The 128,760-nt window shown below is 41.9% G+C and overlaps 3 protein-coding genes and 1 long non-coding RNA gene across 6 annotated transcripts; all 4 read left to right on the top strand.

The window, feature by feature from the left end:
- Positions 1-32,637: 32,637 nt before the first annotated feature.
- PABPC1 (poly(A) binding protein cytoplasmic 1) lies at positions 32,638-46,365 on the top strand. Of its 3 annotated transcripts, none has more exons than XM_083360545.1 (15): positions 32,638-33,363; positions 38,573-38,766; positions 38,864-38,979; positions 39,474-39,604; positions 41,741-41,835; positions 42,067-42,204; positions 42,285-42,380; positions 42,715-42,987; positions 43,230-43,320; positions 43,709-43,822; positions 44,147-44,301; positions 44,490-44,574; positions 45,274-45,404; positions 45,504-45,597; positions 45,932-46,365. In XM_083360545.1, the coding sequence occupies exons 1-14, from the start codon at positions 33,171-33,173 to the stop codon at positions 45,594-45,596; spliced, it is 1,905 nt and encodes a 634-aa protein (XP_083216671.1). In that variant the 5' UTR covers positions 32,638-33,170; the 3' UTR covers position 45,597; positions 45,932-46,365. The 3 variants fall into 3 exon arrangements, with proteins under 3 accessions (XP_083216671.1, XP_083216670.1, XP_083216669.1); XM_083360544.1 differs by having other exon boundaries at positions 39,474-39,613; positions 43,712-43,822; XM_083360543.1 differs by having other exon boundaries at positions 39,474-39,613.
- Positions 46,366-55,829: 9,464 nt separating this feature from the next.
- Positions 55,830-83,230, top strand: SNX31 (sorting nexin 31). The gene is made up of 14 exons (XM_083358558.1): positions 55,830-55,956; positions 57,672-57,746; positions 60,601-60,715; positions 61,323-61,387; positions 66,715-66,825; positions 67,600-67,690; positions 68,504-68,591; positions 69,499-69,568; positions 69,756-69,848; positions 74,272-74,475; positions 77,309-77,407; positions 78,276-78,353; positions 80,833-80,889; positions 82,112-83,230. Exons 1-14 carry the CDS (start codon positions 55,891-55,893, stop codon positions 82,208-82,210), a joined length of 1,311 nt encoding a protein of 436 aa, XP_083214684.1. The 5' UTR covers positions 55,830-55,890; the 3' UTR covers positions 82,211-83,230.
- A 4,391-nt stretch (positions 83,231-87,621) lies between these two features.
- On the top strand, positions 87,622-92,120 carry LOC310637599. Its single transcript, XR_014491958.1, has 3 exons — positions 87,622-87,940; positions 89,448-89,588; positions 92,050-92,120. It is a non-coding gene; the product is annotated as an uncharacterized lncRNA (long non-coding RNA).
- A 2,392-nt stretch (positions 92,121-94,512) lies between these two features.
- On the top strand, positions 94,513-106,772 carry ANKRD46 (ankyrin repeat domain 46). The gene is made up of 3 exons (XM_083358100.1): positions 94,513-94,836; positions 99,563-99,721; positions 106,540-106,772. Exons 1-3 carry the CDS (start codon positions 94,526-94,528, stop codon positions 106,754-106,756), a joined length of 687 nt encoding a protein of 228 aa, XP_083214226.1. The 5' UTR covers positions 94,513-94,525; the 3' UTR covers positions 106,757-106,772.
- The last annotated feature ends 21,988 nt before the right edge of the window (positions 106,773-128,760 follow it).

Genomic DNA, 128,760 nt, shown 5'->3' with positions numbered 1-128,760 from the left:
GATGGTAGAGGACAGGAAGGCCTGGAGGAACGTTGTCCATAGGGTCGCGATGGGTCAGACACGACTTCGCAACTAACAACAAAGTAAATCATGTGCCAAGCCCTTGCTTGTAGAAAATTGATAGATGTCTAGTTATGCTGCAGATGAGTTCACTGGGTATTGGCTATAAAATAAAGCATGTTATTTCTCAACTGCCATTATCTCATAAGCAAACTCCTTGAGAGATATCATTAATGAAGGCCAATGCAAGGCATTATTTATCAGATATGCTTCCCAATGGATTACTGTCTACCAGGATATTTCAGTTCCCACTGGGAGGCATTGTTGCCATGGTAGAGAGCATGTGCAAAATTTTTCTGTTTTATCAAATTAGTCATTGCAATGAATGGTGAAATCCCAAATATATAATTCACCAAGATAAAAAATCAAAGTCGGACAATTCCAGTTGTATATGAATTATGATAAATATAAAAAAGAATTTATATGTAATGTTAGCATTTTTATCATCTCAATATACCTCTGGTGGTAGTTGCATGTAAAATATTTTATGTTTTCTGATCCCTCATTCATAAGCTTTTTATTTTATGGTCTGAGCTCTCTCCCATTCACTATTTTAGAAAGCAAGCAGCAAAGATTAATTCCTCTTCACGAAATGGCTGAAATTGGGGTTTTATCAATTCAGAGAAAATTTCCTTCTGTGGAAATTACCTTGTGCATTTCCCATGCACACATTGGTCTGGAAACGGCAAAAAGGAAGATCTGAAGAATAGAAATGCAGGCCCGACATAAAGATTATCTCAATATCTCAGGTACAAAGTCATCTGATACCTTTTCTTATGAAACATATAAGATGTTCTATATATACAATTGGCAAATTAAAAGCAAAACTTTGCTTTCTGTGCCTTCATTAGAGATTTAGTAGTATGGCTGTAATTCCAATGTACTGCAGTTTTTCCAGCAGTAGTGGAAGATAAGGTTATCCTTCAAATGTTGCAGAAAAGCCAATAAGACACTCCCCCCGCCCCTTGCATATCCCTTTCTTTTCAGCTTGAAAGCTTTTTGCTGACCAAGAAGGGGAAAAAACCCGTTCCTGCCTTCTTAGGTCCACAGAAGGGGTGGGTGATGGTTTCCTTCCTCTTAACTATAAAATACTCCTTGTAGCTTGTCTCCTTCTAAAATCTCATTCTGAGAGTGGAAGGATAATATTGAAGGTCTTCGGAAGATTTCAAACTAATAGAATAAAAAGCATGTTGAGGCAAGCCATACATGGCATCTTTGCTAATTTACTTAAAAATCAACACAATTTATCTGACTAGTTTACAAAACTAAATTTGTAATGTTTCTCTACGGGCAAAATCCAAATGGGTAAATTCAACATCAGAGAGCTTATCAATTTGAGCAATATTTTGCTCCCTGCGGACTGATTTTGGCACTGTTGGCACCTGTTCATATTGAAAATGTATGAGGAAGGCTTCTGAAGCTCAATGAACTGCAAGCACGAAATGATACAACTGTAGATGACATGAATTTGTCCTATGTTTTCAGGCTGCCTTTCTTATGGCTAGGATGAAGTTAGATTTTGGGGAGTAGGGGAGGCAGAAGGAGTTACAGTTCTCACAAATGCCAAGAATCTCCTAAAATGCTTAAAATACCCAACGGGAGGTTAGGAAGATTTTTCTTTGCACTTGTTTTTCTTCATGAATAAGAAATGACTCAGATGGATTCTGGAAGCAATGTGGTATCCTTTGGGATTCATAGTCTTACTTCTAATAATTTGTTCTCTTATAGCAAGCATTATAAGTTTACAGTGGCAGTCTTCCTCCTCCTGAATGTAGATGTTAGTAGAAAAGTCTTGACTTCAGAAATGTTCTCAATTTTTTCCTTTGTGTTCTTCATTGTGCCAAAAGAAAAATATAGAATGAAGTGCTATATTATAGACCTCCAATTCTCAAAATTGTTTTCTCTGAATTCTTTAGTTGCTCAGAAGTATTTTCAATGCATTGCTACTTTCCCAGTTTTGTGCTCAAGGTAAAGCAACTCCAGCTGAAATCTACACCCTTACCTCTCCTTCAAGAATCTCTTACCATGTTTGAATGTTTATCAGATCTCCAGTGGAACACTGCTACCAAACTATATTATATTTCTGTGTCACACTTCACCCAGTTCCTTCATACTATCAATTGACCTGCTGCTTCAGAAGACAGCACTGTCAAAGGAACAGTAGCAACTTCATTGTATTACCTGATGAACTTCCTTCCACTGTTACTCAGTACCAGACAACAGATTATGTAATTGACATTAACTCCCATGAATGGGGGATTTAATCTCAACCTTTAAAGAAATACTGTTATATGTCAATATTGGATCACTCATTCTGCAGCTGGAAGTACCATAAAAAGTCAGAGATTATTGGCTAAAATTTACTTATTGGATGTATATCCTGGCCCAAACTTACTCAGCTAGTTTTCATGGCTAGGGTGGAACTTGCCATTTTGTCAGTTTCTAAATCATTTAGCACATACCAAAGTAGTTCTTGCATGTAAACTGTAAGGAGCTGGTAGCTCTATATGCAAAGGAGAAGCAGGCCTAGAGCATCCATTAGTTGAAAGTTATCTCCAAATCTTTTCTTTCTGGGAGTGTTTCCAATATGCCATTGTTTGAAACTAGGTTATCGCTATTCACACTTCTGTCTCCGTGCATATCATTTATCTTTTAAATACATTTTTTCAACTGAGGAATGGAGGAAAGCCTGCTTCCTATTGCATTAAAGCATATTCAGAGGATTCTGATCATCAGCTAAACAGACTGGGTAATGAATTTTCCACTAAGAAGTATACAGTGCAAAACATTTAGAACAGGGGTGTCAAACTCCCGGCCTACGGGCCGGATGCATCATCTGGAAGCCACACCCATCCCGTTGCCAGCAAGGGCAAAACTGTCCCGATATGTTGTGTGACGTCATGTGACATCACGGGTTTGAGATGTCCTATTTAGAATTATAAGAGAGGAATGATTTATCAGCTCAGTAATCAAATCCATTTCCGTCTCACTTATGTTTTTTACTCTTACTGTATTTCTAAAGTTCTGTAGAAGATTAGAACTTTTTTTTAAGAGGGAGGTAATTCTAATGGCTTCACACAGCTCTTATAATGTGTGAGTTTACTTTTGAGAATTGCCTTCCTTCTCCCAATCAGTGTGAATCTTTTTTTTTTGTTACATGCTTCTGAGTAATAGCTTCTGGAAAGAAGAGGATTACTCCCCTGTAGTGATCCAGATCTTGTGCCAGCTCTACAAATAAGATATAAGAGACTCACAAAAGACTTGCAAGATTAGAACAAAAGAAAAACATAGTCATTTCATTCACTGAAGTTATTTTGGGACAGGGAGCTAAAATAATCAAAGCAAAGGTCCTGTTGACAGGTGGAAGAAGAGTTAAATACATCTGCAGCTGGATATGATGTAATTTGTTAAACTGAAAAAGATTATTTGCCAATTGAGCTCTATAAACTCAAGGGGGAAAAGAACATGACGGGCATTAAAGTACAAATTTTGACTTGATGAAGACACCTCAGTCAATTAGTCTGTAGGCAAGTACTCAGTACTGTAGGCAAATTATGAAGAGGCATTTTAAAAAGGAGTATGTCCTCTTTTCATCCTAACAAAATTATACTTGTCTTTCAAATCAATGTTCCATAGCTAGAAGTGGGCTGTTTTATAAATGATAAGTGACATATGTGGTTCCCAAATTCTGGGCCACCTGTGAGGTGTTTGCAACCGGTCCGTGGAAATGGGCAAGCATGCGTCCCACTTGCACAAGTAGTGTGCGAGTACATGCCCACGGACTCCATTTGCATGTACACTGCTTGTGCAAATGGAACTGCACACGCACGCTTTCCAGCCACTCACATACAGCATCCTCTCTCACCTCCCTCTCCCTCCCCCCCCCCCCGTCTGCAAGACTGGAAAGGTTGGGGAACCCTGGTCTATAACATTTTCTTCATTCACATGGAATTCTTTGTTGTATTATAGGCAGATCAGAAATAGTTGATAGAATTCAAGAACTAATAAGGATACAAATTTCTCTGCAGTTTCCTTTATTGTTCCACGCCTGTAGACAGAAATCTTGCCAAACAAGCCACCATCTGCATCCGTATAGCTAGGGAGGAGCCTTAACTAACCACACACACACACACACACACACACACACACACATCAACTAAGTCTCTGCCCTCTGGAATTCAGCCTCTCCCTCCTGGGAACCCATACTATATTCTTCCAGAGTTACGGAGTGCCTCAGGGTTCAGTCTCCCCTTACTATTAACATCTACAAGAAATGTAATTCAATGTTTAGGAAATAAGGTGTAATCAATATGCAGATGATTCCCACTTTTATATCTTCACCCTGCTAAGCAAGAGATAACAGAAGTCCTGACTTGGCAGCTAGTCTAGAAAGGATTAAACAGGCATACGCTGAATTCTACCAAACCAAGAGAGTAGCTGTTAATTTGGAAGCTGACTAAGGATTGTCCATTTTTGACTCTGATCGGAACAGTGCTTCTTTCCCAGATGGAGCTAGCTGGGATGCAGTCAGCCTGGGCTTACGGGTCCTATTTGAACAGCAGGTGGAGGCCATAACCACAAGGGCCTTTTCATAATTACATCTTTTGAGCCAGCTGCAGCCTCCCTTGCATCAGGAGACCTTCCTTTCAATTATTCATACTTTCGTTAAACTAGTGGCTGGATTATAGCAATGCACAGAAGGCTGAACTACCCTTGAAGTTCTCTGGAATTTTCAGCTAGCACACCAAGAGTCGTCATGTAACATTTCTTCCATGAGTGTTGCTGCAGCGATGACCAATTAGAATCTTATCTTATCAAAATAACTCAAGTAAGGGTTAAAGAAATGAGAATTTTAATAGTACAATAGTGGCCAAAATTGTGGAAACCTTTTGCGAAAAGTGTATTTTTGAGGTTTGATGGCTAATAACACCACTTTATTTTTGGAGTAATGCCATAAAATTATATACCAATGGAAAGATAATTTAATCAAGAATGTAATGTGACAAAGTTTGTTCAATTATCTGTACTGTATTCTATGAAAAGCTATAGCCAAATAACCAGAAAAAGGAAGCACAGCTTGTTTAGGTTGATATCAGGTAGCTTTCCTTCATCTGATTGTAGCCAATGAGCATGAGTGTTTAGAGAGCCAATCAGGTGTCCTCTTGTTTTGGCAATGAGCCAATCAGATCACAGGATTCAGTTATTGATGTCATATATTGAAGCTGAGAGGAGGACATTTGTCAGTGTTCTATCATTTAGTGAACTTGTAAAACGTAATAAAATTAAAGTAATGGTACAAAGAGTTGACTGATTGCCCAGAAAGCGATATAAAATAGTATTAAGTGAACAAGGCTACAGTTATAAAGAAATTAGAAGAAAAATTGGTGGAAACTTAACCAAAGGTGGCATTTCTACTGTACACCTTTCCCAAAAGGTTTCCACAATTTTGGCCACTACTATATATAGCAAGGGTCCCCAACCTTGGCAAATTTAAGACCTATGGACTTCAACTCCCAGAATTCCACAGCCAGCATAGGTCTTAAAGTTGGGGACCCCTGCTATGTAGGTATTATTTAGGGGGACAATATATTGAAGTTGGTGTACAATTCTAAAAAGGTTATGAATATTTTGGTTCCCATTCAGAACTTTAGTCAGGGCTCAGGTATTAGTAAAATTAAATTCACTGTTTAGCTCAGGAGAGCACAACTCTATGGCAACCAGCTGAGGGCTAGAAAACATATGACTAGAAAAATGATGATAGCACAGGATCTTTGGGGCCTCTTTTTCTAAATATTAAGTTGTAAGGCGGGGTTTGTTAACCTTAGCAGTCTTAAAAAGATGTGGACTTCAATTCCCAGCATTCCCCAACCAGCATACTGGCTGGGGATTTCTGGGATTTAAAGTCCAGCTTTAAGATCTAAGAGCAGAGAGATTTCCTTTCTCTCTTGTAATGGAAAGAATCTTTCAGAAACGTTGAAACCTCTAGAGCAGGGGTGTCAAACTTGCTGTGTCACGTGGTGTGTCGCGACGTATTGTGACTTCCCCTTGCTGGAGTTGGGGTGGGCACGGCTTCCACGTGATGCATCCGGCCCACAAGCCGGGAGTTTGACACCCCTGCTCTAGCACCTCTAGAGATGCAGACTTCAACTCCCAGAATTCCCCATGCCCAGCATGCTGGGTGGAGAATTCTGGGACTTGAAGTCCACATGCTTTTAAAGTTGCCAAGGTTGAGAAACAGTTATAAGAATGAGAGCAAGAGTAAGGAATCTCCAGGAAGCAAATCACTCATTTCCTGCCTTAAAAACCTCCCTAACCCCTCCAAAGGCCTAAAACCACACAGGCAAAACAAAGAGACCAATTTGAAGAGGCAGAAAAGTAATATTGAATATAAGAGGCTTCTGAGATGCAGACAGCCTCCTTGCAGTAATTTTAAGTAGGAAAGGAATGGTTATGAGGAAAGCCCTTATTTCTCTTCCTAATCTCCTGTCTACATCAGACAATTACCAAGTTATTAAAACTGTTCCAGAAAACATTTTCCTTAAAAGAGGCAATGGGGAGGAGGGCAGGGTGGGAGAGCAGGGGCTTTGTATCTCATTCTGAATGTTGCCTACTTCAAATCTGCTGAATTTCAGCTGTTGGAAAGGAATCTGACTGTTATTCAACCCTTGGTCCCCATACTGTGTCTGAACTATCGGCATTTCCATTTCTGTGCACTGATGTATGTGCTGCACCCTGCTCCCATCTGCAGCAACTTCCCCACTCCCAAATTTTCAAAGCCTGGCACATTTTTAGGCACATGGATCTCATTAAAGAAAATAAACAGGAGTCTGAAAAATAAGATTCTAACCACCTCCACCCTTCTTGCTTAAGGGAAATCCAGAAGGAAAAAACAGGAAATTGTCCATGTTACACCAATATATCTCCAAACAGCCTCAGTTTTGCCGCAAAGCCAAGATACTATTTCTAGAAAAAGCACAGATATATTCAGCTATATAACTGCTTCCTGCCTTCTCCTTTTCTTAACATCTAACAATATTTTAAGCCTAGTAGGAGATCATCCTTATCCATTGTGGTCCTTCTCTTCCATCTCTGCATAACCCAAGTTAACTGCTCTGGTGCAAGGACTAACTTAAACATCCAGCAAACAAAAGTATCATGGTCCAGAGTGGCAGAACATATTGCACATTTCAGTGTGACTGGCAAAAAAACGATTTTTGAATGCTTGTTTAAAGCAATGTTTCTCAATCTTGGCAACTTTAAGATGGTGAATTTTAAAAGTTGCACCGTGCTGGCTGGGAAATTCTGGGGATTGAAATCCACACATCTTAAAAGTTGCCAAGATTGAGAAACACTGGTGTAAGTTTTTTTTTTTTAACCTACAGCTTTAATGCAGGGAAGTTGTAGGGCAAGGGTGTCAAACTTGCAACATCATGTGACGTGAAACCAGTTTCTGCAATGAGAGTTTTTGGGTGGAAACGAAGTAAACAACAGTTTCTGGGGAAAAAATGTTATAAATTGTAGTCACATAACGTTGTTAGCTGCGAAGTCTGTCCGACCCATCGCGACCCTATGGACAACGTTCCTCCAGGCCTTCCTGTCCTCTACAATCTTCTGGAGTCCATTTAAGCTCACGCCTACTGCTTCAGTGACTTCATCCAGCCACCTCATTCTCTGTCGTCCCCTTCTTCTATTGCCCTCAATCTTTCCCAGCATTAAGCTCTTCTCCAGTGAGTCCTTCCTTCTCATTAGGTGGCCAAAGTATTTGAGTTTTAGCTTCAGGATCTGGCCTTCTAAAGAGCAGTCAGTGTTGATCTCTAGGACTGACCAGTTTGATCGCCTTGCAGTCCAAGGGACTCGCAGGAGTCTTTTCCAGCACCACAGTTCAAAGGCCTCAATTCTTTGGCAGTCAGCCTTTCTTATGGTCCAACTTTCACTGCCATACATTGCAACTGGGAAGACCATAGCCTTGACTATACGCACTTTTGTTGACAGGGTAATGTCTCTGCTTTTTAGTGTGCTGTCTAGATTTGCCATGGCTTTCCTCCCCAGGAGCAAGCATCTTTTAATTTCTTGGCTACAGTCCCCGTCTGCAGTGATCTTGGAGCCCAGGAAAATAAAATCTGTCACTACCTCCATTTCTTCCCCATCTATTTGGCAGGAAATGAGAGGGCCGGATGCCATGATCTTGGTTTTCTTAATGTTAAGTTTCAACCCAACTTTTGCACTCTGACTGTCAGAACTTTGAATCCAGGTCATGAGTATCTTTTGGGGTGGGTCCATCGTAACTTCTAAATGTTACTAAATGACTGGTCATAAGTTGGGGGCTACCTGTACTTTGTCCAACAGTATTAAACAGAGTTTAATAAGTAGTTAATAAGTTAATAAATAGGTTGTGGAGCTTTGGCACAGAATCAGCAAGGATGCCCTAGCATATGTTTGTATATCAACAATTTGAAATTGAATATCAACAGTCAATTTCTTTTCAATGTGATTCTATGAAGTGGGAAAATAGGAATCGTAATTTTAATATTTAGAAAAAGAAAAAGCCACCTCTGAAGTTTGTATGGAAACCTTCCTCTGAACTGCATGGTTGTCCAAATTGCAGTTCCTTGATGATAAAATTAAAGTGCCTTGCATACACCTGTTGATGTTTCTTTTCTATTTCCCTTTTAGCCCAGGCATAGCACCACAAGAATTGTTCTGGTTACTGATAATAGCTTGGCAGCTACGATACATAGCTCTGTCTTCATATCCAAAGTACATTTCTCCTCTCATCCATTTTGGAAAGCAGCAGCAGTAACTGTCAACTTAATAGCATTTGTGATGCAATCAACTCAGTGTGAGCTAAGGCATTACGGGGCGAAGGGGGGTGGGGGTACATCCCAAGCAGAGTTTAGAACTCAAGTACAGGAACTAAGGAAGTATCTTTTGTCTGTCTGACAGTACAAAAATGGAGATTGCAGCAGGCCATCATACTCAGCCATGAGGCTGCCTCCAGCTTGGTGAGTCATCACTTGGGTTGGCGTAGTTCACATCTACAATTCTTGGAAGAGTTTTCTCTCATACCGTAGCAGAAGCCATAAACTGTTCTAAAAGTTTTCTAACTATTGTGAATGAATTTCTAAAGTATGGTAAGCCATGTTTTACATAATCATAGCTTAACATGCTCTGTGAATCCAGCCATTATAATTTAGTTAATAAACCATAGTTATGCAACCTAAACTAAATACAGCTATTATATTTGTCTTTTTAAAGTAAATTTTATATTGCCACAAGTGTGAGACTTCTGACATCTTCTGCATCCATGGTAAAAGATAAAACTGGTAAAAAGAACAGATTGAAAGCAATCAAAAGCATACCAATATACCATGTAAAACCAAAACAAAAGAAAAATCTTTCACAAGAAGACATTAACACTGAAGGTTTTTAAGAAGAGATTGGGCAACCATTTGTCAGAAGTGATATAGGGTTTCCTGCTTGAGCAGGGGGTCGGACTAGAAGACCTCCAAGGTCCCATCCAACTCTGTTGTTCTGTCCTGTTCTAATGTCTTAATTACATTTAAAAAGCCCACAGGGAGCCCTCCATTACTCTGCAAGTGTTGAAGCCAGGGGTCTTTAGGGCTCACAACCTGCGCTTTCTATTGTGGCTAGAAATCCATAGCTCGCCTGTCGTGCACGCAACATTTGGTGCCAGATATCAAGCAGGCTTCTGTATTCCACAACAGCATCACTTTTCTATTAGTTTTTCAGGATAGCCCCAGATGCAAGGATGAGGTTTTTTCTTTAATTTCTTCTGTTAGTCAAAAAGATAGGGATGGGACTAGCCCAATTATGCATCATGAGCAGTCAATAAAGTTACTTGGTCACTGACCAGTGTAAGTTATTTAAAAGAGTAAAACAAAAACAGTATGAAACAAACAAATGCCTCACAAGACTATTGTCAAGCCAGCTGGGAGATACTGATGTGACCAAAATTTTCAAGTCAATTTCATAGTGCTTATAAATTTACACATCTTTTTTTGTATAGAAGCATAGCATTTTATCCATTACATGGGGTGAGAAAGCAAAAGGACAGGGGTGTCCACAAGTGGAGGAGGGGAAATAAATAAAGGGGCAGCTGTAACCATAAAGTCAAAAAAATCCCACTTTTTAAATATGTGTCACAAGGCTTTGCTCATATGGTCAGGGAAACTATTTTGACCCTTGATCCATGGGCAACCTTGCCCAAAGGATTCAATAGTCTTCTGAGGACTGTTCAAAGAGAGGTCTTTCAAAAATGCTAGTTTCATTTTATCTCACTCTGAGCCTTCATTCACAAACATTGTTTCTCATGCAGTCACAATTTCAAAGTATGTCTTGTGTATATGCATGGCAGGGTGGAGGACCAGAGGCAGGATTTCAGAATAAAAACTTTGGCCTTGGATATTTGCCTGCAACAAATCCTCAACTGCTGAGAAGCAAAAGCGTGTGAGTGAGTCTGTGAAACTCCTACGATTATTTGCAGCTCTACTGGAGGCAAGATCTGTTGGATGAAACGCAGAACTGAGCTTGAAGTATGACAGCTATGAAATTTCTGGAAAAGACATGGAGCCTTGGGACAAAAAAGATGCTCTCTGAATCAGCTTTTGATCTACCATTAGCATGTCTTTTTCAGAGGCAGAGAGAAATGCATGCATAGTTTTTAAAGTAATTGAGAGACAGTTGCAATGCAGCTAAGTGGGGGGGGGGTAGAGGAGAGAGAGAGAGAGAACAATAGCTTTGCACAGTTGAACAGTGATGCTATTATCTCATAAGCACAATGCAGGCAGAGGCAAAATTATAAATAGTAGCAGTGTAATGCTGGGAGTTGCTATTTGGCAGTGCTGCCAGCAGCCACTTCTCTCTGGCTACAAATGCTGTGGAAAGGGTTGGGATCATCAGAGAGATGGGAAATGTGGATCAGCCACTTGATTCTTGACCCAGAGTGATGTCCTCGGATACAATGTATTATATCTAAAAGAAGTATCTGATGCTTATTATGTAATAACAACAGGAACATTTGAGGATATTGCTTTTCAAGAAAGTGTACACAAAACAGGGCCAGCAGGTATCATGAGAAGAATTAGCAACACATATGTTTTGAGTTAGCCTTACCAATCTGGTGGCCCTACTATTATAATAGATCAGCTCCCATAATTCCCAGCCTGCATGGGTGGAAAGCAGCAATTTTTTAAATTACCACCCTGAAAAAAAAGCTTTTAACTTATCTGTGCTCCAGCACCCAGGCACTCACATTTCTTTCATTGTTCTTTGTACTGTTACCATTGCACAGATTTTTTAACTTTTTACTGCTTTTCCAACCAATCTGAAAAATCAGAGAAACAGTAGGAAACAGCAGCAACCATTAAAAATGAAGTATATGAATACATGAAGATGAGATTAACACAATGACGTTTAGATCCTCTTCTAACTGTTCACTCATATACATGACATCACTATGATTCCAAACAAAACAGGTATCTCATATGAAGAGGGCTCATCACATCAGTGGGAGATGTGCACTATTATGAAAACCTTAGCTCATATTAAGGAGACATGGCTTGTTTCTTCTCTGGGGTATAATCCACAAGGAAGCATCAAGTGGATGCTGGTCCTCCAGGGCAGACTTGGGAGATATGTAAAGAGAGAGAATTCATTCTTCCATCAATTTCTGCTTCAGTGGTGGACCAAACACTCTGGAGGAGAATCTCCAGTCACACCATGTCAGCCATCCCAGGTAAACCAGCTAAGAAACACAACTAGATGAGCTAATTCCACTTTATTGTAAAACCACATTAACAGAATCTTCTAAGTCTGAAGGTGCAGATATCCTACCATCACTTTTAAGAGCCTGACCGACTAGGGCAGATCCTTCCTAAATTTCTTCCTCTCTTTATTTGCATAATTTTATTACTTTTTAAATTTATCAAATTTTAAATACTACATTTTAAAACAGAAATATAAAAATTAACAGAAAGTAAGAAAAAGAAAAATAATGAGAATGCAAAAGAAAAAAAAAGCCAAGACAGAAAAAGAATGACTTTCAACTTCTCTTACAGCAGATATAAATAAAACTTACATTAAGATTTTGCTGTACAGTTACAACAAAACATCCATTTTTTAAATAATCTATTAATATTAGTAGTCAGCTGTTAAGCCTTTGGGGGCTCCTTTCTCTCTTGTCTGATTGCTTCCTAGGCAGCATTTCTTTCCTTCATCCCCCAAAGCTATATACACATTCCATTACAGAAAACTACTCAAGTAAATAAAAAACCCTTTCTTAGGAGTATGAACTCTTCAGAGAATATGTAACCATATGAGACATCTTTGTTTTTGGGGGCCTGATACTCGTTATATTAATTGTCAAAGTATTGATATTGCATTGTTAAATGTGTATGATAAGTTATGTCTTTGTGGGATAGGGTTGCTTTATACAAGAAAGCTAGATAATTGTTGATGTCAGCTGGACAAGATATTGCTCTTTCTTGCTTCCAGCTAATCACGAAAGAAAAACAAGTTAGTCCAAAAATTTATGTTCTCTCTTTTTCACTCTGCGAAACCAAAGTCATAACTCTAGCTCAGCTTGTTGACCCTGTACTGCAACAGGCCGTGCATCTGCTCTATTTACCAAGGCAGATGGAAGAGAAATCACACACAAGCTTACAATCATGCATAATCGTTTTCAAAGAAGCTGGAACAACAATTCCAGAATTTCCAGCCAGCTCAGTTAAATGCAACCTTGACTAGTACTCTTGAGCCTAGTAATGCTCATATATCCAGAGGGGAGGGCAGAGATTGGGAACATCCCTTTGCTAAGCAGATAGAAATGCTGCAGGCAATATCTTTTGAAGAAAAATACCTGAGACATGCAACAGACTCTATTCCTACCACATGCTTAAGTGGTTCATATGTGGGGGTTGTAAGGTGGGGACAGGTTGTACATTGTGGGAACACTGAGGGGTCAATTGCCCTGGTCAACTAGCCCTAATGTGGGTTAGATGTAGCTGCAAATTTTGTCTTGCATAGGGTTAATCTAAACCCCAAATTTCACCACTATCCCATCCCCCATTTTGTTAACATAATCTTTCAAGAAAAAGAGCAGTTGAAAAAAGGAAAGCTCTCCATTATACCATCACCTCAAGTGAAAACATTTCATAAATACAGATTCTTTGCAACAATCAGGCCATGACTACTGCTGCCTGTCCAAACTATTGGGGAAAGGTTAAAAGTCTTTTTGGTGTAAGGGGTCCAGCCCAGGTCCTTTCTAAGAGTCTGGGGCAGGGATCTCATTTTCCTAAACCAGGAACATTTGGCCCAGTTAATATGGTTGGATGCTGGTAGTAATGAGATTTGTAAGAGAGTTAGGGGCTGACTGAGATAAGCATGTGGTGAGAATGGTGTCAGAGCCACATGGAATATTGTGACTCCAGTTGTTGTTGTTGTTAGTTGCAAAGTCGTGTCTGACCCATCATGACCCCATGGACAACGTTCCTCCAGGCCTTCCTGTCCTCTACCATCTTCTGGAGTCCATTTAAGCTCACGCCTACTGCTTCAGTGACTCCATCCATCCACCTCATTCTCTGTTGTCCCGTTCTTCTATTGCCCTCAATCTTTCCCAGCATTAGGCTCTTCTCCAGTGAGTCCTTCCTTCTCATTAGGTGGCCAAAGTATTTGAGTTTCCAAAGTATTTGACTCCAGAGGAGTGAACAATTGAGCAGTGTGGTGGCCTACTGGTGAAGATGCTCACCTCCCTCTCGGAAGGTTGAAACCTAGATAGCAGTAGATGTTTCTCTCTCAGGGCCCAGAGTGAAAATATCTGCTGCGAACTCTATGTAGGTGTCAGGAAGGGCATCCAACCAGTAAACACTCAGCTCCATTCAGTCCCACAACTCTACCCTGAATTAAGATATTACAGGGTCGTACAAAGGGGAAAAAGAGAGAGAAGCAGGGAATCAGCTGCTTCTTAGATGTTTTGTTCCCAAATTGTCCAAGATTTGCATGTGCTGCCTGGAATTTATGGGAGATATCATTCAAAAGTTCTGGAGAGCCAGAAAAAGTGTCCCCTTGCTCTCAAACATAGAGAAAGCCAAGTTGGGTATGAAGATGGGTGGTGATCTGGGGATCAGTCACTTTCTCTCAAATCTCACCTGCATCACCAGTTGCTTTGTTTTTGGATTCTTTGGCAAAAACTCAAGTACAAACACTGTTTGATGTTGGGATTTTGATTGTCAATATTTCATTTCTTCATCAATATGGGCCAAGGAATTAGAAAATAATCTTCAAGGATGAAGAAAAATAGTTATTTGGGAACTTTGCTCCAATGTCTTCCTAGAATAAATTCCATTCTTGAAATGTTAATTGTATAGAGTGTTTCTCAACCTCAACAACTTTAAGATGGGAGGAGATTAGTTCCCAGAAATCCCCAGCTATGGTGTAGATAACAATACAACCAGCTTTAGCTCAAGATGGAAGAATAAATTTTTGACAGAGAAATCAAGAAAATTAGCCCCCAGGAAATAGCTTGGTGTCTGTCTGTAAAGATTTTTTTTAAAAAAAATGTAGCTGAAAAACTCTGGACCTTTTAACAAGAGCATCCACTTGAGAGAAAACTGATGCGTATCCATGAAGTGCGTCATCTACCAAGCTTGAAAAAAAAAGCCAGATTCTTAACACTTCTTAATGATTAGCCGGTGGCTTCAATTCCCACTTGGAAACAATCCAAGGGTTCTGCTCATCTCTAGAATTGTATGCATGCAAAATAGGAAAGCCCTTGCATTTATACCAATCTGCTTAATGGCCAAAGTATTATTTGGTGAATAATGCAGCTCTTGCTCATCCTCCTCTGATCTACAGGAGAATAGTCTCAGAATTCAAGGAATGACAACATTTTGTTTTGCAGCATTTCTTCTTTGTATTCCCCAGCTTTAATTAGAGCAGTGCCCTCTTGCGGAAGAGAAATCGAAATGCAACATCAACAGCGTGCCTGAATTGAGGGAGGGGCTTTGTTTCTAATATTCCCATATTTTCCCATTAGAAATATTGCATGACAGCTAGGGAGGACAAGCAATGTGCAAACTGGAATATTATCATTTCAGAAAGGCAGAATTAGTGTATCTCAGATCTCTCGGCTGTGAAATATTCCTGGCTGCAATGTAAGCCCCGATCTTCATTCAAGAGTACAGACTGTAGTATATTCCACTATGTACAAGGTAGTATACATAGTGTCCCCCCTTCTTCTCCCTACCCCCAACAACCCTGTGAGATAGGTTGGGCTGAAAGATTATGATTGCAATGGTTGTATGAATTTTTGTAGCTCAGATATGGTGGTCTGGCACAGAAAAGGATGGTCAAAGTGTTTTTGGAAAGTAAGGAAAAATATGTTTTTAAAAAATGGAAATAACAACGTAATTATGTCCTCTTAAGCAGTGTTTCATGATTTGCCATACTATGCCATATTGTGAATAGATTGCTGGCCATTTGGGGACACAACTTTGTAGCGCTAAATGTATCCACTACCTCAAAGGTAGTTATCTGTGCTTTGAGGTCTCCAGTGTTGAATTCACAGATCATCTGGTTCTTGTCCATAATGAGCATATTATTAGTTATCACTAAGCCATGTATCACCATTTTAAAAATTGCAGTCCTGCCTCCAGGCTAACAGCTATAAAAAACTACAAGGGGAGGAAAAGCAAAGTCAACCCCTTATTTTTTTTTTTGTTGTTTCTGGCAGAAGCAATGAAAGTAACTTCTCCATCTGCCATATCTCTCAGAGCAGAGGACTGCAAAACCGGGTGTCAGATACCCATTTTACTGTTCAGGCAGATAAACAGATCAGAAGCTGTTAATGTTTCGAAGGTCAGTCTCAGCCATTTGAAATGAACCTGAAAATAAATTGGTAGCCACCAATTTAGGCATGCAGTAATAATGCCATTTAATCTGCTATTCCAGATAACAACATAATGGGCACATTCTGAACCAAGGGCTCTTGTCTGTAAAGGCAGCCCTTTTTAGTTTACATCAGAGCAGATCAATCTGTTTGGGATTAATTGCTAAACAGAAAGTTCTGATGGCATTTTTTTTGTTTAAAAATCAAGGGAGGATTGGAGGTAAGAAGGAGAAAAAAACCACTTCAGAAATCTAAATCCAAAATGGTACAGGACTCAGAACTCAAGTTAATTAGAATTAGATCACACAACGTGGCATGTTTTCTACCAAAATAATCCTCATAGGCAGACAGACAGACACACAAAGTTTCTATCATTTCTGTAATTTCTATTTCTATCATTGACCAATAAACCCTATATGTTAAAAAATGTTTTTCCACTTGGAATGACACCACATGTTTACTACAACATGGAAAGGATGTAAACCAAGGGTATCAAATGGTGACCTGCGGGCCGCATGCGTCACATGCAGCCCATGTCCACCCTGGTTCTGCAAAGGCAAAAAAAGTATATCACAATATGTCACGTGACATGATCAAGATTGACACCCACGATGTAAACTTACAGTAATTATAGTGTTCATAATGTTAATAATTCCAGCTATTCAGTATCATGCTACAATAACTTCTGTAACGTTGCATGATTATAGCAAACATCCAGATACTTTTGTCTCCTACAAAAAAATGACATGTCTACCTCCTTGTGAACACATTGAGCAGCCTTGTATTGTCTCTGCTGGTCCATCCAGCTCAGCATAGTCGTCTTTTACTAATCAGATCTTACCAGATCTGATTTTCTCTTTCTCAGCTTTAAAATTATTACACTAAACCTGAGCCTGAGTTCTCCTGCATGCAAATATTATATTAAAAAGGATGAAAAGCAAAATGTATTAAAATTAGGGATTTTGCCAATAGTTTGTAAAGTATTATAGTAAATTAAAAATAATTTAAATTCTCTGCTGGGTATCTCATCTCATATTTGAGGTTTCACCAGGTATTTCCTTCTCTTGGTTAAGCATGGGTTTCACACAACAACTACCCAACCTACTAATTGTCTGAAGGATAGAATATTTTTCATGTGATTGAACTGAAAAATAGAAAATGGAGAAGAATGCTTCAGTTCTTATTCCTTCCACCCAATGGCTGGCGCAAGGGCATGTGTTTATTCCAACATCTGCATTTTGTTGCAGAGACAATATCATGTCCTTCCCTTCATGTAGACATCTCATTACATGTATCCACTCCAGTGCTCGCCCAGTCCTCTGCAACAAATCTGGAATGAGTAGGGAGAAGTTAGGATGTAGAAATGGCGATTGGCTCAAACTCAGTATGTTTCTATGGATGCAAATGCCGTTTGTAAAAAAAAAAAACTCTTGCAATATGACATAGAAGCAAGCCTTTATTTTAAAATGAGAGTGCCTGAATACACATTGTGACTTTCTGGCCCCCTTCCCACGGCCCATTTTACTGGGATGACTGCAGGTAGGGTGGTAGTACTTTGCAGGAACACCAAGGATTTGTTAATGTATCAGTTAATCTATCAGAAGTGGTTCCAAAGATGTGAGATTGCATTGCGCCAAATTCAACTAATTCCTTGGTTGCAAAATCTAGCCAAATCCTCCATTTGCCCTCCAAGAAAAAGCCTGGGTATTACAAAACTCATTGTCAGGGACTGGCTGTTCAGAACACATTCCCCAAAACTGCTCAGGTCTAGCCACATCTACTGCTACCCGCTCCATCCAAAAGGGAGGGCTTGTCAGCATTCTCCTGACTGAAGCCATGTGGGGAAGTCAACCTGGGACGTTTGGGGTTGCTCTTTGGTTTTTTTATACAGAAGGGATGGGACCTGTTTCCACCCAGCATCCTTCTGCTCCCATTCCCATCCTTAACTCCCCTCCCTTTCACGTGCCATAGAAACAGGCCAAAGATGACCCAAAGGAAAGACTGAGGATTAGGGATGGGAATGGCATTCCTCCAGAGGTTCTCTCTTCCCAAAACAATTTATAACTCCCTGAAGACCAATAACATGACACCATTGAATTTCAGTAATAATCTATTTTGGGGGATTTTGATATTTAGGTTACCCAACTTTGCTTTTAGACACCACAGTGGCAACCTAGTTCACCCTACTTTTTTCAAGGAAACTGCTGTGTTGTTTACATACAGCACTTGCAGCAATATCATTCCTGCTAAACAAGGGCTTGAAATAAATTACTGTATCTCTGTAAGCATACAGGGAGGCTCCAAATATGAGGGAGACTTTACATTATTGTGCTTTCTGTTCCTGTTTATGGGAATGACCTTATAAACCTGGTGGATTTGTCTGGAAGCAGCAGTGCCATGTGGACTATGGTCTCTTAGAGTCACCATTTAAATGTTTGCCTGCTTGGAGCGACAACATATTGGGCTGCCCTGAGCCCAATGGTAAGGAAAGGTAATGGAGAGCACCCATTGGCCATAAGTCAAGGATTTGCTTTTTTCTTAACATATAGAATAAATATTTCCATTCATGCAATTAACACCAAAACTAAGTGGTCCCTTTTATTTTCCCTAGTCAGGAACTGCCATTTCTGCTTCATTGGTTGCAGAATTGTATATGTTTCATTCTGGTATGGCAGGTTTTCGTGGTATTATTTCTTCTTTCTGCTTTTATACTGTGTTATAAAGCAATTGGGCTATATAACATCTATTCAGGAAGTGAAGTAGAAATTTTACTTTATTGCAAAAACACTTCCTTATAACCTTCCTCAATTAGCTGAGCAATCAGAAAAACACACCCCAGACCGTTTTACATCAGCATGAGAAATTGTGATCACCTATGGACAGAAAAAACGGTGTGGGGGGGAGATCTTGTCCTTTAGAATCCCTTTTAAACTGGAACTGGGAATGCTTTAAAGATCACCTCGGAACAAAACTGACTGAGCCAGAGAGCACTATCAGTTAAAAGAAATGGGCACTCCCTTATGAAAGCTTCAAGCTCCTCTTTTATCTTATTGACACACAACAAGGGCTTGCCAGCTTACACAATAATGTATGAGGATGTGGTGCAACCTAACGAGGGCTTGAAAGTGGGAGGGAAAATGGTAGAAGAAATGTTTCGTCTGTGACACTCAATAATCTCTATTTTACAACTGGTGCGAAACTGCAGACTTCACGGATGAAATATGTGGTTTAATTAGGAGATTTGCTGGTTTTCACTCATCTTCTTGCCTGGGGAAAAGTTCTGTAGAACTGAAAAACTTGCAGGTTCTTTATTCTGCTCAGTACCTGACAGAGGTATGATCTAGTTATGGATCTAGTGCTCTCCAAATGGGTTTAACCAATTCTCATAACCCTTATTTATGCAATATATCGGATGTCTTAATATTCAGAGACTCTAACATGCTTACTATCTTGCTCACATAATAACAAATTATACACAAGACTTCTAAATCTTTGTTGATGAGGAGCCTGACTTCTGTCTGAGAAACACTGATTGAAGAGACCAAAAGTAAAAGGTAAAGGTAAAGGTTCCCCTGCACATGCGTGCTAGTCGTTTCCGACTCTAGGGGCCGGTGCTCATCTCCATTTCAAAGCTAAAGAGCCAGCGCTTGTCCGAGGACGTCTCCGTGGTCATGTGGCCGGCATGACTAGACGCCAAAGGCGCATGGAACGCTGTTACCTTCCCACTGTAGTGGTCCCTATTTTTCTACTTGCATTTTTACGTGCTTTCGAACTGCTAGGTTGGCAGAAGCTGGGATGAATAACAGGTGCTCACTCTGCTACGCGGCACTCGGGATTTGACCCGCCAAACTGCCGACCTTCTGATCGACAAGCTCAGCGTCCTAACCCACTAAGCCACCGTGTCCCTTGAAGAGACACAAAGGAAAGGGCTTTTCAGACTGCATCTAGGTTTCTATGAGTCACAAGGCCATCTTAATGGGGTGGATTTTAACAGGGCAATTAAAGAGGAATGAACAAACCTGATGGTGATATATTTTGTGGGAGGTATATTCTATGTGCTTAGTTTTCAATAAGCTTTTACCACGTGGTGCCTTTATGCTCTATGAACGTCTGACCTTTAAAAACAAGCCTTGAGAATGGCAATTGCCTGGAGTATTGGGGGGGGGGGGAATACTGACAACTATGATCCATCTCTGTCAGCAGCTCTCAAATTCCAAGCCATCAGCTGAAGGTGCTGAGGTTGAAAGAAATTTACCCATCTTTTAATCACTGAGCAATGGAGACAGGACAATAAGCTTTTTGCTTTCCAATAGTTAGTAAATTGTCTTTTAGTGCTTAAGGAGGCAGAGCCCTTCCTTAAAAGATGCTGTAGAGCAGCGTTTGTCAAACTTGGTAACTTTAAGATGTGTTGACTTCAGCATGTTGGCTGGGAAGTTCTGGGAGTTGAAATCCACTCATCTTAAGGTTGCCAGGTTTGACAAACACTGGCTGTAGGAGATCTTGGTTGCATCGTATTATTGCCAAGCATTGTTAAAAGAAGCAATTAAGGACTTTTACAGGCAATAGTTACATTATGAATATAAAAAATAAGAGAGGTTCCAGGAAGCATTCCTAGAGATTGAAATATTTATTCACAGGTTATTCAGTGCAACTACTTCATGATGAATCACTCTGTGATAGAAAATTTAAGTGGCCAGCCTATTGGAAATTTCAAACGACAAATCTATCATCTCAAGACTGAGGTGATCTGTCAGTTAACCATTTTTGGCTTTCAGTTCCTCTGCTGGAAGAACAGTGCTGATATGGGTGAGATAAATCAACTGTGGCCACAATGGATTTAATTACCATTTGATTAATTGTACACTGTACAGTGGGGGAGGGGGTGCGATTGCTCAGCAGTTAGGACATGGGTATCAAACTCACGATGTCACGTGATGTGTCATGACATATTGCAACTTTTTTCCCCATTGTCAGCAATGGGGTGGGCGTGGTTTTGGCATGATGCATCAAGCCCGCGGGCCAGCAGTTTGACACTCCTGAATTAGGACGCTGAGCTTGTCAGCTGGAAAGCTGGAAAGCTGACAGCCTAGGTTCGAGACCGAGTGCTGCACAATGGGGCAAGCTCCCATTCCTACCTCAGCTCCTGCCCACCTAGCAGTTTGAAAGCATGAAAATGCGAGTAGATAAATAGGAACCACTTTGGTGGGAACATAACAGCATTCAGTGTTTTGCTGCATGCTTTGCGCTGCAGTGTGTTGTCATGCTGGCCACATGAACGTGGAAACATTTTCGGACAACACTGGCTCCCTCAACTAAGAAATGAAGATGAGCACCTACCCCTAGACTAAAACCCAATTGGATAGGGAAAATCTTTACCTTTATCTTATACTGCACATTCCTACAGTATAAATTTCACATTGCTGTTGGTAAGGTAAATTGCTTCCAGCATAAGACATACTGTATAGTAGGACAGAACAAAATCTTCTTTAAATATTCTCCATGTGAAATACAAAAGTATGAGGTAACTATCCAGAGCAACATCAACATGTTGCTTTGATGAACAGCACAAAATGTTCAAATAATGTATTTTCTTTTCCCACATCTTGATCTATGGTGCAAGTTTAATAGAGAAGCTAACAAAACTATTAGACCTTTGAAGATGACAGAAAGTGGTTATGGTAGCCCACTGTACTTGGACTTCTTTCAGAACTATTATGAATTGTGATAATGAGAAGTCTGCAGGATATAACATTTAAATTAGATCCACTGCTGAGCACACCGAATAGCTTGCGGAAAAAGCAAATTCTGTAGAATCTTCAAAGATATGTAAGAGAGACATCCATTTGGTTTGTTAGGTTTTAGATTAAAAACTAGGGTACTTGCATGGAAAGTAAAACCGTAGCTGTCTTGCATTCAGCTAGAAGTTAGGAAGGAATCTAGAAGGCTTCTGATAGCAGAACTATCAGAGTTTTAAAAATAGCCAGTTATATGGCAACAATAACACTCACATATTTGATTGGCTTATGATTACTGAAAAAGAAATAGAAACTATGTGAAACCACTACAAGCAGCAATAGTAAATATTTATTCTATAATGAAGTTGCTTCTGTAGTTGCTTTTTACAACATAAACTTTTAGATAATGAGACCCAATGTTCTTTTTCTTCATAAAGTTTATAAAATGCAGTGTAATTTAATTGGACTATGGAAGTAATTATTTGCAAAAAGTGAAGATCAAATCTCAACAGGAGAGTTATTCATTTATAACTTTTGTTTTAAGGCTGACTAAAATCAACAATCAGCAAGATGAGATAAAGGTTATAGTAGCCAAAGGACAGTCATCTTCTTTTATTAGATCTGTAACCCATAAAAAAGGCAGCACTTTGTCCTACTGCAATCACAAGCATAGAAACAGGCAGAATTTGTCACACATACTGGATGTTTTCAACTAGTGAAATACAGAAAGCCCAAGAACAATTTTTTTTAGCTATAGTTACTCATGTAAATTAAATGATCTAATTTTTAGATATGCTGGGAATTGGAATTTAGAAATGGGTCACATTTAAATGTACACCTTTATATGTGCTGGAATTATTTTGCAGGCAAATTGAACAGTTTCTGTATCCAATCTGAAATCATTCTCATGATGCTTGAACTCTGTTTTCAGATTTGAATCCTCCATAATTATATTCCAGTTTCCATTACAAAGGATTAGGGTTCAATGGAGAGCGAAAAAGCAAGTCCAACAAGCAGGAATTTATGGTGTGGGTGCAAGGAACAGGAGGCCCAGACAAGTTAAGGTAGGCTAAAATCCGCTAATGTTCACCACAGATGGTGCATATCTCAGGTCCTTGATGATGAAATGACATGGCAAAGATTGCTGAAATGAATGGTAGCCTCTCCCAATCTACATTTAGGACAGATCGGCTTGCTTGAGTTACCTGCTGTACCTTTCTGCCTCTGTGGAATTTCTTACAGAATCATATAATAGGCAGGCATTCTATACTGCAGCGTTCAATCATCCTTTTGTATGATGGCACTCCACAGGTGGGTTATGATACAATCTCCATCATCTCCCAGGACAATTGTTGGCTGAGAATGGCAGGAATTGCATTGGTGTGGGGAAATCAAACAGCTCCTTTGTTTCAGTCGTAGAATTCTGAGACAATTACCAAACGGAACAGGAAAGACTCAGATGGCTTATTCATCAAATGTGGTTTTTAATTCTGTTCTTCATAAATCTGAAATATGCTGTATTCTATATTAAGTGGCAGCAGCTCATAAAGTCAACCACAGTATACCTGTTAGACCCATTTCACATTTCTGTTATATATTCTAATTATTGAATGACCCATACACAATGCCATCCTATGACTGGAAAAAAGTTCTCTAAACCTCAGATTAAACTACCAGCAAATCCTGCTTTTAAAGGAGATATTCAGGGTTAATTTAGGTATGAAGTGTACTCTATCACCACAGTATTTTGTTTTCTTAGAGTGACTTTGATATCGACTTGCATTGCTCTTTCCATCTAGAGACTTGACATCTGGATTGGTTCCTCTGTTTGAGAAATCAAGATTTCTGTCAAAAATTCAACCCTGCTTGATGATACTTCTCCAACTAATCTCCCACTTTACCTTTATCTTCAGCCACTTGGGTTATGTCTTGACCTAAATACAGGAGCTTGCTATTTTAGAACTCTAGAAATAACAGGCTTATGTTCAAATATTCCACATGCAGAAGGCCATTTTCTGTGCACTGCAGACCAGGCATTTGCCCAAATTCTCTCCTGTGAGTTCTTTGTAAGCAGGATCGGACCAATCAGCAGATTTTTTTAAAAAGGGTTTTTAAAAAGAGTTAAAGCTCCTTTTAGAAACAGGAATCTTAATTGCATTTGAGTTCATCATGATTTATTGCACAGACATTAGTGACAGATGCATACATATGATACATATGCATATACATAAATTTGAATAGACATTTATAATACAATGCAGATGATTCTAGTTCCCATCACCACCAAACCTGTGCTAATGGGTTATTACATGGATGATGTCTCCTAGTGAAGCCTTTATAAAGATTTCAGATTTCCAGTCACTTCTATCAGAAGACTTGGAGAAAATGGAACAGGGTTTTGTCACTGCAAATCGCCTCTATATTGCTACCTCATTTCTGAGTCACATACAGTATGTACTTTCCTTCTAATAAATTTTACTAATCAGAGTTCCTAGAAATTTGTTCTTTGCATTGTTTCCTATCCAGGTCACTAATACTAAATGGTTTCTTACTATTAGTAATGGGGGGAATGGGCTCTAACTGTGGAAAATGAAAAAAGTGATAGTGGGGAGTCTCCTTTAAAGTGTAGGAGACCATCCTAACAAGAAAGCTTCTTATAGAAATGCCTTTCAAATTATAGCTGCAGAATCTCTGCAAAGTGCACACACACACACACACACACACACACACACACACTGTTAGTTTTGCAGAACAGAAGGAGCAGAGCTGGCAAGAACATTTAAAGAAGATGCCTTCCTCACCCCTCCCCTTCCCCCCCATCTTCTCACCTTTGAACACCACTTGAAATATTTGAATTATGACCCACTTCCAAGAATTGTTTTGACAGACTGTTTGAATGATCTCAGGAATTTGCTTATGTACTTGTTCTCCAAAGCAAATTCCAATGTTAGGTTGGCTCCCATTTGTTCTGTCTCATTGGCCTAGAATTCCCATTTTTGACCTTATTTGCAGCCAAGGATTACACTTTCATTTTTAAGTTGCAATTGCTCCTTTAGAAATCAGAGTTTCTAAAAGAACTTCTCCACAGGGCCAGCACCCAACATACTCATTTCTAGTTTCCAAATCTAGCTAAAAACAGCAACAAGCATGTTATTTTATTTCAGTTAATTTTACAGAGTGTGAATTGCTGGTTGCCATGGAATTAGCAGAGTCTATGGGGATCTGAGGTTTGCTAAGATGTTAAAAGTTTGAAAATTCTATGTTTAATAGTACACAATGTTGATGGAGAAAAAGCATGTACTACATTGATGATGTTCAACACATCTAAAAGAAACTTGTTTGAACGTGTGACAGAAGTTCTAATTTGTGTGTTAATATTCATTTAGTGTCCAATTATACCTACTCCAATTCTAGATGTAGGCAAAGAATGATTGGTAAGAAAAAAGGGAGAACAAGGGGGAACACAAGCTGAATAAGAAGTCAATCAATCACGTATTTATTTTGGTCAGCATAATGAAATAGGATAGAAAGGATAATTTTTAAAAAGCTTAAAAAATATGAAAACAAAATTTTATATATACCTGGCAGAAGAGATATCTTGATCATCCTTCCAATGTCGGTAAAACGAGGACCCAGATAGTTGGGGGCAATATACTGACTCTGTAAACTGCTTAGAGACGGCTGTAAAGCACTGTGAAGCGGTATATAAGTCTAAGTGCTATTGTTATTGCTATCATGAATAAGAGGCGAGAGTATGTTGCCCACTTGGACACATTAACCATTTTTCTTTAACCAGATGTACCAGCTATTATTTTTACATATTTCACATTTTCCTGATCTTAGAGAAATGAACAATTTCTCCAGTTGGATTTCCTTTATAACAGCGGCCCCCAACCTTTTGGGCACCAAGGACCGGTTCTATGGAAAATGTTTTTTTCACGGAACAGAGGGGCATGGTTTGGCATGCTGCCTGCATCCCGCAGATGGGATTTCGCTTGTGTGCGCATTCTGGTTGTTGGCATGCTGCGGCTCGGTGCCAATTTACAGACCGGGGGTTGGGGACCCCTGCTTTAGAAGGAAAGAGCACTAGAAGCTAATGGTATCTAAAAAAAAATCTATTTATTATATAGAAACAAATGCACTGGGAATCAGTTGAAGCAAACACTCCAACAGGTACAAATCTGATTCCTCAATTGAAGTATATCCTTGGAAGACCACATAGGAGCTGTGGCCAAGGGGGCCTTCACTCGGGTTCGACTGGTGCGCCAACTACGACCTTATCTGGACCTGGATGCCTTACGTACAGTCACCCATGCACTTGTGACCTCCCGCCTTGACTACTGTAACGCTCTCTATATGGGGCTGCCCTTGAGAGCCACTCGGAAGCTTCAACTGGTGCAGAGTGCAGCTGCACAAACACTTTTGGGGGCCTCCCGATACTCCCATATCACACCTCTCCTCCGTGAGCTGCACTGGCTGCTGGTTGCCTTCCGAGTGAAATTCAAGGTGCTAACAATGACATACAAAGCCCTACATAGCATGGGTCCGGATTACCTACGGGAGCACCTTCTGCCAACGTCAACACCCCTCCGTCCTGTGCGCTCCCACAGAGAGGGCCTCCTCAGGGTGCCACCGCTCAAAGAATGCCGCCTGGTGGCCCCCAGGGGGAGGGCATTCTCAGTGGGTGCGCCAACCCTCTGGAACTGCTTGCCTACTGAAATCCGGATGGCCCCCGACCTTCGCACCTTCCGGCGCGACTTAAAAACTTACGGTACCTGTTCCAGCAGTCCGGCCTGGCCTGATAGCTCTTGGGGTTTCATTTGTTTTTACTATCGTTTTTTACTATTGTTTAACTGTATACCTACATTACTCTGTACACCGCCCCGAGTCCCTCGGGAGAAGGGCGGTATATAAAGACAAACAAACAAACAAACAAACAAATAAATAAATAAATAAATAAATAAATAAATATTCTGTACTATCACCTTGTTTCCAAAAAGACAACCCACAGATCTATAAAGAAGCAAAGAAAAGGTTTTCCCCCTCTCTATGATATGTTCTATTATAAAAGATAAACAGCTTGGTGTGGTGGTGAAAGGGCTGGATCAGAAACAGTGAAGCTGTAAATTGTAGTCCTCCTTAGGCAGAGAAGCTGGCTGGATGCCTTTGGGCCAGTCATTCCCTCAGCCCAACCGACTTCACAGATTTGTTATAGAGAAAATAGGAAGTGGTACATAACGAGTACTGCTTTGAGTGATATCAAATAAAGAGGGAATAATAATAATAATAATTTAATTTCTATACCGCCCTTCTCCCGAAGGACTCAGGGCGGTGTACAGGGCAATAAATACAATAAAAATACAATGTACAAAAGTTAAGAAAAAATTAAATAATAGCCCAATTACAATAAAAATTAATAAAATTAATATTAAAATACCCCAAACCCATCAGACCAGCCCGGCTTGTTCAAATAAGTAAGTTTTTAGGTCACGGCGGAAGAAGCGAAGGTCAGGAGCCATCCGGAGCTCAACCGGTAAATGGTTCCAAAGGTCTGGCGCGCCCACAGAGAACGCCCTCCCCGTGGGGGTCGCCAGTTGACACTCTGACCGATGGCACCCTGAGGAGGCCCTCTCTGTGGGAGCACACTGGACGAAGGGAAGTTGATGCCGGCAGCAGGTGCTCCCGTAAGTAATCCGGACCCATGCCATTTAGGGCTTTATAGGTCATTACCAGCACCTTGAATCTCACCTGGAGGGCAACCGGAAGCCAATGCAGCTCGTGGAGTAGAGGTGTTACATGGGAGTATCGGGAAACCCCCACCACCACTTGCGCGACCGCATTCTGCACCAGCTGAAGCCTCCGAGTAGTCCTCAAGTGCAGCCCCATGTAGAGAGCATTGCAGTAATCTAAACAAGAGGTCACGAGCGCAGTAGTCTAAACGAGAGGTCACGGATACAAGTGTAACAAATAATAAGTGGCCTCTAAGGAACAGAGCCAAAACCAAAACCCAATAAATAATTAGCAGAACTGGTTATGTACCCCAGTTAAAAATAATTAGCAGTAGAACAGAAACAACAAAGTTACCATGGTGTGTCATCATGTATCAGTTGGAGAGTATTTGCTGTAGCAGCTTGAATTTCCTGGTTGAGTCCCTAGAGCTTCTACTGCTAGCAGGTTCACTGTCTCCATGTACATAAGGCAATCAATTTTTGCTGAATGCTGCAGGGAAAGCTGACCAAGCTGGACTCAGTCACTTGCTGAGTCTAAGGAAGCTTCGTCAAATATTCCACAAGGGTATTTACCCATTTTTGCATGCCGAAACACCCAAATTCAGTCCTTGGAAGAAATGGTAAGTTACTGTAAATGAAAGCCTCTCAACAAAATGCTGAGTAAACACGCTAAATTAGACAGTTTATTTATTTATAAAATTTATTGGCCACCCATCTTACCATAGGGTAACTCTGGGAGGCTTACAGTTACATCTTAGTTAAAACAAAAATGTTAAAATCAAACCTTAAAACCAAACCCAATTATTCTGACCTAATGATTTTCTATATTCCATTCTAAATGTTGCTGGCCTAATCTCTCATTTGGATCTTTCTGTATTGTTTCACTGTAGTATCTTTAACAGCATCCAATTTGTGATGTATCTGGTGCTGTTACTGACCTTTTGTCAGCAATAGAGTACCTACTAGTGTTATTTTTGTATTATTTTAAGATAGGCCATACTATTGTTGAAAGAAAAATCTTCATCAGGGTCCAGTACAAGCTGGGAATAAACAAAATGGAGACTGCTTCAGAAAGAAGGTTGTAGTTTATTGCAGAGGAGAGCCAGACAGAAAGATGGCTCTGGGAAAGCTGACTACATGGAGTAGGGAGTGGTGGGTTTTTATACCTTGAGCTTTCGTTTGGAGTTGTTCCTGTGGCATGAACTTTGACCTGAATCTGAGTGTGTATTTCTGGAACTTTGATGGCGGGTTAATCCTATTATGTCCCAAAGGTCATATCCTGCTTCCCTGGGGCTGTGGTGATGACTGTTGGATTTTTTGGTGTGAGGAATTGTTGATTCTAGGGATCGTTGTCTTTCTAATCCAAGCTTCCTGACTCCAATCTTTCTGACAAGATTATCACATCTGCATTTCCGCAGACCTGGTTTCTGTTTGGGGCAGAGAGATTTTGGGGTGGGGGGGTGTTGGTTTCTGCCTTTAAGATCCTTTTGGGAAATATATTCTGCCTTTTTAAATATTTCCCAAAATATTTCTTTCTCTGGATTCTTTCCACACTATTTATATTCAGATTGAAACAGTCTCATCATTAGTTTAAGTATACAAATCATATCACATAATCCTTGATATAAAAAAATGGAAGTGCTGAGGTATAGGGACTCATACACAGTTAAAAAAAATACCAATCAGCAAAAGAATAACAATTAATAAAAGCTATTGCACCAAAGGTGGTTAAAGCAACCAGAAATTATCAGTCAAGAGAGACTCCTGACTTAGTGCTTGAGGGTAAACATCTTCAGAGACTTTTGGAGGTAAGAGCTGAAATTATCTGCCAGCAGTTTATCCCATGAATTTACCAATAAACTAGCCTAGGTGTTTGCATGTTTCTTTTATTGGCCTCATAAAAAAACTGAGCAATTACATTGGTTACTAAACCCTAACCAAGAGGAAAAGAAATTCAAAATATTTGTGGCCACCACATTATCTAGAATAAAATTGCACTGGTGGTTTCTTGGTCTTTCAGCTGCCGTAAGAGTCTTCATTGTTTTTGCAAGAAAAGTTCCTTGTGCTTGTTCCTCCAAAAATTGTGCCTACATATCTCAAGTTGTTGCATTTCAGACTAGAGGCTAATTATGGTTAAAGATTTCTTAACTGACGTGAAGGATTCTCTCCGTGTATGAATGTCATTATTTTCTTTATATGCTGTCAAAAAACTCTGTGAGCAATTTAACATGCTCCCTGCCCTATAAACTCCAGGGACAGACAGACAGACAGGCAGACAGGCTGAGATATCAGAGATTCCCAATGTGGTAAAGCATTGTTGTGCACATTACAGAAAAAAAGGAAAACATAATTAGCAAAAGAAATTAAAAGCAAGATATAAAAAACAAAATCTAGCTAAATCTAGGGCTTCCCTACATATACCATTTGCATGATGAAGACATGCCAACGTGAAAAGATCCCATCCTATTATCATCCTGTTCCCAAGTACCATTTTTTCTCTTAACACAACTCTTTAGGGTGCTAAGAGGAACAGAGGCTTTTAGAGGTCAGCAGTTTCCTGAACTTCATCATATTGTTAGGACTGACTCTCCCGTCCGGTTCTTCTGCTCTGAATGTTCGTGACCATTTTGGCTTGGGCTGCAACTCCAAATTTAAACCCAATGTTGGCTGGGAATTCTGGGAGTTGAAATCCAGAAATCTTAAATTTGCCAAGTTTGAAAAATGCATATTTATGCTGTGTAACTGTTCAAGACATATATGAACTTACATTTATATCTAGTAATTGGAAGAATGCTTTGGGTTTTTTTTTACCTAAAAACAAAGGGAAAGATAGGGAAGTTAATTAGTTAAATGCACCTGGAAAGATGTTAATATTTGACAGGAACAGTCCCTACCCTACCAGGATTTTGAAAGGCCCTGAAGTTGGGGATCTTTACCCAGGCCTTTGGCAAGTACAAATTTTCTTCCTTTCCCTTGTTCCCATCCATGTTTGTTTCTTTGCCTTCGTTTCTTTGTTTTGTTTCTTGCATTTTTAAATGTTTTTAACAATTTGTAAAGTGCCTAGCACTGCTGGGAGTCAGGCGGCGTACACATTTAATAAATCATGAGTGAATTATAATTGAAAGTGTATGCAAGTAAAATAAGCAACATTTGAGAAGTGCCATGCAACTTTCTGCAGGGCGGCAGTAGGATGGACTAGATTTGCCTTCTCCAGCAGAACACTGAGAAAAGCATGAATGTGAGAAAGTAAATTTATTAAGAGAAAGTGCATAATAAAGTGAACAGACTTGAACAATTTATAGATTTTCCTCAATTTACCATCCTAATTACGACTTGAATTTCTGTTCCAAAGCGTTGCAGTGTAAAACATGATATCGCATGTCTTTTTAAGAAGAGATTGGACAGCCATTTGTCTGTAATGGTATAGGGGTTCCTGCCTGAGCAAGGGGTTGGACTAGATGACCTCCAAGGTCCCTTCCAACTTTACTATTATGATTATGATTAATGCATCGTTTAGCAATGGCAATTCCAGCATTCCCCAGTCGTTAGATAGGGGCCTACACCAATGGCGCTGATCCCTCCCAGCCTTAGCCCCAAGCCCAAGCCTTGGTTCTTTCAAGGTAAGGGGTTGCCTCCTCCCCTTCAACTTCCCTCAACTCTGTATGCTGCCCCCTCATTTCTACCCTTTTCACTGCTCTGCACCCTGCTTTGCAGTGGCAAGAAGCCTGCAATGGCATGGGTAGATGACCTTGTGGACTGAGGGAAAGAGATACTGCCTAGGGAAGGATCACACAAGTGAGGGAGGAGGCCACAGTGAAAGTAAGGATTAAATATGTCAAGAAAAACAGAAAAAGCACTTCAGTGCAGTGAGATCCTTAGTATCTACATGATAGAATAAAGTAAGATAAGTCTAGAATAAATGGGCACTGGATTGAAGGCAAATGTGAATAACGGGCATGAAAGAAGTGTGCTGGGATTTGAGAATACAAATATCATTAAATCAAAAAGGGAAATATATGACACATAAACATGCTAAGGGGAAAACACATGAAGGGTACGTTGATAGAGTTGATGAAATTCTCAAGAAAGAACAGTGACAATGTTAAAGAACAAAAGATAATGTATGAAATATTGGTATAATCCAATTATTTTTTCTTTCACCTCCTGCCTTTTTTTTTTTGCTCACTTCTGTTCATTGTCTCACTTTATATAACACCACTTCACTCCGAAAGGCATATATACGTATGGATGTATGTCAATTTTATAGGAACTTATCAGTGAGAACCAGTTTGGTGTAGTGGTTTAAGCCGGTATCAGTTTGGGAAGCAAGCGACCAAGAGCTCTAGGCCAACTTTGGCATCAAGCCAGCTGGATGACCTTGGGCCAGTCACTTTCTATCAGCCCTAGGAAGGAGGAAATGGCAAACCACTTCTGAAAAATCTTGCCAAGAAATGTGCAGGGGCTTGTCCAGGAAATTTCTGGAAATCCGATACAACTGAACGGAAGAATAAAATAATTTTATCAGGAAACTCTTTTAACAGTATATAAATCAGGGGTCTTCAAACTTGGCCCTTTTATGACTTGTGGACTTCAACTCCCAGAATTCCTCAGCCAGGCTGAGGAATTCTGGGAGTTGAAGTCCACAAGTCATAAAAGGGCCAAGTTTGAAGACCCCTGATATAAATCAACTCAGTTCAATGATTTTGGTAAAAAAAAATCCTTCACATTTTGTCTTCACGGCCGTCTGTTTAACTGTAATTCGCCTTCAACCTGAATTGCAGCGCTTTGGAACGCATAAACAGAATTAGGCTTTCTTATCCAAACTTTGCATTAACGCTGCTTTTCCCGAAAAGGAAGACTATGACGGGTATGCCGTTACACAAGTGAGCGGAAAGCGCATGCGTTTCTCGGGTTACTTCTCGACAGCCCTTTTGGTAACACCCTCCTTCCTTGGTCATAGGTCTGGTCGTAGAACTGAAAAAAAACAACCAACTGCTCATGCGCCCTCGGGTGCCCAAATTTGGGCACCTGCGTCTCCTCCTAAAGAGAGACGTGCTACCTAAGCGCTACGCGCTGTCGCCCCGCCCCTTTCTTCGTGCTCTTTTCCCATTCCCCCAGCCCCTTGAGGCGACGCATGCGCACAGAGGCTTCTCAGTGCGTGGCGTGCTGTACGGTGGAGGCGGCTGGGGGCGGGGCGGCTATATATAGTGCGTGGCCGGGGCGGTGGCCTCCCCCTTGTCCCCCGGCCGATGACGGTGCTGCGTGCACAGTGTGTGTGCTCCGGCCTTCCCCGGACACACCAGCTCTGCCGCACCATTTACTACTAGAAGAAAAAAAAAACCTTTAAAAATCCAAAAAAAATATTAAAATCCGAAAAAATATTTTAAAAAAATCCTCGCCTTTACTACCCGTCCCCACCTGCAACCGGCCGGTTTGGTATAAAATAACCCGGTGAAGCGAAGCGAAGTCCCGGACCCGGCTTAGCCGAGAGGAGACCCGCCCAAACCACCTCCATCCACGCAGCAGCAGGAAGAAGACCCGCCAACAGCGGTAGCAACAGCAGCAGGAGGACCACCCGCTCCTCCACCCGCCAGCAGCTCCGAGCGCTCGAGCGAGCCGCCAACCGCCGCCAACCGCCGCCGCGGAGCCGTTGAGTTCAGAACCCCTCCGGCCCGTCGCGGCCTCCTCGGCGCTCGCGAATCTACCCAGCCGCCTCTTCCCCCTCCCCGTCCCCCCGCCAGCATGAACCCCAGCGCTCCCAGCTACCCGATGGCCTCGCTCTACGTGGGCGACCTGCACCCCGATGTCACCGAGGCTATGCTCTACGAGAAGTTCAGCCCCGCCGGGCCCATCCTCTCCATCCGCGTCTGCAGGGACATGATCACCCGGCGCTCGCTCGGCTACGCCTATGTCAACTTCCAGCAGCCCGCCGACGGTGAGGAAGCGGGGAAGGTCGCGGCGGGCGGAGGGGGGGCGCTAGAGGAAGGGGGTCTCGTCCCCCCCCCCACGCGGGCGTTCCCGGGATCCACTTTTCCGAGCGAGCACATGGGAAAGGAGGAGGACGGGAGCGGCAGAGCAAGGGACACGTGGGGACGAGACAGCCGGGTTTCGGGCTCCGGCGTGGGAAGGCCAGAGCGCTTGTTGGGAGGGCTCTGGCCCACGGCTGCCGCTTCCTTCCTTCCTTCCTTTCTTTCGCCGTCCCCATGCGGGCTGCCGCTTAGTCTTCTCGGCGAGCGCGTCCATTTTAACAGTCAGCGCGGTGTCCCCGTCTCGGGCCTATCCCTTCCCGCGCCTGCCTCGTCTGGAATTCCCCGCGCTCGGGGAGAGCAGGCAGGGGGAGAAAGGACGGCGAGGGAGGCCCGCGCGCCATGCCCCTACTTGGGCTTCCGTTAGAGGGAATCGGTCACGCCGTTTGCGAGAAAGGCGTTGCGGGGAAGGGAAGGGGGGAGGGGAGATTTGCCAGCCCTCGTGGCAGGACACCGAAAGCGAAGGGTGAGGCCTGGCCGTCGAAAGGCCTTTTTTTCGGCCCTTCACTTCCGCGAAGGCTTAACGCAGACTTTTCGGGATCACGAGGCGGGGCCTTAAAATGTCCCCCGCCAGGGCGTGTCGGCCGCTCGCTTCCGCCGGCGAAGGCGCTGAGACGAGAGCGCGGATGAATGGCAGCTGGGCGGAAATTCCAGTTTTAATTATAAGTTTGAAAAGAAGTGGAGGAGGAAGAAGAAGAAGGCGGAAGCCAGGCCCTGAACTGAAACTAATATAGGCCGTGTTTAATTTAATTTATCCTCCTAATGGAGTACTTTTGAGCCCCTTGGCTCCGGAAAGCAACGATGAGCCCGATTCCGTATATTCAAAAAGTAAACGTGTGCCATCTTTTAAACACTTAAAAAGTCTTTTTGGTCCACGTCTAATGGAACATTTTCTTGATTATTGCATTTGAAGCCTTAACTGGTTTTTGTTCAGTTGGCATAAATCAGGGGTCTTCAAACTTGGTCCTTTTATGACTTGTGGACTTCAACTCCCAGAATTCCTCAGCCAGCTTTGCTGGCTGAGGAATTCTGGGAGTTGAAGTCAACAAGTCATAAAAGGGCCAAGTTTGAAGACCCCTGGCATAAAGCGTCTCAAACGTTTTGGCCTCGTGATATATATTAAAGTGTAAGATAGCATTGTTTTCTTCCGGAGTTCCATAGCTTACTGTCTTGAGTGACCAGAAATTGAGAAGAACTCCTCTGACTTGCCACTGGAGGATATCTAAGGGAAGCCTGCTGTAGCTAGACTTTATATTGATGGATAGGGGATGGGTGAACTATTGTCAAATGAAAGGCACCAGGAATTAGATTTTGTTCCTAAATCTTCAAAGTGATTTTGTTTTCTACTTCAAGAGTAGTTAGCATACTCAAGCAATAAATATCTATTAGGCTAAAAAGTATGAATTTTTAAAATTCATATACGCACCTTAATATGTTCTTATATTTTCCATGGTACTTGAAATGACCAATGAAGAATAAATGAAATAAAAAAATTGTTTCTTGATTTATTTTGGATTTAGTACACCTTATTTCTTGTGATATAGTTATACACAATGTATTAAGGAAAAATAAATCACATTACAAATCGGTAAGTCATCATGGAAAACTGGTTTCCAATTTATAGTGTCTAGCAAAATGGGAGGCGCTGTTTTTTAGTCCTGTAAGCCTGGATTGTCCAAGCATGGGAGGAGTATATTGAAGCACAGATTGTGTATGAATTCAGTCAGCAAATAACAGTCTGTTCATTGAGGGATTGCCCAGAAATAGGATTATTTCTAAAGATCCATTTCTCAAAAAGTATTAAGATTTTTTTCCAGCTAGCTTCAGTATTTTGCCCACATGTCTTCTCAGATGAGGATTTATTTATTCCAGAAAATAATGGCTGTGTTGAGACATCACAGTAAGCTGGAATTCAGAATTCTTTAGAATTCTAGCCTGTGTATGAATGAACAATATTTTGGTATATGCTACAAATTACTTCATTCTTTTTAAATTATCTAAATAAACCTGAATGTCCAGAGTTTTGGTTAAATTAAGTAAACCCTTAGAGCAGGGGTGTCAAACTCAATTTCACTGAGGGCCGCATCAGCATTGTGGTTGCCCTCAAGGGGGCCAGGTGGGTGTGGCCTGGGTGGGCTTGGCCTACTGGGTGGGCGTGGCTAGAGTGCGTATGGCCTACTGGGTGGGCGTGGCCAGCTCTACATCGTTCACATCAAGGGTGCCTATGGGGGCCTGAGCAGGAGTGGGACAGATCTGAGGGTCTCTGGCAGAAGGAGCGTCTCTGGGCCAGGGCCAAGGCAGTGGGGGCCGTTCCCTCACTGTTTTCAGGATGGCTTCGCGGGCCACATGAAACCACTTTGCGGGCCGGATCCGGCCCCCGGGCCTTGTGTTTGACATGTCTGCTCTACTGAATTGGTAACTCCCACTGTATGTGCTCTGTCTTGAAAGCAGCAGGTGGAGCTGTTGTTTCAGAATTGCGTTCTTTGAAGAAAAAAACAAAAAACCCTGAGGTAGCACATTTAACTAGCACTCCATGTTCAGGTTAAGATTAAAAAGCTCTCAAGTTCCTGTTGCAGGCCAGTAATTAAAAATATGGGGCCATTGCCTTACCTTGCTCTCCTGTTTTCCATCAGAGGGTCCATCAGAGTCTGGCCACATTTCCTAAAGTGCTCCTTGCTGACTCTATTGTTGCCATTTGTGTTGCTGCACTCTGCATTGTTTCTGAAAGGGCAATAGATCTTATGAACACTTTTTATTCATGGTTGCCTGGTTAAGCTTTTTAGCTGCTGATATTCAGTGGGTTAGGACGCTGAGCTTGTTGATCAGAAGGTCGGCAGTTTCGTGGGTCGAATCCCGAGTGCCGCATAACAAGAGTGAGCACCTGTTACTCGTCCCAGCTTCTGCCAACCTAGCAGTTCAAAAGCACGTAAAAATGCAAGTAGAAAAATAGAGACCACTATGGTGGGAAGGTAACAGCGTTCTGTAGGCCTTTGGCATCGAGTCATGCCAGCCACATGACCACGGAGACGTCCTCAGACAAGTGCTGGCTCTTCGGCTTTGAAACGGAGATGAGCACCGGCCCCTAGAGTTGGAAACGACTAGCACGCATGTGCGGGGGAACCTTTACCTTTACCTTATTGACTAGTTGTATCTTTAGCCAATCTAGCTGTACAAAATTTGGGATGATAGAAATAGTAGTGGATAAGAAAATACTTATTTATATGTTTAATTTTAGCAAATTCTAACACTGTTATGTACTATGTCTTGCGAGATGTAATAGTGTATAAATGGATACAGAATGCAAGAGCTGAGCATCATTCCTGTGGGTTGTTTCTCTGTTTCTGATAGACAGTTTCTAGATGCTACTGTATAACGAAACAATTCATAGACTACTGGGAAATGGGGAAAGTGTTTCCAGTTATTTCTCATGCTACATTGTTCTGTAATGAGCATGGGTGGGTAGCAAGATGCATTCATTTTTGAACTTGAGGTAATGCTTTGAAATTTTAGTCCCATTGACTCTCATTCCATCCCCCTTTTCTTATTGGCTAACATATACTTTCTGGTTCATTGGGCAAGGTTTGTTTCTTGTTTATAAGTTTATAGTTTTATCATACGTTCAACCCTAACCATAACAAAAAAAGAAGAAAGTGTACAAAAGAGGAAAAAGTGGTCAATTAAATTTAATATTTAACATATAGGATCCATCCTGGCTGAGTGCTGAAAGAAAAGGAAAAAAGGCAATAATTTCTCCCCTTTTACTATAAACACAATGTGTTTGTGTGTGTATAAGTAAATAAAAAAGCAGCCAACAGGTTGAGCCAAACATTACACTAATCTTCAAATCCCTCTGTTAACCATCTATTATATTTAGCATGTAGAAGGTCCACAAATGGTTGGTTTCCAGTCTCTTATATAACTGTCTAGCCCATTATCTCTAATCAAAGCAGTTAATTTCACCATTTCTGCTAATTCAGTCATTTTCAAAATCCATTCTTCAACAGTCGACATCTCTAAATCTTTGCAGTTGTCACCAGGTGAAGGAATAGCACCCCAAATTGTTTTTCATTGACTTGTCTGTCATACCTAAAAGAAAAGCTTCAGGTTTCATTAATATTTGTATCTTAAATATTTTTTTTTGCATTGTTAATGTTTATCCAGTATGTTTTTACATATTTACAAGACCACCACATATGATAAAATGAACCTGGATTTTGACTACATTTCCAGCACTTATTAGAAATCCCTCTATACATTTTCGCTAGTCTATCTGGGGTCAAGTACCAATGATACATCATTTTATAAAAGTTTTCCCCCAAAATATAAGGTAAATTTTAGTCCCTTCGTCCATACATTCTCCCATTTATCTAGTGTTATACCCCCCAAAATTTACCCATTTTACCATACACTCTTACATATTCATCTTCTAGATTCATCTTGAGTAGCATTTTATATAGTTTAGAAATAAACTCAAAAGTTTATTGAGTTGTGGATGAAATAGGAATTTGAAGACATCTTTAGCAAAGGTGAACTTTAAAAATCAGTTTTACCAGTTTCCTTCATTTACTAGAAAACAGCGCTTTTATACTATGGCAAAATAGGATTTATTTTACATTAGTTTGGAAATGTCATAGTGTGATTCCAGTTTTTTATTTCCTAAGCAGAAAATCTATCATACTTCAAGAAATCTTTTAGTTGTTTTGCTTATGAGTAGAAATTTCTTTATTAGTAGCAAGCTAATAACTGCAGAATGATCTTCCATCTGTTAAAAAATGCTTGTGGCGCAGGTTGGTTTTATACTTATTGCAACTTGTAGTAGAACAGTATAATATATTCATTAACCACGTAATTTTTTTTTAAATGTCAAGGTTAGGTGAATATTACTAGCTGATTTTTTAAAGTTTAAAATATAATTTTGTTAGTATAAAATTTTGTACTTCCACTTTCAAATGTGTAGCTTGCATCTACTAAACTCAACTTTTTCTTTGACACTTCCACAATTTTCAGATGAATGAGTAGTCTAACCATTCTTTGGAGTTCAGGAAGCAAACAATAAAGTTGAAGTTATAAACAATGACATTATTCTATTAGGATTAAAATAATGCTTTTGTTTTACAGCTGAACGAGCTTTAGATACCATGAATTTTGATGTCATTAAAGGCAAGCCAGTTCGTATCATGTGGTCTCAGCGTGATCCATCTCTTCGAAAAAGTGGTGTTGGCAACATTTTCATTAAAAACCTGGATAAATCAATTGATAATAAAGCTTTGTATGATACATTTTCAGCTTTTGGAAACATCCTCTCTTGTAAGGTGAGTGGAAAGAAAGCAAAAAATGGGGAAATGCTGCAGATTGGAACTAATATGATTAGATTCAGTTGATCTCACAAACATTCCAATACTTTCACAGGTTGTATGTGATGAGAATGGATCCAAAGGCTATGGGTTTGTACATTTTGAAACACAAGAAGCTGCAGAAAGAGCTATTGAAAAAATGAATGGAATGCTGCTTAATGATCGTAAAGTGTGAGTACAAAAGTATTTTTCTTCGAGCTTTTAAAAGTTAAACCATGTTTACAAAAATCCATTTTACAGAAATCTACATTAGACACTTGTTCCAATGTTGGCTTACATTATTAGAAATATATATTCAGGAAAAAACAAAGAGGGACATCTTATGTATTTCATAGGAACTGTGAGAGACATAATATGTCACAATCAGGAGGAGTCATACCACACTTGCTGTGTTTCCCTGTATGGGAAAGTACAGCGGGGTAATATAATTGCTCCATTCTGAGCAGTCTGTTGTAAGACAATAGACTAGAGAAGCTTAGTATTCTGCTGTTTCCCTGAACGTATAACTGCAGTGTGCTATGGCAGCTGCTCGCATGCAGGGAAATGACACAACATATGGGTGAGCACCTCAGATATTGACCATAAAGAGTATTCCTTTAGACACAGTCATGTAGTGAGCATTTCAAAATATCTAAGTAGCTTCTTGTCTTGTCTTTTAAAACTAGATTTGTTGGAAGGTTTAAATCACGCAAAGAACGGGAAGCAGAGCTTGGAGCTCGTGCTAAGGAATTCACTAATGTTTACATCAAGAATTTTGGAGAAGACATGGATGATGAGAGACTGAAAGAACTCTTTGGCAAGTTTGGTAATGTCTTGAGCTTTTCATGTATATAAAAAAGAGAAGAGTTGGTATATTACTATAATATTTCTGCCCAACTGCAACTCCCTAATGTTAGCTTTTATTTAATAGATTTGTATGCTGCCTATCTCATCTAGAGGTAACTCTGGACGGCTTACAAACATTAACAACTAGTAAACATGATGATAAAACAATAAATGATAATGATGATTGAGAACATCCTGTAATACAGCATCACAGTCTGGTTTGGAAGCATCACTGCTTCAGACAGGAAGGCGGTGCAGAGAGTGGTGAGGATGGCCGAAAAGATCATTGGCAGGTTCCTCCCTCCCATCCAGGACAGCATAGCACAGAAGCGTTGTTTGAACAGGGTCCATAAGATTATCTGGGACACTATTCATCCTCTTCACAACCTGTTTTCCTTGTTACCCTCTGGGAGGAGGCTTCATGGTATCCGTAGCAGAACATCTAGATTCAGCCATAGTTCCATTCCATACAGCATTAACCTTGTGAACTCAGGCTTCCTCCTTCCGTTATATATTCAAGATGGACAGTATTTAATATTTTATTATGTATATGTAGGGGTGATGGTAGAGGACAGGAAGGCCTGGAGGAACGTTGTCCATAGGGTCGCGATGGGTCGGACACGACTTCGCAGCTAACAACAAAGGGGTGTGGGTCTGTACATATGTTGTATATAGTATGTTTTAGGTGTGTGTTGTATATGTGTTTTACTTTGAGAACAGGCAACTAAATTTCATTTTTGATGTGTGCCATTGTGCCCACAGTAAAATGACAATAAAGATCATCTTATCTTATAATTTATAATTGAAAGATGGAAAAGGGAGCACGAAGTACATGGGAGAGGTGGATTCTTGTCTTAATCCAATAGCTACCTCTAGAGGGTGTACTCCCTTTGGGGCCCAAGCCCAATTGACTGATCTAGGTCTTCAGGCCTTACAGAAGGTCAGGGGGTGCGGGTGCGGATTCACCTTGGCAGGTACGATATTCCAAAGGGCAGGAGTCAGGGCAGGGTGAGACTGTTTCTCCTATGCCATGGAGGTGATAACCAACACCTTAAATTGTATTCACAAGAAAACTAGCAGCCAATGCAACTCAAAACAGTGGTGTAACATGGAATAACCTAAGGGCCCCAAGAACTGCCCACACCACTGCATTCTGCACCACTTGTACCTTCCGAATATACGTCACGGGTAGCCTCATGTAGAATGCATTGCAATAGTCCAGCTTTTAACTGGAGTTAGCAAGAACTGAAATAGTAATATTCTATATGCATATGAATTAAAGAATGATTTTGTGGCTACTGGTTTTAATTCATTTCTTTTATTTATATTCTGTATTGCCATTCCACTAAAGACAATTGATGAAAGACTGAGAACAGTAAAAAGAATAAAGTACCATAATTACTCCAGCATACCATATATACTCGCAGCTAAGCTAATCCATATTTTTCATGGTATTTTTGTCAAAAACTCAAGTATCTTCTTATGGATCGGCTTATACTTGTGTATATACAATGTGTTTAGTTATGGCACCTATAATTCTCAGATTATCCACAAGTATATAAATCTATGTCAAAATATCACTAGTATTTGCTGTCATAAACAGTAGAAATACAGCTATAAAGACAGGTCCAGAGTGATTGGAAGTCTTGATTAGTTCAAATGTGTTAAAATTGTACTTAATGAACACTTGCCTTCAGAGGCACCCAGAATTGTTTACCCACAGATTTACACCCTTTTTCTGACTTAACTCTTTTAAAATATAAATGCCTGATGTGCTATATTAAATAGCCACATTAAATAGTGCTTTTAACATTGGACACAATATATAAGCAGTACAGTCTTCCCCAACTATACCACTGTTGTCCTGGCTGGGGATGCTTGGAGTTTAATTGAACCCATAGATAGGGGAAGGGCTTTCCAGCATAAAAATATGTTCAATCCATAATACCAGTAGTAATTTTCTTACAGTTACTGTAATAGACAAAATGGGTTTGTTGATCTTTCTGATGCTCTCCCATCTGGGAGAATCTTTATAAACTATGGGATAGATTTTCTCTAAACCTAGGTGGATGGCAAATATACGTAACAAATTTTGTATGCTTTATAGGGCCTGCCTTGAGTGTGAAAGTTATGACCGATGAAAGTGGAAAATCCAAAGGCTTTGGTTTTGTCAGTTTTGAAAGACATGAGGATGCCCAAAAAGTAAGCCTGCATATGATTTTGTGTTAGCTATGGAATATTTTATGGCTAATTTAATTTTGGGATTTTTCTTGGTTTTGTTGATACACATTACACTATGTTAAGTCTTGTCTGTGCTTTTATGCAGTATTGATTTTATATTATCAAATTTGCTGTAAGAATTCTTTATGCTTTGAGTATAATACATTGTATATTCAGTTAATAGCAGTTTAAAGTATATTTTTATTTATAAAGGCTGTAGATGAGATGAATGGAAAGGAACTCAATGGGAAGCAAATATATGTTGGTCGAGCTCAGAAAAAAGTTGAAAGACAAACAGAACTTAAACGCAAATTTGAACAAATGAAGCAGGATAGGATTACAAGATACCAGGTGAAATTTCACTTTGATAATTACATTTTTGCTGAATTTTTACCTTTACAGGTTATGACATTCTTTTTTCTCTCCCCAAGGGTGTAAATCTATATGTGAAAAATTTAGATGATGGAATTGATGATGAACGTCTGCGCAAAGAATTTTCACCATTTGGCACAATAACTAGTGCAAAGGTATTACAGATAAAATGTTGATTGGAAAATTGTTTACTTCTCATGTTATCAGTCCAGTCAGTAGGCTACATGGAAGAACAGCATAGTTCAAGTGTAGCCATCTGTACTAGCTGGGGGTTTAGTCCGTCTGTCGGCTGTTGCCCTGGAAAATAAAGTGCTTCTAGACCGCAGCGGAAGTCTCTCGTTCCTGTGTTCGGCACTCTGCCCTGCTTGCTGCAGGATGAGTTTTGACACCGTCATTGGTAGAAGTGCAAATGGTACATTCTATACAGATGTACAGTGTGATGCTGTGCTCATACACAGTGTTTTTAAGCTTGTGTGTTTCTTTTGATAGGTCATGATGGAAGGAGGCCGCAGTAAAGGATTTGGATTTGTTTGCTTTTCTTCACCGGAAGAAGCAACCAAAGCAGTTACAGAAATGAATGGTAGAATTGTGGCCACCAAACCACTATATGTGGCTTTAGCTCAACGTAAAGAGGAACGCCAGGCTCACCTCACCAACCAATATATGCAGAGAATGGCAAGTGTGAGAGCAGTGCCCAATCCTGTCATCAACCCTTACCAGCCAGCACCTCCTTCAGGTTATTTCATGGCAGCTATCCCTCAGGTATGGTTCGAACCTCTCCCTATTAAGCTTAAATTCATTAAATCAACCAATCTATCTAGATATATGATGGCTATTAATATCGTTTATCTCTACTGCTTTAGAAAGCCTTCAGAACTTTTACATGGAATAGTCCAGCAATTAAGTTTAAATGGAATAATGCTTAATTTCATAATGCTGCAGCTTTGTGAATCCTGGCTTTGAGTGAAAGGCAGAATATAAATCAACTCTTTTGTCCTCAACAGACACAAAACCGTGCAGCCTACTATCCTACTAGCCAGATTACTCAACTTAGACCAAGTCCTCGCTGGACTGCTCAGGGTGCCAGACCTCATCGTAAGTGGCTTGGTTTTCTTACAGAATTTATTTGTATTTGTTGAATTTAGATACTGCCCATCTCACAGAGTGTTTCTGGCGGTGTGCAATTAAAACACAAAACCCTAAAGACTATAAAAATATAATCAGTAAAAGAGCTGGATGAAAGCACGAACAGAATAAGCTAAAAGGAGTGAGGAGGGTCATCAAGGTGCCAACTACCCTCTGGGTTGCATGCTGCTCAGTGAGTTCTATGCAAGTTGGCCAGGTCTTCAAACTCTTTCGAAAGGCTTGGAGAGCAGGGGCCCAGTCACCTGTGGAGGGAGAGAATTCCAGAGGGTGGGAGCCACAGCAAAGAAATGTGGGCTTTTATTAATTTCTAAAATACATACTTAAACTATCTTAAAAGCAGCTTTCCAGAATATGCCAGGTGCCATCCGCCCTACAGCTCCCAGACCACCATTTAGTACGATGAGGCCAGCTTCGTCACAAGTTACACGAGTCATGTCAACACAGCGTGTTGGTGAGTTCTGAAGGGGGTTTTTTTTACTTTAATTTTTAAACAACACAGGGCAAGTTGGAAGCATTGGCAGTAAGGATAGAAAAATACTAAGTATAGTGAGTGGTGTACCTAGTTTTCTTTAATTCCTCTTTTTGTAATTTATGTTTGTCAGTTATGTACTCTTAATTACATCAGGATAATTGGTTAAATATATGCAGTTCAGTTGCACTTTCAGGTTTGAATGTCATATACTTTAAAAACCCTTAAGCAAAAATTGGGCAAGCCGACCCTCCATAGTACAGTTGAAAAGTGTTCTCTGTTAGCTTGAAATCCTTTTCTTTTCAGCAAACACATCAACACAGACCATGGGTCCACGTCCAGCAGCAGCAGCTGCTGCAGCCACTCCAGCCGTACGCACTGTTTCACAGTATAAGTATGCTGCGGGTGTTCGCAATCCTCAGCAGCATCTTAACACCCAGCCGCAGGTTGCTATGCAGCAGGTAAGCATGAAAACTATGGAACAACCTTAAAAGTTTTACTCTACTGAATTGTTTGCCATTCTGATGCAGCGTTCTGCTCTTTGTGGTATTCATATCTGAATGAGAGTAATGCAAATTTAATCAGTATATTATTTGATGTAAAATTATCAAATAAATTAGTTAACTCATTCAATGTTCTGAAATTCTAGCCTGCTGTCCATGTACAAGGTCAGGAACCATTGACTGCTTCCATGTTGGCTTCTGCCCCTCCACAAGAACAAAAGCAGATGTTGGGTAAGTTGCTAGTTAAGCAAATGTGAACGTGAGGAGACTGGGAAAGCAGGTTTTGGTGTGTCACGTTGAGGGCATGGAAAGAAAGCTACAGCAATATATTTGAACTGAGTACAGAAGGAAGATAACTACAGGTGGCACTACCTATTTATCAGTACTCCTGTCCACTTGCATAAAGCATTCCAAGCACTTAACGCAGTGTTTAAATGCAAGGAGTGAAACTACATTTCTGTAAGCAGAAGTTTTCTATATGCAGGCATGCACTTCGAAGTCGGTCCTCATGTCCAAGAAGATGTGCCATGCATCCCTTATGACATTCTTTTTAAAACTTTGTTGACATTATTTAAATTTTCACTTACTACAGGTTAACCCAGCTGAAAGTTATATAGAGGAAAGAGAAGGTGCAAGTTTCAGATGGAAGAAGCTACTTTCAGAGTTGTAGGATAAGGGAGGATTTCAAGAGAAGAATTTCTTAATAATTCAAATCATTTTATTGATAATGGCATTAGCTGTTCAAAATTGCAATCTTTAAGATCCCATTGTTATGAGCACTTTTAAGTTTATTCTCTTAACTAGCTTGTTGTGCCAAAAGAAAAAACTATTTTTGTAGTAGTGGAATAGAAATAATTAAGTAGTTCTGTTTAGGATAGATACACAGATAATGCAGTCTTGTAAAGTCACAAATTGTGAATTATTTTCTAGGAGAACGTTTGTTCCCTCTTATCCAAGCCATGCACCCTACTTTGGCGGGTAAAATAACTGGTATGTTGCTAGAAATTGACAACTCTGAACTTCTTCACATGCTTGAGTCTCCTGAATCTCTTCGTTCGAAGGTAGGGAGAATCTTCAGTTAGTGTTGGTTTTCTTTTTGGAATCCAGCCTATTTTACTTTTTAACAGAAATAGTAGTAATCCAGTTTTCCTGTTAACTAGGTTGATGAAGCTGTAGCCGTACTGCAAGCCCATCAAGCTAAAGAAGCTGCTCAAAAAGCAGTTAACAATCCAGCAGGAGTTCCAAGTGTCTAATGTAAGTATTCATGAGAATAGGCTTCATATGTGAAATAAAAGGGGTTGCATTTCATTGCAGGCATTCATCTAACTTCCAGTCATTGTTAATGGAAATATTTAACTAATATTGCTAGATGCCTTTCTGCTTGTATAATTTTTGTTCATAAAATGAGATGGTAGCCAATGAGCTTTGCAGTTCTCCCATCACATGTTTGCTTAGTGGCCATTTCGCTTTCAGTTTAAGGAACAGATTTATTAAGCAGGTGTAGAATGCTTTTGAGACTCAGAAATAATGCACTAACAGTGAAAATGGGCCTCAAAATAATTTATTTATTATGTTTTTTTTATTACAGAAGACCCAGGACTACGTATTATTATATCGCTTCACCGCAGGAAAAATATCTAAACATGGAAAAACTACTAAATATTGAGAAAAACATTGCAAAATATAAAATAAATAAAAAAAGGAAAGGAAACTTTGAAGCTTATGTACACAACAAATGCCAGGACTAGCAAAACCCCTAGTCCTAGATTACCTATTGATTTAAAATCCAAAAAAATAGCAAAAGTTAAAAAACAAATTAATGTTTTATAAACCCGGGGAAAAGAATTTTCAGCACACTACAAAAAATTTAAAGCATTCCTTTCTTTAATTTTGTAATTTACTGTGGAAAAGCTCAGAATATCACTACTGTTGTAGTTAGCAGTAAGGATTGATAACTGAGCAAAGAACCATAATTTGGATTATACAATTCTTGCTTTAATAAAAATTCCTTAAACATTGGCATTTTGAATTTCCTTTTTCTTCTAATGATCTGAATCGAATTTATGAAGTCCTGTACTAGAAGTTCAGATAAATTTATATTATGCTATTAACAGGTTGATTGTAAATTTAAAAATGGACTATAAGCAGCTAGTTTTATTCTTAATACTGAATTTTGAAAAAAATATTCAGGTTATTAACTAAAACTGAATGGATACTTTCAGATTAATTTCAGTAATACAATTATTAGGGGTACAGTAAAATATTATATAAATAGGTTTAAATTAATCCCTCATTGCTATTTTAAAAAGCTATTACATTTGGGAATTGGAATAGAGTGGTGTTCATAATGACAGCAGACCTGATAGAACATATAGGTGAATTAATGCAGATACTTACAATGGCACAGCCTGAAATAAATGAGGTAACATTGAAATGTTTGTAAAGAGTAAGAGAGTGGATTGAACTGGTTCTTTTTGCAAATATTTCCCCATTGTTGCGTGGGTTTAACAAGCTGGGATTAGTTGTTTTGGTACTCATTTGGAGCATCAAGCTATGCTATCCTGTCTTTTTAGTTAGGATAAATGGTTTTTATTAGATAATCTGTTCTGTACCAGCCTGCTACCGGCCCTGTAGAAAAGGCAGGGACAACCCCTTTTACAAGAAGGCAAGAGGCTGGAATTAAGCCTGCCAAATTTATGGACACAAAAGCAAACAGAACAAGACACGAACCATGAAACAGGAGCTATTCAAGTGGTTGCCTTCAGCAAACCAGCCCTCCCACGCATTCCCCTTTTATACAGTTCAGGGCGTGGCTTCTCTCTGCCTCCTTCCGAGGTGCCCTATTGCCTTCCTCTGTTTACTCCTGATTGACTGCCTCCTGCGTCGGGCGTCCTTGAACAGGGCCAGCTTTGGGTCATCTTCATCCACGCTGTCAGGCTCACACAGCTGGGTCTGCATCGTGACCAGGTGGGAGGGGCCTGGCTGAGGGCTCTCATCAGCAACTTCTCCAACCCCCTCAGCAACCTCTCCAACACCCTCCTCCTCCTCTGAATATCCGACCCAAATGCCGAACCCACAGGCTGACCCTGAATCACAACATAATCTGCCTTGCAGAATGACATTAAGACTCTGAATTCTTATGGAAAGGGACACTTTTTTAGGTTAGGCAGTAGACTTGTAGGTAGCACCTCTTTTTGCTACTTATGGTATATACGTGTATGCCACCAGGTGGTGGTGTAACCTTGAAAATATTTGAGGAATAAGTTGTTATATAAATAATCAAGTGGGATCCATTCTACGATGGTGGCTATGTGACCAGCTCATTTCCATTTTTTTTTACTCTTGATATCATATACTTTTGTTCATTCTCTGTGTGCATATCTATTTTGTCTTGTAATGCCGAGCATGTATCTTTCCATGGCTGTTTGTGCCACTCTTAGCTTTTGTATTGATTGTGAGGTTAGTATCCATGTTTCACTGGCATATGTTAGAGCAGGTAGCATACACTGATCGAAAACTTCTCTAGGCATAGGGGAAGGTTCTTGAAAATTATGCTTAGCTTGCCAAATGCCTGCCAGCCACATTTAACATGCTGTTGAATTTCCTTTATTGTATTACCTTCCATTGATACCTGTTGGCCAAGATATATGTACCGGTATATCCCACTTGATAAAAGGTGTCTGTGAAAGAGACCTAAAAAAAAAGATTCTTTGACATCGGCAAGTATTGCAGGCTAAAATGATAATAAAAATAATAGGTATTAGTTTATAACTGACCAATCAAATCTTAAGTTGTGCAATTTTAGCATATTGTACAAACTTGTAGCCTTGAAAAGACAAGATTCCTACCTGGACAAGGAGGAGAGTAAGAATAGCTTGCATTCTTGATGTGCTTTGGATTGGCTGAACTCATCCAAAGCTTGTGATGACACTAATTGCAAAGCATGGAGCGGAAGAATAACTGACATCTTACCAATACTTACATATTCTGTAATGTGTTAGGAAGACTGGCAGTAAGATGATAAATCTTTCGAACTATTTTCCACTGTTTTGAGCATAACACTTCATTATAAGAATTCATTGTTTCTCCAAGCTTCTTTCTAGGGTCAAATTTTCCAGGCTGTGACAATGGTGGGATTGGAGTCAGGAAAGTAACTTTAAAAATTGGAAGACGGATTAAAATGTGTATAGAAATCTAGAGAGATCAGTTCCTAAACTTCCAGCTCTGGCACCCCTACCAGGACATTCCCTGTTACTATCACTGCAGGAGCTTTCAAACTGACTTGAAGTTCTGATTGCAATCGTGTTTAGGAAAAAAAAGATTTGCAAGAAAGTGCACTGAGTATCTAAAAGCAGCATTTCTTTTCACAAATGACTAGGTTGCCACAAGCTTCTGTCGCTGGAGTCTGCAAAATAGGCCACTAAGTGGTTTCATTAATCTCCAAGAGGATAATGCTCTTCCAAGAAAGAATATTTTCATGTATTTGGCATACAAGCTCAAGATCCCAGGTCAATTGACTCTTGCTTTGCATTGGATTGCTGACCATGACATTGTTTGTCATGGAGCCTCTGTTTTAATCAAGTTCCAAGTGCTACCACACCCCTTTGCTACTTCATCATGTTCTAGTCACTCCAAACAGCTTATCCTGATTAATGCTGTTATTGACCGTACCTATTGTCAGTCCCATTTTCAATTATACTATACTGGCTATCTTGCAAGCACTAAGCTGCATCTCTTAGAAAGTTTGCCAAAAGAATAAGCTCATGCAAATTCTTATTTTTTAAAAAAGATTAACAGTATAGCAAGACACACTTAAATACTTTGCTGAAAAATAGCAAGCTTTAGCCAGAGTTTAAAGATAAGCCAAGCATGAATCTCCACCTTGGGTAAACTGGCTTTCAGCCACAAAGGTTATGGACACAGTTGGGAATTTGAAAAAGGAAAATGCAGTGTTTCTTGAGGATAATAATAGAACATGATCTTAAGGTGAACTCCATATTAAAATTTGAGCCAGTAACTTAGTATCAAATAATTTGATGACTCAAGAATGAAATCACTCTTAAACAGAAAAATCCATATCACTTTACTGTCTGCATTGCAAATTTATCTGAAGCCCACTACCTGAGCCCCAGGGTACACAAACACTATATGGTTGAAAACGCTTGATCTGCTCAATGTTGCTGTGTGTTGTCAGTGTTGCTCAGTATTGACAACTACTTTATCTTCTAATCATTAGAAGAAAAAATATTGCAGTGTTCCTGAGGCTATTTAGTGTCTGCTAAGCTTGTAAGCCGCCCTGAGTCTTCGGAGAAGGGCGGGATATAAATGTAATAAAAATAAAATAAATAAAAATAAAAAATAAAGTACCATTTTCATAAAATGGAAAACTAGCACTGATGTTGTTACCTACTTTGGTAGCGAAATTTCTGCGAGAAAACAAGCTCGGAGAGCACCAAGGACCCACAGGGGAAAATTTCTCAAGCTATTTAGGAAGATCAAAAACTGGAAAATACAGGAGCTAGAGGTATTATGTAAAAGATGAAAGCAAAGAGGCCAGTGAACACCCTACTTTAATCCCTTTCTGAGTTGGGATACAATTTAAGTTACCTCAATGCATTTTATTTGGAATCTTAACTCACATATGGAGCATGTGGTATATATCAATGTTTTAAGCCACAAACGTTTCCCTACAAGATTTTTCTATAATCAACAGTCACTAATAAAGTTGTCAAATGTTATTTACAGAGTGCTCTGGATTTACTTTTTTTTTTAAAGCCATAACGGTAATACCTGGACCATAGATTCTCCTGTTCTAAAGCTTGCACATTCCTCAGCCAGAAGCTCCCAGCCAATCTTGAAGTTTCCAACACAGCTATCTAGCATCTAATTTACAGTGATCAGGAGTTTACTGGTTGGTAATTTACTAAATGAAACAGGATAATAGCCATAGCCCACTTACTAGGAACATCGAAGTGGTAAGCTTTATGATCTCTTGTAAGAGCAAAAAACTAGGCAAAACCTTCCTGAATCCTTTCCTTCTTTAATAGAGTTTGTTTATTAAATACCACCATCTAATTAAGTCTGTTTAGTGACCAATGTCTTCTATATGAGCAAGATGTTGAACTTACTAATTTTAAAGGTGAAAGATCTTTTTACCCAATCAAATGCTCCATGAAATCAGAAAGAAATCTCATATGCTCTCCCAGTGTCAATCCACTTTCTTCCTTTGCTGGGTCTTTCTGTGGTACTCAAAAATAGTTGCCATTTACTTCACCTCACTAGCCCTTCAAGGTAGCCCAGCCAAGTACCTCAGTAAATACTAGTTCTTCATTTATTGTAAATCACATTAACAGAATCTTGCAAGTTGGAAAGTATTCCTCTCCTTTTATTCTGAAAAACTAGGGAAGGTCTGCTTCCCATGTCTCCTTGGCTTCCATGGACTGAAGATACCTTTTGCATTATGGTTGTCTAGTTTGTGACTGCTATCTCCAAGTTCATTCCCACATACCATTACATTTTTTCTTCAAAGGTTTATCTTTCAACCATTACAGCTTTTTCCAATAGAATATTACACAGTCTTTTTCATAATTGCTTATAAAGTGGTTCTTCAAAGGACCTTAGAAACTGTTTTTACCTCTGGCTACTTCCTAGACTAGAGCATTCTTTCTACTTTAATATTAAAGTATTTGAAACATTAACTGCAATTGATCTTTGCTGGTTGAAAATGAAAATATGTTTTTTATTAGTAACTTCTGATGAATGAGTGAACCTTTTTGAAGATCCGCCTTACGTTGTGTTCCACCGGGATAAAATAGTGCTTTTATCTCACTTCCAGTTTCTTCTGAAAATTGTCCCTTCTTTTAATATAAACCAGGAAAGTCTTACCTTTTTTCCTTTCTGATCAGTCTCAAAAAATTCTTCACACTCCCTACAGAAATAGCAGGCTTTGACTCTTTTTTCCTGGCAGAGCTTGTTCTTTCTAATAAATGTCTACTGCTTTGTTATGGACACCTGAAGTGTGGTTTAATAATCTTTCACAATTGATAGCATGCTTGGTTATTATTACTATCTTCTTGACATAACAACAACAATATAATGATGATGATGATGATGATGATGATGATGATGGAAGGGACCTTAGATGGATGAAACATGTAACAGTGATACCCATTGTCATCGGAGCACTGGGAACTATGTCCAAAAACTTAGTTTTTTTTTGCAGCTTTCTGCAAAACTTTCTGCAAAAACTTTCTGCAAAAACTCCAGCAAAGCTACAAAAAACTGCGCTACTCGGAACATCTTACATTTTAAGGAGATACCTGGTTGATACCTAGGATGCTGGCGGCAACCTGTGTCAGCCATTAGTGCCAGTCAATTTGAGTGTTCAGTTGACTGAGTTTCATGTTTTATGAATAAAAGTTTTATAATAATAATGGAAGGGACCTTGGATGTCATCTACTCCAACTCCAGTGTTGGAGCATTCACCGCTTCTGGAGGCAGGTTGTTCCACTGATTAATTGTTCTAACTGTCAGGAAGTTTTTCTTTAGTTCTAGGTTGCTTCTCTCCTTGATTAGTTTCTATCTGTTGCTTCTTGTACTGCCTTCGGGTGCTTTGGAGAATAGCTTGACTCCCTCTTCTTTGTGGCAGCCCCTAAGATATTGGAACACTGCTATCGTGTCTCCCCTTGTCCTTCTCTTCATTAAACTACACATACCCAATTCCAGCAACCGTTCCTTATATGTTTTATCCTCCAGTCCTCTAATCATCTTTGTTGCTCTTCTCTGTCCTCTTTCTAGAGTATCAACATCTTTTTACAACATGGTGACTAAAACATGAGATGTACATAAATCAAAGGCAGAGAACAAAATGCCATAACTGGTTCTTCAAGTGGTCATTTGTTAATTCACACAAACCTCCCATTTTTCTGTACAAGCAATCTATCCATCATGCTAGTTTCTCTGTTGGTCTCAAGAAACTGAGGTAGATCACTGAGGGAGCCTGGGGCCAGCTAAGAATAATCCTATTTCAGAAATCAGAAATTTCAAGGCAAAGCACCAGGCTATCGTCAGTCTGAAAAGGTAAATCATAATATCATAATCTATGTTACACCCTGATTTAAGATGCAAGACTGAAAGAAAGATAGATGTTGAAGAAACAACTAAGACCTATTGGAGAAGAATAAAACATGATACCTGAAAGGGTTTTGCATTGTTATATACATGCAGTTGGATTTATTTGGTAAGAATTTAAGTTCTTACATAAGATTTTTTGTTGTTCAGTTTTGTATCAGTCAAACGTTCTTTTTAGTAGGAGAAGAAAAGGAAATGATATTTTACTTTTCTCCTCCATGACCCACCATTCTTGTTCTACAGTTCAGCTAATGATATATGAATACGAGCAGCATTTTAATTCCCCTTCATTTGCTAGTTTATCTCATTTAAAGTAGGCACTTATTAGAGTACTGCTTAAGAAGGCCCTTCTGGATTCCTCAAACTTAGGTAATTTGCAATGCAGGCCAGTTTCCAATTTTTCATGGTTAGGCAAGAAAGTTAACAAGGTGGTCAGCTTCATACTGTCATAAATAATTAGATTATGTAGACCAAGTATGTCAAATCTTTTGGCTTGCCTAGGCTGCATCCTAGATCCATGTTTTTCAAATTTTGAGCTGCGTGAACTCCCAGAATTCCCCAGCTGGCATATTCAATGGGGAATTCTGGGATTGTCCCAGCTCTTTCTGCAGCCTATGGTATTATTGTCCAAGTATCTTTCTGGAGTGCTTGGCAGGTTTCACAACTGGGGGCTCTTCTTTGCAATTCTTTATGTTGAGATGGTAGATGGAGATGGTGTTGCTAGCAACTAGTCCACAAAGTGGCAGCTGTTATATGAAGTCTCTCAAGTAACTATTTTGCCCCTGAATGTTTTTAAAATATACATAAAACTCTTCTGAGAGAACATCAGGAGATAGGTTTTATGGTATTCATATCTTTTTCTTTGTGACAGTGTCATCAGGCAATGTTAAAGCTCCCTGAATACCTGCTTTATAGACCACTGGATTGGATGAAAGAAAATAAATCAAAACAAGATGTAAACCCTTGTTGTGAAAGGACATAAAACTAGGTCAGTGTTAGATCTGCCTTTTATGAATGAGGGCATACACATCTTTCTTTTGTCTTTTAATCTCTGTTGTGAAAGACCTGTGCTGCAAACCATCCTGCTGCTTTTTATGTTGTACTCAATAACAAGTACCAGGCTATTAACCCACTTACATTGTGATTCTGGTTCCTTTTTGTTCTATACTTCCAGACCACTGAATTATATGTAAAGAATGCTTTTGTGGTGTTCTTGTATTCTCTTGTAGATTGTGCATAAACAGACATCAGCTAAGATGAAGGTCTAGGATATAATCCTAGCTACTGTTAGTTCTCTCAGTGGCCTCCACTGCCATCAGTCATATTAACCTTCTGGCCCTATTTTGAGAACCGGGAGCCAAAGGGCCTCTTCTACATAGTTCTAATTCTTCCTGAGTAGATAGTATTTACTAGAGAACTGCTGCTGCTCAAAAGGCTCAGAGGGTTTAATACAGGGGCTGAGGAATTCTGGGAGTTGAAGTCCACAAGTCATAAAAGGGTCAAGTTTGAAGACCCCTGGTTTAATATGACCAATGAAAGTCACTGGAGGCCATTGTCAGATTGGGATACAACGTCATCAGTATATTAGTGACACTCAATAATACATCACCACTCTGGGCTGACCTGTAGTTAAAGTCCCAACTCAGGATGTAGAGGCTGTTACAGAACTGGAATGGGAAGAAACAAGCTGGGATTGAATCTTGCAAGTATGTTATTTATTCAGAAAACATCTAGCAATTCTCCTGTTCCATATGTCTCCATATGGGGAGGCAGTTTTTCCAAAGAAGCAGGTTTGCAGTGCGAGCATTCCTCCTTTAACAGGCATTTGAAGCTATGGTTAGGGGGATTTTTTCCCCAGTGCAGTTGTTTCTTGTTGTAGCCCCCTTCTGAAACATATTGCCTGGGCAATGATTATCCATACTATGCCCTTAGTATCTCCCACATCAGCTACCGCAATGCATTTTACCTGGGTCTGCTTTAAAGAATACTCTGAAGCCGGCACTGATGGAGAATGCATCAGCCTGTCTGGCTGGCAGGTGAGAGTTACTCCTTTCACAGAAAATCAGTGTTACAGATGCTACCTTGACTTTCAGTAGCTTCTCTGTAAAATTCAGAGCACTGCTTATGACCTATGAAGTTCTCTTTAGGAGTCCTTAAAGAGGGCCCGTGATACTGCAAGGGCACACGATCTCTTAACACAAAGCCAGATTATTATAGATTGACTTTCATCAGCACAAAATCGCCACTTAAACGATTGCGGCGAGGCAAGCCTTTGAATAAAATCTGAGATTTTATGAACTTAATGAAAGGTGGCCCTGGGACCACCAATCTTCACTTGTATGATAATTCGTTATTTTAGGAAATACAGGCTTTGCAAGAGCATAGCTCGGAGTCACCATAAACACAGGAGGGTTGTTCTTAGCAGCTGCCCTTAAACATAATTGCAGTGTATGCCTCCCAGCATACACAAAGGACAGCACAGCAAGAGGCTGATGGTGCAGATCAGCAGAGGGGCTGGACAGCTCCCGGCGATGACTGCTCACTCAGGATAAGCCTAATGACTTAAGCTGTTGACAGCCGCAGGCATGGTCAGCCTGGTGGGAAGCCAGGATCTACACCAGGGGTCTTCAAACCTGGCCCTTTTATGACTTGTGGACTTCAACTCCCAGAATTCCTCAGCCAGCTTGCTGGCTGAGGAATTCTGGGAGTTGAAGTCCACAAGTCATAAAAGGGCCAAGTTTGAAGACCCCTGATCTACACCCATTGTCACCTGCACTGGCAGGAAGCCCAGGTTTGAACTGATTGGATGCCATCCACCTGGGCAGGTACAAATAGACGCCAGGCTTCCCTGTTCCCCCAGTTCGTTTCTGTTCAGAATAAACTCATCTTTACCCCAGCTCCGTGTCTGTCTCTATGCGAAGCACGCGACTTTACAATAATCATCGAAGGCAAAGCGATTTCGCTCTGTCTGACCCATTAGCTTAGTACAGCGTTTCCCAACCTTAGGAACTTGAAGATGCGTGGACTTCAACTCCCAGAATTCCCCAGCCAGCATAGCTGGCTGGGGAATTCTGGGAGTTGAAGTCCACGCATCTTCAAGTTCCTAAGGTTGGGAAACGCTGGCTTAGTAGTCGAAGCTCCATCGAAGCTCCGTCGCGACTCGGGGCCGCCGCTGACGCTCCTCCTCCTTCGCTAGCGCGTTAAGCGAGGCGACCCGGCGCTCCGCGGAGTCACCTCCACCTGCCGCCGCTCCGCCTCGCTCCTCGCCTGCCCGGGGAGGGGTGTGTGTGTGTGTGTGTGTGTAGGCAACCGCGCCCCTCCTCCGTCACGTGTGGAGCAAACAAATCCTACCGCGGCCGCCCTGCTCCACCTCCTCGGCCCGGCCAGACGGCTCTCCTCCGGGCGGGCGGCAGCGCCATGAAGATGCACTTCAGCATCCCTCTCTCCGAAGAGCTGCTGGAGAAGTTTGGCGGCCGCTACGTGGTGGAGTAGCTTCCCTTGAACGGGGAGTCAGGGAGGGAGGCAGGGAAGGAAGGGTGGATCCCGACACGAGGGGAGGCGGGAAGGGCGAACTAACCCGGCAGCGCCAGACCTTGCCAGGTGCTCCGGCGCCAGCCAGGCTCTGCTCCTCGGGCGCTCCGCGGTCGATGCCCCCGCGGGCGGCGGGAACTGTGCCCTCGGCCTCCCCCCCCCCCAGCTGCCGAGAGCCCTTGTCGGGAAAAGGCGGAGGGAAGCGGAGTGCGGCGGGCGGGGAGGGACGGAGCGAGGCAGGGGGGCTGGCATCGGCAGGTGGATTTGATGGCCGACGATCCCGTGGAAATTGGGTTGGGTGGCTGGGTGGGTGGCTGGGTCGGAGGATCAACAGTTAGTTGGGCAGCGGCTGGCGGCCTGGAAGGGATTAAGACAGTCGCGGCCATCCGGAGAGTCAGCGCGCCCCACCCATCCCTGCAGCCCCGACAGGAAAGGAAGAAAGGAGAGCAAAGATGGTTCTGTGAGGCGGGAGCGCAGCCAGTGCCCGCGCCAAGGGCGGGCTGGGCGGCGTGGGAGCGTGGTTGCCGGGGGTAAAGACTTCCCTGAGCGGGAGAGCAGGGCTGGCGGGCTGGCCTGGAGGCGCGTTTCTGCGCCTGAGAGGAGAAGCGTCTGTGAGGGGCTTGAGAGGAAGGGAGGAAAGGGGAGACCAGAAAGAGCGGGGTGGGTGGGTGGAGAAAGGAAGGATAGTTTTGATTTGGTTTGACTTGCAACTTCACCAACTTGGCTGAGGAAATAACACGTAGAAACAAGTTTGTGACAGAAATTGGAAGGAACGCTCAAATAGGTACTAAAAATCACAACGGAAGTGTGGGAACAAAAAGAAAAAAAAAAGACAAGTGTTCTTGTGCTGCGCTTGTAACACTCCTTTCAGGTGATCTGTGAAAATTCACAAGCTTCCTTTTAATTTCCTTGACTGGGTGGGATATATTTTAACATTGATTTCTTTAGAATATTCCAGACTGAAGTAATGGATATCTTTTCTGGAATAGAACTACCGGTGGTCCCGCGTTTCTCAATCTTGGCAACTTAAAATATTGGGTGGGGAATTCTGGGAATTGAAGTCTGCCTGTCTTAAAAGTCATTGAAGTTGAGAAAGTCTGACCTAGTCTGAAGATCCAGTCCTCCTGAATTAAAAGATGGTCAAGCTGTACCAAATCTGTGCGCAAAGGTATTCATGGTGTGTGTGTGTGTGTGTATGAAATGTCAAGATGATAGCCACAATGATGCAATCAAAACTCCACTCTTTTGTTCACACCTAGTGTGGTTATGGCTGCCACTAAACTTGGGGCATGCCATGGCAGTGGCGTAGCGTGGGGGGTGCAGGGGGGGTTGGCCGCACCGGGCGCAACATCTGGGGGGCGCACTCGCACTCGCAGCTTTCTGCCCCTGCCTGGCTCACTCACTCTCTCTCACTGCAGTGCTGGCTGTGCGAATCCGATCTGAGCCGCCGGGTCGCCGCCCACTGTGGAGGGGTGTGTGCAAATTACTTGCCTTGCCCCGGGTGCTGACAACCCACCCTACGCCACTGTGCCAGGGTCACTTTTGGCCCACAGGAATGAGGTTCCTCTTTCTTGGCCAGTAAGAATGCAAGGTTGAACACGACTGATAGCAAGTGGTGAGTTCTGTTAACAATCTTGAAAGGATTTATTTAGTCACTGTATTTTCAGCTGTATTCTGTATATCTGGAGGGCTTCCTTTTCTGCAAGTTACGTTACAGTCAGTTGCACCGCTGGAATGAACAGGTAAGATGAAGAATTCATTCCCTTTTTTCCTCATCCAACCACTATTCTTGGGGTTTTTTTTAAATTGTCTGTCACCCACAAGAGGGATGGTGCTTTTATAACATTGATGATTGGTTTGTTTGCCTAGGCCCTAGGGTCATTGACACAGTTCAGGCTTAAATTTTGCAGCATGTTTGACATCTTTCTAGCTTTGTCCATAAAAGAAATGTTTACACATTAGCAGTTTATTGCTGCATGAAACTTTGTGTGTGTGCAGGGACATACACACATCAGTAGAGGCTCTCCGCTTTGCCTTTGGATAATATTCCCTTAGAGTATTTTCAGACCTGGGGCTTTCCATGAAAGAAGTGAGGACCATACATATCAAAGCTATGTTCAGAAAACAGGTCTTTAGTGTAAATAATACCAGTGTTATTGAACCTTTAATTATTCCAATGAAATTATGGAAGTAAGAATATCAGCTAGAGCAGGGGTGTCAAACTCAATTTCATTGAGGGCCGCATCAGCACTGCGGTTGCCCTCGGGGGTGGGTGGGTATGGCCAGGGTGGGCGTGGCCTACTGGGTGGGCGTGGCTAGAGTGTGTATGGCCTACTGGGTGGGCATGGCCAGCTCTACATTGTTCGCATCAAGGGTGCCTATGGGGGCCTGGGCAGGAGTGGGACAGATCTGAGGGTCTCTGGCAGAAGGAGGGTCTCAGGGCCAAGGCAGAGGGGGCTGTTCCCTCACTGTTTCCAGGATGGCTTCGCGGGCCACATGAAACCACTTCGCGGGCCGGATCTGGCCCCCGGGCCTTGTGTTTGACATGTCTGAGCTAGAGAAAGAAAAGTTTCTTTGTCCTTTCACCAAATTGTGTATCTGTGAAGCAGATCAAAAAAGTCAAAATTGCAGTTGTAAGAATGCAATGAAAGACCCATTTTCTTTTCATACAGTGAGCTACATGTAAAAAGGGCCCAGATTTCAGTTGTATGTTAATGGCCAATTTCTTGACTTTCTTGAACTTCTCCACTAGAGAATCTCTTAAAATTGAACAATTGTGCAAGGGAAAGAGAGAGAGAAGAATAAAGTGATATTATTCAATAAGTACACACAGTACTGATAGAGAATAACAGAGAATAACAGAGTTGGAAGGGACCTTGGAGGTCTTCTTGTCCAACCACCTGCTCAAGCAGCAAACTCTAAACCATTCCAGACAAGTGACTGTCCCGTCTCTTCTTAAAAGCTTCCAGTGATGGAGCACCTACAACTTCTGGAGGCAAGTCCTTCCACTGGTTAATTGCTCTCACTGTTAGGATTTTTTTTCTTAATTCTACAGTAGATTTTGCTTCTCTCCTTGATTAGTTTCCATTCATTGTTTCTTGTTTTGCTTTCTGGTGCTTTAGAAAATAGGTTGACACCCCCCCTCCTCTTTCTGGCAGCCCTTGAAATATGGGAACACTACTTAAACCACTACATGCATATAAGAACCATAGCAATATGGGTTTGCTCCAAAATTATTATTTTCCTAATAGAAAATAGTTTTACCTTTTTGTTTTACCTTTTGGTAAGTTTTAATTGCTGTATCTCATCCTGATAGTATTTGTTATTCTTTTTATAAACTGAGACTTTTCTTAAATCTTGCACTCAGTTTGATTTTATTCTGCCCAATTTAGGTTTCCAAAAATATCTATATACAGTATATTTTTATGTTGCCTATGTATAGTGTCACAAATAGTGATTTTTCTTTTATATAACTAATTATCTGCTGCATCATTGAAATATTTTATATCAGCAGATGATGTTTTCACAACATCAAATAGGTAGTGTCATTGAAAGCATTATAAACCTACTGGCCTCTCTTGCCAGGACATCAGATCAGATCTTAAAGACTTTAGAATTGTAACAGCCACTATGTAGGACAGACAGGTAGAAGACTAGCAAAGCACATCGATGTACACCAATTAGCAGTTAAGACACAATTAAAACTCCATAAATTCACAACACATGAACAGACAAAACCATAGTTTCCAATTGGAATCTGTAAAATTCAAGCTAAATCCAAAGTCCTGAGGAATTCTTGGAAACTTGACACGACAAAATCAATCATCAGTAGACACATAGAGAGAAGCTACTTTTGTACAATATTCAAGAGCAATAAAACTAAAAAGGAAACAGACCAGAACACATTCTCTCCAGCAATCAACACCCAGAGAATTAAAGGCAGGGATTAATGCCAAACAATCTATCAGAAAAAGAATACCCTAATCAAGTTAAAAAGAATACCCTAATCAAGGTATTACTCGTCCCAGCTTCTGCCAACCTAGCAGTTCGAAAGCATGTAAAAATGCAAGTAGAAAAATAGGGACCACTACAGTGGGAAGGTAACAGCGTTCTCTGCGCCTTTGGTGTTTAGTCATGCTGGCCACATGACCACAGAGACATCCTCGGACAAGCGCTGGCTCTTCGGCTTTGAAACGGAGATGAGCACCGGCCCCTAGAGTTGGAAACGACTAGCACGCATGTGCGGGGGAACCTTTACCTTTACCTTTAATCAAGGAATTAAGATGCCCACACCAACAGTCAGACCAAGCTGTAACCAGAGAGCAAATTCCACACTGATGTTGTTACCTAGTTGGGTAATGACTAGGTAATGACTCTACAAACAAGCAACCTAGTTTAGAGAGTATCAAGGACTGCACAATTCAACACTGAGTTGCATATATTCTCTTCTATCGGTAACATAAGAACAGGCCAATTCAGCTGTGTTATGAATGCCAATATCCTTGGGATATTGGGAATTTATTAATGCCCATCTTCAATAAATATTTGATGTTTGCTAACAGATTAGTACCATTTAAAGATTATTTATCTTTTCAGCTAAGACGAGTCTTTGGAAAAGGAATGCCTTCGTTTCCTCCAAAATTTTACCTTGCAATGACAAAGTCAATGGCTGATGAAAGGAGAACGCAGCTAGAACAATATCTACAGAATGGTATACCGAATACTACTTTGGGCAACTGATTTTTAATGAGCATTCAAGCAAATACTGAATTGTGCATGCTATGATTTCATAAACCTAGAAAGGGGTTGGAAGAAATTGTGCAGAAAAAGATGTTTTAGGTGACTTGGACTTTAAAGGAAATTTATCAGCAGATATAGAGGGCTGCATTTAGTGCAGTTCTTAAGGGTCAGGAATTCTGCACCAGATCCTTCCTACTGGAGCTCACTGGGTTTTTTGAACAGTCTTTCATGAGGTTTTGGGACTCTCAGAAAATGTTGTGGTTGAATGGGGAATCCAGTGATATTTGGAGTAGAAGTTCTAATCTCAGAAGAACCTGCAGTCTGGGAAAAAAAAACCCGCAGAGAATTCACCTTGTACAAGTATTCTAAACTGAATCTGATTTCTCGAGATTAAGCATTAATCTATAGGTAATGAAAGAAAACTATTTATGAAAATCTTAAACTTCCTTTGAGTTACAGTATATGCCTTTATCAAAACTTTATTTTATGTGAATTATACATACTTTTTCTCTGTGTCGATCATCTGTGGAATATTTTAAGATATATTTTCTATTCTATTGCAATTTCTTCTATTGCAGTTTCCGTTGACCCAAGTGTTACAAACAGCGATGTCTTTATTAGTTTCTTTAGGAAATTACAGCAGGTAAGTTTTTTTGTTTCAAAGACAGGTGGTAAGAGAAGGAGAGTTTCTTCTGCTCCTGTCCTTACAGACTAGAAGCTAGTTTGTTGTTACTGAGGTCTATAATAAAATATTTAAATATGGAGTACTGGTGTTCAGTATATCAGCCAGCCATTTTCTGTTCCTCTGTTCTTTTTGTCAGGCTTCTTGTCTCCACCCACAGCAACAGTCAGCCAGCATTTTGTGTGCATTAGTACACGTAGTCCTTAATTTATTACTGGTATTGATCCTGGAATTACATTAATAAATTGTGCTAATAAATAGTAATAAATTGTTAAGTGGGTCATCACGTGACTGACTTGATTTTGCTACATTTTTTTGCAGTGGTCATTAAATGAATCACCAGGGTCATCTGTGGTTGTTAAGTGAACCCATTATCTACAGTGGGCATTGTTTGAGAGAAACCAAATAAATGCTAGTTTCTGGCAAAAAATAATTAATACTAAGCTGTGGACATGCAACTGCAGGACACTGCATATGAACATAAGTGTGAGAAGGTTGCTGAGTGCTCAAGATATGATCACATGACGGGGGGCTGGGGAATTGAACTAATTTGAGTCATAAGTATGTTTTGGGGGTCAATCATAACTTCAGTTGCTAAGTAACCAATCGTAAATCAAGGACCATCTGTGTGTGCAGCTGTAAGCTGTTCTTAATTACTTTCTTCTATATACATGGCAGGTATTGAGTTCAAACTGCTTTATCTTTTGGAAGTTATTCTTAAAATTAACCATTTTAACCTTATTCCAGGCTAAAAATAGAGCTATACACTCAGCGGTAAATTTCTACTTTTAAAGCAGCTCAAACACAGGGATTTTAAAAATAAACACTAACACGTGAGGTTTTCAGTTTCTTAATGTTCTTTATTAGAACATACCATGTTTTTTTTTTCCTCTTGCATTTCTTGCATTGACCAGAGGAAGGTTTTGCTGTAAAAGACCTGATATCTTTTTGGTCCCTTAGGGAACAGCTTGAAAGCTTTATTAAAGTATGATAAGCTTCTTGAGATCTGGCATTAAATTAAAGTAAATATTTTGGACTTGTGGCAGGAAAAGAGGTGAGAGGTGTGTTGACGTAAAAATGTCAACATCTCCTTTATGTTACCAGAGCGGTGCCACTTACCACTTGATACATACTTGAAGGCATTGTTGTAGCATTCTTGTTTCTGATTTCTCCATGGCTGAGAAGTTGATAGAAGTGTGTCAACCTCTTTATGGGACATTCAGTAGTTTCTTTTCCAAGCAATAGAATCTGATGGAGGCCCCTGCTATATAAAACCATAAGCAGTGTCCTGCTGGATTGGACCCCCCTCTAGTCCAACACTCTGTTCTCTCAGAGTGGCCAAAAACTGAAAGTCCTCTAGTCTCCTACTGGTTGATCTTCAGAGGCCATCATACCAACCATCAAGGCTAATAGCCATTGATAACCATTACTTCCAAGAATTAGTCCAAGTCTCTCTCTCTCTCTCTCTCTCTCTCTCTCTCTCTTTTTTGGGGGGGGAAGCAGCCACACTGGTAGTCAGCAGCACAAGTCATAAATTCCAAAGTTTAATTACACATACACACATATACATATATCACCACCATTTTAGCCACTGTCTATCCACTACAGGATGAAGGCATCTTCCACATGTTTCCAACTTATATGGTCCTGAGCTTTCTTTTCCCAATTGGGCCTGCAATACTTGCTGAAAAAATATATATACATACTTACATACATGATATAGTTTTTTGCAGTGGTCATTAAATGAATCACCTTGGTGGAGCAGTGGGCTAATGCCTCCTTAAGTAACACCAGTTGCCTGCAATTAGTGCAGGTTCGCATCCCACCAGGCTCAAGGTTGACTCAGCCTCCCATCCTTCCGAGGTAGGTAAAATGAGGACCCAGATTGTTGGGGGCAATTAAGCTGACTTTGTAATAATGCCGCTTGGGATGTGTGTGAAAGCCCTAATAAGCAGGCATATACATAGAATGAAGGCTACTGCTAAGCTTGTAAGCCGCCCTGAGTCTTCGGAGAAGGGCGGGATATAAATGGAATTAATAAAATAAATAATAAATAAATAGTTATGCTGCTATGTTAGCTGATGCATCATTGGAATACCCAGTAGCTTTGCTAGTTACGTTTGGATGGTTTGCCAGTTTTCCCACTAAAATGAGATGATTCAAATGGGGCAGAGATTGTGCCAGTACAGAGGAAACACTTCTGCTCTTCTAGTGTGTAAATCACGTCCTATCAATGGTAGATCTTTAGAGTAAAGCCAATAGTGAAAATTTTAAAAGGCCTTCTGCCAGTGAGCTCTAGTTCATGTTTCTCTATCAGAGCCATAAAAACATAATATTGCCAATGTCTTTTCTTACACTACTGGTATAGTGACACTTAGTGACCAATCCAATTTATGACGCACCTCTCCAGAGCTATTTACAACCTGATTTCCAAGTTCTGAGAGACGCTTCCCCATCATGGTCACATTTTGAGTGCTTCCAATTGGCTAAAATGCATTCACTTAACGACCATGATATTTGCTTAATGACCCCTGCAAAAAAGGTAATCAAATCGGTCACGGTTACATGTGACCTTCTTAACAACTAATACGAGATTTACGACTGTAATTCCGGGCTGAATGTTTACACCTATTATGCATGCATGCAGAAAGTGTATACAACGCATTCTTCTCCCCTAATGTAGGAATCTTCTCCTATGGATGCTTATAGCTGGAACTCTTCATTTGTCAAAATAATTTTCCCCTTTTGTGCTTTCAAGAAGGGGCTGTCTGCACTCTTTGTAGATCCTCTGTAAATTTCTTCCTAAGAAAATATCTGTGTGCTTTGGTTTGCAGTGGTTTTCCTCTCTTCTGACTTGTGTGCTCCTTCCATATGAGTTGCGAAGCATAAAAGGACTGCCAACCTGTTATTTATTGCCTGTCACGTGGACATGTGGTTGGCATATCACTGGCATAATCTCTGATTAATGGGATCTGGCCAATTTTTCCTAGGGATATTGTCTTGCCACTTTCACATCATTTTCAACTGTTTCCCTTTAAAGTCTTGTACATTTGTAAATAATATAAGGATTGTTCCAATAGTTTAATGGGAGCCTTTGTTTCTCTTTTCCCCAGAGCACTACATCATAGGATTGCTCTATAAAATAAGCAGAGTAAGCATTCCTGATGCTATAATTAGTGACAGCACACTCAAATTGCTGGGCTATAATGAAAATGGCAAACAAATATTCTTATTCTATTGCAGTCTAACAAATAAAATTAAACTTTATGATTAGTCCTGGGAAATGGTCTGCAAATGATATAGCATTCAATATTGCTAACTTTTAATTAAGCAGTTGATGAATATCTCAAGTATTGTTTTAATTATCAAATTTGCCACATTATTTCCCAAAAGCTTTGGCCTAGACTTGTAATTTAACATTTGCATGTTTTCTCCTTGTGTGTTACTGAAATTGTGTGCCCTGCTAGAATATTATTTTCATTATGTCTTTTGGCTAATTGAAACTGATGTGGACTGATATAGGTTGTTGCTATTATTATGATTAGTCACACAGTCAATCAGATATTTAGACAGGATTTGGCACATTTGTCTACCTATCAAGTCCCTCCCAATGACCTGGGATAGGCAGATATTCTTGTTGGATGGTGTTAAAGGTATCGTTGCAGAATATATATTTTTTAAATTCCATTTAATTCCATCTCCGAAGACTCAGGGCAGCTTACAAGCTTAGCAGTAGCCTTCATTCTATGTATATGCCTGCTAATTATTACGGCTTTCACACACACCCCAAGCGGCATTATTACAAAGTCAGCTTAATTGCCCCCAACAATCTGGGTCCTCATTTTACCTACCTCGGAAGGATGGAAGGCTGAGTCAACCTTGAGCCTGGTGGGACGCGAACCTGCACTAATTGCAGGCAGCAGGTGTTACTTAAGGAGGCATTAGCCCACTGCTACACCAAGGCTCTTATATATAAGCTGTTACAAATAAAGCTGCCTCTTGCAATTGACTGATGGTGATTTTGTAATGCCAATGGTGTTTGACTGATGCTCCAGTTTTATTGCACCCAAGGTGCCTATTATTATTGGTACTGTTTTTGCTTTCTTTTGCCACTATTTGCAGGTCTCAGTATTTTGTGATTTTCTCCAGTTCTTTTTCTTCTATTCTGCTTTTTCCAGGCACATCTATATTCACTATGCAGACTTTTTTGTCTTTCTTATCAACAGTTGTTAGTCTGAAATGTTTGGCAGGTGCTTGTTTGTCATAATTCTAAAATCCTACAGCACTTTAGCTTCTTTGTTTTCTACTACTTTGTCCCCTCCCCCAGTTCTTCTTTGCAGTCAGATGGCATTTTCTGCAGATCTTCCCATGCATCATTATTGCTACTTTGTCATTGTCACGCTTTGTTTCTAGTCAGCCTGTGCAATCTTGCAGCAGCTAACTTGGCGGTCCAATGTTTCTTTGTTATAAATTTGATTTGCATGGCTGCCATGGCCACCCATCTCACTCTGGGCAGTTCACCACAGGTAAAAACAAACCAATAAAACCAATTTAAAAAATCAATATACAAACATAAAAACTGTCCATAGTCGATTTCAAAACAGAAAATCGTGATCAGCAGCAGAATTCCATCTACGTCAGCTCAGTACAGCCATTTTAAAGGCTTCCTACCATGGCTAGCCCTGCAGGCCCTTATCTTCAGGGTCTTCTTAAGCATTGGGAGGGTTGGGCTCAATTTTGGAGGAGGGGTTGTCATTTCACAGGGCAGATGCACAGCAGAAAAGACTCTCTTTCTGGCTCCACTAATGTAGGATACATTTCTGCATATCATTTTTTCAATAGGAAAGCTGATATATGGAACAATAATAAATTTTATCAAAGCATAAATGCCATTTGTACAACAATCCATAATTAATTTGAGATATATAGCATATTATATATGATAATATAATAATTATCAAATGAATGTAGTGGAAATGTTCTGATGTCCTAATATATTCTTTTGTAGGGTATTTTATAGATTGTCTAGAAACTTTATTAGCAACAAATTGATGAACAAGTTTATTACACCTTTTGTTCCCCTCTGTAAAATATCTAATTTTTGCCTGAACATTATAAATTCAGAAAAATGATTGGTTTCTTGGAAAAAGTGATATAAGCTTAATGATTCCTTTACCTTCCCCCTAGTCTACCACTAAAATACTTTTTCTTGAAATAAACCCATGTTTTCAGCATACTTATGAAACCACCCATCAATGCCTTCAACATTAAGCTTTCATGTCTTGCAGGAAACATTTAAAATCCAAACCCAACAAGCTTTTTTGGATGTTTATCTTCCTGATGGAAGGTATCTCAGGATTGATATTCAGACATCAGACACTGCTGAAAGAGTGCTAGAGGCAAGTAATATATACACATTGATCTGGCAGCATCTCATATGAAGTGTGTCCAAGCATAATTAGCAGCCTTCCCATTTTTGAAATATATTGTTACAGATGCCTCATAAAACAGCAAATGGGCTTACACATCACACAAAGTGAGGGTTTCTTAATTGTGGTTTATTGAATAAGCCATAAATTTTAAAACCCAGCCACTATGGTTTGCACAGCATACTCTGGAATTACTGTACAGAGCTATCTTCAGGATATGGTTTAAAAAGTAATACAAAAATGGGTGGAGTTTCAGTTGCATTGCTGTGGCCACCATCTTGTCTTTACAGACCATGGCCTGCAGACACCCATAGTGATTGAGTGTACAAACCATAGTGATTGAGTGCCAAGACACAAACCAACCCAAACTGGTTTAGAATTCAACTTATTTTCTCAGGCCAGGGTGTGCTGTGACTGCCTAAAGAGATAGGCCAGTCAACAAAGTGCTTATTTGTCATGACAATACTTGGTGTTTCACCAGAGCACTTGGGGAGGTTTTTTAAAAAATTTTTAAATTTACTTAAAATATTTTATCCCACTATCTGAAAAAGACTTGGGAGAAAAAAATATTTTGTATTCATACTTCCTGCAGGAGAGAATTTGTAAAGATACCTACACTCAGTCAGCAGAGGCAAGAGTTTCTCACTAATTTTTTTTAACAAAACAGCTATGGAACTTAAAATAGTTAATTTGAAAACTAACTCAACAGCTTAAGGAGAAAATGCATCTTTTGTTTTCCTCCAGGTGATATCATACAAGATTGAACTTTCTAGGGAGCTAATACAATACTTCAGCTTATTTCTTATTCAAGATCACAACAATGGACAAATATCCAGTAAGAAATCATTTGTGTAACACACATTACTTTCATGTTGCATGCCATCTGTATACAGACAGTCCTTACTTAATACCATAGCTGGTCACTTCGCAATCTTTCAAAGTTACAACAGACTCACCAATCCAGATTCAAAGAGCCAACATCCCCCCCCCACCCCTGTGGTCATGTAGTTGCATTTGAAGCCTTTGGTATAACTAGCTTGAATCTAGGGCAGTTTGCAGTATCTTGCAGTCACATGACCACAATTTACATTTTTTTAAGTGGCATCCATGTTCCAGAGAGTGGCAAACTGATTATGCTTAAGAAGCTCAACCTGCAAAAAGTTCATCTAGCATCTTTCAACCTACATATAGTGCAAAAAACAATTCAAATACATTCATTTTCCCTATCCCACCACACCGGCAGATGAAACAAACACACAGGGGATATGGAAAAACTCCAGGTTCCCTGCTCCCAATATAAAAACCTATTGCTAACATGGCTAGGAAGACACATTTGAAAGTAAATGGGGAAAGTCTGCTAATATCTTATAATCTCAACAGAAGAAGTGAATAAACAGGAAATAAACACATATATGAGCAAGGGAAAATCGTATTTAAGTTGCTCCTTGTTTCTTCCTATGATCAGCAGGTTTGCATAATTTATAAAAGTCACAAAAGTCAGCAACTTGCGGCACATACACAGAATATTTAGCACCACCGATCTTGTGTTTAATTAGCACTACATTTAGATATAAATGTATTTCTTTGTAATAGCATTAAAAAAATCAAAATGTTTTTTTCCCCTTCCTTCTTACCCATCCCCCTCCAGTGTTGAAAAAACTAGCAGAATTTGAACTTCCTTATGTGAGTCTTCGGAGTGCAAAAGAATCGGCTTGTAAGATTGGGATCAGAAAATGGTGAGCAGGAAGCAGAAGTGAAATTAGCAAGAAATATTTAAAAAATACCAGTGTGCTGGAGGGGAAAAATCATATGAGTTCCATGTATATTACAGCTTGTGGGATGGTAATTTGGCACTTTCCAAATGCATTGAAAGCGGTACATTCAAAATTCCCAAAGTTCAGAATTGTCCTATCAGTCAATATATCAGAAATATTATTGGACAGCATATCTGAAGTAGAAATCAAATCCAAATTGCCCATTAGAATCTAATTTCCACCCTATGTTTGTATTGTCCATTAAAGTCCATGGTTGAAAAATCTGCTAAAGACTCTGGTGGAGCCTTTTTCATAGGAATCAAAGAACACTGAAAAGATATGTGGCCAGTTACGCTTTTTTCTCCAGCACCTAATGGGTTTTTTCACTAATTCTGTAAACATAGTATCATAACTGAATATAGAATAGATTTATCTATTGAATATGCAATAGATCCATCAGTCTGATAAATAAAAACAAGAACAAAATAAGCTTCTTCTCCATGCGACTTATGCAGTGCTTTTTTTGTATAAGAAAAAGGTGCCGGAACTCACACGTGTCATACGCCTTGCCTACCCTACAAGGTTCCATCCAAAAAAGGTGCCGGAACTCCGTTCTGAGCGTTCTATGAGAAAAAAAGCCCTGGACTTATGTATATCTGTGGCACTTTTGGCACATAACATAAAGCCAAAACTACAAAATGATTTTAAGGAATATATCATACTACATGTAGTATCAAGCACGATCATAACATGCAATAAAAAGTGTGAACTGGTTGCTTAAATTCAGTTTTTTGTTTTTGTTTTTTACCTACAATATTTTGGTTACATTTCTCTTTGCATGTATGCCAGTGGTTTAATGGCTTCTCTTTCCTTGTACATTATTGGGCAGGTATATGGATCCTTCTTTAGATAAAGTGTTGATGGACTGTAGAACTTCGGTGAACTTACTTTACATGCAGGTATGCTTAAGAAGAAGCTTTTCTTTTTGAAAATTGCCAGGCAAATTTTGAGATGAAGTGACCTATGATTTATTTTATTTGTGAATTAACAGTTTTCAACTCTGTTCTGCTACTAGTCTACAGAAAGTAAACATATGTATTCTAGTCTAACATTTACTTGCTTATATGTTTTTTTTTTAAAAAAAAGGTTGTACAGGAGCTAGAGATGAATTGGGTCAAACCTAATGAGGAACAGAAGCAAAAGCTTCTAATGCTGCAAAAGGCACCAAATAAATTGAAGGTAACATGATTTTTAAATTATGATGGTCCTTTTCAGAATATATGTTATCATGCGAAGATACCAGAGAATGCATTCATGTTTAAAGGCTGCCCTTTTCCTTCAGTTTTATTTGAGGAAGAATATCAATCTCCTATCCATGTGGGTTTTTCAGATTTTTAAATATCAAATATAGCCATTTGGAAATGAAGATCAAAACCACCATGTTGTTGTTAGTTACGAAGTCATGTCCGACCCATCGTGACCCTATGGACAATGTTCCTCCAGGCCTTCCTGTCCTCTACCATCTTCTGGAGTCCATTTAAGCTCACACCTACTGCTTCAGTGACTCCATCCAGCCACCTCATTCTCTGTCGTCCCCTTCTTCTCTTGCCCTCAATCTTTCCCAGCATTAGGCTCTTCTCCAGTGAGTCCTTCCTTCTCATTAGGTGGCCAAAGTATTTGAGTTTTAGCTTCAGGATCTGGCCTTCTAAAGAGCAGTCAGGGTTGATCTCCTCTAGGACTGACCGGTTTGATCGCCTTGCAGTCCAAGGGACTCGCAGGAGTCTTCTCCAGCACCATAGTTCAAAGGCTTCAAAACCACCATGCTGAACCATTATTACCATAAGTGCTTACTTTATACTATAGGGAATTCCTAGAACTGCAGTCTGCAGATTTTAAAGTTTCCATGTTTGAAAAATACTGATTTAGAGGAAAGGCAATCAGGATTAAAACAAAGACATTAACAGTGATGGCATTCTGGGCTTGGCCTGTCCAAAATTCAGAAAATGCCTAACTTGACTATGCTGACATAGTCACCCCACTCCATAGTCACCCCACTCCACAAACAAAAGCAAAACAATTCTCAATCTTCCCCACATCTCAGGGGCTGTCACAAAGAGGAGGGACTCAAGCTATTCTCCAAAGCGTCCAAAGGCAGGACAAAAAGTAACGGATGGAAACTAATCAAGGAGAGAAGCAACCTAGAACTAAGGAGAAACTTCCTGACAGTTAGAACAATTAATCAGTGGAACAACATGCCTCCAGAAGCTGTGAATGCTCCAACACTGGAGGTTTTTAAGAAGAGACTGGATAGCCATTTGTCCGAAATGGTATAGGGTTTCCTGCCTGAGCAGGGGGTTGGACTAGATGACCTCCAAGGTCCCTTCCAACTTTATTATTATTATTATTATTATTATTATTATTATTATTATTATTATTATTATTATTATTATTATTATTACTATTACCTTGAACAGAGGTAGATTGTACCCTGCCCAGGCCTTGACCTCAGCCTTAGGGTCACCATTGCCACTCAAAAAGGCCACTTTGCATCATTCCCAGAGGCTCATGAACCTTGCCTCAACAGTCCAATGCTCCCCAGGATCTGCCACACACTACCGTACTTACCTTTGGGTGATATGCTTTTACTCTTGGTAGGCCCCTGTGGGACCTGGAGCACCTGAGACTGCTTCAGGTCCACAAAGCCTTGGTTTTTGAAACAGCTTTGTAGAATGATCTTCCATTGCCTCTGCAGCTTTTGTGAGGCTCTGGAGGCTGCGTGAGAGCATGGTCCTCTCCTGTAACTTCCAGAGGGCCTGGAGGCCAAGCAAGAGCACACCCCATTCTTGCACAACTCTTTCTGCAGTTTCTGAAAAACTGCTGTGATTCAGGGTCAGCCTGTGGGTTCGGCAGTTGGGTCGGACGACTCAGAGGAGGAGGGGGGTGTTGAAGAGCTTGCTGATGATGGCCTTGAGGCTCCGCAGAGCCCTCAGCCGGGCCCCTCCCACCTGGTCACGACGGAGACCCAGCTGTGTGAGCCTGACAGCGTGGATGAAGATGACCCACAGCTGGCCCTGTTCAAGGACGCCCGATGCAGGAGGCAGTCAATCAGGAGTAAACAGAGGAAGGCAATGGGGCACCTCGGAAGGAGGCAGAGAGAGGCCACGCCCTGAACTGTATTTAAGGGGAATGTGTGGGAGGGCTGGTTTGCTGAAGGCAACCGCTTGGATAGTTCCTGTTTCATAGCTCCTGTTTCATAGTTGGTGTCTTGTCTTGCTCTGTTTTATGTTAATAAATTTGGCAGGCTTTATTCCAGCCTCTTGCCATTTGTAAAGGGGTTGTCCCTGCTTTTGCTGCAGGGCCGGTAGCAGGCTGGTACAGAACAAAAACAAAAGATATCCTTTTGAGAACAGTTGTCAGGTTTTGGTGAAATCTGGCATGGCACCCAAAATATTGTGGCATGTCATAGGTTTGCCATCACTGGATTAACTTGTTCTTCTCATATCACAGCCCATGCAAGCTGCATGGAGAGGAAGCAGCCACTGAAAGCTATGGCTGTTTGCATCAAACCGTCGATGGCAGCCTTGGGAATGATGCTGATGATATTTATGGCTATGTTTACTACATTTCTAGGTCACCTCATTCTTGATTTCCCAACTAAGGCTTTTGTTCAGTAGAGTGAAATATTGTCGTGCAACAGCAGTTAGTATACTCATTGTAATATATAGCCATCCGCATTTTTGAAAGTGGATGCATAGATATTTGGTTTATAGAAGCTATGTATTTCTAAAACGTTACAGATAAAACTGCTGTTCTATGCAAATTATTTAACTATTCTCAGTTTAATTTTTTTTTTGCACGATTTAGCCAAGTTAAGTCCATATAACAAATATTACAATGAAGTTTACTAGGAAGGATGTTTCCATTTTATTTGTCAACTTAGCTGTAAATTATCAAACAGCCTTCTCTTATGGCAGTGGGATTTCCCCTTAATATCCCTACTGCCATATCCTGAATCCCCCATAGTTCCAGTGAAGTTGAGTGATTCGTTCTTCTGTTATTGAAACCCCACCAGATTCTTCCCCTCTCTTTCAGAGGTAATTAAACTGAAGACTTGTAAAAGATACTCAGCGTGCAAATGCTTTTCTGTGAAGCTTCCTCAAATTGCAGATGATCTGAAAACTGAAAAGGGCTACTTAAGAAAACACACACATTCTTTGGGGTTGGAATAATTAGGGTATATTTGGTATAATTGGATTCGCGTTTGGAAGCCGAGTTTTGTTTTCTTCTTGCAACTGGAATTTATATATACATACAGGGGTCTGGGCCAGGACTGCATTTAATTATATTGAAAGGATAGCTAGACTTTCATCCGTCTTTACATCAGTGCCTTGATGTTCATAATTTATTTATAATTCACTCCCCCACACAAATAAGCAAATGTATTCACTGAAATTTATGAGCATCTTTCCACTTTTTTTTCTAATCGCAAGAAAGAGGAAATTGCAACTTACAAGAAATAAATTAGTGCAGAATGTAGAATGTATTCAAACCATTCCTTTTTGATGTCTATTAAGTTTTATAAAATGCCTAGGCGGCAACCTTGGGTTCTTTTATGACTCGTGGACTTCAACTCCCAGAATTCCTGAGAAAGCTATGCTAGCTCAGGAATTCTGGGAGTTGAAGTCCACGAGTCATAAAAGAGCCAAGGTTGCCTACCCCTAGCCTAGGCTAATAATTAAAATTAGAAATTATTACATAAAAATGGGAATAGATTCCAATCTGTTGAAAGCATTGCCTTTTGGTCTTTGCTTTTATGGTAGCACCAGCTGGATTGGTTTTGTGTGTCATTGTCATGTCCTTGTTTTTGGAAGAGATGCAAAGTTATTTGTGCAGAAAGAGGCAGAGGACAAGGTTGCCAGCAGGAGGATGGCTCCTGTGCAAAGATTGGGGTTTTCCCTTACTTTGTCTTGTACCAAACTTTCTTTGGCCCAGGTGAATCCCGCCTTCTGATCAGCTTCAGTTCCCTATTCATGCTGTTTGAAATAGTGGTATTCTTCCAATCTGTTTCCTGGTATATACTTAAAAAAGCAAATGCTATAAAACATGAAAGAGAAGCAGAACTTATATTCTAGCTCATCCTAGACTGGAACTACAGTTTTGGAAGAACTAGGGTGTAGATATACCCAGCAAGTTTATAGATTGCAATTCGTGTAAGAAAATAAGATGTATTTTTTAGAGCTTTATAGAAGATGTGGGTGAATTTTGGATATTTAAAACTATCCCCCATGATAACTATAGTTTGGTATAAACTATAGTTTGTAACTCTTGAGGAGAATCTAAGAGTTTTTCAGCATCTGAAGATGTAGAACAGGAATGTCTGATGCAAGTTACCTACCCAGAGAATTAAATATATACTGGTGCGCTGCTCCTGGAATGCACATTTTTCTCATCAATTAAACATTCCATATAACTTTTGGCATTTGTATTTTCACTGAATCCCTGCACTGAATCCCATATTCCAGTTAGCTGACACTTGGTCATATTGTGAGATAACAAAGGACTTTGGAGCCATCTAGATCCCTGTGAAGTTGGTTGCGTTGGACACTTCTACAGATGTTATGTGTAACCTACTGCTCTCCTCTACCTGCTGTTTCTCTTGCAGTTTTTAGAGCTGGTTCGAGAGATCCAGCATTATGGATATATACAACTTGCTCCTTGTTCCTGTGACTACCCTGAAGTTGGTTGTACTGCCACTATTCATGTGGGAAATAATGAGATTAGCTGCTGCATAAAGTTGCCTAGCAATCAGATCAAAGAGGTCAATTTCAAGATCAACAGGATAAGGTGCTGGCAGGTCACATTTCTTGTAAGTACCATGCTGAACTATTGATTGCTGCTGCTGCTGTACCTCCAGAAGTCCTGTTATGTGCATTAATATTCTTACTTTATATAAATAGGACTGTGAACAAGAACACACAGCCCATACGTAGATTCTCTGTGTGTATTTGCTATATCCTGAACATCTGGTAAGAAGCTATTTATGCAATCACTGTATGTCATCACTGATCATATATTAATTAGGACATTCTTCTCCAAATTCATGTTCTCCATTTGTGTTGAAATTGCAACTCTCAGAATTCCTCTCAGCCACGTAGGCTGGAATTTTTGGAATTGTATTTCAAACATATTGAGACTACAAAATTGGGGAAGACTATTAGGAAATGCACTTTATAACCCAGGCCCCTAATGATCCCTAAGAGACTAATGTAACCTTTGAGCTACCTGTTGGCACTGGCTAGGCTCCATCTGATTTTTTAAAAATTATTTCTCCCCCCCCCCCCAAATAAATAAATAAATAAATAAATGGGAAACTGGCAAATGGCTATCCTCAAGTATCTTTATTTCCAAGAATGTGGGTGGGCCCTGCCTATACTTAGACGTAGACTTTCTAGACTTAGAAATAAAAGTCAAGATAAAAGGGATTCAGCTCTCTGCTTGTTTGGGAACATGCACAATGGCCCTGAAAAGGCAGAGGTAAGCTGAAGTACTAGAGCAGACATGTCAAACACAAGGCCCGGGGGCCGGATCCGGCCCGCGAAGTGGTCTCATGCGGCCCGCGAAGCCATCCTGGAAAAAGTGAGGGAATGGCCCCCACTGCCTTGGCCCTGGCCCAGAGACCCTCCTCTTGCCAGAGACCCTCAGATCTGCCCCACTCCTGCCCAGGCCCCCATAGGCACCCTTGATGCGAACGATGTAGAGCTGGCCACGCCCACCCAGTAGGCCATACGCACTTTAGCCACGCCCACCCAGTAGGCCACACCCACCCCGGCCACACCCACCCGGCCCCCTGAGGGCAACCGCAATGCTGATGCGGCCCTCAATAAAATTGAGTTTGACACCCCTGTACTAGAGGTCAGAGGATGTGGCAAGGAACCACTTCATCAGCTTGTTTTCAGAGGCCAGCCGTTTGTAACATGCACTCAAAATGCCAACATAAGCACTGATACCAAAATGTTTTGAAACCCTGTGGTATAGGCTGAAAAGAGAAGAAAAATAAACAGGGGTTAGAACCATTTTAGTAGTTATGCCTACTTCTCCATTAGCAGAATATGATGCAAATATGAGATTGAGATCTTTCTCCCAAGTGTTCTTTCTTCTTCTTCTGAGTAGTCCTATAAGGACTCAGCTTCAGATTATAAGCTTCAAAAATCTACTATGATTTCTGGTACTCACAAGAGCTGGTATTGCTTGAAACACATCAAACATCTGAATGGCAAGCATAAAGCATCCCTGGGCTATACAGGTATCCCCAACTTACAGTCATTTGTTTAATGACTATTCAAAGTTTCAGTGGCACTGAAAAAAGTGACTTACAACTGGTCCTCGCACTTAAAACCGTCGTAGCATCCCTACGGTCATGTGATCAAAAATCGGGCACTTGGAAACTAACATACATTTACAAAAATTGCGGTGTCCCAAGATCATGGGATCATTATGGGCAACCTTCCCAACCCCCTTCCAACCAGCAAAGTCAATGGGGAAAGCTGGATTTGCTTAATGAGCACGATTCACTTAACAAATGCAGTAATTCATTTAACAACCATGCCAAAAAAAAAATAAATCACAAAATCAGGTATGACTCACTGCATAACCATCTTGCTTAGTAATTGAAATTCTGGTCCCAATCGTGGTCCTAAGTTGAGGACTACGTATATTCCAAAAAAGCTAGAGCAGATATAGTGAAATCTCCAGCCCACAAACCAGGTCTCCATCTGGCTCATGAATGCTTCCAAGGAAACCTCCTTCCCTTCCTCAAAATTCCACCTGCAGGGCAGCAGAAAATCAGCGCCTGCAAGTCTCTGCAGAAGAAACTCCCAGAGGCCAAATTAGAGTGATTGGCCCTTGCCTTTTTTTTTTTTAATACAGATAGAAAAAGATTCCCAGGAAAGCATTAACAGTCTATCTATTGTTGCTGGCTGGAAGAATCTGCCCTTTATCTTGCCCTTATTTTTTTTACAAAGGCCTCCTCATTAATGTGGTGATCTAATCATAGCCCAAGAAAAAGACAGTGAGCAACTTAGAATCCCATCAATTAATCATGATTTTAAACTGTTGGCTATACATGCATGTCTATATATTTTATAAAAGGGTATGAAAAAGGACATTTCATTTTTTCAAAATTTTGCAGTTTATCCTCATTCTTTAAAACGTGTGCAGGGTGAATCCTTGATAGAATCTTGTAGTATCTATCATAAGCCTCTGAGCCAGGAAGAATTTTTTCTGATATTTTATTCAAACTTGGGGCTGCCCGGTGATGGAAGGTAAATCTGGACTCTGCGAAATGGGAACATGATCCCTCCAGTTGGTTCCTTCCAAAATATTCCTGCTAAATTCAAGAAAGGACATTTTTCAGGATCACAATGCCCAGGTTTTAAGAGTCTGCAAATACTGAATTTAAATGCTTATGAGCTGCTTTCTTTTATTATTATGCTCTCCATTTTCTATCTGACATCTTAACATTATATATCTTAGTTGTTCTACACAGCATACGAAGCCAGGTCCTTGTTCTTTTTTCCTGCCTTGGCAGAAGTGATTTTTCTCTATAAAAAGAATCAGAGTCTAGATGGGAGAATTTAGGATATACTGTTGTTATATGGCTTTTATTGTTCTTGTTATTCTTTTCCAATTTGACTATTCAGGGATCAGTTTTAGGCCACGGACTTGATCAATTCTTGGAACTCAGAATTGAGTACAATGAATCCGATAAGTGGAGATGGATTGTCTTCAATACAAAGCAGGTTTGTTTGGGTTCATATAAAAGATTATATTATATGGCTCCATAAATATCAGGGTTACTAATCTTTTCCAGCCCAGGTACACATTCCTGTTAATATTGATCCAAATAAGGTTTCAGCAAATCCTCTTTCCTAAATAACTAAATATTTTACAAACAAAAATATATATTTTGCCTCCGAGTTACATCTCTTCCCCCTTTCCCTAACTGGTTACAAGAGACAGGGTCTCAGGATAGGTTTGGTAGGGTTTATTTCATATGGTTATTTAATAAATTGGAGGGGAAAAAATAACATACGGTGTCTCATTTAGGAACCAATCCAGAATATGTAAACATCAGTTGGGATTTTTTTAAAGAATGTTTTTGATTAATAAACATTTTTTCTCCAAATAATTACCTATGGATTGAAATGATCATATTACTGATGAACTGGAGGAGTAAGACATCCGTTCATTGAAAAGAGAGCTATGTGGAGAACAGGTGAATGTGCAGTGCCTTTATCTGGGAAGAGATGCTTGCCCAGTAAATGAAAGAATATCATCTAAATAGGCTTTTATTTCTTTTCTTCCTTACGTATTTAATTTCCTGGAAAATCTATCCTGCTCTCTCTCTCTCCTGAGTTTTTGGATTTTGGCTTTTTTGTGCTGCATAGATAGGAGGGAAGATTGCTTTTAATTGTAGTTGGCAACTCTTGGTTCACAAGTTAGAAAGCTGGGTGTTCCACTTTTTTTAATAATGTTTATCATTTGAAGAGGTGTGTTTTCAATTCACCACCACCTTCAAGTAAATCGCATGCCGAGACTAATATAAACTATAAAAAGGAATTCAGTAAAAAAAAGACTTTTAATGAAAACTTAATTTCATCTTTGTAGGCATTTCTTCTAAGCAGTTGCTTAAAAAAAATAATATCAGAGCAGCTGATGACAACAACCAAGAATGATCAAGAGATGGTGAGCAAAGTTGATAATCTAATTTCACTGAACATCTATGTTAAGTTGTTGTTGGCAGTATCTTTGTAATGCAGTACGATGACCTACTGTGGGTATATCAGTGATTTTCTTGTGGCTTTCTTGCCACAACATTCTGTTTTTCTAAGAGGAAGATTCAGTAAAAAGGGGCATCTCCACATGCGGATTTTGAGCTTGTTCCAAATGTGCTCTGAACTTGTGTGATTATAAAGTGTTGAATTCTTTCATGGCCTGAGGTGATATTTTCCTGGCTCTGTGTTGATTATTAGATATCGGAGCAAAGCTGGCATTCTCTCTCCAATGCTATGGCTTCTGGTTGGCTCTCTTCCCATTAACAGGATCCCATCACCTATTTTCTCCTCATTCTCTCCTCAGAATTATTAAGTTCCCCTTTTGTTCTCTGCTTTTCAGAATCCATGAGTGCTCAGCTCCCTTTTGGTAAAACGTGGCAGTAGGAGAGAAGTAATAATGCCGCAGTGTAGTAAATCCTGGGTGGGGTGGGAGGGCAGGCGGCCTTTCTTTTACAAGCCCTGTGGTTCATGTTGTCATATCAGGTGCCGTGTGCCAGTCACTGAAGGCTCCTTGCTTCAGCTTCTAGGCTCAGGGCCTGAGTCTTCTGGTGTCGCACCTGGCTGGTTTTCTGGCTGACATTCAACACCCCTCCCCCTCCCCCACTCCCATTTGCTGAGACAGTTTCCCTCAGTCCAGCTGACTACAAGGAGAAAATGGTTGCTTTGTTAGAAGGGGAAAACATGGCAAATTGTATTAATTGCATTTTGTTAATTTATTTGGCTTGGTACGGTCCTCTTCTTTGTTCTAGCTCAACCCTTTTTAAAATGTGGTCCTGATATGCTTGTGAAGCCTCCCCCCCATACCTCATGGTATAAAGAATGTTGTATCGTCTTGCGTAAGATTTTTTTTAACTCAAATTAATTTCAGAACTTTTCTGACCCTTAGCATAACCATCTTCTATCTGGTAGTAACAAAATGAAAGCAAAATTTAAAAAAAAGATTACGTACACTTTTCCTTAATTGGTACATAAACGCTGTTGCTGTAAAAAGTTCTTATGGCAACGATAGTTGCTACCAGTATGAAAGCATCCTTTACAGTTACTTCTCCAATCCTATTCGGTTAAAGGCAGCATATAACTGTCCAGATAATTCATGCACTATTGAACCGTTAGGGGAAATAAATCCTACCGTTCAGTTAGAATCACTTTTCCTGTAAATTATTTCTATTATATCTGTCTTCTAGAACAGTGTTTCTGAACTTTTTTCTCCACATGGCCCCCTTCCAACTTCATTTCTCTTCTGCGCCACCGCCCACCCCCGGTCTTGGTCCCATTACCAGTAAAAAAGATTAACACTTACCAATTTGGCTTGAAAATAGAATACATGTATATTCTATTCTGACAGTATTCGCAGTATAATACATTTTGCCTTTAGCTGATCCCTTTGGCACATGACATGGCCCCAGTTACATGATTTACACCTGTGGCCACCTTGAAATATCCAAGGCCCTCAGGTAGCCATATGGCCACCAGCTAAGAACCACTACTCTAGAGTAATGTATCTGAACCTCAGCATCTTTAAGATATATGTACTTCAACTCCTAGCCAGCATCCACTCATCTTAAAGTTCCTGATACTGAAAAACAGTATTTTAGAAGGATGTAAAATAGATCTTAGGGACGCGATAGCTCAGTGGGTTAGGACGCTGAGCTTGTCGATCAGAAGGTTGGCAGTTTGGCGGGTCAAATCCCGAGTGCCGCGTAACAGAGTGAGCGCCTGTTACTCATCCCAGCTTCTGCCAACCTAGCAGTTCAAAAACATGTAAAAATGCAAGTAGAAAAATAGGGACCACTACGGTGGGAAGGTAACAGCGTTCCGTGAGCCTTTGGCACTAGTCATGCCGGCCACATGACCACGGAGACGTCCTCAGACAAGCGCTGGCTCTTCGGCTTTGAAACGGAGATGAGCACTGGCCCCTAGAGTCGGAAATGACTAGCATGCATGTTCGGGGGAATCTTTACCTTTACCTTTACCTTTAAAATAGATCTTGACCTTCTATATAGCATCTTTTCAAATATTTGTCACTGCTAGAACATCTGTTTTTAATTTCTTTCTCAAAAACATTCTTAGCTCCTTCATTTCTGATTAGAGACTAAAACAAAGTCCTCTGGTCATTTTCATTCCCCTGCTCAGACCCTATTTTAATTTCTCTAAAACTGGAATGATGCAGAAAACTGGACATAGTATTCAAGGTGGGGTCTGGCCAAAGCAGTCATCATCATCATCATCATCATCATCATCATCATCATCATCATCATCATCATCTTCATCTTCATCATCATCATCATCATCATCAACTCAGGTCAAGGAAATAAACTTGATGTAACATTCTGACTACCTTCCTTTTTGTGTAATGTCTTTTTTCTTTCTCATTTAACCTATCTATTTAGCAGATTGAGCATCCAGAATTAGATACAGCTAAGAAAGTAAGCATCCTCCCAAGTCAGGTTTGTAAATTAAATTACATAATTTGGGTGGAAAAAAGACTCAGTTGAGTAGGGGGCATCTGAGATGACAATTATGTTTGGAAGTTTAAAGCTTTTAATGAACCTCATTATCAATTGTTCACCGCCCTGAGTCCTTCGGGAGAAGGGCAATATACAAATAAAATTAATAATAATAATAATAATAATAATAATAATAATAATAATAATAATAATAATAATAATAATAATAACAACAACAACAATAATAAATTGCATCAATCCATGGCTAGATTTGATCATAGTTAGTTTAATAAATCACTTGCTGGATTCATATATAAGTCACAAATCACAGTCCATATAAACCTAGCCATTGTATTCCTATTTTTTCTGATGAGAATGTCTTAAAGCAAATATGGATATCCCGGTTTTAGCAGTTTTTAGCCAAGCAAATCTCAGGAGACCTCAATATTCCTGTTGGGCAGATTATTAACCATGGGCAAACCATGGAGAACAAGTCATCATTTCTTGTCTTAATATGGATTGCTGGTTGAGAATAGTAAGAGAACTCTTTACCATGGCTATTAGCAGTGGTGATTCAGCTGTCTTCCCAAGAGTCAGAGGGTTTAATGCAACAGAGAGGGAACACATTTAATTAAAGTATGTATGTGACTGTGAGGGAATGGGAACACTGAAAAGTAGCCTATTGCAAATCATAATCCACTGGGCAGCCACAAATATTCTGTGGACAGCAGTACAATCCCCAAACTTAAAATATTTACCTTGCAGGATTATTGCAAATGGTCTGTGGGACTTTATTGCTAATAAAATGTAATGGCTGAATTTATTAGGGCATTTCCTGATTAAAATCAAACAACTGCTTCAAACTTCTGATAGCATCACAAGATTTTGTTCCTCATCTACAATTTTTTCTTCTTTAGCTCATAATTGCTAAAAGGGGATACTATTTGAAGCACAACAACAAATACACTGTATGGTTAATCGGATATGAATTATCTTTTTAGTATAAGATGATATTGTTTGCTGTGCTTAAATTCACTTGCTGCAGTGATAGCCATATAGCATTTGCTAGATCAGATCCCTGAAAATTCTTTTTTTCCCTTTGTTATGATTTAAACATAAGCTCAGTGTGTAATTCTTTCTCTTAACCATAAATTTGGTAGCACTATTTTTCTTCCCAATGCCTTTATTTTGATTTATGTATCATATTTTTTATTCTCTACAGATATTTCATTCTGGTTTTAAGTCAAGAAAATGGCTACAGAGTAGTAGATCAAATGAAGATGACTGTGTATTTGAGAAGATAAGCGAAGAAGATTTGTGATTGACACTGATACAAAGAATATTCCTTCTTGCTGGTTTTGAAATATCACTTAGCCAGGATCCTTAATAGCAACCTGCATCATTTAGGGACCCAGCCATTACAGGTAGTCCTTGACTTGTGACAATTGAGCCCAAACTTTATGCTGCTAAGTGAGACATTTGTTAAGTGACTTTTGCCCCATTTATGACCTTTCCTGCCACAGTTGTTAAGTGAATCACTGCAGTTGTTAAGTTAGTAACATGGTTGTTCAGTGAATCTGACTTTCCCACTGACTTTGCTTTCAGAACCCCACAAAATGTGACCCCAGGACACTGCAACCACATAAATGAGTCAGCTGCCAAGTGTCTGAATTTTTGATCATATGATCATGGGGATACTGCAATGGTCATAAGTGTAAAAAATGGTCAGAAGTCACATTTTTCAGTGTCGTTGTAACTTTGAACTGTCACTAAATTGTTGTAAGTTGAGGACTACCTGTACTATGTCAAAATTACAAGAGGACAGGTTCTATATTGTTTTAATAACAGTTGATGCAACATAAGATGCAATGGTCCTCAAGCACTGGGAATCCTGCTATAGACAATTTGCTATAGCTAGATTTGTAAATATTTTACCCACGCATTTGTTTTTGTATTTTTTAAAAAAGCCTTTAAAATGAGAAATAGACATATTATTTCTTGGCCCCAAATAACACCTTCCATTCCCTGAAACTGTCAGACAAAATGTACTTAATGTTTGGGCAACCAAATCCTCATTATTGTCCTTTTGGGATACAAACTTTCCCAGATGCTTTAATCAGATGATAAATTATGCAGTGCACTGAATGATAGCAAGAATGTCCTATGTAGAAAGTATAGTGTCTCAAAATCTCCTATTGGAACCCACTTTATACAGGCTGAAAATGTATTTGTAGGACATTTTTACAGTCCTATAATTTCATGTAGGAATTCTTCATTGAAAAATCTACATGTTTGATTACTCTTCCCCCTTTTCCTTCTTTGTACTGATAAGTGAAATAAACTGCCCTTTGGACTACTGGAATTATTCCAATGCATTACAGTATTAGTAGTAGTATTTTTGTGAAGAGTTTTAAAATAGTAATATGGGAGGCACAGTCTGATAAATAGTCTGAAAATGTAAAATAGTGGTTGCATTTTTTTAAAGAAACACATTTCTAATTTGCTGAATGCAATGTGTCTTAAGAAAATCTATTGCATTGTCTTCCAAAGTGGAAAACCTTAGAACAGCAGTCCCAAACCATTCCAGCTTGGCAGACTGGTGGGGAGGGGGGTAGGAGAGAGGATGGTTTTGTGTGAGTGGTAAGTGCATGCATCAGCGCATGCAACTTCATTTGCACAAGCAGCTGGCACGTGCACCCACCACTCACACAAATGGAGCTGCACACACATGCTAACCTGCCACTTGCACAGCCTGGTTCTGAATGGGCCGCTTCCCAGTAGGGGGCCACGGCCCAGGGGTTGGAGCCCCCTGCCTTAGAAGTTATATGAAATACTTCCAATAACATATGGATTACAATAGATGTTTGCAGAGCATGGATTGTAATAATTCAAGTAAAGAGTTCTATAGGGGATGGAGCAACTGACAAAGTGTGTGCTGCAATATAACCCTCTCACTCATTCTCTCGCAGGCACCCCGAGCCTCCCATGTCACTTGCACACCTCCTACTGTGTTTCCTTGAAAATAAACCCCACCCTGAAAAAAAGACCTACCCTGATTTGTGGGGGTTGGCTTAATATAAGCCCTGCTCCAAAAATAAGCCCTAATTAGAACCCTGTCCACTCTGTCCCACCTGGCTGCCGCAACTTCTCGCATAAAAAAAAAAGATCTCACGAAGTTGGAAGGTCTGACTGAATTTTTTTTAGTCTCATGAACTTTGTTTCCCTGCAGCAGGAGAGAAACGTGCCAGAGCTGGAAAGCAGGTTAGTGAAGTTTGGGTTTTTTTGCTTTTGGGAAGAGGGAGGAGCTGGGCGATGGTGCACCAAGCTCTATAGCAGCACCAGGAGGAGAAGCGCCAGGAACCAGGGCTGCCATTTCAAGAAGGGAGATGCGGGGCGATGCAGATGCTCTTCTCTGCTCTGCATTGCTGCACAGAGCCATTCCCCCCCTCATTCTCTGTTCTCTCCATTGGTAGCAACGGAGGGCTGGCGGAGGGAGGCGCCGGTGACAGCACAAGCCACAGGAGAGTTGGTGAAAGGTAGCTGCCACCGGGCAAGTGATCTGTGGGGCGGAACCTGAAGAAAGCCGCTCCAGCGGTAAACAGCGGCAGCAGAGCCTTTCGCCATCACTCCCCCCAGCTCCGAAACGGAGGGAGACCAGGTCTACCCCACCCATCCTCTGTACAGTAGATGGCAATCTGGCTGGGGAGTGAAGCAAAAGGGAACAAGGAATGGCCTGGCTGGGGGGGGGACTGAAGGAGGCGGGTGCGGGGTGTGTGAGGCAGCTCCACTCCCTCCCCCACCTACCTCGTTTCATTGTGGTGGCAGCAGCATGATGTGCCGCATGGCCTTCTGCAAGCGGTCGCAGAAGTAGACAAGCAGCCATGCAGGCTCCATCTGGATGGGGCTGTTGGTGCCGCGAGGCAAGGCAGGTGTCACGGAAAATATAAGACACCGCCCAAAAGTAAAACCTAATGCCTCTTTTGGAGGCAAAAATAATATAAGACCGGGTCTTACGTTTGGGGAAACACGGTAGTTCACTCTCCCATCCGATAACAGCCATTTATTGCCTGCAGCCTGCTTTGGTTCTTGGAAACTGGCACTTAATGACCCTTGATCCTTGTTTAATGAGAACTGCAGATATTGCAGGCACTGAACAATGCAATCATGTGCTGTTACTCTTTGCAACTGCATAGCTTAGTGACAGAAACTCCAGTCCATTGTTGCCATACCTCAAGGAATAACCTTTCCCGAGACACTCACCTGCATCTCCCCTACAGTTACCAGATGACTGAACACACAAAGGAGGATACAGACAATTGGGAAAGAGGACAAATAGGGAGAAAAGAAGGGTGCTTGGCATCTGCAACAAAATTACAGCAAAAAAACTGCAAAAACACACTTAGATCTACATGTACAATATATGAAATACGGTTTTTCAGTTGCAATATATTTTCAAAAATATCTTTATTTTCGAGAACATATGCTACGCCAAGGTAATATAGAGACAATATTTGCTTTTTCATCATAGAAATGTAGGACAAGTCATGCGATCCAGAAACTGATCATAGATTTGAAGGGGCTAGATTAGGGGTGTCAAACTTGCAACATCAAGTGATGGTTTGCGACGTATTGGGACTTTTTGGCCATTGCCGGCAATGGGGTGGGCGCGGTTTTGCTATGATGCATCTGGCCCTCGGGCTGGCAGTTTGAAATCCCTGGGCTAGATTGAAGCTGACTGCTGGAATTGGGAAATAAATATAGCAACATAAATCTCAGATTTCAAGACTGCCAGCAGACAACGGAAAGAAAGTTGCAATATATATAAGTCAATAGATAGAACAAAATGGTGATTATTACAAAAACAGTCCAACTCCCTACCTCCAAAAGATACCCAAAATGCAGGGCAATATTTTATTTCAAGTCTAAGTCTGCTGGACAGAGGACAAAAAGAAGTTAGTCATGCCTTTGCTGGGTATCTGATAACCCTATTCCCATAGGGATGCATTAATGGGATTTTTTCCCCAGGCTGATTTTCAAACTTAATCTTCCTTTTCGTGACTTCTCCCACCATATCTAATTTGTTCCCATTCTAGTTTGTTTTCATACAGTTTCCTGCTAATGGACAGTCTTCACATATTTCATTACCACCTTCCCTTTCTAGCTATGCCTCTGCAGCCCTTGGACCAGAAGCCTCTGGCTGCAGTGAAGGTTTTGTCTCCTAATCTATGGTGCTATGCTGTATTATCCAAATGTGGTTTCTGGCACACAAACATTGGGGTCCTCGGTGCTAAATTACTGCTTTATCTTAGCTATATTTTCAATGAATAAGCCAAAACAAATGAGCTCGTGCACAACCTAAACCAAATAAATCTCATAATGCTTTGGTAAGATATAAGTCCAGACACAGCAGAAGTCCTAGCCCGTGCATAATTGCATCTAGCAGAAGCTGCAATATCTCCACATGGCGCCATCACACACAAAAAATCCAAACACAACAGGCAGGTCGTGCCATTTTTGGGAGGATGGATGCAGGGATAGCTTTTGTCTCCACGGGAGGGGGCATCCATGCCAAGGGGGCAACGATTGATACTTAAAATCAAGATTCATTCTCAAGAGCTTCTTTCTTGGAGAACATCGACGAGTCAAGATGTACGTTCAGGTCACTTTATACCCTCCATCTTGGAGTGGGGTTTTACAGCGTAGTAAGTCTTTAGTAAAATGCCACCGGGCTCGTGGCTTCTCTGCCACCTATGGGCAGGAATTCTCGCTTAAGCGCTGAATCCCGGGAGGCCAGCAGGGAGGAGGCGGCTCCGATATCAGCCGGTCAGCGAGTAGCGCGTTGCTACGCAGGACCTCAAAGGGGCTGCGAGGTTTGAGTCTTGGGAGACACAGCAACGGTCCCTTGTCGAAACTCCAGCAAGCCTTCGCTACTAACTGCCCACGGCTGCCAGCGTGGGGGGAAAAGCAAAGCGGCGAAGAAATAAGCTGCTTTTTTGTTGCCTCTTTATAATGTCTTTTTCAAACATGCAAAGAAGCAAAATGAAAACAAATCTGGAGAAAAAGGAGCAAATCCCACACCCTTTTTTGGGGGAGGGGAGGGGACACTTCATTCATCAAAGCCAGGGGTCTTCAAACTTGGCCCTTTTATGACTTGTGGACTTCAACTTCCAGAATTCCTCAGCCAGCTTTGCTGGCTGAGGAATTCTGGGAGTTGAAGTCCACAAGTCATAAAAGGGCCAAGTTTGAAGACCCCCTGATCAAGGCTCTATTTTTTTACACTTACACCCAGAATCCAGAGTTCTCTGTTGAGACGCAAATGCCCAGGCCCCTTACGTAAAGACCTAGTAGTTACTTGGGAAAGGCTCTAATGCTGGGAAAAGTGGAAAGAAAGAAAACAGGATGACCAACAGCAAGATGGCTGGACTTAGGTGGAGAGGAGTATTATTAGGGACGGACCATCACGGGAAAAAAAATCTATCTACTGTATGTGGTCTCTTAAGAGTCGAAAACGGCTTGATGGCAGACAATCAAGTGTCAACACCGACTTGATGGCACGCAATCAACCAACCATTCAACGGCCCTACCATGAAACTTCTACGTCCGTCACGTTTCTTTTCCCCAGCCGTGCAAACAACCTAATCTCCTCTCCCCAACGAACTCCTGCGTTCCGCCCGGGTCCACGCACTCCCGCCATTCACGTGCAAGAGGCAAGGAGCTGCGACCAGGAACCGGAAGTGCTGGCTCGGGAGCTGCGGGAAGGCTCACCGCGCCGCTTGGCTCTATCGAGGGCCTGCTTTCGGGATCGATTCTCGCCGCCGCCGAGGCGACCGGCCCCGAGGAAGCGGGAGACGCGCTGCGGAATCGCCTTCGGGAGGCCGGCCCAGAAATCGCCTTTGCCCGGCCGGGGGACTCGAGTTGGGCGACGCCAGCCTCCTCCTCCGCTGCGTTTGCCCGGTTAGATGCGGGTTTTCTCTGAGGAGGCGGACGGGGAAGAGGGAGTTCTTGGAGAGGGAGCCGGTGCTGGTGGTTTAGCAAGGCATGGGAACGCCAGGTAGAAAAAATTCAGCCGCCATTTGGTTTCACAGCCTGCGAGGCTGCCTGGATACGTTTTCTGACAATCGAGGGTCGCGCTTAAAAAAAAAAATCCTTCTTGTAGGTTGGACGTATTAATAATATTCGTTTCAGAAATGTTCTCGGTGACTCTCCCTTGTTTTGTTTTGTTTTAATACCCAAGAAATATAAATATCGAATCGGGTTTAGTACTGCTTACATTTAACTGGATTGGGGAGCTTCTGACCTTTCAAGCAATGCCGAACTACAAATCCTAGCTTCAACCACCCACGCCCAAGCTGGCTGAGGCTGCTGGGAGTTGTAGTTCGGCAAGCTGCTTATCAAACTCTTCCCCCCCCCTTCAAAATGAGCTTTAAGCTATCTTGTTAATAAAATCAACTGGAGCTGGACGATCAGTAGATTCCAATACATAATATGCCATCATATCGATGAGGAAATTTCTTGCAGCATTCTAAACTTATTTATTTTTGCTCATTCATTTAAAAAAGTATTCTCAGGAAAATTTCAAGGGGGGTTGTTTACAAAATATTTTGTATGTTTCAGTGTATTCTTTTCTGTTTGTTTCGACCTGTATGTTACTGCTGCTATGCTTAATTATACTTTAAATAACTGCTCATTCAAAAAGTTCCACTTCAGTGTTTCCCGGTTTTGACAATCTCCAGATGTGCTAACATCAATTCCCCAAAATTCCCCTGGCTAATTTTGGAGGTCTACAAAACTGGGAATCTCGTTCTTATCTAACCAGGAGTTATTTTGTTAATTACCATATTTCTCTTGTTTATAAGTTCTCTAAATTATGTGACTTCCACAACATTGAATTATATAATCATAGCTATCACTTTAGCAATAAAAAGCCTGCATGCATTCATGATATGCTGGTAGAAATGGCAAAAAAACCTCTATACATTTCTAATGTTCAAAAGTATGAAATAATCTATTTGGAGATAGTAAGTTTACTCTATTTGCACTTTCCCCAGCAACCATATTGGTTGAGATAGGGTTATATTTAATATACAATGCTAACATACCAGAAGAGGCAAATAATCATTTTATTGACCATAAGCTCATCAGAGGAATTTTTATTTTTATTGTGAACATATAATATTCACTAGGATATTTTGCAATATATCTTCGATGTCCACCATAACATCTTCCCATTCTTCAGTAGCAATCCCTTCATTCACTGGGAGCTACATCTTCAACACAATATTACGTGGAAATGTGTACCTATTCTTTTGAAAATGAATGTGTATAAACTTTTTGAACTCTGTGAAGGAGCAATGTGATGCACAGAAGAAATAGAGAAATTAGTAAAAGTAAAAAGGATTCACAAAATAAATACTAAACATACATGAGAAATGTTTCTTATTAGTGCTTTTTATAAAACACCAGACAAGACAACTAAGTCAATTTTTGGTTTTTAGTAATTGTTATTTAAAATATTTTAGAATTACACAGTTAACATTAATGTGTTCCTGAGGTTTCAGGGGCAGAGAAGCAGGGACGTTCTCATGAAAAATTGCCCACTCGGGTTCCCTCGTGGGCAAGGGAAGAGAAGCCTTGCTGTTGGCAACCACCAGATTCTGTTGCTTCCTAGAGATGCTAGACTGGAAATAGCCTGATCTGAGGTATTATTTGTGTGGTTGGGCAAGTTGGGTGTGCTAGTTGTGGCATATAGATTTGATAAATAAATCAATCCTCCTGTTACACATGGCAGCCCTGCCAAGACTGTTCAGCCTGATTGTCTAAGCAGCAATGGTGTTTCCCCACTTATGAGTCCTGGAGGGCTTCAACCTGATTGGCCTTGACAAGGAGTTTGGAGCAACTCAGTTCATGGGAGCCATGACAGTCGTGGACCAGACCCAATTTATTGTGAGCTCAGTGCCCATGAAAATCACACACTAGATCTGCTGGTTGTTTTGTGGAAGACAAGGTGTGATCTGAAAGTGGGGGATTGTAAATTGTAATCTGCCTGTTGTGGATAGATTATTTTGATTGCTATGGAATTTGGCATAGCGCCCTACTCCACAATAAGGGAGACCTAGTAGATTGGCCTACCCCAAGTTTCTAATAGATTTTATGGGTTTTCAGAGCTCTCTTGGCAGGAAATTTGGCTGAATTTCTGGTTTGGAATAATAGGCCGTCCGAGGCTTTGGACTTGATTGCACTGGAGTGGCCTCCCTGTGTGCTGATCTGCTCTAGGGAATGAAGTGGCAGAGAAAATGATTAGAGTCCTGCTGGATAAAGATTTGACTTGAGTCTGATTGGTATGAATTCACGCTCAAGCCTACATAATGGGGATTTAGGTTACAAACATTTTTGTTTTGCTTATGTTGGCTGAACGCCAACCAACAGACCTTTTAAGGCAGCCCTTTCCCTTTTAACGTAGAGTAATCATGATTATCTGAAGAGTGCTGTGAGATATTTTTATGACGTTTAGTGGATAAAGCCGCTTACATTTGGTAGGAGTTAGACTTCAGAGAGTATCCATGGATTGGTTTTCTGTTGTGGTATAATATGGGATTATTTTCAGTCTGTGAGACCTGAAGAAGTGGATAGGGTCCACTCCCCACTTATTTTTAACACTTACTTTGTTTTTACATAAAATTGCTGGGAGAGGTAATTTGTCAGTATGCAGTTCAGTACTGTCACTGTGTGCTGATGTTATTCAGCAATGTATCTCAGTGCTAAACAAGTGGAAGTGCTGACCCAGGGCATGGAAGATACCAGGATCTGGAAATGTCACCCCTTTGGGCAGATCAAGAAACAGCAAATGTGACCTCTTTGCTTTGGAAGTTTTGTTGATTGCCAGTGAGTTTCCTGATATGATTCAATGTGCTGGTTATCCCCTTTAAGGTCCTATGTGTGGCTTTGGTCCTGGTTATGTGAAAGATTGCTTACCTGTCCAACCAAATTGCTTTGGGTTAATTATCTCCCAAGTCCCATCCCTGTGCATTTGTTATCTGATGGCAACTAGGAGTTGTGTTTTTTCTACCGCTGTCCCCATTTTTGGCATTGCCTTGTCTTAGTGCTTCAGTTTGGTTCATCCTTCATGTGCTTCAGGAAACTTGAAAAACCTTTTCTCTTCCATCTTGCACAGAAGGAGGGTGTTTTATAGAATATGCAGGTGGGATCTGCAGCACCTATCATTTATTTATATGCATTTTATTTTTATATGTATTTGAAGGAGAGGGTTAAATTGTTTATTGTAAGCCACCTTGTCCTATAGCATTTGACAGTAGGCAGCATATAGATATTGAAAGAAAGTAAACAAATAAGCAACTGTTACCCTCGTTCAAAATTGTGCATTTGAAGTTTGCAAACACAAAATGTCACCCAGACAAACATCTCCCATTGTAATAGCTAGAAACCAAGATTGGATATCACGTAAGTATAATGGGGAGATGTTGGGAAATAATTTTGAGTCCCTTCAGTAAAATAATAATGAATATACTAGACAACCTGTGACCGGTTGCTTAGCAGTTTATCTGATCTCATCGCCAGCTGCCAAGGGAAGGGGGTTTCCACCTGGCCTTTACAAAGCTAGGGCGGGATCGGCCTAATAAGCAATCTTGGTTGCTTCAGTCTCTTTGTTATAACTGGTTCTGTGTGAAATGTTGTTCCATTTGGTTTCGATCTGAATTACTTTCAGGAGCTCTTTCCTGCTGCTTCACATTTTGAGGAAAGGTTAGCAAGAACAGAGCCGCAAGAATAGAGAAATTACTTTCAAGAGGCAGCAAAGTTATAAAAGATAGAAGGAATCTAGATCCCTCCCTGTGCTCCCGCATTTAAACCTGTGCTTACAAGGGTGGTGTTTGAAAACATACAATGAGAAAGGTGAATCAGAAATTTGATTTTATGGCAATATAAGCTTCTCAATTTTATTTATTTATTTAGCAAATTGATTATATTATTTAGCAAGTTGATTATAGCTGTCCGTGTCCATGTTTTTAGTTATTTGGTTACATACTGCTACAAATAACCTGGTTGAAGCATATGAAAAAGTTGGTTGGTTTTTGAGTTAATTTAGTACGTTGTGGTATTATCAGAAAACTGAATATCTAACAAGATTTTTCTCTTCTGTTATAGATGTGCACTGGACCATTAAGTGGGTCAGAGCAGATTTAACAATCCTTGATCATATTTTGCACCTGCTGAAGGCAAGATTTTAACATTTCTCACTGTTTACCTGTACTAAAGTTGATAAAGGTTTTCATACTTGATGGTTTTAAAGTGGTGGTTTTAACTTTTTTTTTTGCAACCAATGTGGATTTGTGAGCTTTGAAAGGAGTGGCTGTTCAACTTTAGATAATAGAAGCATTTGGGAGTTTAGTTTACAGTGGCTAAAAAAGCTGGGGTGAATTTTTCAGCTGCACATCTTGATGAAGATGATGAAGGAAGCAGGATTTGCTTCCACTGAGATACTAGCTAACTCTACAGCTCACCAAAATTCCATTTTGGAGGTTAGAAATTAAGGCACTCTTTGCCACCTTATTATTGTTCTCTCATACTAGATGGAATTGAAGTTACAGCCATACACACCTCTAGAGGGAGCTCAAACTGTGTAGATTCTTCTGAGGTCCTATTAGTGTTACTTTTGTTAAAGCTGTTTTTAAAAAAGGTAGTTAAAATAGATAAAGGAATTGTTTTCAAACACAAATAGCAAAAATGAAAATTGTGCCATATTTCAGTTAATACATTCTAAGATTGTACTTGCTGCTCTTCTTATGACCTATATACACTGCAAAGTAGCTAACTCAAAAAAGTTTGCTTTTTAATGGCTGTAGAAGATATGAAGTGCAGATCTCTGTGAAATTTTAAAAAGCTGGAACAATGTTCAGTACCTAATTCTAATGTTAAGAGAAGTATCTCTGCTTCAGTGGTAATATGCAGAGAGAAAAGTTTTGAATAGAGAAGTGATATTCTCTTGAAAGATTAGGGTCACTAAATGTATTTTATTTATTTATTTTATTTTATTTATTTTAATTCCATTTATATCCCGCCCTTCTCCGAAGAAATGGGAACTTTTCTGAGCCATATTTCAAATGGACTAAGATTTTGAAGCTTCCACCCTTTTATCTGGCTGGTCTAGATTCTATAATAGCGTTCCCCAACCTTTCTGGGTTGGTGGGCCCGGCGTGGGGGGGAGGGGAGAAAAGAGGATGGTTTTATTTGAGGGGCAGGGAGCGTGTGTGCACACAGCTTCATTTGTGCGAGTGGGGCTGTGAGCACTGGCGCCCGTGGCTTGTGTGAGTGGGGCTACGAACACTGGTGCCCGCTGCTCGTGCAAGTGGGGCTGTGTACACTTGCACACGCTGGCCCGCCACTCAGATGGCCCTGTTAGGAATAGACCACAGCCCAGTAGTGGGCCATGGCCCACAGATTGGGGATCCCTGATCTAGAAAAGCAGAAGAATTAACATATATTGTTAAAAATCCTGGCAGGATTTTGCAGTTTTTGGCATCCTTCCCAAATGAAGCCATAAATTATAGTAATCAGGATTCCTTCCTGGTCTCCTTCATCCTCCACCATTTCCCCAAATAGCAGAAAACACAGGCAGGGTATATCTTGGCCTCAGGTTTTGCTAGGCAAAGATAAGGACAAAGTTTTTATATCCAGCCATGACTGGAAAAAAAATTTCTTCAGGAAAGAGAAGGGAGCACATTGACCTCAGTCAGTATTTCTTCTAAGCAACAACTAAAGAAATACTCTGACCACCATTTATCACCTCTCATAGGAGTGAAAGATAACAATATTCTGGGTTCACTTTGATGATGCGAAAAGGCTAAGAGCCATTCAATAATAGAAAACTTGGGAACTTTATTATAAAGCTCATAAACTGAGAAGGTGGGTGTGCTTATCACACTATAATGCCAGGTTTTCTTTAAAGCAGGCATGTCAAACTGCCGGTCCGCGGGCCGGATGCGTCATGCCAAAACTGCACCCATTCCATTGCCAGCAATGGGGGAAAAGTCCCGATACGTCACGCAACGTCACATGGCGTCGCGAGTTTGACATGCCTGCTTTAAAGTGTATCTTCCTCAGCTGCTGTTTGCTTAATAGAGATCATAAACGCATCCTGTCAGCCACAGCTGTTGTGTAGACTCTCTTAGCTTCTGCAGATTGTCACCTAAACTCCTTTTGAAAATGAAAGAGGATGTATAAATCAAATCGTACATTTTTGCTTTTGTATTCCTGACTGATCATTGGCTATTTGGTCTTTATTTAGTTGAATGAAATTATTTGTGTAAATAAAAATGTTCCATGGGAAAAGCAGCAGCATTTCTTTCAGCAAATCTGGTGAGAGGCTTACCAAGAGGATGATCTTTTTAGCATTTGCCAGTCACCTCCACTGCCTGAATTGTTAATTTCTGATATAAATAAGAAGCAGCTACATGAGAAATTAATCCCATTAAGACTGGTGTTATTAATAGCAAATACAACAGCTTTTCTGATTTTTTAAAAAACAATTTTTTAAAACATTGGCAATATTCTTATTAGCAAAGGTTTACAGTTTCTTCCATTTTACTTTCAGCTGCAGGTTGGCTACATTTCCCATACAGTCATGTCTTACGTGTTTGTAAATGATTCTTCACAAACAAATGTGCCTCTGCTACAAGCTTGCATTGATGGAGATTTTAACTATTCCAAGAGGTTGTTGGAGAGTGGCTTTGACCCAAACATCCGGGACAACCGTGGCCGAACAGGTCTTCACTTAGCAGCAGCTCGAGGAAACGTTGATATTGCTCAGTTGTTGCACAAATTTGGGGGGGATCTTTTGGCCACAGATTACCAAGGTAACACAGCTCTTCACCTGTGTGGACATGTTGATACCATTCAATTCCTCGTCTCCAATGGACTCAAGATAGATATTTGGTAAGGTTGTCACTCTACCATATGCCTAAAAAATCAGTCTTTATCTGTTAACACTTTGAATAGCTCCTGGGAATATATTTCAGCTTTCTTAATCCTTAAAATTCAGAATTGTGGGAGCTGTTGATAAAAGTATCTTTGACCCACTCTACATGCTACTTTTATTATGTAGACAAAAATGTATGATGACTTTAATGTTGTATTTTTTTGGGTAGCACTTACCACTATGATTCTTTCAGGTCAGGGGGATAATATCAGCATAGAAATTATTTGTAACTATTCTTGGTAGTGTGTTCTTGTCACAACATTCTGTATAAAAGTGACCTGATATCATATTGCACTGGAGCTGTGAAAAAACCCAGCAAGCAGTGACCATTTCCAGTACTATCTTGGCTACTACAATTACAGTATAGCTGCCAAACATTTAATCTTTTCCATTTTATCCGGCATGGCCAATGGTGATGAGGATTGATGTTACAGTCCAGCAATATTTTGAGGGCACTCGCATTAGTTCCTCCAGAGCAAGTGCGTAAATGTTATTGTTCTGATTCTGATGCCAACCCCTGACATGGAGATATCTCAAAATAATTGACCTCTTTTAATAACTTGAAATATATGTATATTTATTCCAATGTAAACAGAAATGGTTCCACACGTCCTTTGTGTTTCACTATTTGGCAGTGCTCACCCAACCAGCTCTCAGAATTCATGAATCAATCTTTCTCTGAAATGTTGTATATTCACTCTACCAGGCTCCGAGCATCTGTGATATGCCAGTGTCCAGACAAAAGCACTTAGTGTACTGGATAAATAGCTGTTTGACAAACACAATTAACAATAATCCCAGAATTGTTTGTTCTTTGAACTCTCTGTTCATGTATCCTAGTGGTTTGAAACTTAATAATTGTTCTTAAATGATTGATGCTAAGCCTCTGTTCTTTATTTTTATATTTGAGTTACAATATTTTATTAGTATATGATGACTAAGTTGTGTCAAAAGAGGGGGAACTGATGAGATTAGCATACACTTATTTGAAGTTTGCAGTGGTTTTCATAATTAACTTGGGAATCACTTCTTCATAAAGGAACAGAAGTTTCAAAGAAGAATCAGTGCTGTAACTGTTATCACCATATGAAAAAAATAAAATTAAGTCCCGGTGGGACTGCCTTCTTTTCCATCTAGATGGCAAAAAACAATGAAGAAAGTGAAAAGTACAAATGATAAAGCTTGAATGTGATTTTACACTTGAATTTAAAATAAATTGACTGCCTAATTTGTTTAAGTATAAAGAGACCCAGTCAATTTAGCTCTGAATACTTATTTCCTAAAAGTTGCTTTTATTCCCCCTTTTGTGCCTGTTGTTTCAACTTCAAAAGAACAAAAGTGCTTCAATAAGTAGCAAAACTAAAAAGCAACTATCCATCTTAGTTTTCCTCCTCAGTACAGATAGTCCTCAGTTAAGAATGGCAACACCATCCAGTGGCCATTTGCAACCTCCTCCTGGCTTCCTCACTGAGTTTGCTTGTTGGAAGCCAACAAAGAAGATTGCAAATGGCAACCATCTGGCTGCAGGAAATTGCAGTGTTGCAATTGCAAGCAGGGTGCTGAGCACCTGGATCATGACCACAGAGACAGTGCAATGACTGGAACTCTAGGGACTGGTCATAAGTACCATTGGTTCAGGGTCAAGGCAAATTCAAACAGTTGCTGACTGAGTGGTCATTAATTGAAAACTGCCTGTAGTGCTTTATATATGTAAAACATTCTTAGCATTTCTATTTTAGAAACAAACACCAAAGTTTTAAGAACAACTACAGAGTTTAGTGACTGCCTTGCACAGTGACCATTTGCAATTTATTTATTTATTTTATTTAATCCCATTTCTATCCCGCCCTTCTCCGAAGACTCAGGGCGGCTTACAATCTAAGCACAAATCAATGTGCTTAGCAATAGCCTTCATTCAATGTATATGCCTGCTTATTAGGGCTTTCGCCCCCCAAGCGGCATTTTTACAAAGTCAGCTTATTGCCCCCAACAATCTGGGTCCTCATTTTACCTACCTTGGAAAGATGGAAGGCTTGAGTCAACCTTGAACCTGGTGGGACTCGAACCTGCACTAATTGCAGGCAGCTGGTGTTACTTAAGGAGGCATTAGCCCACTGCTCCACCAAGGCAGTTTAATAATTGTAAACTGCCCAGAGTTTCTGGAATCAGGTGGCATATAAATTTAATGAATTAAGTTAACTAAATCAGAAGCAAAACATCAGCCATCTTAAGGCATAGCCAGAGGTTCATTTGCAAGTTTTATGATGGTGATAAAAAATTAACTTTACAACCCATCCTTGTATTTATGACCTTTGCAGGTCATCATCATCATCATCATCATAAGTTGGAAGGGACCTTGGAGGTCATCTAGTCCAACCTCCTGCTCAGGCAGGAAACCCTATACCATTTCAGGCAAATGGCTATCCAGTCTCCTCTTAAAAACTTCCAGTGTTGGAGCATTCACCACTTCTGGAGGCAGGTTGTTCCACTGGTTAATTGTTCTAACTGTCAGGAAGTTTCTCCTTAGTTCTAGGTTGCTTCTCTCCTTGACTAGTTTCCATCCGTTGCTTCTTGTCCTGCTTGCTGGTGCAAAAGAAAGCTGAAGTAAGATCATAAGTACAGTTGTGATTTTGCTTAGTGGCTGTTTCTTTTAATGACCTAGTTGCTAGTCCCAGTTATGGTTGCTACGTAAAAACAACCCATAATGGCAGGAGGCTGACTTTAAAACTACAATAATAGGCTGAACCTTAGTATGCTGTCAAAGTGGTTTCCCTATAGCAACAATAACATAAAATTGGCTTTTTCATGCTCCAGTTGACAAGAATGGAGGCTATGCTAATATTGTACAAGTCTGTAAGCATAGAGCTATTTGGTAAATTGTAATTCAAGTATCACGTTAAAAGAATTCACAGTTTTGGAATACCTGCAGGTTTTTTTTAAAGTAATAGCTATTTATAATGTCAACTTACTGAAGTTTCAGATAAAAAGAGCTAGCTTGGTGTAGTGGTTAAGGCACCAGTCTAGAAAGTGGGACTGCAAATTCAGTTCCAGCCTTAGCCATGAAAGCTGGTTGACTTTGGGCCAGTCACTCTCAATCCAACCCACCTCACAGGGTTCTTGTGGGGAAACTAGGTGGAGGAAGATGTCTTGAATATGCTGGCCACCTTGGATTATTTGTAAAAATAATTGAGGTGGGAACAAATAAATAGGGTAATATCTCCCAAATACATACTGTTCTTGAAATCATAAACCTTAATACAGAGAAAATAATGTTCTAATTTTAATTTCAGTGCTTCTCACAACTCTTTTTTGAACAATCCATGTACAAAGATGAGTTTTCAGAAAGAAATTATATCATTGTCAGGACCCACCTCAATCCACATCTTAGGAAATAAGAACTCTTGGATGCAAGTTTAGTCCAAAAGGAAAATGTTTACTAGGAAGGAATCGATTGTGGGAATACAAGACGGAATCTGACAAAGGTTACATTTCAATCCTATATAAACCATTCCCATTTCAGCCCCTCCCCTCATCCATTTGGTCAGGCAAGCATCATACAGGTCGTAGTTCAGACCGTCTTTGAAGTGGCTAAGGAGGATGTCTTCTGGCCAGTTCAGCTTGCTGGCAATGGCTCGGAATTCTTGGGTATAATCAGCCACTGCTCGCCTGCCCTGCCTCACCGTTTTGATTCTCTCCCGGGCCTTACGGTCAGCCAAAGGATCCTCGAACCGTCGCCTCAAAGATGACATGAATCGGTTGAAGTCGTTGAGTTCTGAAATGTGATATAAATGGATTCTGACAATCATTCCAAATATTGTCTTTCTGAATAGAGGTTACCTGATACTGTAATGTACGGTAATAATCTCCTACAAAATCTAATCATTTTACACATAGTCTTGACTTTTAAATCTGATGCAACTGAAACATATGTAAGATTCAAGTATTTCTACCTCTAGTTAATTAATTCTGCTTAATACAATAGCTAGATTTATGTGTGCGTTGGTATTAATTTTGGAGATTTTCAGTTTTTCATTGAAAGAAAGCAGCTTCTACTGTTTTGTGGGAGAGATCCAGCAATTTATTAACAGCTTTCTTCCCAAAGAGCTCTTAATTAAATTACCTTTTGTTTTAAATTCCACAAGAATATAACAGCCTTCTAACACAGGAAGTAAAGTCAGAGTAACTGTATGATCAAAGTGCTTGACTTCAAATATAATGTAATTTAATGCAAATTCAGCCAGATTATTAACCTGCTATTATTGTCTGCAATCATGGCCCTATTACCCTGAAGCACTGTCAGACCTGTGGATGAAAAATAATGAGGTATAGTTTCCAATAAACTAAGATAAACTGATTTTTTCCCATACAATTGACATGTCTATGGCAGGGGTAGGCAACCTTGGCTCTTTTATGACTCGTGGACTTCAACTCCCAGCTGGCTCAGGAATTCTGGGAGTTGAAGTCCACAAGTCATAAAAGAGCTAAGGTTGCCTACCCCTGGTCTATGGAGATTCTCAGTCAGAGCTGAAGAAGCTTCTTGGATGAGAAGCAAAACGTCTTCAAAGAAAAACAAGAAAGGTCCAGTTGCCTCTTGAAAAAGCACCTTGGGGACGTACAATTGATATGCATATATTTTTCAGACACAAAACTGTTCTGTTACCTTCTTTTTTTCACTTCACATAGCAATCATCAAGGTGCAACACCTCTGGTCCTGGCAAAACGAAGGGGAGTAAATAAAGATGTGATTCGGTTGCTTGAATCTTTGGAAGAGCAAGAAGTGAAAGGGTTCAACAGAGGAGCACACTCAAAGCTGGAAACCATGCAGACAGCTGAAAGCGAAAGGTTTGCCCTCCCCCCCATTGTTTCGATTCTATTTTGCTGGTTAAATGTCATTGGAAAAATTGTCTTATTTGGAGCTTATGCTGCATAGTGGAAAAGGTCGGGGCTGATTATATGACATTTTTCTCCCAAATTTTGTAGCTGGAGATGTTCAGACTCTTCACTGGAAAGAGTTCCAAAAGCAGTTGGACTCTCACATGGCCAGTGAATTTCAGGAGTCAACTAAAATTGCATAGTTGGACTACTCATTGTTTCTGACTTGAAATATGACTTGACAGTCCCTTGTACAATTAATAAATACTTACACATAGAAAAAATCAATGCTGGAGGGAAGGTTTAAGTTTTTCTTTCTCTTTGAGATTATTTTCTCTTTGTAGATAGTTCGAATGGAGAAGCCACCGAGCTCCGGTCTGCTTTCTGAAGTGGTATAGCTCAAGTGCAACTTGTGGGCTAGTGTTTTCCTACAAAAGATAATGGGTTTCACAGAATACATCACACGCCTCATAAAAACACAGTGCTATTTTAACGGAAGCCACTATGCCTTTGTGAGTATGAGACCTTGAAGAGTAGGCAGGATTTGTTCTGACAGCTGCATGCTGTATAGTTAAGCATTCGAAGATAGATAGCAGAGATAAGAGCTGTCGCTTCTGGCACTGAATGCTCACAACCCCATCTCCATTGCTCTGGACCTACTTAACCTTAATGTTAAGAGTTGTTAAGAGCCTTGGTGGAGCAGTGGGCTAATGCCTCCTTAAGTAACACCAGCTGCCTGCAATTAGTGCAGGTTCGCATCCCACCAGGCTCAAGGTTGACTCAGCCTTCCATCCTTCCGAGGTAGGTAAAATGAGGACCCAGATTGTTGGGGGCAATTAAGCTGACTTTGTAATAATGCCGCTTGGGGTGTGTGTGAAAGCCCTAATAAGCAGGCATATACATAGAATGAAGGCTACTGCTAAGCTTGTAAGCCGCCCTGAGTCTTCGGAGAAGGGCGGGATATAAATGGAATTAAAATAAAAAATAAAAATAAAATAAATAAATGATTCGTATTTATACAAAACAAGTGGGAACATTGATACGTTTGGATCTTCATTCGGAAAAAGATGGGACAGGGTGGAAAGATGGCCATATTGTTTTCAGTTTCTTTTCTCTTTCAGTATTGTTAATTTTTGAAGTGGGGACCTTTACAAGTTTGTCGTTTCACTACTTTTGAAAGTCTTGTCCTATTATGAAACAATTTTTCTTTTTGCCTGGAAGGTCACCTCTTATTTTCTGTCTGAATTCTTGGGTGGCCAAGGCCTAGAGAAATAAGATACAAAGTTTGTGGCTAGGATCAACATTTTCAAGGGGTTTTTTTCCCCCCTAGATTTTCAGTTGGATTTTTTTTTGGGGGGGGGGAGAGTTAAGCCTAAATCAAAGCTTGTTTTAATTCTTTTTCTTTTCCACTGGAGATGGGAGGAAATGGTGTGGCTGTTTCTTGAGTGTTTTGCTGTTGAAATTCTGTAGGGCTGGATGCAGGGACTTTAAAAACCACAGCCTGTACACTGCCCACCCTTGTAGTATACTAAGCGGTTCAACTGCCAAATAAAATATTCAGACAAATGATAAATCAACATTGTTTTGGATGAATTCATTTTTTTGTACAAAAATACTGTCTTTGTGAATGATTTATTTCTTTGTGACGTAACCAGTCAGCATTTGTAGTTATGTACAGTTGCAGTTTGGAAGTTGATTCCAAGGGTTGTAAATGTAACAAATAAATGCCTACATAGGTACATTTTCCATTAAGCTATTTCTTTTTCTGTTTATCAGTTCATTACAAGACATGTTATGTTGTTTTGCGGAATGAGACTGTATTTTTAAGTAGATCTCTTTAAGTAGAGTCCACTTCGTTTTCAATAACCACATAACCTTTCCACTCTGATTATATTATACCTTTATTTAACCTGTTTAGCAGTTATAGATTAACTGAGTCTTAAGACTTTTTTTTCTGTCATGCACCGGTGGATACTTCTCTATTTATATAAAAAGCTCCCCCCTTATTTCTGTTCTCAGAAGAATGAGAGAATTGATACAAACAAACAGCTTTGTAGGGAAGAAAATACTGTATTTAAAAACTTAAGTAAGAAGTCTGAGAAATGGCATGCATGTACTTTATGCATATTATCTCTTGTGATAACTCCTTCTGATTTGTTTATATTTATTTATTTATAAAAATCCTGTCTTTTATTATTTTTTATAAATAACTCAAGGCAATGAACATACCTAACACCCCTTCCTCCTCCTATTTCCCCCACAACAACAGCCCTGTGAAAGGGCTTGGAATGAGAGAGAGTGACCGGCCCAAGGTCAGCCAGCCAGCTTTCATGCCTGAGGTGGGAGTAGAATCTGTTGTTCTCTGCCTCAGATCCATAGCTGCAACCATGGTTACTTTCTGGGACCCTTTATACACACACACACACACACACACACACGTAAATTATTCAAATTGCTAATAAAGAATTTGGGAGGTTGAAATGATCATTAGGGTATGACTGACTGATAAGAACATAAGAAGTTCGAAATGATCATTTCAGCCTCCCTAAAAAATTCTTTATTAGAATACCTTGCTAGGCCCCAAACACGAGACAAACCTTATTTCCTGTTTCAGCCTAACCCAAGGCCATCCACAGGCAGTAGTCACAGCATGACAGCTCATATTTGTGTAAATTTTTTTTTGAGGGGGGTTGCTAACAAAGAATTAAAGGGAAACTGATATGATCATTTCAAACTTATTTGTTCTCATCAGTCAGCCATACCCTTCTGAGATTCGAACCTGGGCCGATTGCACCTTAGGCAATTGTTCTAACCTTTAGGCCACTGGCTCTTTCTCGCTTTGTTAGCTGAGAAGCAAGGGAGATATGTGTTTGAAATGATCATATCAGTTTGAAATGATCATATCAGTTTCCTTTTAATTCTTTGTTAGCAACCCCCCCAAAAAAATTACACACACACACACACAAAAAGGCAGCATTCTGCCAAATTGTTTAATAAGCAATAAATATAACAAGCACACCCATACACGCTTACTGTATATCTCCATCTCACAATAAGTGATTCTCGCCGGCGTACACCAAAATAACAATTAAAACCATATCACAATGTAAATACATCAGACATAAATAACAAAAAAGATAAAAGCATAAAGCATAAAGAATAAAAACATAAAAGAACTCCAAGATAGCAGGATGACCACCATTATTTAGTCTTTATTTGACCACTTTGTAGATACACCATGACATTCCCAGGGTTGATGGAAGAACCGCATTTTCAAGGCTTTCCGAACAGCTAACAGCTATGGAGTTTAACATCATCTGAGGGGGAATTCTGTTCCAGTGAGCCTGGTCTGGAGCAGAAAAGGCACATATCCTGGGTTTCACCAGATGGAACTCTTTAGCAGACAGGACCTGGAGCACGTCTGTTCTGCTGGATCTGATAAGAGTTCTGGTCCATAGGCCTGGGTAGCTAATTCCCCTTCAGATACAGAATTTTTAAGAGGCAGTGACTCCTGTCAGAATTAACAGAATAGCAGAATTGGAAGGGACCTTGGAGTTCTTCTAGTCCACAGGTCTGCAACCCGTGGTTCCGGAGCCGCATGCGGCTCTTTCAGCCGACTCCTGCGACTCCTAGTCCTCTGCCATGTGCAGTCCAAAAAAAAAAGTGGGACTAAAATCAATTCAAATATGCGGGGTAGGTGCATATCTCGCCTTGGCTCCACTCTTCAGTCAAACCCTGTTCTGTGCATGCGCGCATGTACGCACATGTGCACACATTTTTTGCGGCTCCCAGCTTTTCCTTTTGTGAGGGAACCGGTTCCGAGTGGCTCTTTCACTGTTTCAGGTTGCTGACCCCTGTTCTAGTCCAACCCCCTGCTCAAGCAGGAAACCCTGTACCATTTCAGACAAATGTTTGTCCAATCTCTTCTTAAAAGCCTCCATTGTTGGAGAACCCACAACGTCTGGAGACAAGTCATTATCTGTGCCTTTAAAAGTTGTTAAATTTTTTATTGAGGAAAGAGATGATGCTTGTAGATCTTAGAAATGCAGAGAAGTGTACTGGGTGAAAAATCAAGTTAAATTTTGGCAGTCTGTTCTTAGAAGATTCTGGAGAAAATGATGGTATGTTCAATCCATATAATTTTGGAAATTATTGATTATTGGAGAGAACCTTACCTAGCTTTTAGCTTGGGACCAGGATAGCTTTGTTAGAGATAACTGCCTGTCCTGATGGGCAATCTGCAGCAGTCTTTGATATCAATTATTGCAGTGTTGATCTCACTGCATTGGGGCTAATAACACGGTGCATAATTCATTGGGGTCCTTTCGGGTGGGAGAAATTTAGTACAGATAACTTAGTGCTGTGTCAAGATTTTGGGGATCACATATTTTGTCCATGGACTATTTAACGTCTAGATCAGGGGTCGGCAACCTAAAAAAGAAAAAGAGCCACTGGGAACCGGTTCCATCACAAATTAAAAAAAGAGGGAGCCGCGTGCGTGTGTCCATGCACGCGCATGCGCAAAAAGGTTTTTTGCGCATGCGCAGACGCACGCGGCTGCCATTTTTTAAAAAATGAGATGGAACCGGTTCCCGGTTGCCCGACGGCGACGGCCCGTCTGCAAAGCTGCCGCTTTCGGCAGCTTTGCAGACGGGCCGTGGCAGCTTCCTCAAAGAGCGGCGCCCCTGCCCATTCCGAGAGGTGCGCGCGCCCCTCTCCGAACGACCGGAGGTGCGCGCGTACCTCCGCACGAATGGGCAGCGGTGCCGCTCTTTGAGGAAGCTGCCGCGGCCCGTCTCAGCTTCCTCAAAAAGAGAGGCGCCCCTGCCCATTCCGAGAGGTGCGCGTGCACCTCTCCGAACGACCGGAGTTGCGCGCGCACCTCCCCAAACCTTTGGGGAGGTGCGCGCGTACCCTCCGTGCGAAGGGGCAGCGGCGCCGCTCTTTGAGGAAGCTGCCGAAAGCGGCAGCTTCCTCAAAGAGCGGCACCGCTGCCCCTTCACGCGGAGGTACGCGCGCACCTCCCCAAAGGTTTGGGGAGGTGCGCGCGCAACTCCTGTCGTTCGGAGAGGTGCGCGCGCACCTCTCGGAATGGGCAGGGGCGCCGCTCTTTGAGGAAGCTGCCGCGGCCCGTCTGCTAAGCTGCTGCTTTCGGCAGCTTCACAGACGGGCCGCGGCAGCTTCCTGAAAGAGCGGCACCGCTGCCCATTCGCGCGGAGGTACGCACGCACCTCTCCAAAGGTTTGGGGAGGTGCGCGTGCACCTCTCCAAACGGGCGGTGCCACTCTCCATTTGGAGAGGTGCGCGCGCACCACTGCCCGTTGGAAGAGGTGCGCGCGCACCGGGCGGCTGGGAGCCGCAGGTTGCCGACCTGTGGTCTAGATGCTGTTGCTGAAGAAGGGCAGTGAAGGCAGTGCTGAAATTAATATGTACAGTAGATGGTTCCCAATTCTTGTTTTTGCCAAAGATCATAAATGTCTGGAGACAGTTTAGAGTAAATGAGGATGAATTAGTTGAAACGTAGTCCAAATAAGACAAATTGATTAACCTGTTTGGTGTTGTACCACTATCTTTGAATGGAGTTCCAGACCCTCAGAAGACCTAAATTTGTAGCTTGGGGATAAGGCTGGACTTGAAGCTATTTGGGAAAGCATTGATTGCTACAATAATAAGACTACCTTTTCTCAGTCTAGGGCGGCATGCCAGCTGTGAGTCGATCTACGGATGAAAGATTTTATTTTAGTTGCTGTGCCTTGGAAACATTCAGGCTAGAGAATTATAATATGTTCCATATGGATTTGATTTTTAAAAATGTTTGGAAGTTTCTCGCTTTGCAAATTGCAGCTATCCAAATACTTGTGGAAGCTTAGCATTCCTAACATGTCAGTCCAATATTATATTAAATGAACTGTCTGCCTTCCACAACCAAGCCCAGTTCAAAGTGCTGGTTTTGACCATTAAAGCCTAAGGTGTATGGAATTGGATTATTTGAAGGATTACCTCTCTATACATATATGGAGCTGTCAAAGTGCTGTGGTCCATCTTGGAGTGTGACAGATACAATTATATTGTCGGCAATACAAAATAAGACTTGTTCAGTGGTGGCTCCTCGTTTATAGAGATCCGTTCTAGATGTACATGTTTTGTTCACATATATTTCTATTTTCTTCTAAATAGACCTTACCCTTACCCTTCCTTCTTACGCATTATGAGTATTAAGAATTGGGATATTACTTCATTTTGGAATTATTTTTACTGGATTTGGGACTATAGGACTGGATTTTTTTTTCTGTTTTGCAATGATTTTGGCTGTACAAACAGCCTAGAAACTTTTTTTAAAAAAGAAAATTTTAAAATAGATTAGTTATGCCTTCCTCATAAGAGGCCTATCAACTATGTTAGCCAGCTGGGGAATTCTGGGAGTTGACGTGCATCTATTTTAAAGTTGCTAAGGTTAAGAAACACTGGTCCATGTGATAGAGCATTAAAAGTGTGTCTACGTGTGGGGTTTGGGGCATAAAACAGTTTTATAAAAATTACGCAATGTATTTTTAGTTAAATAAATTGAATTCCTGTACAGCATGCTTACCGCTGGAAATACCATGGAAACATTTTTAATGCTGGCAAAACACAGTTGCATTCTAAAGCAAAAAGAGGCTTGATCAAGCTTAGGTTTTCTAAACCTATTGTTACCCACCTCTTCGTCTGTTTCTGGTATAAGTAAATCAGAATTGATGTTTGGTGTCCGAATTCTGTCTTCAGTGACCTTTTTATTTCTGTTTTCACAGTGCCATGGAAAGCCATTCTCTCCTCAACCCTAACCTGCAGCAAGGGGAAGGAGTTCTGTCCAGCTTCCGAACAACATGGCAAGAATTTGTAGAAGACCTGGGCTTTTGGCGAGTGCTGCTTTTGCTTGTTGTCATTGCTTTGCTGTCTCTTGGAATTGCATACTACGTTAGTGGAGTGCTCCCCTTTGTGGAAAATCAGCCTGAGTTGCTGCATTAAAGGCAGTGTAAATTAATAGTGTTTTACTACTATTTGTAATGTCTCACTTTGTTCTCTGTTGGGCGTATGTTGGCTGCTGCTTGTAAGGTTTATACACACAACACCCCCGCCTAGACATTGCAAAGAACCCCTTCCAAAAATAAGGATGCATTAGTCTTAGCTACGTTACTGAGTTAAAGTACCCAATAACTGTGTCTAACATGTTCTTGGATTATCATTGGTTGTAGTCTCTGCTGATAAAATACGATAATATAAAGGAATGCTGGAAAGCTTTTCCTTCTTATTTGTCAGAATGTCTCCAAAAATCGTTATGGAATTAAGTTTTATGCTGTGGGTCTTTAAAGGTGGTCACTTGCAGGGTGTTAGCTGGTATTAGCTTTCTGCAGAAAAATAAAGTCATTTGTATTTCTTTGGTAAAGAAAATATATTATCATTTTTCAAGAAGTAACGCTTGAGAATTTTTGCACTTCCATAATCTTCACTTGAAATATTAACAGTTTTTCATTTCTTTGGAACAAGACCAATATTTAATTAATCCATATGAATTGGGAAATATCAATACTTATTGTTTTAATAAGAACTAAATAAAACATTTTTTGACTTTAGGAATTTTTCTTTCAGTTCGGGAGAATTTTTTTTTAACAAGTAAGCAAAAATGATCTTAATGGCTTGAAAATTTGAGTAGAAGTATTGTGTAAAACTTGTGGCATGATTGTGGAAAAGTTTATACTCCCCGGATGTTTATAAAATACTATAAGCTTCAAACTAATGTTCTAAGTAATTTAATTGCAATTAACTTGAATGTCCTAATCTCTTAACATATGTATTATTATTTATGTAAAAGGAAACCCGACTTAAAACTATTCTTTGAAGTAAATTAGTAATATACCTAAATATAGGATCTCATTAATAACCTCATTAAGATTATCTAACTAAGATTGATGGTTCAGGCACTTAGTGGTACAGGAAGTAATGTCTGTTTCTGAAAATGAATCCAGATGCTCTGGAGCATACATTTCCTCATAGAATTCTATTTATATCCAGGCAAGAGAGAAAATGATTGCTGATCTCTCTTCTTCTATATCCAAATAAGTAATTAATAAACCATGTTTAAAATCTAGAAAATGAAGCAAGTGATTGATTTGTTTATCTCACACTATGTTCTTCATATTCTTTCTAATGAAATATAATTTTATGCTAAGTTGTAGTCTTCTGTGTAAAATGTTTTGTGATATATTTTGCATTTCATTTAACATTGGAGGAAATGTTGGAAATGGACTATTTGTACCCCAGTTTTAGAATCTTTTTTAATGTTAAGAAAACATCCTGAATACAATCCAGCCAAAGTTCTAACTTTTTAAGGACATATGTATTTTCAGTTTAGCATTTCTTTTCTTGAAGTTCGTAGGATCTTGTTTAAAATAATAACAAATTCAAGACTGCAAACATGAACAAATTAACGAATGCAGCAGAAATAAGATATAAACAATTAAAAGAATTATACACTTGGGGTGTCTTTTTGTAAAAACTTCCATGTTCTGTTATTTCATTTCTATTTTACACTGCATAGCTATTATTAATTGTATTCCAAGCATGCCAAGGTATTCCAAATAAACTTGTATAAACTACACGTATGCTTCTATTTATGATACAATTTTAAATCAAGAAAACTCAAGAAAGCAAGTAATAAGATCTAGTTCTTCATGGTCACTTTTTTGCACAGATCCATTACAGATTTCTCATCTCTCAAACATCAAATTACAGTAATTTATGGTTATTAAGGTTCATTTTAAGAAAACACATAGTTAAATATTAACATATCCAGTTTTATTTAGAAGGAATGCATAGTAATTTCTGAATAATATGAATTTAACTATTTGGTCCAGATTATAAGCAAAATAAGACATAAAACAAAGATACTGGCAAATTCTAGGAATCTAGTAGATTTTTCCAATGAACCTGTTTTGGGTATTTACAATATATTTGAAAAATTAGTTAAAAGGATATTTTTCTATTTTGTTTACCTTCTGGGGATTTACCTATTCTTCAGGCATAAGGCAAATATTAGCAAGGGGTAAATAGTAAAATCTGCTAAGGAACTTAGTGACATAGTTATTAAGGTGGTGGCTATGTGGTTAGTGAAGTTTGTTGTTGCATCAGTTGTAGAGGTGATTGCTTTTATTAGGTAGCAAGGCAAGTACAAACATTCAGAGCAGGGTTTCTGAAGTTTACATCACTTGATACCACGAATCAGTTGGAGAACAAAGAAGAGGGAAGTCAAAAATCAAATATTTATATTATCTTTAGGGATGTTTGCCACTTCTTTTTTGTTTTTCTTTCTAATATTTATAAACAGTAACAGAGTAGAGATTTTGACATAGTTAAAAAATCATATTTTTTTCTTTTTAGTATTATGAAAACAATTTGATGTATTTTGTTTTGTACACTAAGCATCAATTCTACAATCATAAGGCCCTCTATAGAGTTCATAGAGTTTGTCTTTTTTGAAAATATATTAATGCTTTAAGTAACCAAAACCCCCCCAATGTTTTTCAATTAGCTAATGAAATCAGAAGGCTAAAGCTGAGCCCTGATAGCAAGAATATTCATGAGTAATCTGAACATGTTAGATCAAGGGTCCCCAACCTTGGCAAGTGTAAGACTTGTGGACTTCAGATCCCAGAATTCTGGGAGTTGCACGCCACGGGTCTTAAAAGTTGCCAAGGTTGTGGACCCGGTGTTAGATTATCCTCTTGAGGAAAGGAAGGGAAAGGTATTTGACAAGGGATTCAAGGAAACACCAATTTAAACCAATTTCCGCATTCTAAAGCAAATAGCACACTAAACAATATTTGACATCTAACTGCAAAATAAGGTTATTATCTAAACTAGCATATAGCATAGTAGAAGGATATAATTTTAAAGATTGAAAATGTCTTTATCATCTACTTTTCCTTAATCCACATCACATTTTCAAGATACTGCCTCAGCAGGAGGAAGTTTCACAATATAACGAATTAAATACCAGTATTACAATGATTTACTTGATTTCTTAGCTGACCCAAACAACTCTTATTAGGAAGGGAAAAGCTAATACCAAGCCCTTATAGTTAGTGGCCATGATTCTGTTTGAAACTAAGATGGAACCTTCAGAGCAAGGATCTCCCATGGGTTATAGCAGGCATGTCAAACTCGCGACGTCACGTGATGTTGTGTGACGTATCGGAACTTTTTCCCATTGCCGAAAATGGGATGGGTGTGCTTTCTCCGTGACGCTCTGGCCCACGGGCCGGCAGTTTGACACCCCTGGGGTATAGTTTCCAAGGGGGTGCCTTCATTTCTCCTGTAAGAATTCAAGCCCAGCTATGTAATGCAAACCAATGTCACTATAATTGCATGACACCTGTTTTACAATCATTGGACAGGTTGCCAGTAAATTTCCAGATACAATTCAAATGCTAGTTCTGACTTGTAAAGCCTTATATGGTTTGATGCTAAAGTACTTAAGAGATCACCTCGTTTGCATAAAGGTAATCTGTCCAATTAATCCAGGGTGAATCTCTCACTATCACCTAATGAACTTGCAGGTGGGGACAGTGGACGCAAGGTTTGCAAACAGTCTTGATTGTGGTCTCCATATTATGGAACACTCCCCCTTGAGACTAGATTAGCACCTTCATTGCTGGCCTTCTGGAAGCACATAAAGATGGGCTTCTTTTAGTTCCATTGGAGATTAAACTGTTACACCATCACACTTACTGTTTTATAGTTGGTTTTTATTGCCTTATAAATTTTTACATTGAAAATTGCCAGGAGGTATTCCTTGTTGAATCTGGCAATATATGAACACTAAAGAAGCAAAAGACGGTACAGGCATCAGTTACATTAATTGTCATATTGATGACTTGCAACAAATCTAGTTGCTGTTTAGTTTTTGCTTGGTGTTTAAGCTATTGAATTCTGGTTTTAAAACTCATTTCATCCTATGTCAAAACCAGTTTACCACAATATGTAGCCTCAGTTTTGCACTGATAAGTCTTAATGAACTTCTAGTTCTGTTTTACTGCTGTAAGAAACCTCAACCAGAAGAAACTAACTGTCAGGAATGCTAAAGTTTAACCATTCTTGTATATCTCATCTTCATAGCTATGTTTTTAATCACTCCAATTAAGGTATTAAATGAGTATTTGTTATGGTAACCAAGGAATTAAATAGCCCAGTGATATATTAGGCTTTCATTTTTCCATCAAAGTAACAAACAGGTCTATTAGTTTCAGCTGTAATTAAAGGGTGACTTTGCTTTATCCTTCACAGTTTTTATTATGCTGCTTCTTTTTCCTTGGATATTGTTGCCTGACCTTTTGGCTTTGCAACACCATTTTTGGATTCCTGAGCAATAACTCAAGCATCTACATTTAATTCTTTGTTTATTGCACAACAATTTCCAAGGAAGTTAGAATATACATGTTTGCTGTGGGAAGTGCCTTAAATTGAGAAAATAAGCAAGAGCTATTTGAGTTAGAAAAAAATTATTTCAACACCAATGGGTATTAAAGGACAAATTTCCAAAGGAAAGAAAAATGCATACTATTTTTTAAATTGGACTTGGAAGTGAACTATGATACAATGTTTCCTGGTTAGGTTATACAAAATGTGAGCAGATCACATCTTCATCCTTCCTGCTCTGGTTATGAACTTCCTGGTACCTCTTCCTGTTTATTCCAAACATCTATATGCCATATGGAATTATAGAGATGAGTGTTTTACTTCCAGAGTTATCATAACATTAATTCATGTTTCTAGCCTCTATTCCCCAAATGAGTGTTTCTCAATCTCAGCAATTTTAAGATGTGTGGGCTACTGGCTGGGGAATAATGAGAGTTGAAATCCACCCATCTTAAAGTCACTGAAGCTGAAAAACACTGCCCTAAATCATAAAATGATGTTCCCAAAAATTTCCAGGAAGGTATTGACAAACTCAATTGCTTGAATTAACAAAAGGTGAATCATACAATTTTAAACTATATTTGGGGAGGAAGTAGGTGTAATTCATTCAAATAAATCATTGAAAAAGCTGAGGTTAATTCCTGAGGATTTCATCCATGTAGTTTTCTTTATAACAATAGGAAAGTATTTCCCCCTGCCTCTTTTCAGGATTTTTATAACTTCCCAGTCTAGCCTCACCAATGGAATTTCCTGGTGTTCTCATCAAGTACTAGCCAGGTTAGTACTTAAGTTACCTAGGTACAACCAGTTGCTGTATCTACAAATATATTCATTGAAAAATATTTAGGCTGAATTCAGCCTCATTAAGCTCACTGGTACTTATTCCCATATAGCTAGAAAATGTTGTTTAGATCATTTTGGTAACAATCTTCATAACTTGAAGATTTGATTCACACCATCATGCTAACTCACTGGGTTCATTCATCGCATTTGTTTATATCACAGTGTTTAATGAAAAAATCAAAACCAAATGAACTTAAATCATAGAATTGTAGCTGAATTTTACATGAGATTCTAAACCAAAATCGAACCAATTATGGCTTACCATGTTGTATGGACCAGGCAATTGTACCTGGATTTAATTTAGTGAATTGTGAAATAAAACTAATTGTTATTTATTCAACAACCTACTGTTAATCTATGTTAATATGACACATGGAATATAACATACATATATATTACAAATGAAATGAGTTGAAGAGCTAACATGCATAACATTATGTTAGCTGTTCAAAAAATATTTTCCTAATATTCCATGGATATATATATACACACACATTTGCTATCACATTTAAAAAACCCATAACTTCCTGGAATGTTATTTTTTTATATGTTTATTTTTTAACCATTTAGTTCAACTAACACATATATCTCAATTTTCTTTTGGAATCAGTTGAATAAATTAGTATCAATACTTTGGTTGGATTACTGAATTCTCAGCTGTAAAAACGTAAAACATATTGCAGAATATGCATGTTTATTCAGGAGCAATTTTATCTGGATCCAAACTAGTTTATTCTATAAATATATATATATAGTGTAATCTTAACATTGTTTGAAGACTAGTACTTTAATTATGTTCTAAATTAGAAATTGAACTGATTAGCTTTAATTCATATTGTCAGAAAATATATGCTAGACCGGGGTCCCCAACCCCCGGTCTGTGGATCGGTACCGGGCCATGGCATGCCAGCAACCGGTCTTCACAAACAAACAAAGCCCCACCTGCGGGATGCAGGCAGCATACAAAACTACGCCCCCTCCAGGCCGCGGAAAAACCTCTCTCCATGGAACCGGTCCCTGATGCCCCAAAGGTTAGGGACCTCTGTGCTAGACCACTATAATATAGACCATTAAAGACCATTATAAAATCTTTAATGTAACAATTCCACAATGGGATTCTTCACTTATGGAAGAAGAGTTTATAATGAAGTGTGCACGGAATCAACAAATCAGAAACTTGAAACAAAACATTGCATTCTGTTTTCATATCTTGGGGTAGCTTAGCAGAAACAAAACTAAATCTGTGCCTGTACTGTACAGTATTGTGGTGGATAAAACCCCCAAATAATTTTAGATATTTTGACTACCAGAGATAATAGGGTACGGAACAAGCCTCTTGGTGCATAAAGATCTGAATGACCATTAGATAGCAGCCATAACTCTTCATTATCATCCTTTGGTCATTCAGATTTTTGCAGCTCCCATCTGGCACCTTAGTTCTTGCATTCTTTAAACTTACAACAAACAGTTGTCATTGGTGTAAAGCTACAATATTCCAGCCAAAAAGTATGTGAAAAGAGGGAGCCTGGATCCTGTGTCTGTAAAATCTCTTCTGATCTCACATGACCCAGCCTAGTCAATCATACTACAGGGCAGGAGAATATCCTGGCCCAAAATGTTAAATTAATTCTAGGCAGATCATTATGGGTTATTTTAAAATTATTTTAAAATTAATCTTTTCAAATTCTGTATTGTCTACATATAAACTTAACCTTGCCGACAATCATGGACTGTCTCCCTTCCCTCTAGAATTTAAAAGGGTTCTAGATTGTTCAAATATTGTACTAAGCCAACATTTTCAGAATAAACAAACAAAGCCCCACCTGCGGGATGCACCAGGCTCAAGGTTGACTCAGCCTTCCATCCTTCCGAGGTAGGTAAAATGAGGACCCAGATTGTTGGGGGCAATTAAGCTGACTTTGTAATAATGCCGCTTGGGGGGTGTATGAAAGCCCTAATAAGGAGGCATATACATAGAATGAAGGCTACTGCTAAGCTTGTAAGCCGCCCTGAGTCTTCGGAGAAGGGCGGGATATAAATGGAATAAAAATAAAAATAGCTGGGCTTGCATGTCAAGCTAAAACATAAATTCATACCATTGCAAAAAGTGCTTTCACACCCTAACTATGCTTATAAAAGTCTATATCCCATGTAAGAAGCACTTCCTAGTCACTACTCCTCCTTGCTCTGTGTTTTGGAAGTTAATTGCTCTGATATTTTACAGCAAAGACTAAACTTTTTAAGGCAATAGTTCTCAAGTTGCCAATGTTGAGAAACACTGCTTTGAAAATGGTGTCACAAGATGTTGCTCTCGTAAGAGTTACTGCAATTCAAAAAGGCGGGAACAAAATGTCTGTATTGCTTTTGCCCAGTTTGCTGTCCTCAATGCAATATCTTAGTTGTTTCTCACTCTGCTAGTTGTCACTGTCAGGTATTTTCAGAAGACAAGGTGAGCAGAGACACAAATCTACAAGTGTAGGCCCTTTGCTGGTGTAGGAAAAGGGAGAGAAAGCTTTACACTATCCTAGAATGGGGAAAAACAAGGACAAGAAACAGTTGGACCACATTTTTTATTTGGGCCAGTTATCTTGCCAATCTCATTTCCCGTAGAGCTTTCTAAACCTTCTTCCATTTATGGTGTTTGGTATGAAGAAGCAGATGGATGGCTGCATTTTTCAAAGGCTCCTAGTTTTTTGAGGGAGAAGAAATATATACAGTTAGAACCCAAGGATTATAAGGATAATTTTTAGATTTCATCCTCAAAATTTTTTCAGAATGGTAGTTGCCCAGATTTTTATTTTAAAAATGTATTTTTAAAAACAGTTTGACTACTACTTATTTATTACTTATGATTTGGATGACTTGCTCCCTGATGGCCCTCTGTAAGGTATTAAAAAGATGGCTTTTCCTCCATGTAATTAAGGAAAAAATTAGGTGAGCCCAGGTCTAGAGAGTTATTGAGGTAGATATTTGTATTACTCTAGGCTTGATTTTTTAAAATGTTTTTACATCAACCTTTTACATATCAAATGCAGGATACATATTGTGATATGACTGTATTTCATGATTTTAATGAAAACTTAATTTGCTGTGGATATCCAACCATGAAAGCAAATTCTCTATCACTGAGTTTTGTTTCTTCTTCATGGGCCAATTCAATACATTGTCTGATGCAGCTGTACAGAGCAGACATCAAAGGTCAGGAAGGAGAGGTTAAGGAACAGCAGCCTTAGAACTGACCTTAATGCCATATGGCTGCTGGCCGTACAGCTGTGTTTTTGAGCACCAAAAACAAAATTCAGGAAACAGGAATCAGGACCTGGTAAAAAATAGCAGAGCCAGTTCACAGAAAGAGAAGCAAGATGAAGATACAAAGGGATTTTTGTCCGATAGATGCTATAATGAGGATAGACAGGTTACATTGCCCAGGCAGCTAAACTCTGGTATTTAAAAAGGACCCTATGCAAGAGATCAAAATTTAGGATTTAAACAGGTGCATGTCGCTGATAATGCAAGTATCTTCATTTGAATTCACAGGTCACATTGAGCGCATAACATGGTTTGTTTTATTTAGACCAAGTATATTGTGCTAATCCAACTACTTTGTCTTATAAAACAAAGGTTTTTTCCCCTAGCACATGGTACAAACTCAACCGGTTTAAGAGTAGGTATCTAATATAAATGAGGATCTAGGATGCCATGGCATCTTTGTGCAAATAATATGAATTATGTAACATGTACCAGCTAGTGGAAGTGACAGTATTCCAGCTGAGCTATTCAAAATCTTAAAAGACAATGCAGTAAAAGTGCTACACTCAATTTGCCAGCAAATTTGGAAAACTCAACAATGGCCACAGGATTGGAAAAGATCAGTTTACATTCCAATTCCAAAGAAAGGCAGTGCCAAAGAATGTTCAAACTATCGCACCATTGCACTCATTTCTCATGCTAGTAAAGTCATGCTTAAAATCCTACAAGCTAGACTTCAGCAGTATGTGGATCGAGAACTACCAGAAGTACAGGCAGGATTTCGAAGAGGCAGAGGAAGTAGAGATCAAATTGCCAACATACGCTGGATCATGGAGAAAGCTAGGGAGTTCCAGAAAAACATCTACTTCTGCTTCATTGACTATGCTAAAGCCTTTGATTGTGTGGATCATAACAAACTGTGGCAAGTTCTTAAAGAGATGGGAGTACCAGACCATCTTATTTGTCTCTTGAGAAACCTATATGCGGGTCAAGAAGCAACAGTGAGAACTGGACACGGAACCACTGATTGGTTCAAAATTGGGAAAGGAGTCCGGCAAGGATGTATACTGTCGCCCTGCCTATTTAACTTATATGCAGAGCACATCATGAGAAAGGCAGGGCTAGATGAATCAAAAGTTGGAATTAAGATTGCCGGAAGAAATATCAACAACCTGAGATACGCAGATGTTTATGTTTATGTTTATGTTTTATTTAATTTATATACCGCCCTTCTCCCTGGGGACTCAGGGCGGTTCACAGGGCATATAAATAAAAATACAATACTATACAAAAGTTAAAACAAAGATTAAATCAGTGCCCAATTAAAAACAATAATACAATCTAAAAAGACAATTTAAAACCCAACTCCCCCATCAGGCCAGACCGGCCAATTCAAACAAATGGGTCTTCAGACCACGACGGAAAATTCGGAGGTCCGATGCCGTCCGGAGCTCCACCGGCAGTTGGTTCCACAAAGCCGGGGCACCCACAGAGAAGGCTCTCCCCCTGGGGGCCGCCAGTCGGCATTCCCTGACCGGAGGCACCCTGAGGAGGCCCTCTCTGTGAGAACGCACAGGGCGGAGGGGAGTTGAAGCCGGCAGCAGGTGGTCCCCGAGGTACCCCGGACCCATGCCATGTAGGGACTTAAAGATCATAACTAAGACCTTGAACCTCACCCGGAAGACAACTGGTAACCAATGCAGCTTGCGGAGCAAAGGTGTAACATGGGAGTACCGGGAAACTCCCAAGACAACTCTCGCGGCCGCATTCTGTACCAGTTGGAGCCTCCGAGTGGTCTTCAAGGGAAGCCCCATGTAGAGAGCATTACAGTAGTCAAGGCGAGAGGTCACGAGCGCATGAGTGACCGTGCACAGGGCACCCCGGTCCAGATAGGGCCGCAACTGGCGCACCAGGCGAACCTGGGCAAAAGCCCCCCTAGTCACGGCCACTACATGATCTTCTAGGGTAAGCCGTGAATCTAGGAGGACTCCCAAGTTGCGAGCCCTATCCACGGGGGGTAAGAGCTCACCCCCCATAGAAAGAGGTGGAACATTTTGAATGTCCCGGGATGCCGGAATGCACAGCCACTCAGTCTTGTCAGGGTTGAGCTGAAGTCTGTTCCTCCCCATCCAGACCCGAACCGCCTCCAGGCAACGGGACATCACAGCGAGGGCATCACTGGGGTGGTTTGGGGTCGAAAAGAAAAGTTGGGTATCATCGGCATATTGATGATACCCAACTCCAAAACCACGAATGATCTCACCCAGCGGTTTCATGTAGATGTTGAACAGGAGAGGCGAGAGAACCGACCCCTGAGGAACTCCACAAGCGAGAGACCTCGGGGTCGATCTCTGCCCCCCTGCCAACACCGACTGCGAACGTCCCAGGAGATAGGAGGAGAACCACCGAAGAACCGTGCCTCCCACTCCCAATCCCCTGAGACGCCGCAGCAAGATACCATGGTCGATGGTATCGAAAGCCGCCGAGAGGTCTAATAGGACTAGGACAGAGGAATATCCCCTGTCCCGAGCCCTCCAGAGATCATTCACCAGAGCGACCAATGCCGTCTCCGTGCTGTACCCGGGCCTGAAACCCGATTGGTAGGGGTCCAGATAATCCGCTTCATCCAGGACCAGAGGGAGCTGATGCGCCACCACACTCTCAACAACCTTCGCAAGAAAGCGAAGGTTGGAGACCGGACGAAAGTTGTTCAATACAGCTGGGTCCAAGGCAGGCTTCTTGAGGAGAGGTCTCACCACCGCCTCCTTCAAGACGGTGGGGAAATAACCCTCACTCAAAGAAGCAGATATAACCGCCAGGAGCCAGCCTCGTGTCCTCTCCCTAGCTGCATAAACCAGCCAGGAAGGGCACGGGTCCAACAAACATGTGGAGGAGCTCAGCCTCCCCATAATCCTGTCCACTTCATCAGGGGTCACAGAATCAAACTCTTCCCAGATAACATTGACAAGACCGTCCGTGTCCTGATCGCCTGACTCTGCCCAGCTGGAGTCCAAACCGGTCCGAATCCGAGCGATTTTATCCGACAGATGTTGACTAAATTCCTCGGCACGACCCTGCAAGGGATCCTCCCTCACCTCCTGATTAAGAAGTGAGCGAGTCACCCTAAACAGGGCGGCCGGGCGATTATCTGCGGACGCAATGAGGGTAGAGAAGTAATTACACCTCGCCACCCTCATCGCTGCGAGATAAGACCTAATATAGGTTCTTAACCGCAACCGGTCGGGTTCGGATCGGCTCGACCTCCAACAGCTCTCTAGGCCCCGTTTCCGACGCTTCATCTCCCGGAGCTCCGCGGAGAACCATGGAGCTCGCTGGGATCTGCGCCGGGTCAGGGGCCGCAAGGGTACAACCCGGTCAAGTGCCTCAGTGGCTGCCCTTTCCCAGGTTTCCACTAAGGCATCCGCCGAGCTGTGAGCAATGGAGGCAGGTGGGGACCCCAGCGCCGCTTGGAATCTGTCAGGATCCATTAAGCGTCTGGGGCGGTACCATCTAATTGGTTCCGTATCCCCACGGCGGGGGGTGGCAAAACGGAAGACCATCCGCAGGAGATGATGATCGGTCCATGACAGGGGCATAATAAATGGAGAGCCCCCACCAAGATCATCCAACCACCGTCTAGATAAAAAAATCAGGTCAAGAGTGTGGCCTCCCTCATGAGTTGGTTCAGAAATTACTTGCGTCAGGTCCATGGCCGTCATGGAAGCCATGAACTCCCGAGCTAGCTCAGATGAGCCTCCCAGGGATGGTAGATTGAAGTCTCCCAAAACTATAAGTTTGGGAAACTCAACCACCAACCCTGAGAGGATATCAAGCAGCTCGGGCAGGGCTGCCGCTGTACGACTAGGCGAAATGTACGTCAGCAGCAAACCCAACTGCGCCCCAGAACCAAATCTCACAAAGAGAGACTCACACCCGACTATCTGAGAAACGGTGGTCTCCCGCGGACATAAGGTCTCCCTAATGATAACCGCCACTCCCCCACCCCTACCTTGAGCTCTAGGCTGGTGCAGCACCCGGAAGCCTGGTGGGCAGATGTCAACCAAAGGGACCCCACCCTCTGGGCCCAACCAGGTCTCCGTGATGCAGGCCAGGTCCGCATGCTCACCCTCAACTAAATCCCTAACGAGGGGAGCTTTGTTAACCACGGACCTGGCATTCAGATACACCAGCCGGAGCTCAGGAGGCTGCACATCCTCGCTCCCGGAACCTCGGGGAAGAAGCAGAGGGTCGGAGCGCCTCACCGCTTGCAAGTAGCGGAGATGGCCCTCCCGGTAGCGATACGGCCCCCTGTCTATCCGCCTGCTGCCATTCCCCGTCGTGGGAATTGGTAATCCCACGACCCGCTCGTGAGCTCCGGAGACAGCGACACCCCGTTCTCCCGCCGCGTGGTCAGACCCAAGTCCGGCCTGAACCATGGTTGATTGGCCACCCCCCAAGGCCAGACAACCCTTATCACCCACCCCCCTCCCTAACCCTATAAAAAATCTAGATAAAAAAGTAATCAGGGGCCTTCTGTTAACTTTATATTGACGGCCCCTGCCCCTGCCCGGCCATCTCTCAGGGTCCCAAAACTCGGGCCCGTCATCGAGGTTGAAGGTGTCTAAAGAGGCGGGTCGCACCCAGGAGAGGGGGGCTCCCCTGAGGGCACACAAATCCGTGCTAGTATATTTCCGCATAAGTCTAGCAAGTCCAGGAAAGGCGTCCCAATTAGTGGGAGGATCGAAGCATAAAGACAGGTATCTTGGTCCCCACCCAACTTCACTGCCACTCAGTTGGGTGCCCCCAGAGACAGGCCACCCCCCGCCCTCTCACGACGGGTTGCAACTCTGTTCCTGGAGGTGGGCCAGATATCCTCTGGGTAGGCAACCCCATAGAGCTCTCACCTCCATGGGGTCGCAGATGGATAAAGTCAAGCCACTCTCCCACCGTGGCCGATACCCAGTTATGTCCCAAAAATCCAAGGGGAGAGGGGGAAGGTAGGCAGATAAGATGATAAGTATATATGTCCATATGTCCGAGACAAAAAGGGCAAGCAGGCCAGGATAGTGAAGATGGTCCAAATTGCGAACATCGCTGCAAAAGCAGTCCAAAGGCGGTGGGGGAACCACGTCATCCTAGTACCCTTATGATGATCCGCGGTCATCTTCTCCGCCACTGAATGGACTGAAGACGCCGTCGCCGCCAAGATGACTAACAGTCGCCCTTTCCACCGTCGAAACGGCCCGAGGGCGACAGTGCCGCTAAAGAGCAGCCCAAGGCGAAATAGGGCAACATGGAAATCCCACCGCTGGCGAGAGGGCCAAAAGCCGAGAAAGCTCGAAGTCAGTCGCCGGCAAACGGGCACACGGACCAAGAAACGCTGGTGTAGCCGTAAGCAGTCCAAAAGCAGGCCCCAGAAATGTCTCATCAGCTGTTGGGCCGCTAAAAACGGCCAGAACATACCATCTTCGCCGTCGCCGCCGAACACGTATTGCCGCCGCTGCTGCCGAGCGCAGGCTGCCGTCGGCGCCAGGCGCGGCCCAGACACCACCGCAACCAGCGCCGGGGACACCGCCCACGCCATTGCCGCCATTGCCGCCATCACCATCATTGCCGCCTTCGTCATCGCCCGAAATCGCCGCCGCCCGAGCAGATTCACCGGCGTCCACCCCGACAACCGGGGCCAGTCCGGGAACGCCTAGGCGGCCCAAAAGGCCCGAGGAGCAGGAAAAAAAACGCCGGCGTCAGCCCCGAGCAGCCGCAGACAAACCGGGGAGAAACAGCTGACAAAGAAGAAGACAGCCGGCGTCGGCCCAAGCAGCCGCAAATGGTCCGAAAAAGCAGCCGCTGGAAAAGATCGCCGGGAGACAGCAAGAAGCAGGCGACAAACAGCAGGGCCAGCGGGCGGCCCCAAGCAGCCGTAAATAGTCCGAAAAAGGCGGCAGCAAAGAGAAACAGCCGGCGGAAAACAGGAAGCAGCCGAAAAACAGCAGGGCCAGCAGACGGGCAGCTCAGCAGATGGAGTAAGTCCTTGCCAGCTTCGTCGACCTCCTAGTTGTCTCGCTGCCTAATTCCCCAACCCCTCAATCCCCATACTCAAAAAGCCCGAAGGCTCATGAGGGGCTCCCAAGGGACGCCTAACAGCTGGTGCTCGCAGAGCTCAGCCGAGCACGTCCGCCATCTTGGGTGGGGCGGAAATGATACCACTCTAATGGCAGAAAGTGAAGAAGATGATACCACTCTAGAAGATGATACCACTCTAATGGCAGAAAGTGAAGAAGAACTAAAGAGCCTCTTGTTGCGGGTGAAGAAGGAGAGTGCAAAACTTGGGTTGAAACTTAACATTAAGAAAACCAAGATCATGGCATCTGGCCCTCTCAATTCCTGGCAAATAGACGGGGAAGAAATGGAAGTAGTGACAGATTTTATTTTTCTGGGCTCCAAGATCACTGCAGATGGGGACTGTAGCCAAGAAATCAAAAGACGCTTGCTCCTGGGGAGGAAAGCCATGGCAAATCTAGACAGCACACTAAAAAGCAGAGACATCACCCTGTCAACAAAAGTGCGTATAGTCAAGGCTATGGTCTTCCCAGTTGCAATGTATGGCAGTGAAAGTTGGACGATAAGAAAGGCTGAGCGCCAAAGAATTGAGGCCTTTGAACTGTGGTGCTGGAGAAGACTCCTGCGAGTCCCTTGGACCGCAAGGCGATCAAACCGGTCAGTCCTAGAGGAGATCAATCCTGACTGCTCTTTAGAAGGCCCGATCCTGAAGCTAAAACTCAAGTACTTTGGCCACCTAATGAGAAGGAAGGACTCACTGGAGAAGAGCCTAATGCTGGGAAAGATCGAGGGCAATAGAAGAAGGGGACGACAGAGAATGAGGTGGCTGGATGGAGTCACTGAAGCAGTAGGCGTGAGCTTAAATGGACTCCAGAAGATGGTAGAGGACAGGAAGGCCTGGAGGAATGTTGTCCATAGGGTCGCGATGGGTCGGACACGACTTCGCAGCTAAAAACAACAACAAAACATGTACCATAACTGATGTGAAGTACTTAGCTTACACCATCTGCATGACAATGTTAAGATATGTGTGCCAACATCATGGCACACTTATTTCTTGTCTTGTACAGAATTCCTATAACTGTAAGCTTGTTCCATGAGCTTTGTGTTCAAGTACAACTTTACTTTGTTTGTGTCAAAGCTCGTCCTGCAACAAGCAGGGTAGATGCCGAACACAGGAACGAGAGACTTCTGCTGCAGTCTAGAAGCACTTTATTCTCCAGAGCAATAGCCGCAACGAGATTCAAAGCCAGCGTTGGCTGCTATCTGCATCCAACGCTGCTATATACACATCCAAAAACCCCACCCAAACTCCACCCAAACAAGCCTCCGCCCTCCCATTCCCTATAACTTCTCCACCCCTCCCCTACAAGGCCTTTCGCCCGTCGCTCAGGCAGGTAAGACCCCCCCAACGTGTCGCCACCACCGTGCCCTTCTCCCTCACCCACTCCCTGCTGCACCCACCCCCGAAGGCCCCTGTCACCCAGCCACCCGGACATCATAGGGGTGAGGGACCCATCCCCCATCAGCGTCGCCACACAGTCCCGCGCAGGCATGGCGTCGGAATCCCCCCAAGCCGCAGAGTCGTTGAGTCGGCTCAGGCCTCCCCCGGGCGGGCTGCAGGCCGGGGTCCATCGCTCACACGTGTCGCCGGCCGAGCACAGCAGCCGCGGCGCAGTCCGAGGGAGCAGAAGCCGCGGCGCAGGTCCCAGAGTCATCCGAGCTGGAGAACCGCGCGCAGACGCGCCGCCGAGCGAGGCCAGCAGCCCCGGCGCGTCTGGAGGCACCGGAAGAGGCGATGCGGGCCCCGGAGCCGTCCGAGCCGGGGAGCCGCGTGTCGACGTGCCGCCGGGCGTAGGAAGCAGCCGCGGCGCGTCTGGAGGCACCGGAAGAGGCGACGCGGGCCCCGGAGCCGTCCGAGCCGGGGAGCCGCGTGTCGACGTGCCGCCGGGCGCAGGAAGCAGCCGCGGCGCGTCTGGAGGCGGCGAGAAGAGCGTCGCGGGCCTCCGGACTCTCCGGGCCATGCTGATTCCAGGTGGGGTCGGCGGGAGGGAAGCCGGGTGTGCCGGAGAGGTGGAGGGGCCCCCCCTCGTGTGTCGGGCTGCCGAGGCCCGACATGCCGCCCCCTCTACCAAGGACCCACCTGGAATGCAAGGAGAGAGAGGTGAGCAATCCGTAACATGATCAACAGTCCCCCCCGGGGTCTCCCCCGGCTTCCCCGGGTGTTTCTGGTGGAATGCACGGAGAAGGCGTGGTGCACACACATCCTCATCCCGTACCCAGGTGGCCTCCTCCAAGGGGTACCCCTTCCAGAGCACCAAGTAATGCACCCGCCCCCTTCGTTTCCGGGAGTCCAGGATCTCCTGTACTTCATAGTGACTACCTTGTACAGGTCCCGGGCCGCCGTCCCCTGCCGCCGCAGAGGCGGTCGTAGCAGGCTTCAGCAGGCTGCTGTGGAAAACGGGGTGTATCTTTCCAAGTAGGGGAGGTAGCCGGAGTCTGACGGTGACGGGATTGACTACCTGTATAACTCGGAAGGGTCCGAGGTATTTGGGTCCTAGCTTTCTACATGGCACCTGCAGCCGCAGGTATTTCGTAGAGAGGTAGACGAGATCACCCACTTTGGGAGGTGCAAACGGCCGTCTTTTCCTGTCCGCCTGCTCTTTGTATGACTCTGCTGCTCGCTCTAACGCTTTCTTAGCTACCCCCCACACCTCCTCTAACCGGTGCATCCACGCCCCAGGTGTGCAGGATGCCGGGGGCCCCTGATCGCACCCTGCGATAGGAACAAACTCGTAACCGGATACCACTTTAAAGGGGGAGAACCCAGTGCTGCTATGCACTGCGTTGTTGTAGGCAACTTCCGCGAAGGACAACAAGTCCACCCATTCGGACTGTTGGTATGACACATAACAGCGCAGGTATCGCTCCACCGCCGCGTTCGCACGTTCCGCGGCTCCGTTCGTGCTTGGGTGGTACGCCGAGCTCAGACCCTGTGTTGCTCCAATATAACGCACGAACTCCCTCCAGAACCGGGCCGTGAACTGTACCCCACGGTCGGAGATGATGCGTCGCGGCACCCCGTGGAGACGATAGATATGTTGGACAAACAGCCAGGCCAACCGACGGGCCGAGGGCAATCCCTTACAGGGGATGAAGTGGGCTTGTTTCGAGAACAAGTCTATCACTGTCCACAACACATTATATCCCCTGCTTTCCGGTAACTCAACCACAAAGTCCATTGCAATGTCCTGCCAAGGTCGTACGGGGTCTGCCACCTGTTGCAGGAGGCCTGCCGGTTTCTTGGTAGAGGGCTTAGTGGTTGCGCAAATGTGGCACTTCTGTACATAGCGTTCAATGTCCCGTCTCATGGTTGGCCACCAGAACTGGCGGCGGGCCAGATGCAGGGTTTTCACGAACCCGTAATGACCTGCCTGCCTGGCGTCATGGCATTGGTAGAGTGCCTGATCTCGTGCCGCTGCAGGCACATACAATCTGGCCCCGTGCCAAGCTAAACCATCCCGCAACGAGAGGGTGTCGGGGTGCGCCCGCATCCAGTCGTCAGTCGCCAACGCCCCCTTACATGTCCGCAGGAAATCGTCTGTCACGGTGTTGGCTCTGTGCTCCGTCTCCTCCACCGGGCGGGGCGGTGGTACCAGTGCCTGCACTACCTCCTCCTTCCGGCAATCGTACTGCGGTAGCCGGGACAAGGCGTCCGCCAGGAAATTCCTACCCCCAGGCACATACTTGAGGCGAAACCGGAAGCGTTGGAAGTACTGGGCCCACCGTACGTGTTTCGGGGATAGTCGGCGGGGTGTTTGCAGGGCTTCCAGGTTTTTATGGTCCGTCCAAACCTCGAACTCCTGGCTAGCCCCCTCCAGAAGGTGTCTCCAAGTCCCCAGAGCCCAGCGGACCGCAAAGGCCTCTTTCTCCCAGATAGCCCAAGCCCTCTCCGCGGTCGTTAGCTTCTTGGAGGCGTACGCGCAGGGCCGCAACCCCCCCGTTGCATGCCGTTGCAGAAGAACAGCTCCAACAGCCACGTCACTTGCATCAGCCTGTACTACGTAGGGCAGGTCAGGGTTCGGGTGTTGCAGAACGGGCTCCCTGGCGAACTGCGCCTTGAGCGCCTCAAAGGCCCGCTGGCATGTAGTGGTCCACGCAAGCTTCTGCCCTGGCCGCGGCGACGTTGCCATCTGTTTAGTCCGTAGTAGGTCCGTGAGCGGCAGGGCGATGGCAGCGAAATGTGGAATGAATTGCCGATAAAAATTAGCGAAGCCTAGAAAACTCTGCAACTGTTTCCGGGTCCGTGGGGCTTGCCACTGTTGGATAGCCTCCACTTTTCCCGGGTCCATCTCCACCCCGCTGGAGGACACCCGATAGCCCAAGTAGTCCAGCCGGGGCTTGTGAAACTCACATTTGGAGAGCTTCACATATAACCGGGCGTCCCTCAACTTGGTCAGCACACTCCGCACCAAAGCGACATGCTCCTCCAGCGTAGACGTATATATGAGGATGTCATCAAGATAGACAAGGACCCCCCGGTACAGATGGTCATGCAGGACTTGGTTAATCAACTGCATGAATACCGCGGGGGCTCCTTGCAGGCCAAACGGCATTACCCTAAACTGGAAGCTCCCCAACGGGCAGTTGAAAGCCGTCTTCCATTCATCACCGGCCTTTATCCGGACACGGTAGTACGCCTCCCTTAGGTCTAACTTGGTGAATATCCGGCCCGTGGCCAAGTGAGCTAAAAGGTCCTTCACCAAAGGGAGGGGGTACAAGTGCTCCACACATACCGCGTTGACCCCCCGATAATCAACGCACAGTCTTAGGGTCCCGTCTTTCTTCTCTCTGAACAAGACAGGGGCCGCCATCCTAGACCGAGCGGGCTGAATGAACCCCCTCCGCAGGTTCTTGTCTATGTATTGACGGAGCTCCTGCATCTCCCGGGGTGCCATTGCGTACATGCGGGGTTTCGGCAATTTCGCCCCTGGCTCCAGTTCAATAGCGCAGTCCGTGGGGCGGTGGGGTGGCAAGGCGTCGCACTCCTTCTCATCAAAAACGTCTGCAAGATCGCTGTACTCCCAAGGTACCTGTGTCTCAAACCCGGTACCCACCCCTGCGGCCCCCTCTGGCCTACCAATCCCCTCCGGACCCAGGAAGGAATGCTTTTCGGGAGGCTGGGGCCCTGTCCCGAGGCGGAGGTGTCGGCATCCCCCCTCCCACCAAACCGTGGGGCCCCACCTGTCCAACCATGTAAGCCCCAGGATGACTGCCTCCGTCATAGACGGCACCACGACAAACCGGAGAGTCTCCCAGTGTGTACCCATTTCCATCCTCACCGGTGCCGTTACATGCGTAATGGGTGCTCCACCCAGAAGAGACCCGTCTACCTGCTGAAAACGGATAGGCTTGGGGAGCCGCTGAAGGGGAATACCGGCCTCCCTTGCCATCGTGAGGCTAATAAGGCAACGTGTGCTACCTGTATCAATCAGGGCCTTACACTCCCTCCTCTCACCCGTTCGTGGGCTAATCAACACCACGGGCAGCACAAAAGGACACACCGGTGCGCTTACCATCGGGTCTTCCTCGTACTCGTGATCCTCAGAGCCGTCGGACGTGTCCGTTCGTCCATCCGCCGGGCCCACTGGACGTATCGGTGTCGATGTTCGGGGTGTTTTGTCGGCCACCTGGTACGCTGTTCTGGAGCGGTCTGCAGCTCTTCTGGGGGTCAAGACCCGCGCCTCCGGAGGGTTGGGCCCCGGTCGCGGCGGAGGTAACGGGCAGTCCACCGCCCGATGGCCCGGTTGATCACAGCGGAAGCAGCGGATTGTTGGACGGGGCGGCGGTGGGGGCCCGGGTTGTGTCGCCACCGCCACGGGCTTCCGACTCTCTGTCTTCGGCCCCTCCGGGGTCCTCCAAGCTCCAGGGGCCACTACTGGTCTGCCCCGGGTATCCTGCAACCCAATGTCTAGCTCCACCGCCACCCGGAACCAGTCCTGGAGCCGTGCAGGAACCCCCCGCACCACACACGCCCGCCGGAGGGCTCTGTCAAGACCGGCCCGGAAGTGGTGCACCAGCAAGCGCTCGGGCCACGAGCGTAACCTGCCCGCAACCCTGCGGAACTCAAGCACGTACTCCTCTGCCGGCCGTCCTCGCTGCCTGATGGCTAACACTTCGGCTTCCGCGCGATGTAAGCGGGACACATCCTCGAAGCGGACGCGTAGGGCTTCCAGAAACATCCCCACGTCCCCGAGCTCGCGGGCGTGGTCACTGTAGAGGTCCGCTGCCCAGGTTGCAGCCTCGCCCTGAAGGCACGCGGTGACCGCTACCACCATCGCCCACTGTGATTGATAGGTATGGGCGTACCCGTCCAGATGGTTAATCACCTGCCCTAGGAACATGGCCAGGCGGTCGGGATGCCCATCATAGGTTGTAGTGAGTGGTGGGGGTCCCCACACCACGCCCGGTCCCCAATGCCCAACAGGCGGACGGGGTTGAACCTGGGGCACCCCCACCGACCTGGGTGCGGGACGTCCAGGGCCCCGGTCAGGCGTTGGCCATGCCTCACGGCCCCCTTGTGCTCGTGTAGATGGGCCCCGAACGCCTCCCTCCCCAGGCACCTTGAACTTTGGACTAGCCAGTCGGAAACGGGACGTTGCTGACTGACTGGGTGCCCCCCCAAGGGACCACTGTCCCGTGTCTTCTTCAGGGGCCATGGCTCCCCAGGAACCGCCGTCACGTGCCCCGACCTCTCCGAACCTTTCGCGCAGCACATCCATGGTTTGGCTCCCGGGTGCAGTTGAATAGCTGTATTCCTCGCCATCATCATCAGTAAGCCGACGCTCCCTCCAACCCAGTGGAGCCCCACCAGGCCGGGCCGTTCGTCCTTGCTCGAGCCCCGTGCGCCCCAGGATCGAGCTCAGCCACCACTCCCCTCCCTGGGTTTGGCTACTAACACCCTCCGAAGCAGTCTCCAACGCGGCCCCTTGCACACCCTCTGCCATGGCGCACAAACGGAACACAGCTGAAAGGCAGTAGGGCCGCAATGCCGGTGCAACGCTGGCTTTCTGTCACAACTCGTCCTGCAACAAGCAGGGTAGATGCCGAACACAGGAACGAGAGACTTCTGCTGCAGTCTAGAAGCACTTTATTCTCCAGAGCAATAGCCGCAACGAGATTCAAAGCCAGCGTTGGCTGCTATCTGCATCCAACGCTGCTATATACACATCCAAAAACCCCACCCAAACTCCACCCAAACAAGCCTCCGCCCTCCCATTCCCTATAACTTCTCCACCCCTCCCCTACAAGGCCTTTCGCCCGTCGCTCAGGCAGGTAAGACCCCCCCAACGTGTCGCCACCACCGTGCCCTTCTCCCTCACCCACTCCCTGCTGCACCCACCCCC

This window comes from Vipera ursinii, assembly GCF_947247035.1.
Source record: "Vipera ursinii genome assembly, chromosome: 3".
Taxonomy (NCBI): domain Eukaryota; kingdom Metazoa; phylum Chordata; class Lepidosauria; order Squamata; family Viperidae; genus Vipera; species Vipera ursinii.
Note: the sequence above shows the minus strand (reverse complement) of the source record. Positions and strands in the feature narration are given on the sequence as shown.

Coding starts and splice junctions, on each gene's coding strand:
- SNX31 (XM_083358558.1), top strand. CDS start 55,891: ATGAAGATGCACTTCAGCATCCCTCTCTCCGAAGAGCTGCTGGAGAAG. Junction 55,957..57,671: donor AGTTTGGCGGCCGCTACGTG/GTGGAGTAGCTT, acceptor CTGTATTTTCAG/CTGTATTCTGTATATCTGGA. Junction 60,716..61,322: donor AGAACAATATCTACAGAATG/GTATACCGAATA, acceptor CTTCTATTGCAG/TTTCCGTTGACCCAAGTGTT.
- PABPC1 (XM_083360543.1), top strand. CDS start 33,171: ATGAACCCCAGCGCTCCCAGCTACCCGATGGCCTCGCTCTACGTGGGC. Junction 42,381..42,714: donor GCACAATAACTAGTGCAAAG/GTATTACAGATA, acceptor TTCTTTTGATAG/GTCATGATGGAAGGAGGCCG. Junction 43,321..43,708: donor TCAGGGTGCCAGACCTCATC/GTAAGTGGCTTG, acceptor CTATCTTAAAAG/CAGCTTTCCAGAATATGCCA.
- ANKRD46 (XM_083358100.1), top strand. CDS start 94,526: ATGTCTTACGTGTTTGTAAATGATTCTTCACAAACAAATGTGCCTCTG. Junction 94,837..99,562: donor GGACTCAAGATAGATATTTG/GTAAGGTTGTCA, acceptor CACTTCACATAG/CAATCATCAAGGTGCAACAC. Junction 99,722..106,539: donor CAGACAGCTGAAAGCGAAAG/GTTTGCCCTCCC, acceptor CTGTTTTCACAG/TGCCATGGAAAGCCATTCTC.